The sequence below is a fragment of the Hylobates moloch genome, unplaced genomic scaffold (assembly GCF_009828535.3).
Source record: "Hylobates moloch isolate HMO894 unplaced genomic scaffold, HMol_V3 SCAFFOLD_4, whole genome shotgun sequence".
Lineage (NCBI taxonomy): Eukaryota > Metazoa > Chordata > Mammalia > Primates > Hylobatidae > Hylobates > Hylobates moloch.
In genome coordinates, this window is record NW_026652279.1 from 32,657,475 (window position 1) to 32,785,885 (window position 128,411).

A 128,411-nucleotide genomic window follows, 5' to 3' on the forward strand; every position below is an offset into this window, starting at 1 on the left:
TGAGACTCAGCAGGATTGGGTTACAGCCCTGGGTAATATCAAGTAACAGCTAAGAGCTGAGCTCTGGGGCCAAACTGAAGTTCATGTCTCAGCTCTGCTACTAATCAACTGAGTGACCTTGGGCCTCTCTAGGCCTCAATGTCCTTATCTGCAAAATGGGCATAATTATAGTACCAGCATCGTAGGTCTGTCCATTTGTCACTCACCAAATATTTACTGAGTTCCCATTATATGTAGACACTGTGAAGGTGTCAGGGCTGCAGTCGGGAACAGGAGAGATAGGGTTACAGTCTTCATGGAGCTCATAGTCTACTAGAAAAAATAAACATCAACCAAATAATTGCACCGGGAGTCTCAAAGGCAAATTGCTGCTCAAACTGAGAACTTAATAAAGAAAATGAGCTGCCTGTGAGACATTAAGGAATAGGGGAGCCTGTGGCAAGCTGGAGAGGGCAATGCCTCACCCAAAGTAGCTCAGATTGAAAAATATCAAGCAAGGTGTCAAACAAAACAAGATCTCAGCCCTCATTCAGCATGAGGGCCACCAGTTTTCAGCCCTCGATGTACCTAGTTGTGATAAGTGGTCTGAAGAAAACTGCAGGTTGTGATGCAAAGATAGGGCTTGGAGGATGAGGAAGAGTGCCCAGGATGTGGATGGGGAGGGAGCACTCCTGCTAGAGGGAGGAGCACGTGCCAACCCCTAATCAGGGTGAGGCTTGGACCACTCAGCAAACAGAGAGAAGCCCAGGTATCCAGGACATAGTAAGGAAAGAGAAGCAAGGGATTAGGGGGACAGGTTGACAGAAGAGAGGCACGGGACTTCATTTTAAGGGCTATCAAAAGTCATGGAAGGGCTTCAAAATGAGTGCATGGTAAGTATATACCAATAATAGCAGATATATTATGTACAAAGCAACTCTAATAAATTGACTGATTTTAACATCACTCCCATCCAATAAAATAGGTTACCATCATTATGCCCATTTTACCAATGAAGAGGTTGAGACAGGGAAGTTAAGTGGTTGCTCAAGATCATGCAGCCAGTAGGTGGCAGGGCCAGGACTCAGACCGAAGAACATTCTGGCCCCAAAGCCTCTGCTCTTAATACTGTGCTGCCTCAGATGATCACACAAGATCAGACTGGCATCTTTAAAAGTTCATTCTGATTGCCAATGGGAGTGGTGGGGGCTGGGTGTGGAGAAGATGAAATAAGAGAAAGCATAGCTTGCTGCCTGCTGTTGGGAGCACCCGATCACATTAGATGAAATTATCCTTACCATTACAGCAAGACAATGATAAAGCCTGGCCTGGAATCCAGAGCCCCTGATGCCCAGCCTGGAGCAAAAGCATTTTTCCTTCCTGGCTCCTTTCAGTCCTCTTCCAGAAAGAAACTCACCTTTTAACTCTCTTACCCCAAGGACTCTGCCCGTCTAAGACTCCCATCAATGAAAATGCTGCCGTCTTTGATCCTGAACTGGTCATTGCCCACTGCTTCAAGCAGTTCAAGCAGAAGGACTTCCGCCTGCCTCAGACCCGCCGGCGAATCATCATGGTGCCTCAAAAGGAGGATCAGACGCCCATTAATCCTGCCTCCCAACCTCAGGCTCCCCCAAAGCCCATCCCCAGCTTCAAAGCTCTGGAAGCTAGAGATATCCAAGAGCAGCCAGAGGACAGGAAGACCTGGCTGAGCCGGAGGGCGAAGCTGCGGCAGGAGCTAGAGTCCTTTGGTGATGTAAAGAGGTGGCTGGAGAACAAGCCCAGCATCACGCCTTCAGAGGCCAAGGTCTTACACCTGATCCACGAGGAGCAGAGTGCCCAGCCAAATGCCTCCCAGGCAACTACCAGGACCACCAGGGTGAGCAGCCCCATTTGCCAGATGAAGACACCAAGGGTTTAGGGATGCATCATTATTTTATTCCCTTGGGTTAGGCTGGATAGGGATAGTTCACCCCATTTCACAGAGGAGCAAACAGAAGTCTTGAGAGGGAGGTGTATTAGTTATCTAGTTATCTATTGCTGCATAACAAACACCCCCAAATGACTGAAAGCAACAAATATTTATGATCACACACAGTTTCTAGAGTCAGGAATCGGGGAGTAGCTTTGCTGGGTCCCTCTGGCTCAGAGTCTCTCATGAGGTTGCAGTCAGGATGTTGGCCTGGGCCACAGTCATCTAAAGGCTTGACTGGGACAAAAGGATCTGCTTCCAAGCTGACTCACCCATGTGGCTATTGGCAGGAGGCCTCAGTTCCTCCCCACATGGACCTCTCCATAGGGCTGCTTGAGTGTCCTCACAGTATGGCTGCTGGCATCCCCCAGAGTGAAGGGTCCAAAAAAGAGAGCAAGACAGAGGCTGCAATGCCCTTTCGGACCTAGCTTCCGAAGGCCTCAGTTTCAGAAGTTTTACACTATCACTTCCACCACATTCTCTCTGTCAGAAGTGAGTGCCTGAGTACTGCCCATGCTGAAGACGGAAAGAAGACTCCATCTTAGAAAGGAGGGAAGCAGAAGAATTTGTGGACATACCTTAAAATCACCCCAGAAGGGACCATTCCTGGCAGTCCATCTTATGGGGTATTTGTAATATACCCATTGTTCATTCATTTGTTCATTGACACATGTTTGCTGAGGGTTCCATGTAGCAAGCAGGTGCTCACAGCGCTATTGTGAGGATGACGATTGTGAGGTTGGGAGGAAAAGGAGGATCCCTCTTTTACAAATGTGGAAATAGATGCTCAGTGAGGCCAACATTTATCCAAACATATAGCGATAGTAAGTGATAAGGGTACTACCAACTCCTTCTCTCTCTGTGACATTTCCTTGGGATAAGAGGTCAGATAAGTTGGGTTTAAACATAGCTCTGCTACTTCCTACCTGTACCATTTGGGTCTCAGTTTTCTCATCTATAAAATGGAGATAACCATTGTTCCTACCTCCTGGGGTCGCTATGATGTCTAAATGGATTCATTTATATAAGGTGCCTAGGACGCTATTGGGCACATAGTGAGCACTCAAACATGATTTCCATCTGTATTATTATTGTAATCTCACAAGTGTCCATTGGGTTGGTTGGCCCAGAAACTTCAGGGTCAGTCCTTGCTGTTATTATAGCCAAAATCCTAATTTCATAGGTCTAACACACCCTCTTCTTCCAGCAGCATAGTGTCTAAGAATAAGAACTAGACCTGGGTTAGAAATGCAGCTGTACTGCTTACCTGCCGTGTGGCATTGGGAAAACCCTTCACATCTCTGAGCCTGATTCCTTATTGTGAATTAGATAATACCTCATACCTAATTCATAGGATCATTTATTCCTTCAGCAAACAATTACTGCCTGTCTTCCTACGGCCTGGGCTTTGTTCAGTATAAAGGTGGGAGATGGGGATACACTGTAAATAAGACATGGTCTTACTTCCAGGGTGTCTTAGCCTGGCTTCTCTTGCTATCACAGAAGACCTGATACTGGGTAATTTATAAAGAAAAGAAATTTTTTTGGCTCACGTTCCTAGAGGCTGAAAGTCCTATGAGGTTGCAGCCAGGATGTTGGCCTGGGCCACAGTCATCTGAATACTTGACTGGTCGGCCTCTAGGGAGGGCCTCGTGCTGCATCCTAATCCTGCATGATGGAAGGCATCTCAGGGTGAGGGGGTGCACGAGAGGGAGCCAAACTGGCTTTTCTAGCAGATCCCACTCATGATAACGAACCCTCTTCCAGGATAACCAATTAATCCTTAGCCCATTAATCCATAAATGAATTAATGGATTCATGAGAGCAGACCCCTCATGACCCAATCACCTCTTAAAGGCCCCACCTCTTAATACCATTGTATTGATAACAGTATTAAGTTGTTTCTGACCCAGCCCATCTGTGGGTCATCAAAAGATGCTGTGTTTCTAACGAGCTCCTGGTGATGCCTGTGGTACTGGTCCACGGACCACACTTTTACTTTCGCTAGCTATTTAATAATATAAATTAATTATAAATGTAAAAATCCAGTCCCTCAATCACACCAGCCACATTTTGAGTGCTCAATAGTCACATGTGCCAAGTGTCTTAACAAAAGTCATGTTCAGTTTAAACATGTGTTTTGGAGGGGACAAACATTAAGCCTTAACACAAGGTGTTCACATGTTAGTGGGGGAGGCAGACACATCGGAGTAATGGCTCTACAGTTTGCTACAGGCCATTAACAGAGGTGGGTCTCTATTATAATAAGCACCCCAGGAGGAGCACAGAGGAACAATACCCTAGGGAATGGGAAGGCCCTTTGTAAACTGTCCAGTGCTGCACCAAAGTAGAGGATTATCATCATTACAAAATATGCCCTTTCACCTGGAATTGGAGGAGGAGGATTTGGACAGATAGAGAAAGAGAGAAAAGTCTTCCAGGCAGGAGGCCTATAGCAGATGCAAAGGCTGGGGGCGGGGATGGGGGGTCTCCACCTGGCTCCAGGGAAGGGTATAGGTTTTGGTGCACTGAGAGACCAGACCAGTGGGATTACAGATACTGACTTGTTTGACAGGAGAGATGTGGATAAGAATGAAATTTTAGTTCCTATGTTGTCCAAGCCTTGTGTTTTTCAGATGAGAAAACCAAGGCTCAGAGAAGCAAAGTCTCCCAGGCATTTTGTGGCCAAACATAGTTGCCCTGAACCCAGTGCCCTTTGTACTCTATCCTGCTATTTAGAGCTGCTTGGCCTCTCCTTAGTCCCTAACTCTGGGGACTGCATCCCCCTGGCCTGTCTCCCTTGAGCTCTCTCCTCTGCCCTACCCTCTCGCCTCTTCCAGAAGAAAGCCCCCCAGCTCTCCCGGCTGTCCCGCGAGATGGTGCCCCAGCTCCAGCTGCCCAAGCCCCCTGCCCTGTCGGTCATGTACTCCTACCTGCATAGCCGCAAGGTCAAGATCCTGGAGATATTTCACAAGGTGGGCCAGGGTGAGAACGAGAGAATCACCAGGGAGGAGTTCATCGCGGCTGTAAAGGCAGTAAGTGCCACCTGCTTTCTCTGGAAGGGCCTAAGTGGGCAGGATGTCCATGTACTCCCTCTTTGCCGCCCCCCCGCAACCCCCCGCCCCGCCAGGTTCTGGTTCAACTGAGAAGTAGACACAAGGAGTGCAGACTGTCAGCCTTATTACTTATAAAGCCAGATTGGAAAATATGGATTAATTTGTGGCCAAATCAGATCCTTAAAATCTGCCCCGCACCAATCTGACCTTGAAAACCCCCACCTGAGTGGAAAGTCTGTGGAGTCAACCTCATAACCAGCCAGCTACCTTGGGGGATCCCTGTCTTGCACAGCAGACCCCAAAACTGAGATCAGAGAAAGCTGGTAGGGTGTCTCCAACTGTCACTGGCATATAAGTTACATGGGGGTCCTGTCGAAATGCAGCTTCTGACCCAGCACATCTGTGGGTCATCAAAAGATGCTGTATTTCTAACGAACTCCTGGTGATGCCTGTAGTACTGGTCCATGGACCACACTTTTACTTTCACTGACTATTTATTAATGTACATCAATTATAAATTTAAAAATCCAGTCTGTCAATCATACCAGCCACACATTTTGAGTGCTCAGTACTCACATGTGGCAAGTAGCTCCTCTACTGGACCGCACAGATGTGGAACATTTCCGTCATCATGGAAAGTTGTATCGGCCTAGCAGACGTCTGCAAACTGTGGCTCACGAGACAAGTCCAGCCTGCTTCCTGTTTTTTAAATGAAGTTTTATTGGAACACAGCCACACTCATTCATCCTTGAATTGTCTATGGCTGCTTTCACGCTACAATGGCAGAGTTGAGCAGTATGACACAGACCATATGGCTAGCCAAACCTAAAATATTTACTATCTGAGGTTTTTTTGTTTTTTTTTTTTGAGATGGAGTCTCACTCTGTCACCAGGCTGGAGTGCAGTGGTGCGATCTTGGCTCACTGCAACCTCCGCCTCCCAGGTTCAAGCGATTTTCCTGCCTCAGACTCCCAAGTAGCTGGGACTATAGGCCATGTACCACCACGCCCAGCTAATTTTTGTATTTTCAGCAGAGAAGGAGTTTCACCATGTTGGCCAGGATGGTCTTGATCTCTTGACGTTGTGCTCCACCTGCCTCAGCCTCCCAAAGTGCTGGGATTACAGGCATGAGCCACTGTGCCTGGCCCTATCTGACTTTTTATAGAAAAAAGCTTGCTAACTTGCTAACCCTACTCTAGATGAATTATGTTTTTATATATTTTGAATGCAAGATACTTTACCCTGGCTTGATGGCTCATGCCTGTAATCCCCCAACACTTTGGAAGGCCAAAGCAAGAAGATTGCTTGAGGCCAAGAGCTTGAGATCAGCCTGGGTAACGTAGTGAGACCCCCATCTCTACAAAAAATTAAAAAACTTAGCCCAGTGTGCTGGCACAGCTACATGGGAGGGTCAGATGGGAGGATCACTTGAGCCCAGGAGTTAGAGGCTGCAGTGAGCTATGATCACACCACTACACTCCAGCCTGGGTGACAGAGCAAGATCTCGACCTAAAAGAAACCCAAACAACAACAACAAATACCTTATACAACTTTAGGAAGTTGACTGTGATGTCTTTCGTGATTTTAAATTATTATCAGTTTTCTCACACATGTTTTATGATATGTAATTATCTCAACAACATTTCAAAGCATTTAAAGATAATGGTCTTTAATCTCCATAACCAAAAAGTTAAATATTACATTCTTTAGCACCAGGAGAGTTCCTTTTTTTGTGTTTTTTTTGTTTTGTTTTGTTTTGTTTTTTGAGACGGATCTTCGTTCTTGTTGCCCAGGCTGCAGTGCAATGGCACAGTCTTGGGTCACTGCAACCTCCCTCTCCCTGGTTCAAGGGATTCTCCTGCCTCAGCCTCCCGGGTGCTGGGATTACAGGCGTGTGTCCCCATGCCTGGCTAATTTTGTGTTTTTAGTAGAGATGGGGCTTCACCACGGTGGCCAGTCTGGTCTCGAACTCCTGGCCTCAGGCATTCCACCCACCTGGGCCTCCTAAAGTGCTGGGATTACAAGCGTGAGCCACAATGCCCAGCCAGCACCAGGAGAGTTCTGATCTTACTTAGTTCTGATCAAGTTAGTTCTGATCAAGGCTAGGCGCAGTGGCTCATGTCTGTTTACCCAGCACTTTGGGAGGCCCAACCAGGAGGATCACTTGAGGCCAGGAGTTTGAGTAAAGTTCAGTGAACAATGACTATTGTCTAAAGAAACTGAAGAACAAAATCATATTTCCTTTAAAACTTTTCTTCTTGAATATCCAATGTTGCTGGCAAGCATTATACACCTCCAGAGTTGCTCATTGTCCTTAAAAGAGTGAGGTGTATAGTATTCTTGATCCCATTTTCCAGGAATTAAGGGAGATTTATGTGTTACTTGCGTATAGGGATCATCCACATGTGAAATCATGCTTCATATCCAGCATGGTAGATGCTGCCATTGAGACTGGTAGGAAGTGGGGTGGGACCCTAGAGGAAGAAGTAACCCACTCTATAAAGATGGTGACATCTGGACTGGACTTTGAAGGAGGGATAGGAGTTTTTCAGGCAGAGAAGGAGAACTGCCTAAGCAAGGCAAAGGTAAGAAAGTGCAGAGTTCATTCAAGGACCGGGAAAGGGCTCTGAGCTCCTGCAGCAGGGACCTTGAGTATAGTAGGGAGTGGTTGAGGATGAAACTGGAAGCAGGATGGGGGCCTGAGGAGGCTGGTAAGGCCTTGGCCATCAGAGCAGGATGTTTGGATGGGAGCCTGCTAGTCTCAAGGCCTTCTCTCTCCTCAGGTCGGAGTCCCTCTGAAGAACCAAGAAGTGGAGGATATAGTGATCTACCTCAGCTCTCTTGGGAAGCACAACACCATCACCATGGGTATCCTGGCCAATACCTACAAGCAGTGGTCTATGGCTCAGCAAAGGAGCAGGCTGGCCACTGCAAGGGAGCGTGCGTACCCCTCCCCATCCTGTGCCTCCACCTCCCCGTCCTGAGAGCGAGCCTGGTGCAGGCAGCCTTGGCCTCTCCTCCAAACTCACTTCCTCAGTGTGTTCCCCAGTTCTGGCTGACTGTGGTTTGGCCAAGCCTCTGGAAATTTTCAGGCCCAGAGATTAACTAAGGAATAGATATTCCCTTGAGTGCCCAGCTACCACTGTGTCCATTCAAAGACAAATGAGGCCCAGCCCTTGTTCTTAGAGGAGGATACTCAGCCCACCAGAGCCCACCTGAGAGGCTGAGAACTGACCCAAATGGCAAGCCTTTCCAGAGACATTTATGTATGTGTGGGTTCAAGGCCTCCTCACTATTAATCCATAGCTTATTGATAAAATTCTTGTTCAGAACCAGAATTAGCACATGTTTACAGTTTACTGGAAAGTATATTTTGGTATTCTGCTATCAGGGGTATTATGGCAGGGTTGCTGTCAACAGTTGTAAAGGTTGTGCATGGCTCAAGTTCCATTTGCCAAGCAATACACTTGTGGGGCCACATCTGTCCAGACAAGGCACAGAGGCAAATTAGAAATGGACTTGCTAACGCTCTGGCTATGAATTTACTCTACAACACAAAGGTGTATTTTATAATATTACTTTATATCTTAGTACCATTCTTGTAGTAAACAAACAAACAAACAAAAAAGAACAATTACAACCATCCACCCATTCCAGCACCCTTCCCAAACATAGCCACAGCTTTGTTTTTCTAAATGAAACAAATCTTGCTCTGTTCCCATCCACCAGGTTGTCAGGAACTTAATCTCATGCATGTTTGGGGCCTCCTTGTCCTCCCTGAGTCACACAGGAGCCCTGGAGGAGGCAGTGGAGGGGTTTCCTAACAATGGTAAAGATCTGGGGTGAGGCCGTTGGAGTTTACAGTCACACCAAGAGGAGTTACTCAGCATCCTCATTGGAGTGGCTCATTTGGGGACAGCAGGCAGCTCAGAGCATCCATTCCTCAGTCCTCCAGGAGATTTTCAATGTCCAGTCTCAACCAGCTGCCCTGCAGAGAAACTATCACCTCCCAAACAGGGTCTCTGCCTCTCTCAGAGCTCAGGGAACCTCAGCACCCCAACAGTCGCCTCCTGCATGTGTCACCACCCCAACAGTAGTAATCTCCTTTATGTCCAGCACATTTTTAAGGTCGCCTCAAGTTGGGCTGCTTTCCCTCTGATACTCTTTGTGCCTTTTTGTTATAAATTACCAAGCTCATCGCTATCTGTGTAGCTGGCTGCGAGTCATTTGAATGACCACAGTGTGCTGTGATGCATATTCGCAGCAGAGATATTTTGGGGCCTGTTATTTCCCAGTAAGTAAACACAAAGCCAAGCAGCAGACCTTTGCTCTAATGGTGCTATTTTGGCATCATCACTGAGTTCTTTTTCCCTGGTGAGCAGCAGTGGGTAAGATAGGTAGACTGGGGCGTGTAAGAATTAAAGAAAGAGGAAAGAAACAGGAAAGGTGGCTTAATAGTCAAGGACAGGTTTATTTTTTTATTTTTATTTTTTTATTATTATTTTTTTTTGAGACGGAGTCTTGCTCTGTCGCCCAGGCTGGAGTGCAGTGGCGCAATCTCGGCTCACTGCAAGCTCCGCCTCCTGGGTTCACGCCATTCTCCTGCCTCAGCCTCTCCGAGTAGCTGGGACTACAGGCGCCCGCCACCACGCCCGGCTAAATTTTTTGTATTTTTTAGTAGAGATGGGGTTTCACCGTGGTCTCAATCTCCTGACCTCGTGATCCGCCCGCCTCGGCCTCCCAAAGTGCTGGGATTACAAGCGTGAGCCACCGCGCCCGGCCAGGACAGGTTTATTTTAGAGAAAACAAATCTGAGAGGGGCTGCTGGCCGAGTTAGGTCAGAGCCACACTCTCTTACAGACTAAGAGTTTTTAAGGATTCAGGGTGGGAGAGTTTATCAGAGGCTTGGACTGCTTCTGTGTCTCTTTGTTGTGTTTATCTGGGAGGCAGAGTTGTGTGTCTGTTTCCATACATCTTTCTGCAGCTGCAGGCATATCCCCCAATTCTGCTTTTAGCTTCCCTATCTTAGTGCACCTGAAGGGAAAAGAATGTGCTTATTAAGGCCCACTGTTTTACTGGGGCCCATTGTATGAGGGTGAAGTTTGGCAGTCACCCAAGAGACTTTCCCCCCACCTCCCTCTGTGCCTGAGCTGTCTTATCTGTGTTTTACTGTCTGCTCTTTCTGGCTGCTTATAGTTAGAAGAGAAGTGATTTCCTTGAAATGCATGAGGCTAGAAAGGAAGCTGGAACTTGAAGTGGCGGTGTTTGTCCCAGACGACGGTGCTCCTGCTCTGTCAGGGTGTCTCTCACTTTGTCTAAAGAGGCAAGAGTTTGAGCATCTTGGCAGGGGTGCCTTCTTCCAGTAGTTCTTCTTGCAGTAGCTCTTCTTCATTCTTGCAGAATGATCTCAGTTTATCCTTTATGTCCTCAGAGGTCAGGATTGCTATTCCTGCTTTACGAGGAGGAAGCTGGAGCTTAGAAAGGCTGAGCCACTGTTCACAGCCTCAATAGAAGGTGGTAAGGTCAGGATATTATTTCAGCTTGAGACAATGAAAGTCTGAACCGGGGCAGGGACAATGGGATTCTTTCATTCATTGGAATCTTTGTTGAGCAACTACTATGTGCCACTTCTAGAAACTGCAAACACAGCAGTGGGCCAGCCAAAGCCCCAGCTTTCGATGAGCTTGCACCTAAAGGGCTGGTGCTCAGGGAAGGCCTCTCTGAGAAGCAGACATTGGAGCCAACATCTGAGTGATTGACAGGAACTAGTCTTGGGGGAAGCACAATCTAGGCAGATAGAACTGTGAAGGCAAAGGCCCTGGGGTAGGAAAGCTTGCAAGAGACAGAAGGTGGTCAGGGTGGCTGGGTGGAATGGGTGAAGGGTGAATGGTACGCCATGGACCAGGTGGGAAGGCAGCTGAGGCCAGATGGTGCAGCAGGGCCTTGTAGCCCAGGGAAAGGACTCTGGGTTTTGGTCTAAGTGCTGTGGGAAGCCAAGGGAATGAGGCAATCTGGTCTGTCTGTCTATCTATCTATCTATCTATCTATCTATCTATCTATCTATCTATCCATCCATCCACACATATCCAACATAAGGAGACCCACGCAATGGGGTCTCCTTATGTTGCCCGGGCTGGAGTGAAGTGGCTATTCACGGGTATGATCATAGCTTACTGCAGCCTTGAATTCCTGGGCATAAGCAATCCTCCCACTTTAGCCTCCTGAGTAGCTAGAACCACAGGCGTGCCACTGCACCCTGCTTTATATATGTATATATATATTTTTTGGGGTGGGGGGATGGAGTCTTGCTCTGTCATCCAGGCTAGAGTGCAGTGGTGTGATCTCTTCTCACTGCAACCTCCACCTCCTGGGTTCAAGTAATTCTCCTGTCTCAGCCTCCCAAGTAACTACTACAGGTGCACACCACTGCACCCGGCTAATTTTTGTATTTTTAGTAGAGACGGGGTTTCACCATATTGGTTAGGCTGGTCTCGAACTACTGACCTCAGCCGATCCACTCGCCTCAGCCTCCCAAAGTATCCTGCTCTATATTTTTTGTTTGTTTGTTTTTGAGACGGAGTCTCGCTCTGTCGCCCAGGCTGGAGTGCAGTGGCACGATCTCGGCTCACTGCAACCTCCAGGTCCCAGGTTAAAGCAGTTCTCCTGCCTCAGCCTCCCGAATAGCTGGGACTACAGGCACGTGCCACCACGCCCAGCTAATTTTTTGTATTTTTAGTAGAGTCGGGGTTTCACAGTGTTAGCCAGGATGGTCTCGATCTCCTGACTTCACGATCCGCCCTCCTCGGCCTCCCAAAGTGCTGGGATTACTGGCGTGAGCCACCGCACCTGGCCATACGCTATATTTTTTAAAGATCCTATTTGCTGCTTGGTGAGACAGGGTGACAGGGTGAGAATGGCAGCCAGAGGGCTGGGGTTGGTACAGTAAGGGACGCCGTTAGTGGAGATGGAGAGGAGGGCCACATCTAAGGTACAGCTTAGGTGGCTTAGGTGGGCACTGCCCAGATGTGTGGGAAGGGAGTGGAGGGGTGGCCTGGTGCCTGTTGGGTGACACTGGATAACTGCTTGGCAGGTTCCATGGCTGGGCACCCTCTTAGTCCCTCCTTCCTTCATCTCTTCCCTCCGACTCTAGGTTGTATCTTGGCCAAGCACAGAGATTCCCTGAAAGGTCCGCTCAAGAAGCAGGAGGTGGATTCAGCCCCACAGCTTCCCAAAGTGGACCTGCTGACGGTGCCTGCAGTCGACACGCAGAGGGAGGCGCGGCCCATGACCCTGGAGGAGATGGAGGAAGTGGGCAAGCGGTACCGCCAGCGGCAGCGACAGCACAAGGTACCTCGCCAGCCCAAGGAGGGCATGCGGCTTGGAGACTGGAGCAGCTGGGGTTCAGATCACCACAGCAGCACCACCCGCTGGCTGCAGAACCCTGAGGAGGGGGGTCTTCACCTCTACAACCACCCGTTCTTCACGTCCCTCATCTGTAAAATAAGAACAATACCTGCCTCCTGAGGTTTTTGTAAAATGTAGTAAGATCCTGTTTCTGAAACTATCACGTCCCCCTCTCCCTATTCTTTAATTATGACTTTTCATCCTTAGACCAGGCCTGCATTTTCATCACAGCTGGAATCCAGGCACCTGGCACAGGGCCTGGCACTGGGTAGACCCTCCAGAAATACATGGCAAGTGAAGGAAGGATTGATTGCATGAATTAGCTTGTCCAGTAAACATTTATTGAGAGCCTACCATGTGCCAGGCACTCTTCTGGGTGTTGTAGTAAGCATAACAGTCCCTGCCCCTAGGAAGCTGACAGTCTGGTAAGGGAGGCAGACAACATCAATACAATACTACATATAAATATTCATATATAATATAGGCTGGGGGTGGTGTCTTGCACCTGTAAGCCCAGCGCTTTGAGAGGCCAAGGTAGGAGGACTGCTTAAGCCCAGGAGTTCGAGGCCCATCCTAGGCAACATAGGGAGATCCTGTCTCTACAAAAAATTTAAGAAGTTAGCCTGGTGTGATGGCATGTGCCTGTGGTCCCAGCTACTCAGGAGGCTGAGGTGAGAGGACTGCCTGAGCCCAGGAGGTTGAGACTGCAGTGAGCTAAGATCGCACCACTGCACTCCAGCCTAGGGGAAAGAGCAAGATCTTGTCTCAAAAAAAAAAAAAAAATTATATACAGGCCAGGTGCAGTGGCTCATGCCTGTAATCCTAGCACTTTGGGAGGCCAAAGTAGGAGGATCACTCAAGACCAGGAGTTTGAGACCAGCCTGGGCAACACAGCAAGGCCCCGTCTCTACACAAAATTTTTAAAAAATTAGCCAGCATGGCGGTGTGTGCCTGTGGCTCCACCTACTGAAGAGGCTGAGGCCAGAGGATGGCTTGAACCTGGGAGGTCAAGGCTGCAGTGAGCTATTACTGCACAGTGTACCCCAGCCCAGGCTACAGAGTGAGACCGTGTCTCTAAAAAAAAAAAAATTAATAAATACAAATATATATATATAATTAAAAATACATATTTGTATTTATACCTATAATATTTGTATTTGTACATATAATAAAATGGCAGATATTGCTAAGTGCTATATCTACTAAGATTTGATTCAGTTGCATGACAAGAAAACCCAAAATGTTTGAGCAGGGACCAGCAAAGTTCCCCTGTAAAGGGCCAGATAGTAAACATTTTAGGCCTGGTGAGCCATATGCTGTCTGTCGCAACTACTCAGCTCTGCTGTTGCAGCAGGAAAGCAGCCACAGACAGCACCTTAACAAATGAGTGTGGCTGTGCTCTAACAAAACTTTATTTATAAAAACAGCTGGTGGGCCAGATTTGGCCCATAGGCTAGGCTTTGCTGATTCTGGTGTTAGAAGCTTTAAAAAATAAGGTTTTTTTTTCCTTGTTAAAAAACAAGGTGGTGGCAGCCAACAAAAGCAGCTACCTGCTCCGCCAGCCTCCTCCTATCTTAGCTCATGGCTTTCACCTCAAGGTCACAGATGGCTGCTCCTAATTTAAATGTCACTTTTCTTTTATTCTCTTTTCTGTTTTCTCCCTTCTCTTCTCTTCTCTTCTCTTCTTTTCTTTTTTTTGAGACAGTCTCACTCTACTGCCCTGGCTGGAGTGCAGTGGCTTGATCTTGGCTCACTGCAGCCTCAACTTCCCAGGCTCAAGCCATCCTTCCACCTCAGCCTCCTGAGAAGCTGGGACTACAGGTATGCGCCACCATGCCCAGCTAATTTTTTTGTAGAGACAGGGTTTTGGCATGTTGCCCAGGCTGATCTCGGACTCTTGGGCTCAAGTTATCCTCCTGCCTTGGCCTCCCGAAGTGCTGGGATGACAGGTGTGAGCCACCTTGTGGCCCCACAAATGTCATTTTTCAATAGGATGCCTCTAGGGCATGTGTACTGTGTTTTACCGTATATGTTACACAATCATGTGTGCACACCTGCACACTCGTCTACAGGGCTGTGACTTCAGAACCTGAGCTTCCAAACCTGAAGTCTTCACTGACTTCAGAACCGGAACTGCAGCCCCACTGGACGTTGGTTGCCATCACCCCTCATGGGGACCTCGCAGGGGAGAGGTCAATGAGGCACTGCATCTGCCTTCTTCTGGCCAGGAGGAGGGACACAGGCAAGAGAAGGGTGAGCCCCTTTCTGCTTCCTTCGCAGCTCACGATCCCCTCCATCCAGTACACGGAGCAGTGCCGCCTGGTGCGCTGTGGGAATCGGCACTTTGATGAGCACTGCCTCCCGTCCACCATCCACGGGGATATGAGGGAGCTCATTGACTTGGCCCGCAGGAACAACTTTCTGGTCTACCTGCAATGCTGGAAGCTCTGTGAGTCCTATGGCCTCCCGCTGACGGAGGACATCCTCATGAAAGGTAAGGGCCTCGGTGCCTGGCCCTAGGAAGATGCCAAGGGAACCCCAGAGCTGGGGCAAGGGTGATGCCACCCAAGGCACCCATGCAGCCATTCAAGCCACTGTAGTCTCTGGTGGGGACATTGGGAATAAGACGGAGTTGGGGAGTGGAGGAGAAGAGGAGTAGCCCAGTCTGTTTTGCTGCTAGATGGGATTTCTAGAACACGAGGCTTGGAGGTCTAGGTTCCACAAGTGAGATTTGGGGGTCTGGATTCTGGAACCCTGAGCTTGGTGGACCAAAAGCTCATTCTACAGTAGAAAGCTCCAAGGACAGGAGTTCCAAGTGAGAAAGCCCTGAGGTTGAATATAAAGGAAGAGTTGCAATACTGAAGAGGGAGATTTGATAGAAATGATAACTGCTATCAAAACAAAGCCTTTCTCTAGGCCAGGCTGTTGCTTGGTTCTTCCGCAACAAGCAGTGGGGTGCGAAAGCACCTGGAAACAGGACCTGCTGAAGCCCTTTGAGCAGAAAGCGCACAGACCCAACCCTGAGATCTCCACACTGCTTCTGCCCTCTGCTTGGGTGGAAAACACGTTTTCATACACCCAAGCTGGTCTGAGCCCACTGTGTCTCTGGGGGGTGAGCACTTCTAATATGTGGGAGTGGAGAAGGGCCCAGCCCCGAGATGACAATTTAGCAATGCCTGCATTCCAAACTCGCGAATTGGTGAATGTATAAATTTGTTTTGTTTTGAAACGGAGTCTCACTCTGTCGCCCAGGCTGGAATGTAGTGGTGTGATCGCGGCTCACTGCAAGCTCTGCCTCCCAGGTTCAAGCAATTCTCCTGCCTTGGTCTCCTGAGTAGCTGGGACTAAAGGTGTGCACCACCACGCACAGCTAATTTTTGTATTTTTAGTAGAGATGGGGTTTCACCATGTTGGCCAGGCCGGTCTTGAACTCCTGACCTCAGGTGATCCACCTGCCTTGGCCTCCCAAAGTGCTGGGATGACAGGCATGAGCCACCGTGCCTGGCCTGGTGAATGTATAAATTTAATGGGCAGGATCTTCTCTGTGCTTTAAAAACATGAAGGAGCAAGCTGCACTTGGGGGCAGAGGTTTTCTCCTAGGAACCTCTGCCTAGAAAGGAACTTCGGCCATACTGGGAAATGTAGCTTTCTGAGAAAGGAACATGTCACACAGGCAGTGGTGTGACTTATGTGAGAACTCGACTTTACAGTCACAATTGATTATTACCATCTTTTTCCCGAGAGGGAGAGAAACAAGCACTAAATTCATAGGGCCCTGGGTCTTCTTAGATTCGTTTGCTAGGGCTCCTATAACAAAATACCAGTCTGTGGACTGGGCGGCTTCCACAACAGGAATTTACTTTTCACTGTTTTGTAGGCTGGAGGTCCCAGATCAAGGTGCCAGCAGGGCTGGTTTCCAAGGCCTCTCTCCTTGGCTGGCAGATGGCTGCCTCCTTGCTACCTCCACACAGTTTTTTCTCTGCACATGCACACCTGTTGTCTCTCTTGTGTGTCTACATTTTCTCTCATAAAGACACCAGTCAAATTGGATTAGGACCCACCCATGGACAGCCTCGTTTTAGCTTGATCATCTCCTTCAAGACTTTATCTCCAGGCTGGGCACAGTGGCTCACCCCAGTAATTCCAGTACTTTGGGAGGCCAAGGCGGTAGGACAGCTTGATCCCAGGAGTTCAAGGCTGTAGTGAGTTATGATCATACCACTGTACTCCAGTCTGAGTGACAGAGCAAGACCCTGTCTAAAAAAAAACAAAACAAAACACCAAAATCTCCAAATAAAGTCACATCCTTTTTTTCCCCCCCTCAACGGTCACATTCTAGCAGGGGGCAGTGGCTCATGCCTATAATCCTAGCACTTTGGGAGGCCGAGGTGGGTGGATTGCTTGAGCCCAGGAGTTCGAGAACAGCTTCAGCAACATGGCAAAACCCCATCTCTACAAAAAATACAAACATTCATCAGGCATGGTGGCATGTGCCTGTAATCTCAGCTACTCAGGAGGCTGAGATAGGAGGATCGCTTGAGCCCAGGAGGTCGAAGTTGCAGTGAGCCAAGATCGCACCACTGCACTCCAGCCTAGGCAACAGAGCGAGACCATTTCTCATTCTCTCTCTCTCTCATACACACACACGTGCACACACACGTCACATTCTAAGGTACTAAGGATTAGAATTACAACATATGAATTTTGGGGAGACACAATTTGGCCCATAACAAGTGTATACAGGGGAATGTGGTCAGAGGCTCTCTGGAACACAGGCAAGCAACTTCAGTGGTCATTGTCTCCCACGCATGCTGCCTGGGCTGGGAAGGCAGAGACAGAAAGAGATCCTACAGTTCTGGATGCTGACTTTTCACCAAAACATCCCTCCTTCCTTCCTTGGGGAACCTCACCTTTCCGGATTATTTACACCATGGTCTTATGCAGTGGTGGAGATGCAGCTCTGTCTTCTAAAATGCAGGCCAGCTTGCCATGTGCCCTGGACTGCTCCTCTGGGTTAGGTCTTCCCCTGTGTGCCTCCTTTGTCTGTTCCCACCAGAACATCGAGCCACTTTTTTTTTTTTTTTTTTTTTTTTAAGAGATGGGGTCTTGCTTTGTTGCCTAGGCTAATCTCGAACTCCTGGGCTCAAGCGATCTTCCCACTTCACCCTCCCAAAGTACTGGGATTACAGGCATGAGCCACTGCACCAAACCCTGGCTTTTGCTAGCTGCTGGGTTCCTACATGAGTGAGCTTTACCTGTCTAAAGGATCTCACGTTCATGGGCACACAGGAGCATCCTGTGGGTGGGACTAGGCCCAAATCCATCTCTGACCACTGTCTTGGCCACTTGCTGTTCGGTATCTTTATGACAGATGCCTAATCTCCTGTAGGCAGAGAGGCTCAAATATTAAGACTTCCAGCTCTGTGTTCCAGACTAGACCTTGGTGGCTCAGACTCCAGGCTTCAAGCTCAGGAGCCAGAATTCTAAACAAGGTCTCCCCCTCCCCTGTGAATATAGCTGTATTGGCTTTCCACCCTGGTTTTGGCGATAATACTTGCTCATTTGAATTTTTTGAAAACATAAAAATCAAAATCCCCCCAGCCTGAGTTGGCCGTTGTGAATATTTTAGTGACCATCCTTTCACAAATCTCGTTTGCTTTTCCATTTACAGAAAATTATTTATATAACTCATTTTTAAATCATACTTTAAAAAATCGTGTACCTTTTGAAAATATTAATGTTACATATCTCCCCCTTCCCTCTCCTTCCTTCTCACCTCCACAGCCCCTTCCCAACCCCCAAATAACCAACATTAACTAGCTGGAGTGTAACTTCCATCACTTTTTCTAGAACATGAGCTTTCATGTGTTGCCATCTTAAGACAAGCACTGCTCAATGGTTGTAGAAGGTGGAGACCCTGGCTCAGTATTTTTTTTATATTCAGCATGTCTGAGAAAACTCTCCCAAGGATCTCCATGAGATTAATTCAAGACAAGGAGAAAACTGCCGCCAAACAAATCCAAGCGGGCTGGGCACAGTGGCTTGTGCCGTAATCCCAGCAGTTTGGGAGGCTGGGGTAGGTAGGATGGCTTGAGCCCAGGAGTTCCAGACCAGCCTGGGTAATATAGCAAGACCCCATCTCTACTAAAAATTTAAGAAATCAGCCAGGCATGGTGGTGCATGCCTGTGGCCCTGCCTAGTCGGGAGGCTAAGGTAGGAGGGTCGCTTAAGCCCAGGAAGTTGAGGCTGCAGTGAGCCATGATCTGTACTTTAGCCTGGGTGACAGAGTGAGACCTTGCCTCAGAAAAACAAAACAAAACAGAAAATAGGTCTAAGTTAACCTCGTCAAGTCTTGGTCAAATCCTCCTGCCTCCTGGGACAGCTCAGATCTCGTTGCACCGGGGCCTTGGGGGCTTTGTTGACCTGGTTATAAACAAGCCCCCCTCGTCTGTAGTCCCCTGAGCCATATTGTCCCAAGGCCCCTTTCCTGGCATCACAGTACAGCTATATGCATGTCACCACTGGGGCCCCCTGCAGTATTTTTGCAACTTCCAGTGAATCTACAACTATTCAACAATAAAAAGTTACTATATAGATAAGAAGAAAACATCTTAAAAATGTGAATTAAAAAAAAAAAAAAAACACCTCCACTGACCCCAGAGGCTTAGGGAGGGATGGGCGGTCTGGGTTGATGGCTGCAGATGTTTCTCTTGCTGTCCACAGCCTTGCTGTACCCAGGAGACAAGATCATTTTCCAGATGGACAAAGTGTGCCCCATCCGGCAGCCGGGAGGCTACTACTCTGACTGGAAGGTCTTTTCTCCCAATCTGGCTCTGCTCCGGTCCCAGGGCCCCGGCAAGTCTAAGAGGACTGACAAGCTGAGTTTCAGACCCCCTTTCTCCCTGCCTTGGTCTCCTGCTCCATTGCTACCCCTTCAGTGCAGAGGCTGGAGGCTGGAGTACCTGGGGCGCCATGCTGTGCTCGTGTCTGCATCCTAGGGCAGCATCCCCCAACCTGACTGCTCACTGCAGACTGGCCAGTCCCAGGTCACCGTTGGCGCATGTCTCAGGATCACAGCCTGCTGGCCTCAGCTCCCACACGGCTACCCTCCTGACCCCAGTCCTGCCCAATCACAAGGTTTCTGGAAAAGATGAAAAGGAGAGCCTTCTTAGAGAACAGGGCTGGAGTGAGGGCCTTCACAAATCCCCAGCCAGGTGTCAGGGCCCTGCAGAGAATAGGGGGCAGCCCTTTCTCTGCCCTGCCACCTTGCAGTGGCCACACCCCTTCTCTGGCAAGAGGTGGGCTTGCAGCTCCTAGGAGGAGAAAGGAACATTTCCCTGGGACCTGGCCCCAGCCCTTTCGAGAGACCAAACTGAGTCTTCTCTAAGAAAATGGCCTCCTTTGGTACTCCAAAGCCTGAGCTACCCAGATTTGAGTCAAGCAGCAGGTGACAACCCATGGGCAGCATCCATGGGTGACTGCAGAGGAACAAGTCAGCATCCCTGCAGAGGGAGGGGCGCGGCATGGGAGGAGGAGAGCCCAGTTGCCCGGATACCATGAGGTGGGAGGGGCGTGGACCTGCCCCTGCCTCTAGACCCCTGCCAGCTGCCCACTGAGTATGTGGCCAGAATGCCTGCAATGGGACACAGCAGGGCCCTGTAGAGATCAGACAGGCCTCCGGTTCAATGGACAAGGCACTTCTCTGAGTCTTAGCATCTTCATGTGTAAAGGGGCCTAGTAGCTCCTACCATACACTATGAGGATCAGATGAGAAAGAGTGTCAACATCTTAGCAGTGACAGCACTCAGTCAATGATTGTCGTTGTTTTACCTTGCTGTGATTGGGCATCTTCAAGTGCAGGAGTAGGCCCAGGCCTGCAGGTGGGTCCTGCCCATGACACGGGCTGTGACTTCCTTCCAGCCCCGGGGTGGCCCAGGAAGTGGTTGGGAACCCAGGAAGGGGATTTTGGTCCGTGCTTAGGGAGGCCATAGCTAATAAAGGATAAAGAGAGTTCTCTTAGGTCAAGGAGAGACATTGACTGTATCTTGCTATTTATGGTTATGAAAGATTCCAAGGCCAGATGGAGGCTGGGTGGGAAAGAGTGCCGTGAACGATTAGTGATGTCTGTCAGGCTCAGGGTTGGAGAGGAAGGGGGTTAGATTTCACCACCTTCGTCCTCAGGGCTGCATTAAGCTCTGGAGTGGGGAGTGGGAGCCAGGGACCCCAAAAGGATTTGGCAATGACTCACTGAGCCTCCCTCATAACTACCCTGAGAGGTCTCTATTCTGGACCATGAGAAAACCAAGGATGAGAAAGGGGAAGTGACTTGCCCAAGTCACCTGGCCAGATTCTGAGGGTAGATCCAGCTGACCCAAGCCCACTGTGTTCCCCTGGAGCATGGAGGCACAGAGTCAGGGTCCACCCCAGGTGGAAGACATTTTTCTTTCAGAGCTCTCGTTTGAGACTTAGAAATGGGCCCACCCCTGCGGCCCCTGACCTACTCCCTAAAGCCCCATTGGCCTGGATTTCCACTCTTCTCACAAAATGCCTCTCTCTCCTCCACTAGGAAAATGCCAAAGAAAAGCAAGAAAATGCACTTTAAGGAGTTCGAGGAATTTACCAGGTCTGTGGCAGTCATCTAACTCCACAAGGAAGGAAGGTGGGAGGAGGGGCAGCTTCGCCTGAGACAACTGAGACTCTGCGCTCCTGGCACACAGCTGGGGCTCGGTGCCCTGGCTTGAGAGGCATGACACAACACAGAGAGGGCCAGGAGGCACTGCTCTGGGGCTTTCCATGTGTTCACTCACTCAAATCCTCCCAACAGTCCTATGAAGTGACACTAAGCATATTCATTTTACACAGGAGGAAACTGAGGCACAGACAGGGCAAATATCATGCTCAGAGTCACACATCTATGAAGTGGTGGAGTGGGGATCTGAGCCCAAGTAGGGCGGCTCCAGGGGCTGTACTCCAAACACCACATTAAAATGCCTCCAGATAACAGATGGTGTGCGCTTAAGACTTTGAGTTTAGAGGCATTGGACAGGGAATGAAGCCTGCACTTGGCCACTTGCTCAGTGTGCGACAGCCTCTCCAGGCCTCTGGGTCCTCACAGGTGAGGTCGACAGGATAACAGAGCTGGCCATATGGAACTGTGGGGAGGACTGAGGTGCTGAAGTGCTTGGCACAGTGCTAAATCTCCACTTTGGTCATAGTTGGTGGGCTCCGCGATGAAGCCTCAGCCCTGGCCTGTCTGCCATGACAACCATCCCTGTGTCTTCTTGTTTTCCAGGAAGCTGAAGGTGAAGAGGTCCAGTGGTCTGCAGCAAACACACCCCAATTCCTTCTGGCCGGGTCACCTTCTGGATAAGCTGCAGCTCTACCTGCCCAATGTGGCCACAGACCGGAGCCTGGCGCTCTTCAGTTGTGTTCAACACCAGCCCCATGTCTACCCCGCCACCTACCACCCTGACCACTGGTGGCCCCTTAGGAACAAGAACTACATGACCTGCGCCCATTATGATGCCGCCAAGGTGTACTACATCAACTAGAGCCGGCCAGGTGTTGCCGGACTCAACCTTCTTGGGCCAGGGGCCAGTGCAGCCAGCGGCCCAGAGCCCAGACACAAGAGAAGTGTCAAAGAGTCAAACTAAAGAAATCCTTTCAAAGAGGGATGGCCGGGGGCCAGTTCCCTCTGGACTCAAAGTGTCCAGTGTCTCAGAGAGTAGATGTGTCCAAGGAAGGACGTGCAGTTTTTTACTATTTCCCTCCCCTGACCTCTGCCCTTTCTACATAAAGCAGGTTGGAGTTTTTCTCACTTCACCTGTGACCCAGCTGATGTGATTTCTTGCTCAGGAGCTGTGATCGGGGGGAGACCTTGAGCATGGGAAATACAGGTACATTCCCTGGGCTATTCCAGGGATGACTGCAGGCCACCTCCAGCCTCTTGTCCCGGGATCCCAGTGGGGAAACCTTAAGCCTGGGGGAATACAGGTACATTCCCTGGGCTATTCCAGGGATGACTGCAGGCCACCTCTAGCCTCTTGTCCTGGGACCCCAGTGCCCACAGGGAAGCAGTGTGGGTACCCCTGTGCTCTCCTCTGTGAAGTGAGGTGGCAGCATGTCCCGTACCCCACAAAGACTGAACCATCAGGTTACTACTTCCAAATCTCTTGGGTCTTTGGAAACTGAAGGCAGGCTCTCTGGTTCATGAACCCTCCCAGTCGATGAACCCACTTGACCCGATCAAGACCTTTTCTTTCATGACATGCATCATTCGGGCTGTCATTAGCAATGTGCTTCCCCGCTCCGCATCCCATCTCACTACATACAGCCTGCAGGATAAGCACGATTCATGAGGTGTGGAATAGGCACAGATGCAGCAGGGTTCTAGCCCCAGCACTACGGCTTGCCAGCTGTGTGACCTCAGACATTCCACTTCTCTGGGTCTCCTCAAACTCCCCACTCCCTTCACGCCCAAAATCTCACCATGGAGTTGTTAACACACCCTTCTCACCTCTCTCTCATTCAGTCATCAATACAATCCAGTTTAGCTTCTGACCCCTCTGGTCCCTGGAACTATCCCTGTCAAGATTGCCAGTGACGTCTGTACTGTGTTCCAGGAGTGGAATCTAGGAGGTTTTTTTCCTCCTGAAATTTGATTTTCAAAATAATCTTAAAAACAAATGCTAGGCCGGGCGCGGTGGCTCACGCTTATAATCCCAGCACTTTGGGAGGCCAAGGCGGGCGGATCACGAGGTCAGGAGATCGAGACCACGGTGAAACCCCGTCTCTACTAAAAATACAAAAAATTAGCCGGGCGTGGTGGTGGGTGCCTGTAGTCCCAGCTACTCGGGAGGCTGAGGCAGGAGAATGGCGTGAACCCGGGAGGCGGAGCTTGCAGTGAGCCGAGATCGCGCCACTGCACTCCAGCCTGGGCGACTGAGCAAGACTCCCATCTCCAAAAAAAAAAAAAAAAAAAAAAAAAAAAAAAAAGCTAAGGGCCGGGTGCGGTGGCTCAAGCCTGTAATCCCAGCATTTTGGGAGGTCAAAGCAGGCAGATCACCTGAGGTCAGGAGTTTGAGACCAGGTTGACCAACATAGTGAGACCCTTGTCTCTACTAAAAATAAAAAAAAATTAGTCGAGTGTGGTGGCACACACCTGTAATCCAAGCTACTACGGAGCCTGAGGCAGGAGAATCACTTGTCCCTTGAACCTGGGAGGCAGAGGTTGCAGTGAGCCGAGATCATGCCACTTCATTGCACTCCAGCCTGGGCGACAGAGTGAGACTCCTGTCTAAAAAAAAAAAAAAAAAAAGTTAGACAGTAGCTGGGAACAATGGCTCATGTTTGTAATCCCTGCTACTCAGGAGACTGAGGCGAGACGATCGCTTAAGACCAGGAGCTCGAGACCAGTCTGGCTAACACAGTCAAACCATGGCTGTACAAAACAATCAAACACCAAACAAAACAAGGTAGTTTAGACTAATGGTTAGTAGCGTGGTGCTTGGAGTAAAATCTCCAAAATTCTCCTTCCACATATGCAAAATACAGACAATAATAGGGTTACATTATAGAATTGTGGTAGGCCTATTATGGTATGAGGCCACCACTTCTCCTGTTGTCCTTCCCAGTTTCTCCCCAACCTCCCCTTTTCCCTAGTTTATAAGACAGGAGAAAAGGGAGAAAGCAAAAAGTTGGAAAGAAACAGAAGTAAAATAAGTAGTTAGACGACTTTGGCGCCACCACCTGGCCCTGGTGGTTAAAATAATAATGATATTAACCCCTGACGAAAACCACTGGTGTTATCTGTAAATTCCAGACATTGTATGAAAGCACTGTAAAACTTTTTGTTCTGTTAGCTGATGTATGTAGCCTCCAGTCACGTTCCTCACACTTACTTGATCTATTATGACTTTTTCACGTAGACCCCTTAGAGCTGTAAGCCCTTAAAAGGGCTAGGAATTTCTTTTTCGGGGAGCTCGGCTCTTAAGACATGAGTCAGCCCTCCTGGCCGAATAAAAAAACCTCTTCCTCCTTTAATCCGGTGTCTGAGGAGTTTTGTCTGCGACTCGTCCTGCTACACTATGAACCCCACCGTATGTTAGCGGTTCCGGTCTCATTACTATTTACTATGTAAATTCAGTGAGGGAACTTTGGGAAGTCGGTCTTGTTCTCTCCCGACCGCTAGGAGGCGCACTTCGGAGTAGAGGAAACAAGGGCGGAAATAGCCCAAACGCTAGAACGAATGGCTTCAACTTCTGGCGGAAGTAGATTCCTCCCTACACCAGGTCTCAACTCAGAAAGAATTCCAAATTTCTACCTAGTGCCAAGGGAAGGTAAGATAAATTTTCCTTTATATTCTTAGATATTAATCTCTATTAAAACAGTTAAATTCTGCATTTCTGCCGCACTGTTTCTTTGACATATCTTTTTTTAAAGACCCGGAGCCGGAAGTGCTTGCCTTTTCCCTGTCAGGACCCAGAGGTTACCTCCCATCAGCCCCCGCGCGCTCTCATCCCCCCTCTTACTCGGTGCTCCTTTTTCCTGCTCGGTGAGTTTGTTGTTTGTTTTTGACACAGAGTCTCACTCTGCTTCCCAGGCTGGAGTGCAGTGGTGCGATCTCAGCTTACTGCAGCCTCCGCTTCCCGAGTTCAAGAGATTCTCCTGCCTCAGCCTGCCAAGTAGCTGGGACTACAGGCGCCCACCACCACGCCTGGCTAATTTTTGAATTTTTAGTAGAGAGTGGGTTTCACTGTGTTGGCCAGGCTGGTCTCGAACGCCTGACCTCAAGTGATCCTTCCGCCTCGGCCTTTCAAAGTGCTGGGATTACAGGCGTGAGCCACCGCGCCCGGCCTGGGTGAGTCTTAATCCGTGGCCATCTGCGTTCCTGCAGGCTTCATCTGGCCCTATGGTCCTCTGGTAAGGAGGCCTTCCCTACCACGCTGTGTCTGTGGGTATTGTCGGCTTGCTGGAGCGCGTACACGAACAGAGTGAAGCAGGCAGCTGGGGCGGTGGTTGGGCTTTGCGTCTGTTGACGAAAAGAGTCAAACTGTGTAAAGTATTTGAAGAGACTTATTCTGAGTCCAGTATGAGTGACCATGGCCCGTGACACAGCCCTCAGGAAGTCCTGAGAACATGTGCCCAAGGTGGTTGGGGTGCAGCTTGGTTTTGTACATTTTAGGGAGGTGTGTTGGGGGGCCTGGTCCGGTCTATTGGTAGATTTGACAATTGGTTGAGTTTGTCTAAAGACCTGGAATCAACAAAAAGGAATGCTTGGGTTCAGATAAGGGGTTGTGGAGACTGAGTTCTTATTTATGCAGAGGAAGCCTCCAGGTAGCGGGCTTCAAAGAGACTAAATTGTAAATGTTTCTTATCAGGCCTGAAAAGGTGCCATACTCTTAGTGTAGTCTCTCCTGGCTCAGGGAGACCTGGAAAGGGAGGGGGATTCACTACAGAATGTAGATTGTCCCCACAAGAGACAGTTTTACAGGGTCATGTCAGAATATGTCAAAGAAATATATTTTTGGGTAAAGTACTTCTGTTTCTTTCTGGGCCTGCAATCTGTCATGCTATACTAGAGTCAGGTTGGAATTTGGTGTCTTATTGCTACAAAGTCTGTTTTGTCAGTCTTGGGATCTCTTTTAATGCTAATGCTGGTCAGCTGTGCCTGAATTCCACAGGGAGAAAGGCATAATGAGGCAAGTTCGACCCCGCATTGCCATTATGGCTTGAACTAGTTTTTTAGGTTAACTTTGGAATGACCTTGGCCAAGAGCAGGAGTCCATTCAGTTGGGTGGGGGGCGTAGAATTTAATTTTTGGTTTATACCGTGCTTACTGATGTTGGCCCACGTGCATTCATTCATTGTCATGGCCCCACATTCCTTTCCTTCTAGTCTGTGACCCTAGGGCTGCTGTAGTGGGACTGCAAAAAAAAAAAAAAAGATGGGGTGCAGGTCAGCTCACTCAGTTGTTAACAGCGATTCTGATTGTCAGGAGCTCTGGAAATATAAAGATGAAACTTCCCCCTTGCCTTCGAGGATATCACGGGCCAGAAGGCAAAGTTGTTTTGAATACATGGTTCATTGAGTACCCACTCTGTGCCAGTTGATGGCTGCGAAGAGAACAGAAGGGGTGCTGCTTTAGGAAATAAATGAATGGCTCAGAAGACCACACTGAGGAAGGTGTGAGTTGATACTGGAAGATCTCCAGGTTTGAGGCATCCTTAGAGGGATATGATGGTTTTGTGTGTGTTGGGGGGTGTGGTAGCGCAGCAGCTCCCTAGGGAATTAGAAGGTTTTCTTTATTGAACGTTTACCCTGTGACAGGCACTGCAGGCATTCAGCACACAATGTCATCTCCATTTTACAGGTGAGGAAACTGAGACTCCAATTCCAGTAGATGGTCAAGGCCAGTACTACCCGGAAGGACCATCTCGGGGTTCGGACACTGGTGGGGTGGGATTTGCTGCCCCTTGCAAATTGAGAGTGTCTTGGGGTCAGTTTTGGTTTGCTCAGCTGTTGGCATTCTTTGGGCTCTGGGTGGGTGAGGTGACCCTTCACCTCCTGGGATCGCGTCTGGAGAGTGCCTAGTATTCTGCCAGCTTCGGAAAGGGAGGGAAAGCAAGCCTGGCAGAGGCACCCATTCCATTCCCAGCTTGCTCTGCTCGGTAGCTGGCGATTGGAAGACACTCTGCAACAGTATTCAGTCCCTGGGCGGGAAAGCCTCCTTCCAAGCCTCTTTCCAGGATTCTTCTTCACCTGGGGCTGCTTCTTCCCCAAAAGGCATCATGGCCGCCCTCAGACCCCTTTTGAAGCCCAAAATCGTCAAAAAGAGAACAGAGAAGTTCATCCGGCACCAGTCAGACCGATATGTCAAAATTAAGGTATGTGGTCCTGGGATGGAAATGGGTGCAGGGTGAAGAAGGGAGTTTCCAACAGGCCGCCAGTTTCTGACATCACCTAGTCAGGATTATCTTTGACCGATGAACTGGTTTGTGGAAGAGCTTTCTGTAGAAATACAGGTCTCCCCTGGTGTGCCCTAGTGCTGTTACGTATGTCTCTTGATGTGTGAAGTGAAACTTTAATGAAAAGGGACACTTGGCTGTTGTGATGTGTTTAGAGGGCTTTGCATTTGTGTCATGTATTTTGGGTTGCCTTATGACAGCAGGATCCCTGTTTTATAGACAAGAAAACTCAGGTGCTGAGAGCAGTGTCTGCAGCTGTGCTCGCCATCTCAGTATCTACACAGTCCCCTCACATCCCTTTGGTGTCTCCATTTCTTGGGAGTGAGAATGGCAGGGGTGCCTGCATTCCTAGTGGCTAAAGCCACGAGCTCCTGGTTTTTCCCACCAAAAAAGCATGTAAGGAAATAGTGAAGTCCTGTTACCAAAGGCAACTACTGTGTGGCATACTTCCTTTTCATTTGGTCCTTTTTTCCCTCCTCTAAGGAACAGTTGGCACTCTGCACAGATGCTAACCCACCTGTGTATTATTTTCTTCAGTGTAACTGGCGGAAACCCAGAGGCATTGACAACAGGGTTTGTAGAAGGTTCAAGGGCCAGATCTTGATGCCCAACATGGTTATAGGAGCAAAAAAAAACCAGAAAGCACATGGTGCCCAGTGGCTTCTGGAAGTTCTTGGTCCACAATGTCAAGGAGCTGGGAGTGCTGCTGATGTGCAACAAGTGAGTTGGGTCCATCTCTGGTTTCAGGGGTCAGAAGTTTGCATCTGTGCGGGCACTTCTGGCAGGAACTCTGGAAACTCTTGGGATGCATTTCGGGAAGTTGACATTCTCTGAGGGAATGTGAAGTCATTCCTTACAGGAGTTTAGAGAATGCTTGTTTGGGGCCAGGTGTGGTGGCTCATGCCTGTAATCCCAGCACTTTGGGAGGCTGAGGCGGGGCAGATCACCTGAGGTCAGGAGTTCGAGACTAGCCTGGCCAACTTGGCGAAACCCCATCTCTACTAAAAAGACAAAATTAGCTGGGTGTGGTGGTGCCTGTAATCTCAGCTACTCAGGAGGCTGAGGCGGGAGAACTGGGAGGAGAGATTGCGGGAGCTACGATCGCGCCACTGCACTCCAGCCTGGGCGACAGTGAAACTCCATCCCAAAAGGAAAAAGAGAATGCTTGTTGGGAAGTTCAGTGTGTTTCCTTTGTTGGAGAGGGGAGAGACTTTTGTCCTCATAGCTCTGGAGATCCAAGACCAGAAAAATGGACTTTGTTTGACACAGTGAACACAGCAGTCATCACCAGTTTTCAATATAATATCTTTTGGCTGTTATTTCCAGAATGTTGCTTTATTTATGAGGGAATTTGGGGAAGATCAAACATAGGCCTCAGACTTTAAGGGGCCCTTTATGCTTTGGTAAGGGGCATGGAGGCTTTACAACCAAATGCGAACTAGAGGGAGAATAAGAGGAAGACTTTGTGGACACAGAGTACTTTACACAAAGGTGGAGAGTGCAAGGAGGGGTCACAGGACGTCAGTGCTAGGTAGTGTTTATGGTTTGTTTTTAGAGACGGTTTCTACTCTGTTGCCCAGGCTAGAACGCAGTGGCCATTAACAGCTGTGATGATTGGCCTGCTGCACCCTTGAACTCCTGGGCTCAAGTGATCCTCCTGCTTCGCCCTCCCAAGGTGCTGGGATTACAGACATGAGCCACCATGCCTGCACAAGAACAGCAGGTTTAAAAAACTAGGCAAGGCCGGGCGCGGTGGCTCATGCTTGTAATCCCAGCACTTTGGGAGGCTGAGGCGGGCGGATCACGAGGTCAGGAGATCGAGACCATGGTGAAACCCCGTCTCTACTAAAAATACAAAAAAATTAGCCGGGCGTGTTGGTGGGCGCCTGTAGTCCCAGCTACTTGGGAGGCTGAGGCAGGAGAATGGCTTGAACCAGGGAGGCGGAGCTTGCAGTGAGCGGAGATGGCACCACTGCACTCCAGCCAGGGCGACAGAGCGAGACTCCGTGTCAAAAAAAAAAAAAAAAAAAGACATACATGCAGCCAACAAACATGAAAAATACTCAACATCACTAATCATCAGAGAAATGCAAATCAAAACCACAATGAGACACCATCTCACATCAGTCAAAATGGCTATTATTAAAAAGTCAAGAAGCAATAGATGCTGGCGAGGCTGAGGAGAAAGGGAATGCTTATACGCTGCTGGTGGGAATGTAAATTAATTCAGCCACTGTGGAAAGCAGTTTGGAGATTTCTCAAAGAACTTAAAACTACCATTCGACCCAGAAATCCCATTACTGGGTATCTATCCAAAATAAAATAATTCTACCAGGCCAGGCACGATGGCTCATGCCTGTAATCCCAGCACTTTGGGAGGCCAAGATGGAAGGATCGCTTCAGCTCAGTTTGAGACCAGCCTGGACAACCAGGGAGACCCTGTCTCTGCAAAAAAAAAAATTTTTAAATTAGCCAGGCATGGTGGTGCCTGCTTGTGATCCCAGCTACTTGGGAGGCTGAATTGGGAAGATCAATTGGGCCCAGAGGGTCAAGACTGCAGTGAGCTATGATCACATCTCTGACACAGCAAGATGCTGTTTCAAAAAAAAAAAACAAATCATTCTATCAAAAAGACATGTGCACTCACATGTTCATCGCAGCACTATTCACAATAGTAAAGACATGGAATCAACCTAGGTGTCCATTAATGGTGGATTGGATAAAGAAAATATGGTACATATACACCATGGAATACTACGCAGTCATAAAAAAGAACAAAATCATGTCCTTTGCAGCAACGTGGATGCAGCTGGAGGACATTATCCTAAGCGAATTAACACAGGAACACAAAACCAAATACCACATGTTCTCACTTACAAATGGGAGCTAAATATTGAGTACTCATGGATATAAAGATGGCAATAATAGACACTGAGGACTACTAGAGGGAGGAGGGAGAGAGGGGAGCAAGAGTTGAAAAACCATTGGATACTGTGCTCAGTACCTGGGTAATGAGGTCATTCGTATCCCAAAGCTCAGCATCACACAATATACCCATGTAACCTGCACATATGCAGCCTGAATCTAAAGCAAAATTTGAAATTATTATTATTATTATTATTTTGAGGCAGGGTCTTGCTCTGTCATCCAGGCTGGAGTGCAGTGGCGGGATCCCAGTTCACTACAGCCTCAACTTCCTGGGACAGGGGCCGTCCATGGACGTCTCTGCAGAGCAGCAGCCCCTTTCCAACCTGGGCAGCTTGCACAGGACTGCATGAGCATCACCTAAAATCCTCCCCACAGGCCAGGCGCGGTGGCTCACGCGTGTAATCCCAGCACTTTGGGAGGCTGAGGTGGAAGGACTGGTTAAGTCCACAAGCTCCAGTTCAGCCTGGGCAACATAGCAAAACCCTGTCTCTACAAAAAATACAAAAGATTAGCTGGGCACGGTGGCACGCTCCTGTGGTCCCAGCTACTCAGGAGGCTGAGGTGAAAAGATCTCTTGAACCTGGGAGGCGGAGGTTGCAGTGAGCCGTGATTGTGCCACTGGGTGACACAAGGAAAAAAAAGAAAAATCTTCCCGGCAGGCCAGCTCTGAGCATCACCAGTGCCTCTGCCTGCCACTCCCCACTTGCTGTGCTGTGGCTACCCCTCCACTCCTTCCCACCGGCCAAGGCCAGCCCTGCGACCCTCCTTCGGTGTACTTTTCAGGTCCTGTGCAGCAGCTGGCCCCATATAGGTTTCCTGCGCCACAGCCTGGAGTGGCCCCTGCAGCCCTTAGGAACCTGCTCGCCCACGAGGACACCCTGACCCCATCTGAGTCAACCGAAGCTGCCCAGGGACACCAGGGCACCCTTCTGTCTGCTCCAGGCAAAGCCACCAGGACCTCTGCAAGCAGCTGGGTTGGGGTGGAGAAGCAGCCCCCACATGATTCTGGGAAAACCCACACACCACACACATATGCCACACACACACCACACAAACACAGATACACACATACCACACAGACCACACAAACACATACACACATACACCACACAAACACACACCACACAAACACACACCACACACATACACACCATGCACACACCACACAAACACACATGCAGACACGCCACACACCACACAAACATACACACACACCACACACCACACACACACCATGTACAGACACACCACACACACACACATACATCACACACCACACACATGCACATACATCACACAATGCACACACCTACACGTCACACCCACACCCACCACACACACATCACCCCATACTGCTCACACCACACACCTACCACACATACCACAACCATAAAACATGCATTCACACACACTTCACACACCACACATATACACACCATACCACAAATACACCTACACACACCACACCTATACCACCCACAAACACATACACATACACCACGCCACACACATACACTCTACACATATGCACATGCACATCACACACATTCACCCACCACACCCTCCACACACTACACACATACACACCATACCACACACAATATACACACAGCACACTCATATATACCACACACATACACACGAATCATACACACCACACTCACCACTCATATCAAAAACACACTACACACAGCACATCCACACCACACACATCAAAACACAACACACACTCCCCCCTTATCATTTATAAGCAGCTACAGAGTTGTTTCAACTGTGAGCAAACCATGACTGGGGAAGACTGGAAGGAAATTCTCCACCGTGTCCCCTCACTGACTTCGCCTTGGGGGGCCTCTCCAGACTCATGTTTCTCTTTCTGCTTCCTTAGACTTTCTAGATGAGAAACAAGGTCATGTCTGTAACCAACAACAACCTGAAAAAGGGACTTTCATAAAAATCCAGGGCTGGATTCCTTTCCGGATAACGAGGTTGAGAGGGTGAACTGAGCGCCCCAGGTCAGGGTGAACGCCTGGCAGGGAAGTGCACCTGACTCCTGATGGACAGACAGCTGAAAGGCCAAGAGAGTGGGGAAAAATGGCTGCTAGCCCCTGCTCTCCAGGCGGGCTGCTTTCCGGAAGATGGCACAGCAGGGAAGGTGAGCAAGCCAGCCCAATGTGGACACCTTATGTATTCCACCTCAGCCTCCAAAATAGATAGGACATGCATGCCACCACGCCCGGCTAATTTTTAAAATTTTTGGTAGACAAAGGGTCTTACTGTGTTGCCTAGGCCAGTCTGGAACTCTTGGCCTCAAGCAATGCTGGGATTATAGGCCTGAACCATCGTGCCTCATTTCTAAGTGTGTCCTCATTATGATAATTTCTTGGGACGATCCAATGAGATCACAGGCATAGGAGGGTGACTTAACAGTGGAAACCATAACATGCACCCGGAAACAAAAGTATCAGCAAGACCGGGAAATCAAGCCAGGACCCTGTTCCTGGTTCCCTGAGTCCTGCCTCACTGCACCGCTTCAATGACAAGCAGCTGCATTCAACTCCCCTTTGGGGGGACTGCCTGTGAGTTATGCCGTTTACTCTGCACAACAAACACGTGAGGTGAGTCTCACTCTTCCATCTGCAGCAGGGAGAACAGGTGGTCCTCAAAGAAACAGAAGTTGGCTCCCCCAAGACCACATGGCCAGGAAGGACGGTGACCAGAGCTCAGACTCCAAGCTCCCGACCTTCCCTGTGTACCCACCACTTCCCCTGTGCCCTTGTGTGCTGTTTCCAAGCTGGGCAGGAATCCTGGGGAGAAGACATAGGGAAAGACTGATTTAAGATTTATTTCTTCTTTTTTAGAGACAGGTCTCACTCTGTCACCCAGGCTGGGGTGCAGTAGTACGATCATAGCTCACTGCAGCCTTGAACTCGTGGGCTCAAAGGATCCTCTCACCTCAGCCTCTCAAGTAGCTGGGACTACAGGTGCACACCACCAGGCCTGGCTAGGTTAGTCTTGAACTCCTGGCCTCAAGTGATCCTCCCTCCTCAGACTCTCAAAGTGCTGGGATTATGGGTGTGGGCCATTGCGCCCAGCCTGATTTAAGATTTCATGTGCAAAGTGCAGACCCACGGGGTCACAGGCACAGCTGCAACATCCATTATCCTGGACAGAAGCACCACATTTTTCCCCAAGTGATGTTTCCCCTATGGAAAGCTTTGTTCACAGGGGAAATAGCATTTTCATTTCCAGGATTCCAATACAATAGGGTGTGTTCTAAAAAACACAAAAATCACAGCCACCAATTTAGCCTCAGTGCTATGCGTCTGTGTTGCTCAGAGTTCATTTGTAGACATAAACCCGTGGCTTGTCGGATAGCTTTGTTACATTAAAATCCTGCTAGTTAGGACAAATGGGAAAATAATGTGGGGAAATTATTATAGAGTACTTTAAAAGAATCTGCATATTGGGGGATGGGGAGGAAGAGCGTCAGGACAAATAGCTAATGCATGCAGGGCTTAATACCTAGGTGACAGATTGATAGGTGCAGCAAACCACCATGGCACACGTTTACCTATGTAACAAACTGCACCTTCTGCACATGTATCCTGGAACTTAAAGAAAAATTTTAAAAAGAGAAAGAAATACTACATTATTTTCCAATCCACAGTGACACTCCAGCCAACTGCAGCCGCTGCCAAGAGTCGTCTTGCTTCAGTGATCAGATGTTGTCTCTATCCACTCATTCTACCACGTGCAAAAGTCTGTGCTGGCACCTCACACCTATTAGGATGGCTACTATCAAAAAACAGACACTAACAATTGTTGGCAAGGATGTGAAGAAATTGGAACCCTATGTACTATTGGTGGAAATGAAAAACGGTGCAGCTGCTATGAAAACAGTATGGTGGTTCCTCCAAAAATTAAGCACACAATTAACGTATGGTCCAGTAACCCCACTTCTGGGTATATACAGGAAAGAAATAAAAGTTGGGTCTCAGAAAGATCTTTGTACATCCACATGAATAGCAGCATTACTCACAACAGCTACAATGTGGAAGCAACCCAAGTGACCATCGATGGAGGAATAAACAGAATGTGGTGCACCCATCCTTACAGTCAGCCTTAAAAAGGAAGGAAATTCAACATGGATGAACCTTGAGGACGTTACTCTAAGTGACACAAGCCAGTCACAAAAGAATAAATACTGTGTGATTGTCCTTAGATGAGGTCCCTGGAGCGGTCAAACTCATGGAGACAGAAAGTGGAATGGGGGTTGCCAGGGGCTGGGGGAGGAGGAATGGGGAGTCAGTGTTTCGTGGGGACAGAGTTTGAGTTTGGGAAAATGAAAAGTTCTGGAGATGGATGGTAGTGATGGTTGTATGACAACGTGAATGTACTAATACCCCTGAACTCTACACTCAGAGATGGTTATGATGGTCAATTTTATGTTATGTGCATTGCACCACAATAAAAAAGGGACTGTGTGAGCCCATCCTCCAGGGTGGAGTGTGTGCAGGCAGCCTGGGGAGGGAGCACGGTTGGAACATGAGGGAGGGTCGAGTGGAGGATGAGCTTGCAGCGTCCATGCCTGTGCCCTCGCTGCCCCACCGTGGAGTGCCCCAGGGGGGTGCCCTGGGACAGGGAGGCCACATCTGAAGCCAGGCAGCACAGCTGGACCGGGCCTCCAGTAGGGTCAGCCCTGACCAGGGGCCGGCTCAAAGTCAGTAGGGTGGGCAAGAGTCACACTCAAACCAACGCCCCAAGGAAGCAGCGCGAGAACCAGCAGCAGCTTCTGGGCTCAGAGCAAGTGACTCAGCGCAGCGACTGCCCTGGCTGCCTGGGCTGCGGTGCCACTTGTCATCAGAGGGATGGCTGTTGTCCCTTTGGCTGAGCCCAGGCGAGGCAGTCAGTTTATATTCAGGGATGGGGACACATGTGGGCAGACACTGGACTCACACTCGGCAGGTGAGAGGCACGCAGCCCACAAGGCCCCAAGAAAATAAACCCTCCTGTTCCCAATTCAGGCACGAAGAGAGATGGAGGCAAATGGTGTCCACTAGTCCAGTTGCACTTGCTCGCGAACCACGAGCCCGGCTAATTTTTTGTATTTTTAGTAGAGACAGAGTTTCACCATGTTAGCCAGGATGGTCTCGATCTCCTGACCTCGTGGATCTGCCCACTTGGCCTCCCAAAGTGCTGGGATTACAGGCGTGAGCCACCACACCCGGCCTGCTTTTTTTTTTTTTTTTTTAAAGAGACAAGAATCTTGCTATGTTGCCCAGGCCAGTCTCAAACTCCTGGGCTCAAGCGATCCTCCCAGCTCAATCTCCCAAACATTTAAATGTTTTTAATACATTAAACAAGAATTGCGTGTCTTGAGTATTGTTATAAAATTCAAATAATTATTTGATCTATAGAATAAAATATACTACCATTAGGTGACAGGTTTAGATTAACCCTTTGATTCCGAATCCCATGCACTTTCTTCCCACCTCTATCTACTTCCTGGGAGAGACTCTAAGCTTCTACTATGAGTTTGGCATCAGTTGGGATTTTAATCCTGTTCCTGAGCCCCTCTGTGTGGAACACTTGCCAGGACAGAGACTGCAGGAACCCCAGAGTCCTTGCTCCTCAAACACTTTAGGATTTCAAGGAGGAGGAGTCCCCCCATTGATGCTTCATCCTTATATGTCTCCACATTCCCCAAGCCTTTTTATTACAGGAAGCCTCAGAATTAACCCTCCCCGTCGTAAACACAAGGACTGCCAGGCTGGGCCTCCTTCTACAGTAAGCCCCACACCTAATTCTGGGAGGACTCCGAGAAACGAGGAGACTCTAGACAAATTGGGGCAATTTCCCTCCAGCTTTCTCAACTGAGGTCCACTATTCCACTTCAGATAATGTGGCTGAAAATAGGTAATTCCATTTCCATGTGGATAATCTCTCCCATTACTTACACCAACCATGGCTTCTGGGTGGTGGAGCAACACACACTATAGAATGAAGGAGAAACAAGGGGCTTCTTCAGGGACCCTGCCTCAGGGTGGAGACGTGGCTTCCTTCTTAGGAGGAGGACACAGTAGGGTGTGCATTGCGAGGTGGAGAAAGATAAACTCAGCCATTGAGGGGCAGGGCGATCCCCATTCGGCCTGGTAGGACCCACTAATTGCAATAGGTTCTTGTTGCTTCTGAACTCCTTTGCAAGGAAACAAGTCAAGGTGTTTGTTGAAGTAAGCATAAAATATCACATGAGGCAAAATCATGGCTTCAGAATCCCTTTGACCATGAATACTGTGTGACACACTTTGTTTTAATAGAATTTGATTGCTCTGTAGGTGTCAAAATTTTTCCCCACAAAACAAAAATAAGTGAGACTGTTCAATTTAAAAATATATCACTTTCCCCAGAAGAAACATGTTTCTCTTAGTAAGATTCTCCAAGAACCTTCGCTGTCTAGAACAGTTTCCCAGTGGTGCCTGAAGAGACATCTGTTGTGAGGGATTAAATGTTCAAATGAGTGACACCAAGACCAAGAGCTCTAGGAGTTCTGAGACAGCCACCCATGGACTCCATGGGAAAAGGCAGGGCTCAGGGCCCTTGGCTGGACCTGAAGAGGGAGGAGTACAGAGGGACTGAGGGAAGTCACAAGAGTGTCCAGGCCATGTGTGGATGGGAGGGGGAGGATGGATTCCAGGGTTTTAAAGTTCAGAAGAGTCAGCATGCCATCATCACCTGAATCCAGCCACAGCCATCTGCACAGTGATTTCTGTGCTCCATCTAAATGAGAGTGAATCCTAGCCATGGCTGGTCACTGCCAGGGCAAGAACTGAGGCCTCCTCATTCCTTGTCATCCCAGAGCTCAGCCCTGGGCAGCCCATCTTAGTCCTCCCAGAGGTTCTGATAAGCACATCGCTGGGCTGGGATCTAGCTCAGGCATAGAAGGGTTTCATCCTCACCCTGTCTAGACTGTTGGGCCCCACACTAATCCGGGTGCTTTCTCGGGCTCTGATCCAGGGTCAGAGGAGATGAGCGTGGGCTCCTGAAGACAGTAAGTTGTCCCCATCCCCTCTGTCCCTGCTGCTCTGATCCTGTCTGGACAGGGTTTGCTGGTTCGTGCTTTTCACCTCTGTGTACAAGTGCAGCCCCTGCTGGGAACCCTCGACCTGGATGCTGTCCTCCCCGTTGCAGCATCCCCAGGCCTCACAGAGTGCCTGGCCCCTGTACCTGTGCCCAGGAAGCTCCCATAAATGGATGATTGGATCAGAGCAGACACCTACTCTGCAAGGAAATACCAGGGTAGAAGAATCATGTCTTCTTCAACTTTATATCTCTGAAGCTGGGCTCTTCTGTGTGGCAGCCACTATCCGGAGGTGCTGCTTATAACTAACTAAATTAATCCATTCAATTAATTAGAGTGCAACGAAACACTCTGTTCAACAGCCACATTTCATGTGTCCCTAGGAGTTATTTGCCACTGACCATAGCACTCAACAGCACAGAGAGCATTTCCCTCTGCACAGAACACTTGGGTAGCAGTTCTGGGCCCAGCCCAGGTCTGTTGAATGAGCTCATCTACCTCACAATGTTTCCATCACAATTAGAATTCCAGGTAGATAAGTCTGTAGCTGAGAGCTGTAACAGTGCAGCAAAAACGGGGAAGCGAGAGGAGGAAAGGAGACCTTCTCACTTGATGGTTTACAATTGTCAGCAACGCCTCATTGATGGCCTCGAACTCCATAGAGCCCAGGGAGGGTAAGAGAGCCCAGAGGACAGAGAAGGGTGATCTTGTGTCATCTGATGTGACCTCAATGGAGTAGGAGGGATGGATGAGTCACTCTCTGGAATAAACTTCTTGCTGATGTTTGTGGCCCCTGGACACCATGCGATGCACGCAGCAGTGAGGATGAAGACGGGAGGTAGGGAACTCCACTCCAGGTAGGACCTAATGGGAGAGGCTTCTGGGGAGCACAAGGGTTACACCTGAGGCCATGAAGCCTTGGAAGGGAGCTGTGAAATCAGAAATAAATGTGTAAAATCTGATTTGTTATTTTTGTATTTTAACGGCATACAGAGATGGTGCCTCTGGGCTCTGAGTGTGCTGTTTGCCATCATAGTCCTCACTCTGGTATTTAAAGATGGTCTTTCTCAAAGCACCAGATCTTTCCTGCCTTCGCCACAGCAAACTTCAGAGCCTTTGATTATGTTTCACCTCTTGGGAATGATATGCAAAAGATTTTGATTTGACTTTTGGGTGTTGACCTCCAGGGGAAGGAATCTGGTGAGACACAACTCTCTCACAGGCAGACCTTGGAGGCAAAGTCCATCTAGTGAGTGCCGGGTGCTGGGTGAGAAGTCGGCCCTCTCCCTCTGCACTTTCTTTCTTTTCTTTTCTCTTTTCTTTTCTTTTTTTTCTTTTCTTTTCTCTTTCTTTCTTTCTTTCTTTTCTTCTTTCTTTCTTTCTTTTCTTTCTTTGTTTCTTTCTCTCTCTCTTTCTCTCTTTCTTTCTTTTTTTTTTTGAGCTGGAGTCTCTCTCTGTTGCCCAGACTGGAGTGCAATGGCACGATCTCGGCTCACTACAATCTCCGCCTCCTGGGTTCAAGCGATACTCCTGCCTCAGCCTCCTGAGTAGCTAGGATTACAGGCGCATGCCACCATGCCCGGCTAATTTTTTGTATTTTTAGTAGAGACGGGGTTTCATTGTGTTAGCCAGGATGGTCTCGATCTCCTGACCTCGTGATCCGCCTGCCTCGGCCTCCAAAAATGCTGGGATTATAGGCATGAGCCACCGCACCCGGCCCCTCCCTCTGCACTCTCAGGACTTGCAGCAGAACCTTTATGTTCTGTCCTCATAACTGGGGGACCAGTTAAAGGGCAGCCAGGTTTCTGCTGGGGCATGGGCCGGCTGTGCCCGCCGGTCTCAGGTGTAACAGGCTACGTCGCCCACAGTGATGTAGACAGACCCATTGTGAGGTGGATGCCTTAAACTTCTTGACCTGTGTTATCCTCCCAGCAGCCATGTGAGCTTGCACACTGCTGTGCTCTCCATTGAGTAGTCATAGAGGCTGAGACCTGAAGAGGCCGAGCCGCTTGTCTGAGCTCAGGGAGGGCAGAGTGGAGTCTGAACTCAGATCTGTGTGGATCTGCTCTCTCATGTGGGAGCCACGGGCCCCAGGGCTATTTACTTGTAGTTAGAAAATGAGCAGTTTGGCCGCGTGCAGTGGCTTATGCCTGTGATCCCAACTCTTTGGGAGGCTGAGGCAGGCGGATCACGAGGTCAGGAGATCAAGACCATCCTGGCTGACACAGTGAAACCCCGTCTCTACTAAAAATACAAAAAAAAAAAAAAAAAAACAAAAAAAGCTGGGCATGGTGGCAGGCACCTGTAGTCCCAGCTACTCAGGAGGCTGAGGCAGGAGAATGGCGTGAACCCTGAAGGCAGAGCTTGCAGTGAGCCGAGATCGTACCACTGCACTCCAGCCTGGGCGACAGAACAAGACTCCGTCGTCTCAAAAAAAAAAAAAAGAAAGAAAGAAAAGAAAAAGAAAAGAAAATGAGCAGATCAGTTCCTGAGATGCACAAGCCTCCAGTCCAGGGTTCACTGGCTGCACAGCGAGTGCTGCCACCTGTGGGACAGGGCAGGAGCAGAGCTACACGGGTCCTTGGCCTGCGCTGGTGCAGGTCCCAGGTCTGACTGTGCTGCTTGCCTCTAGTTTTGCTATGTGATTTTTAAAGAGCATGATCCTTTTTTTAAAGTTTCATTTTCATGTTTGAGTCTCCTTTTGCAGAAACTTCAGGCTTGTAGAAAATCTGCCAGTGCAGTCCAAAAAGAGGTTTCCCACACTCACCTCAAAGCCGGTTGCCAGCCTCATGTCCCATCACCCTGATGATTTTCAAGTGCTTTACGACCATCAGTGACATTGTCCTGCACGGCCACCATGCAGTTATGGTGCTAGGAAACGAACACTGATGCCGACCATCTTCAGACCTCACTCGAGTTTGGTCATTTGTCCCAGTTTTTTTTTTTTTTTTTTTTTTTTAAATTGAGACAGAGTCTTACTCTGTCGCCCAGGTTGGAGTGCAGTGGCGCAATCTTGGCTCACTGCAACCTCCACCTCCCGGGTTCGATTCTCCTGCCCTCAGCCTCCCGAGTAGCTGGGACTACAGGCGCGTGCCACCACACCTGGCTAATTTTTTTTGTATTTTTAGTAAAGACGGGGTTTCACTGTGTTAGTCAGGATGGTCTCAATCTCCTGATCTCGTGATCTGCCCGCCTCGGCCTCCCAAAGTGCTGGGATTAAAGGCATGAGCCACCACATCTGGCCCAGCCCTTTTTTTTTTTTTTTTTTTTTTACACAGTCTCCCTCTGTCACTAGGCTGGAGTGCAGTGGTGCAATCTCAGCTCACTGCAACCTCTGCCTCCAGGGTTCAAGCGAATTTCCTGCCTCAGCCTCCCGAGTAGCTGGGACTACAGGTGTGCACCACCACGCCCAACTACTTTTTGTATTTTTAGTAGAGATGGGGTTCCACCATGTTGGCCAGGATGGTCTTGATCTCTTGACCTCCTTATCTGCCCGCCTCGGCCTCCCAAAGTGCTGGGATTACAGGCATGAGCCACTGTGCCCAGCCATTTGTCCCAGTTTTATCCCTTTCAGCAAAAAGAAAAATCCCAGCCCTGAGTCACCTGCCACATGTGTCCTGTTTCTCTTAGTCTCTGTCAGCCTGGGACAGTCTCCTGGGCTTTGACTTTGGACACCATGACACTTGTGAAGAGGACAGTCTGGTTATCTGTAGAGCAGCCCTCATTTTGGGTTTATCTGCTGTTCCCTCATGGCCAGGCTCTGAGCACTGAGTCTTTGGCAGGAATATCACCGGAGTGAGACTCCATTTTTCCACTTGCTTCTGATCTGGGGAAGTCACCTTCTCACCCCTTTGTAATTATAAGTCCTTTGTTGGGGAGTTTACCATCATCTGGTCTTTTTTTTTTGAGATGGAGTCTCACTCTGTCACCAGGCTGGAGTGCAGTGGTGCAATCTCGGCTCACTGCAACCTCTGCCTCCCGGGTTCAAGCGATTCTCCTGCCTCAGCCTCCCAAATAGCTAGGACTACAGGTGCGAGCCACCACGCCCAGCTAATTTTTGTATTTTTAGTACAGATGGGGCTTCACCATGTTGGCCAGGATGGTCTCGATCTCCTAACCTCGTGATCCGCCCACCATTACACCATTAAAGTCCAGCTCTGGGCCGTAGGGGATGATGGGGACATGTTGGTTCCTCCATCACAACCTTCTCCAGGACTCAGCTCACAGTGACTCCAGGCAGACGTCCTCATGTCCCGACGCCTTTGAGAGCTGAGTCGCCCTCCTGGAGGCAGAGCTTTCTGGACCAGCTCTGCAGTTTCTGGTGTTTTGTACAACTATGACCACAAGCCGGAGAGTCAGAGACCTGGATTCCAGTCCTGGCCTTGTCACTTCCTGCCTGTGGCCTTAGTCAGGGAACATTACCCACCTGAGCCTCAGCCTCCTGCCCTGGGAAACAGAGCTGGAGGGGATCCCATGCCCAGCTGGGCAGATTGATCCGCTCAGGGCCCCTCTCTGGGCCTGGCGCATGTTGGATGTTGAGGGGATGCTGGTTCCCTGTCCCCTTCTGACAGCCCCCTGTCCCCTGCCATGTCAGGCCCCCCAAACTTCCAGGCAGCTCTGCACCTGAGCCGAATTATAACAGAAATCCCAGACACCAAGGCAGGTTGGAGCTGGATTGTCCTGCATTTGTGGTCAATTCGACATGTGACACCTAGAGTAACCAGGCGAGGAAATAAATCACGGCGTGGCCCAGCACCGGCAGATGCTGGGGAGATGGAAGCATGGCGGCAGATTGCTCTCGTGCAGGGGACCGGTGGGCTCGTTTGTAAATGCAGGCTGAAGTGGGAGGCTGCGTGGGAAGGATCCCTGAAGTCAGCCTGCCCAGCAGCCCACACTCCGGGCTACACCACGTCCCCGACATCTCCCCAAGCTGGGATCCGGGGAGAGTGAGACGTGGTGCCGTCCGGTCCCCAACGGCTTGGGGACCAGTCATGGAGAATCGTTCCCCAGAGCTGGGTGGTAGGCCAGGGAGGTGGGACAGGAGCAGGCAGCCTCGGGGAGGTGAGGGCGCTGCTGGTCCCGCCTCGGCTGGGCTGTGCTCTTGGGCCTGCTGCCTCATCTCTCGGGCCTCACTGTTCCTGTGTGGACTCAGCGGCTGGTCTTGCATGTCAGTGTTTCCATCACGTGTGCATGTGGATAAAATGCAGTTTCCCAGGCTTCTTGCAGACACAGCCTGGGCCAGGGGCCAAGAATCTGCATTTTTCACAAGGACATGGGCAGATCTGATGTAGGAAGCTGCAGGGACATGTCTCCAGGTAGCCCCAGCCCTGACTAGCAGGACACCCCTTATTTCTTCAGCGTTGACCCCAGTGGGAAGTGCTGATAGGGAATGCTGTGGTAGATTCTGACAAACCTTCTGTTCGGGTTTGATCAACAAACTTTGACAACGTGTTCCTTTTCCAGATTCATCACGTTCTTGGAGTCTACGTCCATCCCTCCTCAGAGCACAGACCCCCTGAAGATTCAGACTAGTTCTACTGTGAACACTATAGACCTATTATCACTTCAGAGCGTAGACCTGCTGTGTGTTGAGGACAGAGCTGCTAGGATTCTGAGTGTAGACCCACTGAGGACAGGAATGAGTTTTAAGGAGACTTGTTCAGATAGAGTGGGATGAGTCCAGGTTTGGTCCTCGGGAGGTCAGCTCAGGACTCAGGGCTGAAGGTGGCATCAGGCATCTGTTCCTCAGCAACAGGTCCCTCTCCGTGGAGGAGGCCAAGGCCCTAATTGTGGAGCCCCCAGGTGGGTGGTGTGGGGCCTCCAGGTGGGTGGTGTGGGGCCTCCAGGTGGGTGGTGTGGGGCCTCCAGGTGGGTGGTGTGGGGCCTCCAGGTGGGTGGTGTGGGGCCCCCAGGTGGGTGGTGTGGGGCCTCCAGGTGGGTGGTGTGGGGCCCGCAGGTGGGTGGTGTGGGGCCTCCAGGTGGGTGGTGTGGGGCCTCCAGGTGGGTGGTGTGGGGCCTCCAGGTGGTGGGTGGTGTGGGGCCTCCAGGTGGGTGGTGTGGGGCCTCCAGGTGGGTGGTGTGGGGCCCCCAGGTGGGTGGTGTGGGCCCTCCAGGTGGGTGGTGTGGTGCCTGCAGTTGGGTGGTGTGGGGCCTCCAGGTGGGTGGTGTGGGGCCTCCAGGTGGGTGGAGTGGGGCTTCCCGTGTGGATGCTGAGGGCCCCTGTGCTGAGGGTGGTGTTCCCATCCTCCTCCACCCTGCTGCCCCTGAGGCCTGAGTGCTCAAGCTCCCCCTGCCTATTTTAGGGTTCACCGTTCACCCTGGTGACAGGTGGGTGCTGGAGACCGGCCGCCTGTATGAAATCACCATCAAAGTTTTTAACAAGTTCAGCAACAAGGTCTATCCATCTGACGTGAGTGCCTGTTCAGGTGCTGGCTGGGGGATGAGGTGGGTCGTTGCCTGACGCAGCTGCTGGAAAGCAGCCCCCAAAGCAACAGGAGCCCCCATGCAGGCTGACTGAAGAAGGGTCCTGTTTCTAGTGGCGCTCCCGGGTCTGTGGCAGACACTGCCAAGGCATCCTGGGGCATTTCCAGAACCTATGAACCTGCACACCAGCCCCGCCGCAGAGTCCCTGTAGGGCTGGAGGGCAGATGGTGCCACAGCGGCAGGGCTTCAGGAGAGGGGGATACGGAGGAGGTCTCTGCCCGCCACTCTCCCGCCCCCTTTTCCCCAAGCTGGGGATCTCAGAGAATTCATTCTTCCCCTGCCCTGCAAAGAGTCAGGGAGCACGTCCTGGCCTTCTCCCTGCTGAGCCCCAGAAATACCTGGAACCCTGTGTGACAGAGGCCGAGCTCAGCACGTTTTCTGGTTCTGGAAAGGGGTGTCAGACAGATGGGGAAATGTGCAGGAGCCTTGGCCTCCTCTCTGTTGTCCCCCGTGAGAAATTCCAGGCTCATCAGTGAGTGCCTCCAGGCCCTTCCGGGTGGCGTTGCAGGTTTTTATTTGAGACGGATCCCCTGTCCCCAGGCTGGATCATGGCCACCTTGGCTCACTGCAACTCCTCCGGTTCACCCACTGCTACCTCAGCCTCCTGAGTAGTTGGGACTACAGGCGCCCACCACCACGCCCGGCTAATTTTTTGTATTTTTAGTAGAGACGGGGTTTCACTGTGTTCGCCAGGATGGTCTTGATCTCCTGACCTCGTGATCCGCCTGCCTCGGCCTCCCAAAGTGCTGCGATTACAGGCGTGAGCCACCGCGCCTGGCCCTGAGTTGGAGGTTTTAGAAAGAGGTGAGGTTCCTCTCGGTGTCCTTACAGAAGTCATTGCTTTGCCCACGTTATCAAACAAGGGCTGGGATGGTCACCATTTGCAGTTAGCTGTAGGGGACGTGATGTCCTTTTTTTGTATTTACTAGTTCCTTGTTGAGACCTCGGTAGGCTCCAAGCTGCCCCAGGTGCCACACGGGGAGATGAAACAGGAGAGCAGGTCATCAGGCCACGTAGGGAGGGTGGCCTGGGTGAGGACAAAGGCCATAGTGGTCAGAGCTCTGTTCCAGGGCCTGGCCTGCCCGTCTGCTGCTAGTGGAGGCTGCTGAGCCCCAGGGGGCCCCTTGGCCTGGCCTGCCTGCTGGTTTCAGTCTTGTAGCTTCTTGCCCAAACTCTGACTTTCTGGAGTCACCCCAGAAGCACCTCTCACCTGTCCTGCCTCGCCTTCCAGAACTTCCGAATTGAAACTGTGCTTCCTGCTGAGTTCTTTGAGGTGCTCTCATCCTCCCAGAATTGGTCATACCATCGCGTTGGGGCACTAAAGAGGGGACAGACGGCGATTGAAGTGGCCCTCACCTTTGTGGTGGACCAGGCAAGTTGGTGTCTCCCTTGCATCGTGCCTTGGCCTATGAAGGCCCCCTCTGTAGGCAGAAATGTCAGCCCAGGAGGGCCATGGGTCCCAGGGAGTTGGGCCACCAGCGTCCCTTTGCCTGTTTGGGCTAATTGCATCCTGAGTTCTTTTTTCCTTTGTCTTTAAGAAGCCCATCAGCCTTAGGGAGCAGAGCTTTGCTGATTGGAAAATCGGCCTGGGTGTTCCCATTTTCCTACCCTGCACAGAAGGCTTCCTGGTCTGGAAGGGGCAGCAGGCAGCAACAGGAAGAAATGCCCATGCACCAACAGTGACTCCTGCCAGAGTCGGCCTCCTCAGCTCTGGGGGCTGGGCGGGCTGCTTTAGATCTCAAGCCTCAGTTTCCCCATCTATAAAGTGGGGGGGACACCACGTCCATCCTGCCAGGGTGCCCTGAGGATTCAGTCAGGCAGCACTTCCAGGAGTGGCTGTAGCAGAGCCATGGAAAGCCATGCCCGTGGAGAACAAGAGGGTGGCAGGGTGTCTGGAACCTTCCTCTCCACTCTCCCACAAAATCCACCTTTGTGGCCTGATTCCCAGGGAGGGGTGGGGATCCGGTGACTGGGAAAGAGTGCTGACGACATGGTTGTCATAGTGATGTGTGGCACCCTCACCCCTTGTAGGATGGAGGGGTCCATACGCTATGGGTGCCTGTGTGGAACCAGCAGGAGGTGGAAATTCACATCCCCAACACTCTGTATCCCAACATCTTGATGTTTCCATGGCAACCAAAGACGAGTACTTATCAGTACACAATAAAGCTACCTGAGACCCCCGCTTCTGGGTGCATTCCTTTGGTGTTTCTATAGGATTGTGGCTTTTCGTCCGTTCTATTACTTTTTTTTTTTTTTTTTGAGACAGAGTTTTGTTCTGTCACCCAGGCTGGAGTGCAGTGGCACAATCTCGGCTCACTGCAACCTCTGCCTACCGGGTTCAGGTGATTCTCCTGCCTCAGCCTCTCAAGTAGCTGGGACTACAGGTGCACACCACCACGCCCAGCTAATTTTTGCATTTTTAGTAGAGACATGTTGGCCAGGCTGGTCTCGAACTCTTGACCTCAAGTGATCCTCCCACCATGGCCTCTCAAAGTGCTGGCATGAGCCACCACGCCCAGTCTCATTCTGTTACTTTTAACATTACTCTTTAGTGGCCTACTTTAAATCACAGTCTTTATGATTTCTGTTATTTCCTGAGGTTTCCATCATAGCAATGCATTTTTTGTAATCAGGAAAAAGCCCAACAAAAACCAGTAGTGAAAAAATAGAGAAAAGAAAATACAATAAATTCTGGAATATTCTGGAATACAGATTTGAATTTCATTAACATTTTTCTAAAAGTTGTGTTTTGAAAACTATATATATCTGTATATATCTATATATCTATATATATAGATATATAGATCTATACCCTTAGAGAAAACATTCAAATTCAAGGCATAAGTATCTCCAACCCCATCGCATGGGATGTGTCACTGCTTTGATCTTCCTGCCTGCACATGGCATTAGCCAGCAGGACTCGCCTCACATGGGGTTCGAGTCCTCGTGGTCAGTGCAGGGCACATCAGTCCTGCTGTCCCATGGAGTGGTGACAGGTGTCCTGTCTGTGCACTGGCACCAGCTCTCTGCTCAGGTGTGTCACCATCCTGGCCCCTTGGGTTCTGGGGTTGTTTCCTCTGGTCTGGGAGCAGAGGTGTGGTCGCTGACCTCCCAGCAGATGATGAGTGGGCAGGGGTGTGTGCTGGGAGCTCGTGTCTGGTCGGGGAGGCAGCGCCCTGCAGCTGGCTCAGTGGCCAGGGGTTCTTCCCACTGCAGCCTGAGCTTTGGGAGGTGCCACCAGATTCTGGGGCCTCTGTCATGGGCATGTGTGTTTGTGTGCATCAGTCTCAAGGTCCCCAGAACATGAGGGCAGAAACAAGACAGGACAAAGAGGGCGAGGGCAGGGGGAGCCTCCAGACAGACCCCGGCTGACACCACGTTTTTCCCTGCAGTTGGCATCGACCTTGTGTGTGAGTGAGTAAGTGGCCACAGGTGTTTCTGAGGGTGTGAGAATGGGTGTGTTTGAATGTGTCTATACGTATGTGTGTGAATGTGTAAGAAAGTGAGTATGTGTAGAGCTGTGTGGGTATGTGAGGATGTGTGTGAATGTATAGGTGCATGTGAGTATGAATGGCTAGGTGAGTGTGCGTTGGCTCGTGTGTGAGCACCTATGTTTGAGGGTGTGTCTGTGGTCAAGTGTGAGCTTGAGTGAGTGCATGTGAACTGGTGAGTGGGAATGGTGAGTGGGTGAATGTGAGGGTGAATGTGTTGAGCGTGTGTGAATGGGTGAGCCTGTGTGAATGTGAGCGTGTATGTATAAGTGCGAGTCGCTGTGTAAATCAGTGAGCATGTGTGTGAGGGGAGTGGGAGCATGTGAATGTGTGTGTGAACCTGTGGGTGTGAAGGGTATGTGATGGTGAGCTTATGAGTGTGAACAGGGCACATGCCTATGTGAACATGTGTGTGTGAGCACGTGAATGGGTGGATGATGTGTCTGAGTAGGTGAATGTGTATGAATCTGTGAGTGTGAATGGGTTAGTGTGTGGGTGTGAGGGGTAAACTGTGTGACCATTTTGTGAGCATGTGAATGAGAGGATGACAGGTGTGAGTAGGTGAACGTGTGTGAACCTGTGGGTGTGAATGGTATATGTGAGGATAAATGTGTGGGTATGAGTGTGAGTGTGTGCATATATGTGTGAATGGATGGGCAGGTATGTGTATGAATGTGAACTATGTGAATGGTGTGTGAGCATGTGAGTGGGAGGGTAAATTGTGTGTGAGTAGGTGGGGTGTACGTGTGTCAACTGTAAGTGTAAATGGTGTGAGTGTGTGTGAGCATGACTGAGTAGGTATAAGTGTGAGTGTGAAGTGTGGGTGTGAATGGTGAGCATGTGTGAAGGTAAATCTGAGTGTGAGTGAGTAGGTGTCTGTGTGTGTGAACTGTAGGTGCGAATGGTGAGTGTGTGGAAGCCCAGAATCAGACTGTCGAGCTGGATCATTCAGACTCCACACATCCAGCCCCTTTATACAAACTGGGAGACTGAGGCTGGGCAGTGGTGGTGGGGAAGGGATCACACCCAGGGTTTGAAGGACAGCCCAGGTCAGAGCCCAGCCAGGAGCTCCTGACCCCCATCCTCCCTCCTATCCGCTGCTGCTGCAGGTTTGTCTGTGTCGGGAGCGTGCTGTGTCCACCCCACCTTGGTGCAGCTAGGAGCATGTCCTCCCCCACCCTGCACTTAGCTCACAGCCCACAACTCAACGGACTTACTAGATGGCAGGGGCTGTGAGCCAGGCAGGGAGGGTGCTGTGGTAGGAGCCCTAGGGAGGGGTCTAGGGAGGCCGGCCAGGGCAGAAGCCAGCCATGGGGCCACCCCAGCAAGTCCCAGGTCATGAGAACCCTCTGGGTATGTGTGGGCAGCAAAAAAGGCTATGAGGCTGAGTGCTGAGCTGGGGAGCTGCAGTCAGAGCCTTGGTAGGGGCCAGTGGCAAAGGTGTTGGGAGACTTTTCCCTGCGTCTGGTGAGAAGCCATTAGAGACCTTTTGGCAGAGCCAGGACCCACCACTCAGACTTCTGTGTTGGGGCTGTGCAGAGAGAACAGGAGGCTGGGGGCAAAGGGCAGAGAGGGTGGGGGCTTGGCAGCTGTGGGACCAGTTCTGGGGTAGACTGGGAGGAAGCCATGGGTTGGATGATAGAGTAGGGAAATCAGGGAGCAGTCCCCGTCTCTGGGAAGAATCACTGGCAAAAGTTTGGGAGGAGCAGGGTCTGTGTTAGCCACACCCAGACTCCAGGTGAGGGTGGCAGGAGGAGCGGATGCTGGGGTCTGCACGGGAGAGAGGCTGACTTTAGTCTAGAGAAATGAACCGCATCATCAGGGTACTGGTGGTGTTTGCAGCCCCAGGACTGAACAATCCCAGAGATGAGGAGGGAGACAGCCCAGCAACCACAGAGCCTCTTCCAGATTCCGCCCCCAGAAACCCCACTGCTCACAAGCCAGAGCCTCCTCCAGACTGGCCAGGCCCAGGGAAGGGCTCGACTCAGGTGCTGGGCACATGGTCTTGCCCTGGTCTCTGCTAGGCCCTGGCCACTTCCAGAAGCTCCTTTTCTCATATTTGCCCATTTTTTTTGGTTGAGGACGTGGGACCTTCCCCACCTGCGGTTTCCTTGGTGGGGTAATGCAGGAGGGATAACCAGGAGCGTGGGGGTAAGAGGCACCCTGAAGGCTGCAAGACCCCAGCCTGAGTCCTGGTCTCCTCCTGGCTAACCCCATCCTCAAGCCTCAGTTGCCTCTACCACATCATGAGGGCAAGTAGAAGATCCCACTTAGTCTATGCCAGCTCCCAAAGTCTAGAATTAGTCTTCTGAGCCCTGGGCCACAAGCAGCCTCCATCTTGACAAAAGCCCCCCTCCCCTCACAGGCTGAGGAGCCAGCCCCTAGCCCGCGTGCCCACCGAGGCTGGCGTGGGGTCTGAGCTGCATCCTCCGTGTCCTCCCCCTGGGACTGGACAGCACTGCCCTGCCCACAGGGCTCCAGCCCTGTGCTGACTGCTTCTCCCCTGCAGTCCCAGCCAGGTCCCCTGGGGCATAGTGGCTGCGAGCCTGGCCGCTCTCCTCAGCGCCCGGACTGCGGCTCTACTTTGTGAGTAGCTGTACTGGCAGCGGTGCCCAGCCCTCCTCTCTCACATCTCCTCTCCTCAGATGTCATGAAGGAGGCCACACCTGGGTCCCGCCTTCTTCCCTGACCCTGTCCCTCTGTCTCCACTAGAACATCTTCCCTTCCCCCAGCACAGATGACCCAGGAGTGTCCCTGGCCCAGCCTGTGGCTGCAGCCAGCTCCAGAGTGGCATGTCCAGCATGCCACTCCTCCCCCCGCAGTGGCTGCACAAAAGGCCAGGCGATGGCCCTGTTGCCCATGGCTGGGACTCCTTCAGGGGTATCACTTCTGCTCACCCTTTGACTTTTCAAAAGACCCAAGCTCAAGCCCCTTGTATTAGTCCATTCTCACAAAGCCATAAAGAACTACCTGAGACTGGGTAATTTACAAAGATAAGAGGTTTAATTGGCTCACGGTTCCGCAGGCTGTACAGGAAGCACAGGGCATCTACTTCTTGGGAGGCCTCAGGGAGCTTTCACCCATGGCGAAAGGTGAAGTGGAGCAGGTGTCCTACATGGCAGGGGCGGGATCAAGAGAGGGAGTCAGGGGAGGTGCAACATGCTTTCAAACAACCAGATCCCATGATAGCTCGCCATCATGAGGACATCACCAAGGCAATGGTGCTAAACCATTAGAATCCACTCCCATGATTTGATCACCTCCCACCAGGACCCACCTCCAACACTGAGGATTAAAACTGAACCTAAAATTTGGGTGGGAACACAGATCCAAATCTTATCACCCACTCTGGGTCATGGCCGGGCTGTCTCCCCTCCACCTGGTTCCAGGGCCGGCTCTTTGGGGTTTCCTGCTCCCATCCCATCTCTGTACACCGCGGTCACTCCAGCTGTGGCCGCCACGTTCCTCTCCCCAGAGTCCCCTCTGCACATCCTCAGAGGGCTCCTGGTCCTGAGCACCCTGATCAGTGGGCCCAGCACACACAGCTGGCTGCTCCTCTCACTTCCTCCATGCAGCCAGCCTGGCCTGGAAACAGCTGTGCAGTTTCCGCAGGCTCAGCTGGGTGGTGCTTTCAGAAACCCGTCCCCATTCTCTGTCAGGAAATTCACATGGTCCTTTTTCAAGGAGGTGGAGGCCTCAGGCCCTCAAGGTTGTCCTGTGCCCTGGAGACAGTCTACTCAGCCAGTCCTTCCTGGGAAAGGAGCCCATCCTCCTCTGCAGGGACCTGGGCTGCAATCTCTCTTCTCACTTTTCTCAGGGTACCCAGTGCTCTGGGGGGCAAAGGCTGTTTCCTGGCTCCATGCCCCTGCCAGCCTCCTCCCAAAAAAACCCATCCAGGCTCACCGTTTCCTCCTAGACATAATTTCTTCCTCTCTGGGGTTTATTCCCTTGTCAGGGTGACAAAATGGGGTGTGTGTGTGTGTGTGTGCGTGTGTGTGTGTGTGTGTGTGTGTGAAAGGGATGAGCTGGAGAAGAGGGGAGGCGCTGCCAGCCCTCACCCAGAGAAGCTTGCTTGGGCCCAAGGCCACAAATGCACCCACCCACGCCCTTTACAGGGCCTCTTACTCTATCCACCTGTAAATGTGCCTGTCTCTCACTCTGGGAACCCCAATTCGCCAGCGTCCTGTCCCCCCTCACCCCTCCATCGCTTTTCTATGCTGGGCCGCTGGAGATTGTCTCCTGCCTGCATCCCTGCCACACCCCAGCCCCAGCCCCACTCCTGTGCCCTACATCGCCTACCCCCAAAGGGATCCCCTCTCCTACCCGAGCATCTTACCCTGGCCTCAGCTTCCCCAAGTGGAGGCTGCACCGGCTTCAACAAAAACTGTCCTGTGCCTCCTCTGCACCCCCAATACTGGAATCAGCAGAGATCGGGCCGCCAGGCTTGCACAAGCCCCCCGGGGAGGGTGGGGCCCGGGACCCTCTCCAGGACATGGTCTCCTTTGCTGTGTTCCCGCCATCATTTCCCTGTGCACGGGAGAGGGGGAGGGGTGCGCCCAGGAACTAAGAGCGAATCCCTTCCCCATCCTCTCACAGGAACTCCTCTGGGTGTCACAGCCTCACCCCCGCCCACCCTGGAGCCCTCATTTGGCTTTGGGGGGACCGGCGGCAGCTACTTGTGGATCACAAAATGAGGCCCTGGGAACATCAGCGGCAACGCGGTGGGGGGAGCGGCGAGGCAGTGTCCCCAGAGAGGCCCTGCCGTAGTCCTCCATTCCCTGGGTTGTGCCTAGGCTCCCAGAGGCACAACCAGACCCCGGGGTGCAGCTGGAGAGTGCCTCCCATCCACTATCCCCTTTGGATGGGGCGGAAAACCCCCGAGGATGTCCTAGCGCAGTTCACGTTGCCCCAGCCGACCACGTGAGGGCGCGCCCTGTGTTAGTTTGGACAAATTAAAGCTCCTCTTGCGGGCAGGCCTGGAGCCCCCCGGGCCGGACCAGGGCTCGGGTGCCTGTGGCGTTCTCTGGGCTGCCGGCCGCCAAGCTCCCGGCCGTGGGGCCTCCTCTGGGGCCCGCGCTATTGGCCTCCAAACGAGGTGCCCCCCTCCTCTCGCGCTCCCGCAGCCTAGGGTGCACCTCTCCGTTCGCCTTTGCTGAGCCCTTCCAGGACGCAAGCCGCCTCTCCACTGCGCCGGGAGCTCAGGCCCTGTCCGGGGCGCCTCGCTGCGGGCGCGGCGGCGCTGGAGAGGCGCGGTCCGAGAAACCAGCGGCCGGAGAAGGGGCTCCAAGAAGCACAAGTTGGCGCTGGCCCCGGACCAGGCTGTTGTTGTTCTCAACGTGGTCCGCCATGAAGCTATAAAAAGCCGAGAGAAGCGCCCTCCCGCCAGAGCGCAGCGCGCACGCCCAGCGAGTTCCAGAGGCGCCAGTGGAAGCTGCGGCGGCGGCGTCTCGCTTTCGGCGGGATTTCTCTGCGCTCCGACCCGGCCTAGATCTGCATCCCCAGCTCCAGCTGCCGACTCGGACTCGGTCTCTGACCCCAACTCGGTCCCCTAGCCCGGGCCCGGCTCCAGGCCCCCCAACCCTCGCTCCGGCCCGGCCCGGCCCCCACCCCAGCCCTGCCGCCCGGCCCCAGGCCTGGCCGCGGCCGCTCCCGCCTGGAGCCGCCGCGCGCCCCTAGCCCCCCTGCACCCCCTCGGCCCCTCGCCTTCCTCTTCCCGGCGCGGCCCCCCGGCTTCCGCGCGCCGCCCGCCACCAACCCTCTTGCTACCATGTCCGTGGAGCTCGAGGAGGCCCTGCCAGTGACGACCGCCGAGGGGATGGCCAAGAAGGTGACCAAGGCTGGCGGCTCGGCGGCGTTGTCCCCATCTAAGAAGAGGAAGAATAGCAAGAAGAAGAACCAGCCGGGCAAATACAGCCAGCTGGTGGTGGAGACCATCCGTAGGCTGGGTGAGCGCAACGGCTCGTCGCTGGCCAAGATCTACACCGAGGCCAAGAAGGTTCCGTGGTTCGACCAGCAGAATGGGCGCACCTACCTCAAGTACTCGATCAAGGCGCTGGTGCAGAACGACACGCTTCTGCAGGTGAAGGGCACCGGCGCCAACGGTTCCTTCAAGCTCAACCGCAAGAAGCTGGAGGGCGGCGGGGAGCGGCGCGGAGCCCCGGCGGCCGCCACCGCCCCGGCTCCCACAGCACACAAAGCGAAGAAGGCAGCCCCTGGCGCGGCCGGCTCCCGGCGCGCGGACAAGAAGCCCGCCAGGGGCCAGAAGCCGGAACAGCGCTCGCACAAGAAGGGCGCTGCCGCCAAGAAGGACAAAGGCGGCAAGGCCAAGAAGACGGCGGCCGCCGGGGGCAAGAAGGTGAAGAAGGCGGCCAAGCCCAGCGTCCCCAAAGTGCCCAAGGGCCGCAAGTGAGCGTGTCGGCCGGTCAGAGCGGCCGGCGTGGGCATTTCGGTGTTTTTGTTTTTCTACCCCAAGTGACGTAGATTTTGTACGGCTCGCCCCGGCCGGGGCCGCGGGGCCTGGTCTGAGCCTCAGGGAGGGGCCCCGGGTCCTCTCCGTCTTTCCCCTCCCCCAACGATGTAGCGTTTTTCGTTGTTTGCTTAAGGTTTTTGAAACAGCCCTGGCGACGCCTCTATTGGCTCTCGGCCTTGGCAACGGCCGTCGTCATGGTTACTGGCCCCTAGGCGCCGATGGCCGAGGCCGCGCCTGCCCACCGGGCGGGGGCCGCTGGTTGGCCGGGCCCAGGCGCGCGGGGACGCGGAGGCCGCGCATCCTTTCCCGGCTCCCCACCCTCCCTGCCTTTGGGTGCGCCACAAACAATCGCTCCGGGCTCAGGGCTGCGTGGCTCTTCCCTTCATTCCATGGGCCTTTCTTTGGGCACAATAAAGCGTTTAAACCTTTCAACCTCTCTCGTTTAATCTGAGTGGAATAGGGATGGGTGCCTTCGGCACTCGGGGTTGGATGGCGGGCCCCTCAGGTCCTTATACCCCAGATCTGTTGGCCAGGGTGTAAGCCTGGAGCCAGGGGCCTTCAGCAAGAGGTGGGAATTGCTGGCTTGGGACGAACTTAAAGTATCTGGGACAGGGAGATAGACAGGATCGGTCCCTTAGGAGGGATGGGTCTATCTGCCCCCACAGGGGGTCCATCGGCCATTGCGGGGAGCGGGATATGGGGAGAGGAGGAGGGGGGATTAATGGGTTTTCAGGATTAATGGTCAGGGACCTAAACTTGGCCTCCAGAGAGGTAGTTCTTACAAAGTCACACCAGACTGGCCTGTAAGCTTAGTCATTCTGACTCCAGCGAGGGTTAGAGTGAGATGTGACCGGGACGAAGTGTGGTGGCCAGAGAGTGGAGTTCCCGACCACAACCCAAAGTGTGGTCTCAAAAGGGTATATGCCGTCTCTGAGCCTATTGGTTAAGCTGGGGTGCAAACGGGACCCAAAGGATTGCTGGGAAAATTAGTAGGAGCAGAAGCATCTCCAGCCCTGGGACATTCTGGTATCCAGCATATGGGATAGTTGTCTGTCCAGTTAGTTGGGCAGTAGGCCAAGGTCTATTCTGACAGATGTCCCTAAAAATGGACAACTGCAAAACAGGCCCCCAAGGGCAGTGGGAAACAGGGAAGCTTCTAAAACAGTGGGTATATACTCATACCAGCGTGAGTGACTCTGGGCTGGGATTAGGTGAGAATGCAGGAGAGCTCGTTTTACCCCCTGTGTAAGAGATTGCAGAAACTACAGGTGGAGGCAGGACCTCCTGGTCATAGACTGGAGGGGAGGGAGCATTGCTGGAGAGGAGCCCAGGCCTGCTGCTACCCCTGATCTGGGCCTGGCAGACCTCTCTGCCGCCTGGGTGAGTTGCCACTCCATTCCCTCTGCAAATCTTCGTAACCCATTGTGGCCTCCTCCCTGCTGCTTCCTGCCTCACTGAACTGCAGAGTCAGGTGCCAGTGGGAGTCCTACCTGCCCTGTCCTGGGCCAAGCACTGAGGACACAGCAGTAGACAAAACCAGTCCAGGTGCCTGCCCTGCCCAAGCTCCCTGGCTAGTGTGGAGATGGTGAATGATGAGGGCAGAGGTACTATGATCAGCACACAGACGGCTGTGGCTGTTTGGGGTCTGGGGGCCTGTGGGCACCTAGGAGGCAGGTAGGCCTAGGCTAGCAGCTCCACCCCTGCTGCCAGATCATGTCCCAGTTGTCCAAATCTGAATCTCTGGGGCTAGGCCTAGGAATCAGCCTTCTGACCAGATCCCCAGGTGGTTCTGGGGTTCAGAGAGGGCTGAGAAGGGCTGCAGCAGGGGCTATGGGCACCAAGGCCTCAGACATTTGTCCTCGGTGGATGCTGCTCCTTCCTGCCTGCCTGTTCAAGTGCTCCATGAACACTGAGTTTCATCCCTCCCTGAATCTTCCTCCCTAACCAAGGCCTCCACCTTGCTGACCATCTGTCCTTTGAGGCCATCTCATCATGTCCGAGTGCCAGCCCAGGCCTGTCCCATACTCCTTGCAGGGCCAGCCAATATGCCACCAGCAGCTAGGGTCCAGGAGAGGCCTTGGCATATCCAGGATTCTAAAGAGATGGTGCTGCTGGCCAGCTAAATCCAGTGCCCCAAAGTGTGCTTTGGGCTGTCCTCATTCCTCATTGCCTTTCCATATTTCTCACCATCTACCCTTTGCTGTTCACACCACCTGCCTCCACTAGTGGCCGCCTCCTCTGGTGCTACCTCCCACCCCTGTCTCTTGTCACCCACTCTTCATTCCTTGGCATGGGCCCCAGCTTGCTGTCTTCCCCACCCTGAGGCTTGCACCCTCCAAGAGCACTTAAGCACCCAGTAGACCAGCCCTCAGTGAGACAGGCCGTCAACTTTGCTGATAATATTGTGAGCTTCCCTTGGGAACCCAGCCCCAAGGTGGTCACATGACTCAAGACCTGGCCAATAAGTGTTCAGTCAGTTATTCACTTGGCCACAGTGATTAGGTGAGAAATGGGTTCTTGATCCAGTGAGTTCAATGCAAGTGAATCCTGGGACGGAATTCCCTGGAACTGCTGAGAAACAGGTGCTCTTTTGCTGGGATCACTAAATGTTAGGGACGTGGGTCCAGAGTTGCCAGTGACTATCTTTGTCAACATATAGGGAGAGCCCCCCTGAATAAGGAGCCAATATAGAGAAAATTGGAGGCAGGAAATGGACAGATGCTTAATGACATTAATGGAGCTTCTGGATCAAGCCATGCCTGAAGCTTGGATAGCCCTGACTATCCTGTGAGCCTATACATTGCTTTTTGCATACATTAGTTTGGGGTTTCTGTTGCTTGCATCCTGGTCTCTCACTCAAAGGAGTGACTCACCTAACCCTCCCCACATGCCCATCCTGGACCTTGTCGTCCTTTCAAATTGCTCTTCCTCTGAACCACCCTTCTAGTGTCCCATTCTCTGCCCATAGGCCCCTCCCCTCCCTTTTTCCCAGCTTGCTCACTCGGCCCCTTCAGCTGGGTGGCTTTCTGATTTTATGGGACCTGTGCTACTGTGGGGTTCACAGAGTAGTTCCCACATCCCTGAGAGTTGCCCTAAGTTGATGCCATATGACCACAACCAACCACACCTGAGTACTCACTGTGTCTGGTGCTCTGAGGACTCACAGGCCTGATCTCAACCTCAAAACAACCCCGATCTTGAAAAAGGGTGTTCAAGAGCCAAATTTACTGATGCAGTTGCTGAGACTCTGGGAGGCCACACAGCCAGGTCAAGATTCAAACCTGCTCTGTGTAGCTCCAAAGCCTGTATTTTTCTGCCCTGATGCTCAGCTCTTACAGTGGGCTGGGGAGTCCAGGATCCACCATTTATTTACTGTGTCTCCTGGACTTGGCTTCAAGAAGCCTCAATTCCAATTGAACATTGAAGGCACTTGACACTGTGAGGCTAAGGAGAAGGGCTTTCTAGAGGAGGTGACCCTGGTACAGCAAGGAGGCAAAGGACTTGTGTGCAAGACAGCCCAGGCTTGAGCTCTCCTCTGCAGCCCAGTGCGGATTAGTATTAAATATCAGGAAGGGGCAGGTGGGAGCAGGCCCCTGCTAGAAGCTACCATAGTGGGCCTATCTCCACTATGATCTTTGGGTCTGGGGCAAGCAAGATTGTTCTCCCCAAGTCTCAGTTTCCTCATATGTAAATGGTGCTAAGAAAGACTTAAAAATCACTCATCTGCTAACTAGGCAGAGTCTGATCACACTGTCTCTGGCCAAGACCTCCAGCCTCTGCACCCCCAATCCCTTGAATCCCCCTGGGGTCAGCACCCTACCTGTTGCCAGGGCTACTCTGCTTGCGACGTTGCCTCCTCCCTGTGAGCCTCAACATCTCACCTCTGCCTTCTAGGTCCCCCAATCTGCCTTCTCCCTGGCCCCAAGACAGCTCTGCAGACACTGCAAAGGGCCCGTCCCAGGGTGTGTAGCCTTAGTGACTGGTAGAAGGGGATCTCCATTCAGTCAATGTCCCTAGACCAACCTGGTCTAAAGCTGTCTGTCTGCCAGAGCAGGGCTTGGAGCTGAGCACAGGGCCTGTTGGGAAGGGTCCGAGCTCCTAGCACAAGGGGTGCTGCCATCTCACTGTCCCAGTCATCAGATCTTGGGTGATGTGGCCCAGGGCATATTAGCTCTTCCAGCAGCTCCACCAGTTATGAGGAGGCAAAGAAGTCCTGGTTCTTCCCACAGCAACTGCTGTTAGGGCTACTTACACTTGCAAGCTGGGGGCGGTGATACTTGCAGAGGTATGGGAGAACAAAACATCTCATATGCCAAGGGGTTAGTCCACAGTCATTCATTCAACACCTACTGGATTGGGCCCCTTCTCTTGGACTGTGCCAAGCTGGGGGTGAATGAACGGGAGCAGAGGCAGCGATGGGACTCAGTAACTTGCAGGAGGACAGATAAACCAGAAAGTTCCTGGTAGGGACATTCCAGACTGGAAACCCCACAGTAGCACAGGCTGCTGGGTTTGGGGAATGGTGAAAGGTGTAGTGGTAAAAGCAGTGGGGGAGATGTGACAGGGCACGAGGCTGGAGAAGTCAGCAGGGCTTCAGGTTCCCATGTCAACTCAATGGAGAAGGAAAACCAGGGAACTGGCTTGCACAATTGTAGGAGCTGATTAAGCAGTTTCTGTAAGGCTGTATCTCCAGCCTGACAGAGAGCTTGAAGACTGACGGAGCTTGAAGTCCACAGGCAGGTGGTCAGGAGGGGAACACCATGAGCACATGAGCATACTGAAACCCCACTAGCACAGGAAGGACCCGTGACAACAGACTGAAACCTGTTTCTATTCTTGTTGTCTCTGACCTCACTGATGAAGGTAGAAACTGGGACCCTTAGCCACAGAGCTAGACGTGCACACACCTGCCCCAGGAGTCAGAAAAAACTGAAGGAGAGTCCGGGAAAAGCACAGCAATTGCAGGTCCAGGTGCTGCTTCATGCCAATCAGGTGAGTCAGCAGATCAGCAATCCAAATGGTTGCTTCCTTCCAAATCTGGTGAGAATCTGCCTCCTGGCCCACCCTAATGGAAAATATACTAGTCAGGGAGTTCTGGAAAATATGGTTCAGCCAGGCCAAGTTGGCATGTTACAAAGCCCTCCCAATTCCACAGTTAAAAATGGGCGTGGGGGGTGGTGAGGAGGGCTTCCAGACCAGGTAGAGCATTCTGGCCAACTGGAAGACACAGACTCCACCTGAAGAGGGGCAGTGACTACCCAGCTCTTAGTGATTGTTTTCAGAGCTTCCCAGTTTTCCAAATAATGTTAGAAGAAGCACCTCCTAAAAGTTTCCAAGTCCCTCTCTGGAGGCTGGGAGTGGTCTGGCCATCCAGGGAGGAATGGGGTAGGGTACCTCAGTGCAGCAGTGGTCCTACATGGGGCCTGGTTGTCAGAGGCACCTCCTCAAAATTTTTCAAAGTGGAAACTAAACTATTTTTTGAAATTTCCCATTATTTTAAAATATGGGCTTAAAAAACAAATACCCCATACCCATTAGAATGGCTACTATCAAAAAACAGGGCTGGGCACTGGGACTTATACCTATAATCCCAGCACTTTGGGAGGCCAAGGTGGGAGGATCACTAGAGCCCAGGAGTTCAAGACCAACCTAGGTAATATAACAAGACTCCCATCTCTACAAAAAATACAAAAATTAGCTGGGCATGGTGGTGTGTGCCTTTAATCCCAGCTACTCAGGAGGCTGAGGTGGGAGAGAATCGCTTGAGCCCAGGAGGTGGAGACTGCAGTGAGCCAAGATTGAGCCACTGCACTCCAGCCTGGGCAACAGAGCCAGACCCTGTCTCAAAAAACAAGCAAACAAACAAAAAAAAACACAGAACACAGCAAGTGTTGGCAAGGATGTGGGGAAACTGGAACACTTGTGCACTGTTGGAAGGAATGTAAAATGGTCCAACTGCTATGGAAAACAGTATGGCAGTTTCTCAAAAAATTAAATATAATTACTATGCAATCCAGCAATTCCAGTTGTGGGTAAATGCCCTGAAGAATGGAAAGTAGTGATGAGAAGAGCACACATGTTCATAGTAGCACTATTCATAATAGCCAAGAGGTGGAAGCAGCCCAAGCATCCGTTGACAGATGGGTAGATTTTTAAATGTGATCTACCCATCCAATGGAATATTATTTAGCCTTAAAAAGGAAGGAAATTCTGACGCATGCTACAACATGGATGAATCTTGAGAACATTATGCTGAGTGAAAATAGCCAGTGACAAAAAGACAAACACTGCATGATTCCACTTAAATGAGGTATCTAGAGTAGTAAAATTCAGAGATAGAAAGTAGAATGGTGGTTATCAAGGGCTGAGGGGAGGGAAATATGGGGAGTTGTTTAACTTTCAGTTTTGCAAGATGAAAAAGTTTCAGAGATTGGTTGCACAACAATGTGAATACAATTAACAGTATTGAATTTATATTTTAAAATGTTTGGCTGGGCACAGTGGCTCACGCCTGTAATCCCAGTACTTTGGGAAGCCGAGGTGGGTGGGTCACCTGAGTTCAGGAGTTTGAGACCAGCCTGGCCAACATGGCAAAAGCCCATCTCTACCAAAAACACAAAGATTATCTGGGCATGGTGGTGGGCGCCTGTAGCCCCAGCTACTCGGGAGGCTGAGGCAGAAGAATCACTTGAACTTGGGGGGCAGAGGTTGCAGTGAGCCAAGATCTTGCCACTACACTCCAGCCTTGGGGGCAGAACAAGACCTCGGTCTCAAAAAAAAAGGCTAAGATGGCAGATTTTATGTCACATGCATTTTACCAGAATTAATAAATATATATATCATATGGGCCAAACAAAAATCACTGTGTGAGCTAAATGTGGCCTGAAGTTCCCCAACTTTGAGATTTCTCAACTGGATCTTCTATGAGGGCACTTCTGGCCACTTCACAAGACAAGAAGCCCCAAATGATGATGTCCTGAAGGAGACTCAACCAGAGGTAGCTATATGCTGGTGAAAGCCAGAGACCTATCTGCCAGTGCTGAGCGTCTACACCTGGGTAACAACCTCTCCACAGAAGGTTGTCATTAGGACCCCAGAGCCTTGCCCAGTGCACCTTGTAAATATGCCCTCCCAGAGGCTCCTTTTCTTGCTCACCTCTTATTGGCTCTCCCAACCCCTATCCTTCTGGTTGCCTTGGTTAGGGACTGTGAAAGACTCTGCCTTTTACAACTTTCTGTGGTAGGACGGGGGGTTGGGTGGTGCAGTGGTTCACACCTTTAATCCCAGCACTTTGGGAAGCCCAGGCAGGAAGATCACTTGAGCCCAGGAGTCTGAGATCAGCCTGGGCAACATAGTGAGACTCCCATCTCTACAAAAAATATGAAAATTAGCCGAGTGTGGTGGCATGCGTCTGTAGTCCCAGCTACTTGGAAGGCTGAGATGGGAGGATCACTTGAGCCCAGGAGGCAGAGGTTGCAGTGAGCCAAGATCACGCCACTGCACTCCAGCCTGGGTGACAGAGCAAGACCCTGTCTTGGGGAAAAAAAAAAAAAAAAAAAAAAAAAGTTCTGTATGTACTGAGGACACTCTCAGGCAGACAGTCCTCAGAGGAGCCTGAGCCAAACCTCCTATCCCCAGGGAATGAGGCTCAACCCTTCCCATCACTTGTTCCTCACTCTGGTTGAGAAGAAAGAGGCCCAGGTAAGAATGAGGAGCTCCTAAAGGCCCAGGTAGGAATCTAGGAGTCTGAGGCCTCCCTTACTGCCTCTGGTTCCCCCCACGACACCCACCCTCCAGACTCTTCTTGGCAACAAGCAAGATCTCATCCAACTTCCCCAAGCTGATACACTCCTCCCAAGCCAGGAGTCCCATGGACTTGTCCTTAACTCACCTATATCAAGCCATATGCGCTTGCCTGGGTCTGCTTCCACCTCTATACAAAGCAGGGTTCGGCTTTAGGCATACAAGCCTTGCATGAGAAAATGGATCAAGATGGACTGCAGACAGGACTGAGGGGCAGGCACCTGTATCCATTAGGACCAGAAATCCCAGGGATCCTCTGCCTCCTCTAAGGCTACAGTGCAGGGAAGCATACCCTTAAGACTTAGAGCCAAGCCTGGTCACTGCTACAGGGTGAAAGGGAGGGAGGTGGGAAGGACTGCTATCTGGGAGCCAAGTAGAGGGGCCAGATGGCCACATCCTAGGCCTGCCCCCACCTGCTCCAGAGAATGGCAGAGGGCCTGGCTCCAGCTGGCCACACCCAGACAGGCAGGTGGGAGCTACCCTGTTTGGTCTAGATTTGACTAAGAACAAGACACAGGAAGATGCTCCATTGCTCTAGTAAGCAGGATTAAATGCTGGCAAGGTGGGAAAATGAAGATTCTTATGCCCCTGAAATATGTGAAAATTTGGAGAGCAATTTGGCAATACCTAGTAAAGCTGATGACTTAGAGAAAAAGAAGTTGCAGAATGCCCAAGATGATACCATTTATGTAAACCTGAAACTCATAAAATGATACTGTATGCTCTCAGACATAAGGTTTTTTTTTTTTTTTTTTTTTTTTTTCCTGAGACAGAGTCTCACTCAGCTGCCCAGGCTGGAGTGCAGTGGCATGATCTTGGCTCACTACAACCACCGTCTCCCGGGTTCAAGCGATTCTCTTATCTCAGTCTCCCAAGTAGCTGGGATTACAGGCTAATTTTTGTATTTTAGTAGAGACAGGGTTTCACCATGTTGGCCAGGCTGGTCTTGAACTCCTGGCTTCAGGTGATCCACCTGCCTTGGCCTCCCAAAGTGCTAGGATTACAGGAGTGAGCCACCTCGCCCGGCCAGGATGTGCTTCTAACATCATATTTATATGAAAGTATAAAAACCTGAATGAAAAGGAAACAAGCCCCTGCAGGCATTATATTCTTTCATGTTAAAATGAAAAGACCTCACCAAACTAATTTGCAACCATGAGAAACAGTGGGGAGATGATAATGAAAAACAAAGGGAATTTCATTTTTGTCATTTATTAACCTGGAAGCAAATATGACAAAAGTCATACTAGTAAGTCATCTGAATTTTTTAAATCTCTTAATAAAACAACCAAATCCCACGCAAATCAGTCCACAAGGGAGGCCCCCGCCTTCACAGTGCAGGGTGACTGAGTGTATAACTACGGGCCAACCCCCGCCCCCGCCGCCTCTCAACCGGAAGGGAGGGCACTCAAAAGAGGAATTTAGAGAAAAGGCGGAGAGGGCGGGCCTCGGGAAAGGGTCGGGGCGGGAGCCCCACCTGGCTCCCCACCCCTCCCGAAACCAGGGGAAAAGCCTGTGGCTTGGCACTGCTGTCTCCCATTAGCAGTTATAGGGCCGAGGCTTCCCGCTGATTGGTGGAAATTCCGATCTTCTGATCCCTGATTTGCATAGAGACTGGGGCCTGCACCCCCGCCCCCTACCAGCAGCAATCGGCCAACGGTGCTGCGCCAGGAGCGTTCTGAGCTCGGCGCCGCCGAGTCCTCCTGGTCATTTCGGAAGCTGTTTTCTTCCAGCTGCTTGGGACAGCTTTTGTGAATGCCTCCCTTCTGGATGTTAGAAAGAGGAGTGGCCCCACACTGCGAGAAACTGGTCCTTTCCTTCCCACCTGTGGGAAGGACAGGTTCTGCTATGGCAAGCACTCAAAACTCAGGCTGGTTTGAAGCTAAACGATTCAGACAACTTCCAAGTATTAAGAATGAAAGAAAAAGAAACAATAAGGAGCCCACCACCAAGACTTGTAGTTATTTCCTCAGAAAGCCCCCATGTCCCATTTGTGAGAAAATCCATTCCTGAGGACTGATTCTAGAAGAAACCAAGTAAGATCTAGAACTTTCCCCACCAGCATCATTTTCCAAAATGTAGGCAGAAGTTTACCAAATATAATTTATAAAGGAAAAAAATAAATTTTAAGAACTTATTCTAAAAAACTGAAAGAGCCCAGTGGCTGAGCAGAAAACAGCTTACTACGAGGAGTACCAGATCAGGGCAGACTTCCCAGCTGGGTAAGGCATGCTTTGAGGGAAGACTCCACCAGCCCTGCCAGGAAAGGGCAGCAGGCACAGTGCCCCTATGGGGCCCACATGGCTGGTGACAGCAGCAGGACACCTCTTCCAAAGCTGTCCACCAGCCCCACTAGGGGCTCCTACTCATGGCGAAAAAGACTACTTCCCCATGAGCCCACAACTGTCAACTAACACAGTGCCACCTCCTCCCACAGCAAACACACATACATACAATGTAAGAACCTATTATCAGAACAGCAGTGCAGCAGACCCTGGCCTTGGTCTCTGAAAGTCCTGTGTCACTGGCTGTACGGACGCTTGGCCACAGGTTCCTCCTCCTTCTCCCGCTTCAGCCATTGCTCTAGGAGTCCTGCAGTGCCTCTCTTGGTGGGGAGTGGACTCTTCTGCAGGAACTGACTGGACCACTGGGGAACATCTGACTCTTCCTTTTGAGGTGTTTTTGAGTCTTCCTTTTTGGGTGAATTTGTGGCCAGCCACTGCAACATCCTCTGGCTACTGCCACTTGCCTTGAGCTCCTACGAGAAAGAGGAAAAAGCTCAAACCACACAGCTCAAGCTTTTGGGAAATGGCCAAGTCCAAGGGAACAAACAGGGGAGGAGGAATTAGGTACTTACCCAGGCTTGGAAAATGTTACTAAGGGCCAGCTGGGGCCCACCAGTCAAGAGTGGAAAGAGAGGAGTGTGCTCTAAGGGGCAGGAAAGTAGCTCTTAGAGAAGGTTTCACAGAGGATTGTGTGGGACCAGCCAGAGAAGAGAGCTGAAAGGCATTCCAAATGTGCAGAGAATGAAGCATTCTCAGGGAAAAGAATGTAATTCAGCATGACCCGGGGGGAGTGTTGGAAAACGAGACTGGAGAGATATAGAAGAATTTCTAACAGCTACTGTGATAAGGCTAAATTGTTTCCTCTTTGTGCAGACAATCTGTACAACCTCTTCTTGACTGTCACTACTCCCTTCTGCTTCCTTTACATCACACCCCAACCCTGAACTGAAAGGTTCTGAATTAGCACAATGCCACCTCTCCAGAATGTGACATCTTTTGGAGTAAACACCATGGCAGGGTTAGGTACAGTGGTGCATGCCTGTAATCCCAGCACTTTGGGAGGCCAAGGTGGGAAGATCGCTTGAGCCCAGGAGTTTGAGACCAGCCTAGGAAACATAGGAAGACCCCCATCTCTATAAAAAATAAAAAAAGTGAGGCAGGCATGGTGGTGTATGCTTGTAGTCCCAGCTACCTGGGAGGCTGAGGTGGAAGGATCATTTGAGCCCAGGAGTTCGAGGCTGCAGTGAACTATGATCATGCCACTGCAGTCTAACCTGGGCAACAGAGCATGACCCTGTCTCTAAAAAAGAAAAAGAAAAAGAAAAGACCATGGAAGAAATGGGCAGGTCTAGTTCAAAATGAATACAGGTTGAGCATCCTAACCCTGAAAATCCAAGATCCAAAATACTCCAACATCCTAAACTTTTTGAGTGCTTACATGACTTTGAAAGGAAATGCTTGTTGGTACATTTCAGATTTAGGATATTCGGCTAAGAAGTATATAATGCAAATATTCCAAAATTTGAAAAAATTCAAAATCTAAAACACTTCTGTTCCCAAGCATTTTGGATAGGGATATTCAACCTGAATATAGAATTAGTTTTAGTGTTATCTAATTTTTAAAAAGTGCCACGGTTGCAGGAATTTATCAGAATCAAGACAAAAGAAAAAAAAAGATGACACTGACTGTGGGTATGGAAAAAACTTTAAGAAAAATAGAGAGGGGGACAGCTGTTCTTACAATTGTCCTTAACACGGCATTCTAAAATGTCTATTCTTGGAACATTCCAAGTATGTCCTATTTTAAGTCCCTCCATGCCACCTAAAAACAATCACTACTCCTAAATCCTTACCCCCAAATGTCAGTGGGGGCCAGCTTTTTGCTCTGGAACTTCTCTCCCCACTGCAGGCCTTCTGCTTGTTTGCCTTCCCTTCCTAAAATACACCCTCTGGATCCTTGCTGATTCTAAGAAGTTAAGGTTCACGGTAGGAATGCTCTCAAATCCTCCTGAAGGAGACTAAGGACTGGAGCTCCTGCAACTTGTAGTTCGGAAAGCAAAGATACAGAAAAGAGACACCAAAAATCACGGTTGGGGACGGAGAAACAATATGGTCAAAGGCTCCTTTGTCTTTCTCATCATCACTGTCTAAATTAGGAGTCCTCAAACGTGGTTTATCAGACTCATCAAAGAAGCTTCTTTTTTTTTTTTTTTTTTTCAGTCTCGCCCTGTCACCAAGCTGGAGTGCAGTGACCTGATCTCGGCTCACTGCAACCTCCACCTCCTGGGTTCAAGTGATTCTCCTGCCTCAGCCGCCCAAGTAGCTGGGATTACAGGCACGGGCCACCACACCCAGCTAATTTTTGTATTTTTAGTAGAGACGGGGTTTCACCATATTGGCCAGGATGGTCTCGATCTCTTGACCTCGTGATCCACTTGCCTCGGCCTCCCAAGGTGCTGGGATTACAGGTGTGAGCCACCGCGCCCAGCCTGAAGCTTCTTAATTATACAAAAGCACAAGCCTAGCTCTAAATGTTGATTCAGGATGTCTGGATAGGGTCTAGCATTTACATTTTGAAAGAGTTCTTCTCCTGGGGACTCTGAGTCACAGCCAGGTTTGAGAATTGCTGCTCTACACTACCTTGCTGTGTACAAGGAGTATGAGAGCTTTTGATGGTCCAAATTAAAGGGCTGATCATAAAAGGCCACATCCTAAAAGAAAGGGAACACTGACAGAAGACAGAAAGCTCAAAAAGGACTGTACCAGTCACAGGCCCCTACCTTTTTGACCACCAAGTCGACAGGAGCCAGACACTCAGGAGTGTTGTTTCGCGAGTTGTTCACCACAGAAGAGACTGCATGGAAGGTGATGTTCTCTGTCGGGTGGATTAATTTCAGAGCTTCCTGAGTTGAGACTTCACCAAAGTCAAGCCATTTAGAAATTGCCTCCTCTCCATCTAATATGGCAGGCATCCTGGCCAGGGAAGTCAAGACAATGGTTGGGAGAGGTAGCGTGAGAATAAAGAGAGAAGGGAGAGAGACTTGAGTCAGCTGATACCTCAAATATCACAAGGGGAGCTTGCCCTCCCTCTGCACCTCACATGCTGATTGCTGCCATGTGTTCCCTGAGCACAGGGTGAGAGGGCACCAGATTCAACACCTGGAGAGCCATGTTATAAAGTTTCATGGCAAAGACAGTGAAGAGTACTGACTGGTCTAGTGTACTCCAGTGTCCACTCTAGTAAATTGGTAAACTTTCTATGACACCCCAGCCTAGAATGAAGGGAAAATAGATCTTGAAAACTTGTCTATCAACAGCAATCTCAAGCCTCACCACCTCTGAAAGACTTACAGTAAGAAAATTGTGAACAAAAGGAAGCTATGCGTCAGAAAAGCAGAGAAGCTGTCAAACATGACTCCTGGTACCCAGAGGATGTAAGGAAAATATACTAGGTTTAGCTTCCAGTTTTATGTCCCAGGCCAATACAAAGTGTAGCACACACTTTTTGAGTGGTACAGTTGATTCAGATACAGAGAAATGTTCATTTGTCTCCTAAATATATACGTAACATATAAAATAATGTTAAATACTGTAACGTATAAAATAATGGTACATTTTTAAATGAATGGTGATTTAGATTAAATAAAATATAATTTTTAAAGGTTAATTACTAAAAGAGAACTACATTACATGAAAGCATATTTTCTTTTTTTTTCTTTTTTGAGACAGAGTCTCGCTCTGTTGCCCAGGCTGGAGTGCAGTGGTGCAATCTCCACTCACTGCAAGCTCCACCCCCCGGGTTCATGCCATTCTCCTGCCTCAGCCTCCTGAGTAGCTGGGACTACAGGCGCCCACCACCATGCCTGGCTCCTTTTTTTTTTTTTTTTTTTGAGATGGAGTCTCGCTCTGTCGCCCAGGCTGGAGTTCAATGGCATGATCTCGGCTCATTGCAAGCTCCACCTCCTGGGTTCACGCCATTCTCCTGCCTCAGCCTACCAAGTAGCTGGGACTACAGGCGGCCGCCACCACGTCTGGCTAATTTTTGTATTTTTTAGTAGAGACAGAGTTTCACCCTGTTAGCCAGGATGGTCTCGATCTCCTGACCTCACGATCCGCCCACCTCAGCCTCCCAAAGTGCTGGGATTACAGGTGTGAGCCACCGTGCCCGGCCATTTTTTTGTCTTTTTAGTAGAGATGGGGTTTCACAGTGTTCGCCAGGATGGTCTTGATCTCCTGACCTCGTGATCCACCCGCCTTGGCCTCCCAAAGTGGTGGGATTACAGGCATGAGCCACTGCGCCTGGCCACATGAAAGCATATTTTCACAGATATAGCCTAGGACAAGGCTAAAGCAGGTAATCCTGACAGGTGTCACACTGCATTCTTTTCAGGAGAACTCCAAAAAATCACTTCAGGGAGTACTCAGCTCTGGCAGAAATTATAAAGGTAGAATACAAATATAGTCAGTTCTGCCAATGCTTATGTTTAAAATACAAATCTGTTCCAATGCCACTGACATATTAGAGAGCAATTGGAGCACAATGCAAATTTTGTGTTTGCTTATGCACAGTTTCATCTGTGAAAAACACAAGGTGAACACAGAAAACTGCACCCAGATGAACTGAGCCTTGTAGACATACACAAAATGCACCCATCTCAAACAGTGACTGCTACTTTGGCTCACTGCATACTATTTTACAAAATTGTGTTTTGCTCTTCTTTTGCCTTTCTGAATTTTTCTATATGTATAAAAAGATACACATTTAACCTCTCAAACATGTCTAAGCTTCCTGGCTCAAAACATGGTAGGCAGTGCATGTGAATGGAAACATTTTAAATATTGAAAAGAAGCTTGAAATAGTAAAGGATCCTGGAAGAAAAATGAGAACATGTGATTATTTCCTGAGCAAAGGATATCAAGGAGTCCACATCAGTGATGATGCTACAAAGAAAAAAAAAATGACCATGGCTGGAACAACTTCAAGAAGTACTCCGAGGCCGGGCGCGGTGGCTCACGCTTGTAATCCCAGCACTTTGGGAGGCCGAGGCGGGCGGATCACGAAGTCAGGAGATCGAGACCACGGTGAAACCCCGTCTCTACTAAAAATACAAAAAATTAGCCGGGCGTGGTGGCGGGCGCCTGTAGTCCCAGCTACTCGGAGAGGCTGAGGCAGGAGAATGGCGTAAACCCGGGAGGCGGAGCTTGCAGTGAGGCGAGATCGCGCCACTGCACTCCAGCCTGGGCGACAAAAAAAAAAAAAAAAAAAGAAGAAGTACTCTGGCCAGGCGCGGTGGCTCACGCCTGTAATCTCAGCACTTTGGGAGGCCGAAGCAGGTGGATCACAAGGTAAAAAAAAAAGCACCTATAAGGTTCATACAAAAAATATATAAATAAGGCCTATATATAAATAAAGCCTTAAATACCATAAGTGGCTCCTTTCAGTGCTAGTAGTGGTTAGTTTACTGGTTTCGAACATGGCTACAATTTTCAAAGCTTTCTGCTATTGGGAGAAGCCACAAGTACAGATGAAAATGCCGCTAAAGGGCCGGGCGCGGTGGCTCACGCCTGTAATCCCAGCACTTTGGGAGGCCGAGGCGGGTGGATCACGAGGTCAGGATCGAGACCATGGTGAAACCCCGTCTCTACTAAAAATACAAAAAATTAGCTGGGCGCAGTGGCGGGCGCCTGTAGTCCCAGCTACTCGGGAGGCCGAGGCGGGAGAATGGCGTGAACCGGGAGGCGGAGCTTGTAGTGAGCCAAGATTGCGCCACTGCACTCCAGCCTGGGCGACAGAGCGAGACTCCGTCTCAAAAAAAAAAAAGAAAATGCCGCTAAAGAATTTCTAGCAGTGATACAGAAGTTAATTGAAGAAGGCTATACATTGAATCAAATATTCAATTTTAATTAAATAGCATGCCTCAAAGGAAATACGTTCATAGGAGGAAAACTGTGCCCCAGGATTTAAGACTGCAAAAGATAAAAAATTTTACATAACCTTCCTTCCACAACTTCACAATAACTCATGAGATGCATTTCTTCCAACACCCACTTCCACAAGCAACAAGCAAACTTCAGGTCTTGTCGAGGTAAAGTGCCATATTTACTACAGTATGTACGTATGTATGTATGTATGTATTTTTTTTTTTTTTATTGAGATGGAATCTCACTCTGTCGCCCAGGCTGGGGTGCAGTGGCACGATCTTGGCTCACTGCAAGCTCCACCTCCCAGGTTCACGCCATTCTCTTGCCTCAGCCTCCCGTGTAGCTGGGACTACAGGCGCCCGCCACCACGCCCAGCTAATTTAGTTGTTGTATTTTTAATAGAGATGGGGTTTTTCACCGTGTTAGCCAGGATGGTCTCGATCTCCTGACCTCGTGATCCGCCCACCTCAGCCTCCCAGAGTGCTGGGATTACAAGCATGAGCCACCGTGCTCAGCCTGTAGTATTTAGTTATTTCTTAACCACCTAACATGAATAAAACAGTGCTACTGTTTTATTAGGTTTCCATTATTTTTTTTAATGTGTCACTGACAACATTTTAAGTGTTGTCTCCTTAATCCCACTTTTCCCCTAAGTTATTTGGTTTTTATTCTATCCTTTTGCATAGTACAGTGATTTTTAGGAATGTATGTCATGTTAGAGTCAAACTGAGTGTAACTTTACCTTGTAAAACGACTTGGTTTCCTACTCTCTAAAGCTACCTAAAAGCAGAGGACAAACGATCCTTTGGATCCTTTTGGATCCAGGGGTAAGAAGTATGACTTGCCTGTGGTGGATGTCACTCAAGCCTTTGCAGGAATCCACTGTGATGATGGTATAGGAATACAGGACATCTCCTCCCTCTGGGGGCTCCCAGCAGTCAAAGATCCCAGCCATTGTCAGCAGCCTCCAGTTGTCCCAGACTTTCTCCCAGTTCTCAGGACTATCTGCAGCACCAATGCTACCTGACTGGAAGCAAAATATATGGGCAGACTAGATGCACTCAGCAGACTTCTTCTACATGCAGGTTAGGTACTACTTCAGACTCGAGAGCATGGAAATCATTTTAAAAGTAATTCAGCCCATGTCTTATTAACCCCTCTGTCACCAAAGGAAAGAAGGTTGGTGGCAAATGCCAACTGAAGCTATAGATTCATGGCTCCTTAATACTTTCAGAATTTAACACCTTCACTGGACATTTAGGCCTTCCGTGAACTGGCCCACCATTCTAGCTATTACTTACATTGCTAATTTGAACCCAAACCAGCTGTTGGTAAATGAAGCTCTCATGCAATTTCATGCTCCTGTGTCTTGCTGAAGCAACCTTCCTCTGCCCAAAATGTCCTTCCCACCCTTTCTTAATTGAATTGAATTTCATGCCAATTCCTACTTGCCAATCATAATTCAATTCAAGGCCTAAAATGTAGAAAGCTGGAAAGAACATCACTTCTAACAATAAGAAAAAAGCTGGATAATATGCAAAATTATAACTTTTCTTAAACTCATCAGAGAGGTAAGGTCGATCAATTTCCCTGAAATTTAAGAAAAGACAAGGTCCTCCAGGGGGCAATGGGACACACGTACTGGCTTATTGGCAGCAACAGGAGGAAGACACAAGCCTTCATATAACCAGGTTAAGAATTCAGATAATGTTATTATCACATTTCTACAAGCAGCGTACAGGCTAGCAGGATAGTACAGAATCCCTAGGAGCTGCAAACCTCAGAGGAGTTTGCACCAGCTCACAGGCTCTTCTCCTTGGACTTTGCCAGTGCTCGAAAAAGACTTGGGGGTACAGGGCAGGAGCCTGGAGGAAGCCATCCTCACTATTGCATACCATAAAGGCAAGCTCCTCTGCCTCACCTAATCACTTTTCCCCTAAGGAGCAAAAGTCTTAAGCTGCCAGGGAAAGGGTAATAATAATCCCTTTCATGCCTAGGAATCAGGTAAAGACCCACGGAGGCTGGGGAAGGAGAAAAAGAAAAAGCCCCCTACGCCCTGGGGAAGACTGAGTCAGAGAGCCACATCTGCTTAAGACAGACTGAACGGAGAACTGCCTCCACCCCTGTTTAGACGACAAATATTAAGTGACAAGCAGAAGCAGTCTACTTCTGGAAGAGGGAAAAGGGCACAAGAAAGACCATGTCTAAGGCACAGGCTCACAGGAAAATCCAACAACTGAAGAGAGTAGGGCTGCTGAGAAACCCTTGGGAAAGTCAATCCTTACCCTAAACACTGGATAACACCAGAGCACTTGAAAGCCTGTGGTCAAACAAAGGCTCTGTAGGCTAGGCGTGGTGGCTTATGCCTGTAATCCCAGCACTTTGGGAGGCTGAGGCGGGTGGATCACGAGGTCAGGAGATCGAGACCATCCTGGCTAACACGGTGAAACCCCGTCTCTACTAAAAATACAAAAAATTAGCTGGGCGTGGTGGTGGGTGCCTGTAGTCCCAGCTACTCGGGAGGCTGAGGTGGAGCTTGCAGTGAGCCGAGATCGCGCCATTGCACTCCAGCCTGGGCAAAAGAGCAAGACTCTGTCTCAAAAACGAAAACAAAAACAAAGGCACTGTAATGAGAACAAAGCCGAAACCCAGTTCAATTCCTGACAAGACTGACTTAACCCCATATATTAATGGCCTAATAGAAGAATTTCCAGACGTAAGTATTATTAATCTCAGTCTCTGTCCTACATATCATCTCTGGCAACAATAAAAAATTACAAGACACACAAAAAAAGCTAAAGCAATCAACCACCAAGAGATACAGAAATTAATAGAACCAGATTCAAGAGATTACATTTCCCAGATGCTGAAATTATCAGAGAACTTGAAGTAAGTAAAATTAATGTCAAAGACTCTTGTGGAAAAGGTGGACAACATACATGAACAGATAAGGAATTTTAGCAGAGAGATAGAAACTATAAGAAAGACTCAGTGAACTTAAAGATAGGTCAATAATGGCCAGGCGCAGTGGCTCATGCCTGTAATCCCAACACTCTGGGAGGCCGAGGCAGGCAGATCACTTGAGGTCAGGCGTTCAAGACCCGCCTGGCCAACATGATCAAACCCCGTCTCTACTAAAAATACAAAAAAATTTAGCTGGGCATGGTGGTGCATGCCTGTAATCCCAGCTACTTGGGAGGCTAAGGCAGCACTGTTTGAACCTGGGAAGTAGGGGTTGCAGTGAGCCAAGATTGCACCACTGTACTCCAGCTTGGATGACAGAGCGAGACTTCATCTCAAAAAAAAAAAAGGTCAGTGAAAAGTATCCAAACTGAAACAGAGAAAAAAAGAAAGAAAAATGGAGAGAATATCCAAGAATGATGGGACAATTAAATCATCTAAAACATGTCATTAGAATCCCAGAAAGAGAAAATGGGGCCGAAGAAATATTTGAAGCGGAAAAAGCCAAAAAATTTCCATAAATTATGAAAGATATCAAACTGCAGATCCAAGCAGCAAAGAGAATAGGCCAAAACACATACACACGATGTATTCAAACAGCTGCCTTAAGAGAAAATCTTAAAAGCAGGGGTGGAGGGAGGTGGAGGGGAAGGTGGTGAGAGCAGCACACATTTATGCATTACATACAAAAGAAAAAAGACAGTTACACACTAGACTTCTCAAAAGAAACTATGAGAGCCAGAGACAATGAAGTGTATTTTTTTAAAAGTACTGAAAGAAAACAAAACGCCACTGACCCAGAATCTTATACACAGTGAAAAATACCTCTCAAAGACAGTGGCTGCCAGGGGTTAAAGACAGGGAGGTATGGCAAGTGACTACTAATGGGTATGGTTTTATTTGGGGTTCATAACAGCATTCTGGAATTAGTGATGATGGCTGCACAACATTTTGTGGGTTTTTTTTTTTTTTTTTGATAGGGTCTCACTCTGTCACCTAGGCTGGAGTGTAGTGGTGTGATCTCAGCTCACTGCAGCTTCGACCTCCTAAGCTCAAGTGATCTTTCCATATAAGACTCCCAAGTAGCTGGGACCACAGGCGCGAGCCACCATGCATGGCTAATTTTATAGGTGTGACCCACTGTGCTTGGCCAAGGTTTTGAATATACTAAAAACCACTGTACATTTTAAAAGGGTGAATTTTATTATATGTGAATCATATCTCAATAAAAAGCATCTTTTTTTTTTTTTTTTTTTCTGTCGCCAGGCGGGTGAGTGGTCATCCCGGCTCACTGCAACTCCCCTCCGGGTTCATCCTTCTCCTGCCTCAGCCTCCGATACTCCTTCCAAATTGCTGGGATTACAGGCATGAGCCACTGCACCCGGCCCCAATGATTTTTTTAAGTAAAGAAATAGATACTGTTGGCTGGGCACGGTGGCTCACGCTTGTAATCCCAGCACTTTGGGAGGCCGAGGCGGATGGATCACGAGGTCAGGAGATCGAGACCATGGTGAAACCCTGTCTCTACTAAAAATACAAAAAATTAGCCAGGCGTGGTGGCGGGCGCCTGTAGTCCCAGCTACTCGGAGGCTGAGGCAGGAGAATGGCATAAACCCGGGAGGTGGAGCTTGCAGTGAGCCGAGATTGTGCCACCGCACTCCAGCCTGGGCAACAGAGCGAGACTCTGTCTCAAAAAAAAAAAAAAAAGAAATAGATACTGTTTCAGACAAAAAAAAATCAGAACTTATTACCAGCAGACCCACACTACAAGAAAAATTAAAGCCCTTCAGGCAGAAGGACTGTAATACCAGAGAGAAAACTGGATCTATACAAATAAGTGAAGATCCATGGAAATGGCTAAAATGAAGGTACATGTACAAAAACTTTCCTTATTTTTTACCACTCTAAAACATAATTGACCATCTACAGTAAAATAGCACTGTATTGTAAGTTTATAGTATATGTAAAAATAAAATGCATAACAGTAGCCCAAAAGACAGGAGGAACTGGGAGAATACTGTTGTAAGGTCTTTTCAATAGTAGTGGAGTGTATAAAGACAGAATGTTATTAACTTAAAATGTATACTGTAAGCTGTAGGGCAACTACTAAAAACATTTTTTTTTTTTTTTTTGAGACGGAGTCTCGCTCTGTCGCCCAGGCTGGAGCGCAGTGGCGTGATCTTGGCTCACTGCAAGCTCCGCCTCCCGGGTTCACGCCATTCTCCTGCCTCAGCCTCCCAAGTAGCTGGGATTACAGGCACCCGCCACTGCACCCAGCTAATTTTTTTTTTGTACTTTTAGTAGAGACAGGGTTTCACCGTGTTAGCCAGGATGGTCTCGATCTCCTGACCTCGTAACCCGCCCGCCTCGGCCTCCCAAAGTGCTGGGATTACAGTCGTGAGCCACCACGCCCGGCCTAAAGACGTTTTTTAAGAGGTAAAAATAATAAGCCAATAATGGAGATGAAATGCAATTATAAAAGATTATTCTCAAAACAGAAAGATCAGGAGAAAAGGAACAAAGAGTTGATGGAACAAATAGAAAACTAGCAAAACAATGGATTTTAACCCAATCACATCAATAATTACATTAAATTAAATGTTCTAAACACAAATTAAAAGATTGATTGTCAGACTGAATCAAAAAGGAAAACCCAACTATCTGTAGTGTAAAAATTAAGTTCAAGGCCAGGCGCAGTAGCTCATGCCTGTAATCCCAGCACTTAGGGGGTGCTGAGGCAGGCGGATCACCTGAGGTCAGGAGTTAGAGACCAGCCTGGCTAACATGGTGAAACCCTGTCTCTACTAAAAATACAAAAATTAGCCGGACATGGTGGCACACACCTGTAATCCCAGCTATTCGGGAGGCCAAGGCAGAATTGCTTGAACCCAGGAGGTGGAGGTTGCAGTGAGCTAAGACCACACCATTGCACTCCATCCTGGGCAACAAGAGTGAAACTCTGTCTCAAAAAAAAAAAAAAGAATTAATGTACATTAAGCTAATACACATTAAGTTCCTAGAAAGAGTAACTGACTAGTAGTAAGTGCTTAATATTTGCTATTATAATTGATAGATTTTTTAATAAATTAATCTTGTCTTGTACCAAATCATTTGTGTGTTACTAGACTGGCTAGACGGGGATTTTCTTTTTTAATTTATATTTTATTTCAATAGGTTTCTGGGGAACAGGTGGTGTCTGGTTACATGAATAAATTCTTTAGTGGTGATTTCTGAGATTTTGGTGCACCCATCACTGATAGGGAATTTTCTGAGGGTGAGGCAAACTCTCTTGACTACTGAAACTGCCCCAAAGAGTTAAAAAACAAACAAACAAACAAACACACCAATGACTAAATTCTTGGGCTTACAGAATAGCACATAAGAAAAGAACTTGCTGAAACAGTGAAACTCCCTCCACTTGTAAGATAACAAAACTGGCTGAATTGGTTGGAACCAATAACTGACTAGAGTATATGCAAAACAAACTTGCTTATATCACAGCCTGAATTTCCACCATGTTTCATACTAACTCCCCCTGAATTTGCACGAGACCTAATATGGAGGCAGGAAGAGATAACTGCACATACCTGAAGACTTTCCAGGCCTCCCCTTTCCTTCCACCAATCACCTACTAATCCCAGAATCCACTCCCTAAACCTTTTTTTAATAAAAGTACTGCCTTAAAGCCAGCTAGGGAGACAGTTGAGCTGGACTCCTGTCTTCTTGTTAGTTGACTTGCAATAAAAAACTTTTCTCGGCCGGGTGCGGTGGCTCACGCCTGTAATCCCAGCACTTTGGGAGACGGAGGCGGGTGGATCACGAGGTCAGGAGATTGAGACTATTATGGCTAACACCGCGTCTCTACTAAAAATACAAAAAATTAGCCGGGCCTGGTGGCACACGCCTATAGTCCCAGCTACTTGGGAGGCTGAGGCATGAGAATCGCTTGAACCTGGGAGGCAGAGGTTGCAGTGAGCCAAGATCGTGCCACTGCACTCCAGCCTGGGCGACAGAGACAGACTCTGTCTCAGAAAAAAACAAAACAAAAACAAACAAACAAAACTTTTCTCTGTTACCCAGGCTGGAGTGCAGTGGTGCAATCTCGGCTCACTGCAACCACCACCCCCCATCCCAGGCTCAAGCTATCATCCCACTTCAGCCTGCCAAGTAGCTGGGACCAGCTACTCAGTGTCATGGTATTGGCTTCTAGCACATTGGGTAGCAAGTCCCTTTTACTCGGTAACACTATTTCCAGTCCCCCAAATGAGATGACAGGTGAACAAACAATTCCCAATTTTAACAAGAAAACTGCTAAGAACTCAGGTGCTTTAGCAGTGTCAGACTAAATAATCTAATTAAAAATAAAACATGATGTTGGCATGTCAGATTTGTTTTCAATCTCCTGATAATGTTTTAACATGAACAGTTGAAATTGTCTTACAGCGAAAGGGTTTTTGTTTCGTTTTTTGAGATGGGGTCTCACTCTGTCACTCAGGCTGGAGTACAGTGGCACGATCTCGGCTTACTGCAACCTCCACCTCCTGGGCTCAAGTCATCTTCCCACCTCAGCCTCCCAAGTAGCTGGGACCACGCCCAGCTAATTTTTTGTATTTTTGGTAGAGATGGGTTTTCACCATGTTGCCCAGATTGGTCTTGAACTCCTGAGCTCAAGCAATCCACCTGCTTTGGCCTCCCAAAGTGCTGGGATTACAGGCATGAGACACTGTGCCTGGCCTGAACCACTGCGCCCAGCCACAGTGACAGATTTATGAAGGAAATGTTAAATGTAGAGTTATGATATGACCTAGCAATTCCACTCCTAGGCATCTATCCAAGAGAGATGAAAACACATCCATGCAAAACTTGTACATGAATGTTCATAGCAGCATTATTCATAATAACCAAAAAGTGGCAATAATCCAAGTGTCTATCAACTGAAGAATGAATTAACAAAATGTGGTCTATTCTTAACAAAAAGGAATGAAGTGCTGATCCATGCCAAACATGGATGAATCTTGAAAACATTATGCTCAATCAAAGAAGCCAGTCACAAAAGACCACATATTCTATGATTCAATTTTTATGAAATGTCCAAAATAGGCAAATCCATAGAGATGGAAAGTAGATTGGTGTTTGACAGGGGCTGGGCACAGTAGAGAATGAAGAGTGATTGATAATGGATATGTAGTTTCCTTCTAGAGTGATAAAAATATTCTAAAAATAGAGGTAATAATTGCATACTTTGAATATACTAAAACATTCCTGAATTGCACATTTTAAAAAGGTGAATTTTATGGTGAATTATCTCTCAGTGAGCTCATTTCATTTCATTTCACTTTATTTTGACAGAGTCTTGCTCTGTCGCCCAGTGCAGTGGTGTGATCATAGCTCATTGCAGCCTCTATCTCATGGGTTCAAGTGATCCTCCCACCTCAGCCTTCTGAGTAGCTGGGACTACAGGCACACGCCACCATGCCCAGCTAGTTTTGTATTGTTTGTAGAGACAGGGTTTCACCATGTTGCCCAGGCTGGTCTCAAACTCCTGGGCTCAAGCAATCTGCCCGTCTTGGGCTCCCACAGTGCGGGGATCACAGGCGTGAGCCACCACACTGGGCCAAAGTTGTTATTTTAAAATAAATAAATAAATACGAGGGAAGAAAAAAATGTCCTTTGGATTAATCTGTTTCCCTGTGCCTTTCCAAATATATATTGTGAATGCTGATAATGATACCTTCTCTGTCTTGATTTGAGGAAAATAGATGAAGTATGGCTGCCTCTGGTTTGTTCCTTGACATCGCTGCCACTCATAGAATCCATCTGCTAAAACGACACAGCGTCTTCCCTTTCCCAGAGGCACCTGAGGGAAAATGTGAGCAAAATATGGTCTTAGTGATACAATTATGTTTCACAGGCTGCCATTACTTGGAGAACTTGAGTTAAAATCTGAGGTTTGGGCCAGGCGGGTGGCTCACGGCTGTAATCCCAACACTTTGGGAGGCCGAGATGGGATCACTTGAGGTCAGGAGTTCGAGACCAGCCTGGCTAACAAGGTGAAACCCCATCTCTACTAAAAATATAAAAATTAGCTGGGCGTGGTAGTGCACACCTGTAGTCCCAGCTACTTGGGAGGCTGAAGCACGAGAATCACTTGAACTTGGAGGCAGAGGTGGCAGTGAGCCAAGATCATGCCACTGCACTCCAGCCTGGGTGAAAGCATGAGACTCCATCTCAAAATAAATAAAACAAACAAACAAATACATATATAAAATCTGAGGTCTGCCAATGTATGACCTTAAAACAGTTATTTAATTTCTCTGTACCTCTCTTTTTTTTTTTGAGACAGAGTCTTGCTCTGTTGCCCAGGCTGGAGTGCAGTGGTATGATCTCGGCTCACTGCAAGCTCCACCTCCTGGGTTTACTTACGCCATTCTCCTGCCTCAGCTTCCTGAGTAGCTGGGACTACAGGTGCCCGCCACCATGCCTGGCTAATTTTTTGTATTTTTAGTAGAGATGGGGTTTCACCGTGTTAGCCAGGATGGTCTCGATCTCCTGACCTTGTGATCCGCCCACCTTGGCCTCCCAAAGTGCTGGGATTATAGGTGTGAGCCACCGCGCCTGGCCACTCTCTTTTCTTGTGTATAAAGAAAGTCACAACTCACACAGATGTTGAAAAGATTAAATAATGTACATAAAAGCAATCACCTCTTTTCTAACAAATAGGTACTTCTGATAGCTAGTCTTCAAAGGTGCCTCCCCAATGAAGCATGCTTCCCAGTATTCACACCCTATGTAGACACCTCCCACACTGAATTTGGGCTGGCTCTGTGTAACCCATAGAACGCAACAGAAGTAGGCCGGGCGTGGTAGCTCACACCTGTAATCCCAGCACTTTGGGAGGCCCAGACAAGAGGATCACTTGAGCCCAGGAGTTTGAGACCAGCCTGGGCAACATAGCCAGACCTTGTCTCTATTTAAAAAAAAAAATTAAACAATAACAATAAAAGAATACAGCATAAGTAATGCTGTATGACTGCCAAGATTAAGTGATGCTGTAAGACAAAGGCTTGTATCTTCTGTCCTGCTCTGCTGGATCATGAGCTCTGGGGTAAATGAGTCACCATAACAGAAGCCTGGCTACCCTGACACCCTCGAGCTAGGCATATGAAAGCCTTCTAGTTGTTCTAGTCATCCCAGCTGAAGTGTCAGATGTGGGTGAAGAAGTCATCTTGGACATCCAGCCTCAGCTGCCATCTAATTGCAACATGAGAACTTCCAAGTGAAAACTGCCCAGATGAGCCCAGTCAACCCAGAGAATATGAGAGATAATGTTTATCATTTTGTTTCACACTACTAAGTCTGGTATGGTTTGTTATGTAGTAACAAAACAGCATTTCACATTAACAACTGGGAACATTCTTTTTTATGTTATTTATTTATTTTTGGTTGTCCTCTGTAGGCTAGGATGGAAACACCCTTTGGAACCTTATTTCTGAGGTATACAGGGCACTAATAGCTACCAGCCACCTACCTTAAATGACCGTTTCTCCATTATGGTATCACTACGACAGTTAGTAGTATTGAACTGCAGCTTGGAAGGATCACTTTCTTTGAACCAAGAAGGGACCAAGCCCCAGCGCATGGGAGCAATGATACGCTCAGATGAGTCTGCATCCTGCCACGGAAAGAAGATCTAGTGAGGAGATCATAATGAAATTCTAACCTAATTTAACATATGTATTTATTACATTATTTAGTAGTATTGAAATATAAAGAATTCAAGATTATTTTTAAAAAGGGAATCTACTTGAAAACAATTTATTTTTTTTGAGATAAGGTCTGGCTCTGTCATCCAGGCTGGAGTGCAGTGGCACTATTTTGGCTCAATGCAACCTCTATCCAGGCTGGAGTGCAGTGGCACTATTTTGGCTCAATGCAACCTCTAACTCCTGGCTCAAGCCATCCTCCCACCTCAGCCTCCCAAGTAGCTGGGACTATAGACACATGCCCCCATACCCAGCTAATTTTTGTATTGTTTATAGAGATGGGGTTTCGCTATGTTGCCCAGGCTGGTCTTGAACTCCTGGGATCAACTGATTTGCCCACCTTAGCCTCCCAAAGTGCTGGGATTGTGGGTGTGAGCCACCACAACCAGCCAAAAACAATTTAATGATTTATCATGATGTAGGTAACTTGAGTTCTTTAGCAATCATATTTACTAGAACGTAAGACATTCTGCTTGAATAAGGTAGAGGGATGCAGATGCAAAGAGGTTTAGTTTCTTTAAACTTCTTTGTTTTTTTAGAGACAGTTTCACTCTGTTGCCCAGGCTAGAGTGCAGTGGCACAATCATAGCTCGCTGCAATGTTGAATTCCTGGGCTCAGGTGATCCTCCTGCTTCAGCCTCCCAAGTAGCTGGGACTACAGGTGCACACCATCATGTCCAGCTAATTTTGTAGAGATGAGGTCTTACTATGTTCCTCAGGCAGGTCTCGAATTTTTTTTTTTTTTTTTTTTTTTTTGAGACAGAGTCTTGCTCTGTTGCCTAGGCTGGAGTGCAGTGGCACAATCTCGGCTCACTGCAACCTCTGCCTCCTGGGTTTAAGCGATTCTCTTACCTCAGCCTTCTGAGTAGCTGGGACTATAGGCTTCCACCACCACGCCGGCTAATTTTCGTATTTTTACTAAAGACGGGGTTTCACCATATTGGCCAGGCTGGTGTTGAACTCCTGACCTTGTGATCCACCTGCCTCAGCCTCCCAAAGTGCTGTGATTACAGGCATGAGCCCCTGTGCCTGGCCTGGTCTCGAACTCTTAGGCTCAAGCGATTTTCCTGCCTTGGTCTCTCAAAGCACTGGAGGATGCTATTTTTAGGAAAACCTATATACAAGGTTGGCCCTCAACATCTCAGAACTAGATTTTGAGAGTGTTCCCACTTTCCCCCAACTCCTAAGGGTGGTTTATTCTGCCTAGTCTGTGTAAACAATAAAGTTTATGCCAACACCTGTTTTCCTTCTGGGAGTCTGAAATTTTGGTACCTGCTAGGCAGAGTGCCTACATGATCAGCCTCCAATAAAAACCTTGGACCCTGAGTCTCTAATGGGTTTCTCTGGGCATAAACATTGTACATACCAACCTGGGCAACATGGCAAACTCCCATTTCTACCAAAAAAAAAAAATTATTCTGGTGTGGTGGCATGCACCTGTAGTTCCAGCTACTTAGAAGGCAGAGGTAGGAGGACCACTTGAGCCTGAGAAGTTGAGGCTGCTAGTGAGCTGTGACTGAGCCACTGCACTCCAACCTGGACCATAGGGCAAGACTTTCTCTCAAAAAAAAACCCTACAAAAAACAGAAACAAAAACACTGTACATATACGTTACTATATTTTTCGTTGCTGGAGAAAGTAACATGCTTGGAGTATCCTCCCACAGGAAGGAGAACATAAGGAAACCTGTGCCTGACTTTTTCCAGATTTCTACTAGTGTCTTTTTCCTTTGCTGATTCTATTCTGTGTCCTTTTACTAATAAACCTTAGACACACTATGCCTTATATGCTTAGCCCTTCTAATGAATCTCTAAATATGGGGGCAGTCTTGGGGGCTCCCAACGCATGGTTGTCAAACTTTTTTTAAGTAATGGGCCCCTTGATAATTTGATGAAATCTACAGATTAAGCAGCACATACACATTATTCTGCATGGCACAGTACACTCTAGGTTGGGAGAGACCAGTGAGCAAAGAGTGCATTTTGGGGTGTTACTACAATGGTTCAGGGGTCTGATGATGGAAGTGAGAAAAACAGTGACAGCCAAAAGAATAAAAAAAAAAATTGTAGTACAAATGGATTTGGATGAAAAAAAGCAAGTATGATTTAAGTTTTCAAGCCCAGAAGAGTGAAATAATGATGGTACTACTGAACAGAGAAGAAAAAATGCTGATGAAATGTTTCATCAGCTGATGAAGGGGTTTATGAAGATCATGTGTTGAATTTCTGATACTAGTGACAAGTCTGTGGCAGTTTTCAAAAAATGGTTGCAAAATCTGATACTCCTCCCATTGAGAACTGGGAATTCTATGTTCGTTCCCCTTGAATCTGGACGGGCTTGTAACCAACAGAATGTGGCACGAGTGATACTATATGATTTATCTCATAGTTCTGAAAGCTGGGATTAAGGTGCCAGCAGATTTGGTGTCTGGTGAGGTCCCCCTCTCTGGTTCACAGATGGTGCCTTCTCACCATCTCTGGTATAGAGGAAAGAGCAAGGTCTTTGTAAGGAGATCCTGGTTCAAAAATTCCTTCTCTGAGCCAGGCATGGTGGCTCACGCCTGTAATCCCAGCACTTTGGGAGGCTGAGGGGAGCGGATCACCTCAGGTCAGGAGTTTGAGACCAGCCTGGCCAACGTGGCAAAACGCCATCTTTCCTAAAAATACAAAAATTAGCTGGGTGTAGTGGCGTGTGCCTGTAATCCCAGTTACTCGGAAGGCTAAGGCATAAGAATCGCTTGAGCTTGGGAGGTGCAGGTTGCATTGAGCTGAGATTGTGCCACTGCACTCTATGACTCTGATGGAAAAAAAAAAAAATCCTGGGCCAGACACGGTGGCTCACGCCTGTAATCCTAGCACTGTGGGAGGCCGAGACGGGTGGATCATGAGGTCAGGAGATCGAGACCATCCTGGCTAACATGGTGAAACCCTGTCTCTACTAAAAATACAAAAAAAATTAGCCGGGCGTCGTGGCGGGTGCCCATAGTCCCAGCTACTCGGGAGGCTGAGGCAGGAGAATGGCGTGAACCCGGGAGGCAGAGCTTACAGTGAGCCGAGTTTGTGCCACTGCACTGCAGCCTGGGTGACAGAGCAAGACTCCGTCTCAAAAAAAAAAAAAAAAAAAAATCCTTTCTGTGCTACTTAAGGAGGTTGGACTAGTCTCAACTTCTTGGGCCTTCAACTTTCCTTATCCCAAAAATAGAACAAACAGGCCGGGCGCGGTGGCTCACGCCTGTAATCCCAGCACTTTGGGAGGCCGAGGCGGGCGGATCACGAGGTCAGGAGATCGAGACCATCCTGGTTAACACAGTGAAACCCCGTCTCTACTAAAAATACAAAAAATTAGCCGGGCGAGATGGCGGGCGCCTGTAGTCCCAGATACTCGGGAGGCTGAGGCAGGAGAATGGTGTGAACCCGGGAGGCTGAGCTTGCAGTGAGCCGAGATCGCGCCACTGCACTCCAGCCTGGGCGACAGCGAGACTCTGCCTCAAAAAAAAAAAAAAAAAAAAAAAAAAAAAGAACAAACAATAATTACCTTGTAGGATAATTTTCAAGAATGAAAGATAATATAGTTAAAATGTGTGGCACGGAGTAGGCACTCAAATTGTAGTATAATATTTTTCTAAGGTAAGGATTAAAAACAAATCATAAAATTGTCTATAAAAAGATGACTATTAATGCCATGAAGGTAAAGTTTCTTAGAGAGTATATCATGTACAGGATTTAACCTGAGGGTACAAAAAATTTTGTTAGAAGAAATTAGGGTAAAGGCAGAGTTCCAAGTAAAAGTACCTACTAAGATAAAAGTAGAATGAAGTCAGGAGAGGATAGAATCTGAAGAAAGGAATCATCAGTAGTTGCAGTCTCAGAAGGGCTTCCTTTTGTTTAAAAGCTAATCTCTCCACAGTGCTGCTGATAAAATCCAGTCCTGCTTCTTCCAGAATCCTGCCTGCTGTATCCATTAATTCTCTTTTTTTTGAGATGGAGTCTCGCTCTGTTGCCCAGGCTGGAGTGCAGTGGCACGATCTCGGCTCAATGCAACCTCTGCCTCCCAGGTTCAAGCGATTCTCTTGCCTCCGCCTCCCAAGTAGCTGGGATTATAGGCATGTGCCACCACGCCCAGCTAATTTCGTATTTTTAGTAGAGACAGGGTTTCACTATGTTGGTTATGCTGGTCTCGAACTCCTGACCTCAAGTGATCCACCTGCCTCAGCCTCCCAAAGTGCTGGGATGACAGACGTGAACCACTGCGCCCGGCCAATTCTCTTTTCATATACATACACACAAACAGTTGATTCCCTTTATTTGCAGTAGTTAGATTTCATAAAGTTGCTTTGAGTAATGAACTGCTGCTCTTAGGGAAATGCAAGGTTTATGTTTCTAACAGCCTCTAGTGACAACACTTTCATCAACTGATCAATATATGACCTTGTTTTATGTGTGTTTCTGTTTAAAGACATCTAATTTAATCTTACTCTTAATTCATTTACACTAAATTCAAGACCAAGAGCACTATAACTCACGCCTGACTAAAGCTTATCCAATGTATATATTTTCTCTGTAAGACACATCACAGCCTTCTTTAGCTTGGGAATACCAGCCAGCACTTTAGCGCTATGCTTGGGGTCATTTTAAACAGTGAAATCACATATGGCACTAAACTGGCTGCAAAAAAGATACTTGTTTATAAGAGATGAAACAAGAAGGCAGAGCTCTGCCTCGATCAACCTCAGCTGGAAACATCAAGCTACTCAAATTTGTCAGCTCTCTGTATGTGCACCAATGATTGCAAAAGCAAAGTATGAATTTAGGGGTTACAAATAAATTTTAGTGAGTAGGTGAATTTGGAAATATGGAATCTAAGAACGAGGACTGTTTATGTGTGTTTGTGAGAAAGAACAGTTGAAAACAGAGATTTCATAAACCCTCTTTCTCTTCCAGAATCAAATTTGCCTTCTGGCCAGGTGCAGCAGCTCAAGCCTATAATCCTGGCACTCTGGGAGGCCAAGGTGGGAGGATCCCTTGAGCTCAAGGTTGATTTTTCTTTTTTGAGACGGAGTTTCGCTCTTGTTGCCCAGGCTGGAGTGCAATGGTGTGATCTTGGCTCACTGCAACCTCTGCCTCCCAGGTTCAAGCGATTCTCCTGCCTCAGCCTCCCAAGTAGCTGGGATTACAGGCATGCACCACCACACCCGACTAATTTTGTATTTTTAGTAGAGACAGGGTTTCACCATGCTGGTCAGGCTGGTCTGCAACTCCCGACTGCAAGCGATCCATCTGCCTCAGCCTCCCAAAGTAATGAGATTACAGGTGTGAGCCTCTGCACCTGGCCTGAGCTCAAGAGTCTTGAGATCAGTTTGAGCAACATAGTGAGAACTTCCCCCTCAAAATGTCAAAAGGCAAAGCCTGTGATCCCAGCTGCTGGGGAGATTGAGGCAGCAGGATCACTTGAGCCCGGGAGGTCAAGGATGCAGTGAGCCATGATTGCGCTGCTGCACTCCAGTCTGGGCAACACAGCAAGTCCCTGTCTCCAAAAAAAAAAGTCTTCCAAGCAGGACCCCCAGCTCAGTGCATAAATGAGAATGAGACATTACACAATGGTCAACTAAATGATCTTTCATCAGAAATTTGCAAGATAACAATACTGAAAAATCTGTGGTTCTCAGTACGGGACAACTCTGACACACCCCTCCCCACCATCTGGAGACTTCTGGCAGTATCTGGAGATACCTTTGGTTGCTCTGATCTGGGGGATGCTACTGTGGAGGATGCTACTGACATCTAGCCGGTAGAGGATGTTGCTAAACGCTCTACAACGCCCAGAATAGCTCCCTACGACAAAAAATTATCCTGGCCAAAACTGTCAATAGTGTCAAGGTTGAGAATTCTGCTCTCACAAATTCCACTGATCGTCGTTGAGAGTGTACACTTGACAACTGTAAAATCAAACCCAAATGTGAGAATGACGAATAGAAAGTAGTTGAAAAGCCAAAATACTAAGACCATTGCTCAATATTAGTCATCTTTCCTCTACCCTTTTGGACTTCTGAACAGAACAGCTGGTAGCACTGGTGTGGATAAATGAAAGAGGAAGTAATTTGCAAATCTGTGGTTTCAAATGAAAATGTTGCTGTCTATATACATATGCAGGCTGTTGATGATTTGAATGAACTGCTAAAATGGTTCTAATTTTGCTTTATAATTTATAGGTTTGAGAAAAATGAGATACCAAATATTATCAAAATTAAGAAACCATAGCAATCTTAACAAAACTTGTTAGAGATGTGAAATCAAATACTGTATCAGCAAATTCATACCACTGGCCCAAATGAGGGCTATATTTGCTAGTGGTTCCACCTTCCCCATTCCTGGTTCCAGGATGCATCCACTGGAGTGGGGACGGTGGTCTGGATCTCAGTTCTAGTTCTGTCCCTCACTGATTAGGTAACCTAGGACAAGTCATAATCTATCTATACTTCTATCTTTACATCTTTTAAACAAATTTTTCTTCCAGCTAACTTTCTATAATTCTAAGGAGGTCATATAAATGACTAAGGCTTTTTTTTTTTTTTTTTTTTTTTTGGTTAAAAACAGGGTCTCATTTGCTCAGGCTGGTGTCCTGAAATCCTGGCCTCAAGCAATCCTCTGGCCTCAGCCTCCCCCAAAGTGCTAGGATTATAGGCATGAGCCACCAGGCCTGGCCAGGCTCATACACTTAATCCTGCTCTCTATTCTCACTCTAAGTTATACTTTCCTTTGAAATATGTTTTATGCTCTCTTTTCCCCTTCAAGGTTCTCCAGGATATTTTATTTTGATTCCCCTCTCATTTAAAACAAAAAGTTTCAATAGGGAAGTATGCATCCTCTAAAAATGACACAAAAATAACTATTTCATATAAATGGCTTCATTCAACCAAGAACATTATTTGTTTTTTTTTTGAGACTGAGTCTTGCTCTGTCACCAGACTAGAGTGGAGTGGCACATTCTCGACTCACTGCAACCTCCACATTTTTTTTTAGTACAGACAGAGTTTCATCATGTTGGCCAGGCTGATCTCGAACTCCTGACCTCAAGAGATCCCCCCTCCCGGCCCCCGCCTCAGCCTCCCAAAGTGCTGAGATTACAGGTGTGAGCCACCACACCCAGCCATTATTTGTTATCTTTATTTCTTTTTGAGACGGAGTCTCACTCTGTTGCCCAGGCCAGAGTACAGTGGCGCAATCTTGGCTCACCCCAACCTTCGCCTCCCGGGTTCAAGCGATTCTCCTGCCTTGGCCTCCCAAGTAGCTGAGATTACAGGCACCCACCATCACACCAAGCTAATTTTTGTATTTTCAGTAGAGACGGGGTTTCACTATGTTGGCCAGGCTTATCTCAAACTCCTGAGCTTAGGTGATCCACCCGTCTTGGCCTCCCAAAGTGCTGGGATGACAGGCGTGAGCCACCATGCCCAGCCTGTTATCTTTATTTCAAAATGATGTGATTCCCTATAATGCAGAAATGAGTCCTTTTTGACTATCATATTATCACAAAAGTTTAAAGAGTATGTATCCGAGGTATAATCAACTTTATAAAGTGATTTCGGCATTATGAATCAAATAGAGTCAAAATTCAGGAAGGAAACAATCACCATTTTTTTTTTTTTTGAGATGGAGTCTCGCTCTGTCACCAGGCTGGAGTGCAGTGGCGCAATCTCAGCTTACCGCAACTTCCACCTCCCAGGTTCAAGCGATTCTCCTGCCTCAGCCTCCCGAGTAGCTGGGACTACAGGTGCGTGCCACCACACTCAGCTAATTTTTGTATTTTTAGTAGAGATGGGGTTTCACCATGTTGGCCAGGATGGTCTCGATCTCTTGACCCGTGATCCGCCCGCCTCGGCCTCCCAAAGTGCTAGGATTACAGGAGTGGGCCATTGCACCCAGCCAACCATCACGATTTTTAAAAACATGTCAAGGTCATTTAAAATATTTAAGACATGGAGAAACTATTACTTTCTAGAACGAAGCATTTTTATTACACACACATACACAGACACACACTTTCAGGAGATAACGCAAAAAACTAAAACATGAATGTAAGTGACTGGTAATTCCAACACTACAGGGATAAATACTATAAACACAATGAATGCAATTAAACTTCAGAACCAAACCAAATACATGTTTCTAGCCTTAGTAAAAGACAAACACAAAAAGATTGAAAATACAAGTGGAAAGAATAAAACTTTTCAATGTTCAAGAAACATCAGAAGTGTTTTAAATTAACTGATCTTAAGCCTGTCCTAGGCCTAGAAAGTCTGATTAAGCTGGCCTGGTAAGGGGCATAGAAATATTCTTAAATTTTTTATTTTTTTCTTTAGGCAGGGTCTTGATCTGTCACCCAGGTGGGAGTGCAGTGGTACAACCATGGCTCATGAAGCCTTGACCTCCCCAGCTCAAGTGATCTTCCCACCTCATTTTTTTATTTTTTGTAGAGATGGGGTCTCCCTATGTTGCCCAGGCTGGTCTCAAACTCCTAGGCTCAAGTGATCCTCCCACCTCGGCTTCCCAAAGTGCTGGGGTTACAGGCATGAGCCATGGCGCCTGGCCTTAAAATTTTTTATTATTATTTTTAAGATACTCCAATGACCCTGATGATCAGTGAAAACTGCTATTTTAAAACACAAAGCTCATATAAATTTGGCATATATTAAGGCTAGTATGCCATGTATAGCAAAGGCATTTAAATTGAGCCTGAAGAATGCTGAAAAATACGTCTTTATCAGTGTTAGAAGCCACTGATAAAACTTCTTTCATGAGGCCAAGAGAGGTTCTCAACTGGAAGTCAGAATATATCAGTAAAGGCTGGTTTTTAATGTCATCCCAAGAGGCTGAGCTCACACCAAACCAAATAGGAGATGACCATCACGAGGCTGGGCGAGGGGCTAGCATGGTGCAAAGCTGGTTACCTTCTCAAAGTGCAGTCGAGACAGAAGCACTGGGCTGTTGGATTGAGGACTCTTGTTGTAAGAGGGGCAGTACTTATCAGGGTCCCTCCATTCTGGGAGCCGCTGCTGGCCCCGCCGATCCTGGTAGGCGCAAGCTCTCGTGAGAACCTCTCTAGGTAAGTGACAGGATGTTCGCCCACACATTCTTCAACACCGCCCCTCGCAACCTTTAAATTACAAAACGTAAGGAAAAGGCTTACGTATCTCAAATATTAGGTCTTATTCCTTGAGTCCCCGCCTTCTCTTTCTGTCCCACAGGGCCGTGCCCCTCCATGACCACCGTCTAAAGTCTTCCCCAAGAAGTCCCACAAGGACAAGGACATGCTCGTTTGCCTGGCTCGCTGAGCCCACTGCCCAGCTCCGTGCAGGGCACTGAGGCAAGTCCCGAGAGGAGCTCTGCAAATGCCTGCCTGAGCGCAGGAAGGCCGCAGCGGAGGGGGCTTCACGGTCCAGCCAAGCAGGGCAAGCGCAGCTAGCTGGGGTCGCCTCCTCCGGGTGACTTGGTGCCCCCAACTCCCCGTCCTTCCCCCCAGTCCCCGCTGGGGTCGGCGGCCCACGCCGGCCAGCACTCGCTCACCTCGAGGGCGGCCATGGACGGCCCGGGGCCGGGGTGCAGAATCCCCGCCTCCCGCCCGCTCATCCGCAGCGTCCCTGGGCCCGACCTGCGAACCTGTGGGCCGCGGATCCCGCTCCGGACTCTGCTCCCCGGAGCGGGGGCCGGTTCTCGGGGAGCAGGTGGCCCCCAGCCACCGGCCGCGAACCCTCGCCCCTCCCCTCGTCGCCTCCCCTCCACTCCGGCCCTCAGACTCCGCCGCCCCGCGTCGCCTCACTTCGGCCCAGGCCGCCCTCTCCGCGTCGCCTCGGGTCCGCTCGGGCCTCTGCTCCCCTATTTCAACTCGCGTCGCGTTCTTTCCCCTCCCCTCCCCTCACCACACCCCGGCCGCCCGGGTCGCCTCACCTCCCCTCACCTCGCCCCTGCAGCGCGCGTCACCTCTAGGCTCTCCTCACCGCCCCTCCGCTCCGCTTTGGCCGCCCGCGTCACCGCCCCTCACGTCAGCCCCGCCTCAGCCCGCGCTCCCGGCGCCAGGCCCCGCCCCCAGGGGCCCTCTTTTCCCGCGGCGCCGTCGGGCTCCGTAGGCGGCGTCTTTTCCCCTCCGGTTTGGGATGAATTTTTTCCCTTTTCCCCAAGAGACAGTGACTGCCTTGCGGGACGCATCGATCCCAAGCTTCTCCAGTTTCTTCCATATTGGCCGTTCCCTGGCGGGGTTAACCTTCCTCCCCGCCCCCCGCGTGCTTCAGGGCTGGCGGGCAGGTTCCCGCCGCGCTGAGTCTAGGGCACAGGGTCATGGAAGGCGGGAAACCAGGAAACTCCACTCTACTTCACAGTCCTGCCAGCTGCCACACAGTGCGAGGCAAAAACGGAGGAACACTGAAGAAATGGAAGTCAGGAGGACTTCCAGGAATCGCGCACTTCGCCGTTAAACATTGGTGGGCACTAGAATGAGCCTTTCTTGCCCCAGCCCCTCAGCTGAATCTCTAAGGGTAAGGCCCAGATTTTTAAAAGTCTTTACGGGTGTACTCCGGCCTCAAAGTTGGTAAAATAACCTTGCTTGAGTTTAAAAGCCTGCTCCCCTTGGGACCTAAACCGGAGATTTCTTCATCTGCAACCAACAGAGAATGCTCTAGAGGGCTGTTCGCCTATGCTGATTCGCTGAACTGAACAGGGAGCAGAAACCCCAGGGCACACTCCACTTAGGACCTGATGCTGGCACGGCCAAAGGACCCAAGCCCTTTGGAGCCTCCATTTATCGACTATCAAAGGAGGATGCGTTGCGAAGCACGAATGGGAGGGAGTGTGAACTCTGTTAGCTGATTCACTCAACCAACCTCTACCGCTCCCACCCCTGGGCTTGGTGCTGGGACAGCGATGACGGGGAGAGGGTCTTGCCTCACAGGACTACAACAGCCAAAGGGCTGTGGGTACAAGGGGGACAGAGCAGGTGTTCTGCCTCTTGGGGGAGGCCTTGAAGGGGAAGGTGGAGCCCTGAAGCATGAGTGCAGAAGTAGCAATCATTCAATAAATACATGCTGATTTATTACAGGGGTAAGATGGTTTCTTGGGGGATAGATTCAAGAGGAGTTGAGAATGCTTTATTCATTTACAATGTCCCTTTCCTGGAAGGGAGGATAGCAAGATTTAGGACAAGCTAAAATCATCCCCTATTTAAAAAAAAAAAAAAAAGTCACCCGCAAGTAGTCCCGGGTGGGAGGTGGGGGCAGAATAAAAAAAAAAATCTGCAATGATTCCTAATTGTTTTTCAATGCAGAAGCTTGGGAAGGGGTTTCCGCCAGTTTCATGAGGAAGGCACAACTTCCAGGTAGTGTTGGGGAAGGGATAAGGTCCTATGCAGGCTGGCCCCTTATCCCACAGATGCCAAGATGATGTCTACTGGCAACTCCTCCAAACTTCTGGCTGTCACCTGCATTGTCACTGTGTCCAAAAGCAGCAGCCGGGAGCGCACCAGGATGTCATGACCACCCCGGAACACACCTAGAAGGGAAGAGAGAAGTACAGGTATATACAGCAGAAGGGACTGTACAGGACAGGCTAGGATGGCATTTGCAGCAACCCATCAAGGCAGCTCTGGTGTAGTGAAACGGGCAGGAGAGCTGGGCTGAAATCCCCGAGTGAGGGATTTCACTGTGAAAGTCACTGTCTCTCGGCCGGGCGCGGTGGCTCACGCTTGTAATTCCAGCACTTTGGGAGGCTGAGGTGGGCGGATCACGAGGTCAGGAGTTCGAGACCAGCCTGGCCAACACAGTGAAACCCCATCTCTACTAAAAATACAAAAATTAGCTGGGCATGGTGGTGGGCGCCTGTAATCCCAGCTACTCGGGAGGCTGAAGCAGGAGAATCACTTGAACCCGGGAGGCGGAGGTTGCAGTGAGCAGAGATTGTGCCACTGCATGCCAGCCTGGGTGACAGAGCTAGATTCCGTCTCAAAAAAAAAAAAAAAAAAAAAGAAAGTCACTGTCTCTCAGGACTTCAGTATCCTCAACTACAAAGCAGCGGGGATGATAATACCATATTTCAGGCTTCTGCTAAGTTCAAATGAATTGATGGACATAAAAGGCTTATATCTCATGTCACAGAGGCTCTCGCACATTGACTGAATCTGAGAGCACAAATGAAGGGGACAGCCCCACCACGAGAAAACCACAGGGCAGGTGTCTGCAAGACCCAGGGGACTGGGTTGTTTCAATGTGCTACAAACTGTCAGCTGTAGGCAGGGTACTGAAGCAGAGCCTCCTTTCAACCCTGTTTATAAACACTCAGCCAAAAAAAATCATCCCATTTCCTTTTGTTAACTGTTTTAGGTATGATAATTGTCCTTTAAAAAAGGGAAGGGGTCATTCTCTCTTAAAGAAACATACAGATACAGAAGGATTTACATATAAAATGCTATTTCTGGAGTTTGCTAGTAAATAATCTGGGAAGGAGAATGAGTGTGGGTACACTCAGCCAACTCTAGAAAATAAGACAAAGGATATGAAGACAATGATCAGAAAAGGAAATACAAATGCCTCAACATTTGAGAAGATACTTAACTTCATTGAAAATACAAAAACTACACTAACATATCATTGTCCACACAGACTGGCAAAGATCATAAAGTGTGGTAACATATTATGTTGTCCACAGTGTAGGAAGAAAGGTATACAATTCCATGGAAGGCAACTTGGAGTTATTTATCAAGATGAGAAACACAAATCACTTTGACCTGGTGATGCCTTGGAAAATTTATCCTACAGATATTCTCAGTGTACACATGCAAAGTAAACTGTGTGTGTACACGATTATTTACTGTAACATCTGTAATAGCAAGAGATTGAAATCAAACTAAATGTTCATCAGTAGTGGCTGTTCCATAGAATATGTGGTGCATCCACACAATGGAATACTAAGCAGCTATAAAAAAAAATGAGGATTCAGTATGGGATGAAAAAAGTTCTGGAGATGGATGGTGGTCAGTTTTACAATAGTGTGAATGTACTTAATGCCGCTGAACCATACACTTGAAAATGGTTGAAATGGTGAATTTTATGTATATTTTACCACAATTAAAAGAATGAGGAAGCTCTACATATTGACAGGGAAGATCTCTAAGATGCATTGTAAAGTGAAAAGCAAATTGGAGGACAATATATATACCATTTGTACATAAACATTTGAGTTAAAAAAAGGAAATGCGTTCCTATTAGCTTTTATAGCCATAAAATAACTGCAAGGTTATACAAGCATTGTTTGTAATAGTAACACTGGTCACTTCTTAGAAGGGAATCTGAATGGCTTGCAGCCAAGGTAGGGAGGAAACATTTCGCTGCAGATTATTTTATACTTTGTGAATTTTAAATGCTGTGAATTTTGACTCCCCATATTTACAGTGGAGTCCTTAGCCCAGGATCCAGTGGCATCCAGGCTGTAAGCTATCCAAGCCCTCCCCATCTAGAAATGCCACTTACCAGCCAGGAGCAACGTGTGAGTGTTCTTGTTATCCGGCACTTTGTCTGACCTCTCACAAGGGTGCATTCCCAAGAACTTCACAATATTACCCACAGCCTCTGTAGTGAGAAATCCCTATTGTTAAGCCATCTTGTCTGCCCTTTGTGCCACCACCACTCCCCCATGTTCTGAAGGGCTTTTAATGAAGTGGCATTTGATATATGTGCTCCAGACATGGCCCTGGATCCTTAGAGAGAAAAGGGATGAGCACTTCAACAGTAGCCAAAGATCTTGAACAGCAAGTAGGCCAGAAATGGCATTCCCAGGATTTTACCTTCAAGTGTCTTGATGGTAGACAAGGTGAACGTTTCCTCCTTCTCAAATTCATCCCCTACCTCATCCCAGGCTGCTTCGAAGTTCAGTTTCATGACCTTTTGAATGTGATCAGCTACAGTAACTTCCAGATCTTCCAGCTGGAGAGATGGAGGTAGAAATCAGGCACCCATCCACCCACCTATGGGCCTCTGCTCTGAACTCATCCACACATCCCTTCCTGCAACTCTTTCCACAGGTGCTTGCTTGGCACTGAGGACTGTGCTAGACTCTGGGGACACAGAGCAACTTGACCAGGTACCTATCCTTGAGGTGCCCAAAGGCAAGTGGTGTCCCTTCAATAGAAAATGCCCTAATCCCAAGTACCAATCTACTAATTCATCCTAGAGCTGCCTGCCCTGAGATCACGTCTCTTCTAAGCCTGCCTAGTGTCAGTGCTTCCAGGACCTGGCATGCAGGGAATTACATAGCATTCTCAGAGGTCTGCTTCCTATGCCTCAGTCCTAGGGGACAATGAGCTCTTCAAGAGCAGCAGCTGTTTCTAGTTCAGCAGAAACTAGCAGAAACCTCCTATCCCAGCTATGTCCTCTGGATTTGACAGATCCTGAATCTCTATCTCCATTTCAGCTGTGTCTTCCCTGAACTTGACACATAATACTCCCACTGAGTCTACATGAAGGTTCCCCATTCATTCTCCCATCAGATTTTCACTGAGGCCCTACTCCTGTGGATGTTTACACTGTATATAAATACAACTTAGACCCAGCTCTCTTTTTTTTTTTTTCCTTCATCTCTGGATGGGCTCAAACAGACCCAGCTCTCTCAAGGAGCTCACTTGGTCTTAGAGCAGCTCCTGCCTTGGGGTCATTTCTGGCTCAAGGAAGGTCCATCCATCCTCAACTGTGACTCTAGGATGACACAATGGCGAATGTCAGTTGTATTCCACCGTGACTATCCCTCTAGTCAGGAGGAGTTCTAACAATCCCCATCCACAGGCTGAGCATAATGGTCTGCACTCAGATGGCCCTGAGCCACTGCCCCAAAGTCAGACCTCAGAAGGATCCTGTACTTAGTTCCATCGAGCTAAGATAGGAGAATTTAGAAGGGCTATTCCAGTGCATGAAAGGACTGCCCAGCACAGCAAACAGGTCAAATTTATCCAGAAAGCATTTGACAAGAGGAATCAAAATGTCTTAAAATCATGCTTACCCTTTGACCCAATTATTTTCCTTCTAGGAATCTATCCTAAAGAAATAATCTAAAATGCAGATAAAAATTTGTATCTAAAGGGATATTTAATGCAGCATTATAAATAGTGAAAATATGGAAACCCAAATGCTCAACATTAAAGGAGTGAAAGGTCAATCAAGTTTTGACATAGTATATAACAGTATTTTAAATCCACTAAAAAAATTGTGTTTATAAAGTACTTGTAATGACACTGGAAAATACACTATGGTTTTTAAAATAGCAAGGTCTACACTGTAAGAATGATTTCAATTATACCACTGCCCCCCAAAAATAACTCTAAGGATTATGAGTAATGTTTTCCTGTTGTTCATACTTTGTTTTGAATTTTGTTTTTGTATTTCCCAAGTTTTCTTCTTACACATGAACATGTATTTCCGTAAGTTTAAAAAGTTATTTTAGGCCGGGCGCGGTGGCTCACGCCTGTAATCCCAACACTTTGGGAGGCCAAGGTAGGTGGATCACCTGAGGTGAGGAGTTCGCCACCAGCCTAGCCAACATAGTGAAACCCTGTCTCTACTAAAAATACAAAAAATTAGGCAGGCATGGTGGCGGGCGCCTGTGATCCCAGCTACTTGGGAGGCTGAGGCAAGAGAATCGCTTGGACCTGGGAGATAGAGGTTGCAGTGAGCCGAGATCGCGCCACTGCACTCCAGCCTGGGTAACGAGAGAAACTTCATCTCAAAAAATAAAAATAAAAAAATAACATTTTAAAGAGCTAAAAAGCCAAAAACAGCTCCAGTCTCACTGTCAGTTCTTGAAGGGAGTTGCTTTGCAGCCTCAGCACAAAACTGAGCTTCCTGACACCAGGCTCTTACCACATACTCATCCTCATAGCCTTCGTCATCGGTCTCCCCAGTGGTGGGATCACAGTCCTTGACGGTGAACTTCATCATGCAGCTGAATGTGCAGGCCACTGTGGGGAAGAGAGGCTGGGTAGTTAGGATGTCCCCAGCCTGCAAGGGATGGGCTTCTCCTGCAGGGGACAAGCAGGCAGGGGTCACAGCCTGCTTTCTAGGCCCCTGCTATGTTATTAGTAGGAGCAACAAGCCATCCAATCCCACAAAGCTGGACAGAGGGTGCCACCTTGTAGGACAGGAAAGTCATGAGTTCTAGTGAGATCCTGTCTCTTTAAAAAAATTTTTTTAAAGAAGAGCACTTGGGACTCAGCTGTTCTTCTTGGGACTGAAATCAAGGAGCTGAAGCTCTAATAGAAGGCAAACAGCTGGTGCCCAGCCGCCCACCTCCTCCTGATCCCATGGACTCCCACGAGGATAGGGTGGTATCTGGAGAGGGGCTCACCAGCTGTGGGGTCTTCTTTGGGCAGTGCCACCAGTGTGTAGCAGGTCCCAGGCTGGTTGTAGGGCAGGCTCCGGGCAGGCACGTAACAGAGCACCTCATAGGCCTCAGTGGGCTCCATCTGCACTGTGACATTCTCCAAGGTCTGGTCATTGAGTGTATTTGTGCAGTCAAACTGAACAGGGAAGAGAGGGGAGCTTAAACATTGCACTAGGTCTGAGCCATGCTGCAGAGGAAGAGCCAGGAGGTCCCACCTCTTTCCTGTTGACCAAGGTGATTCCCATCCCAGTCCCCCTGCCCCAGGCTCCCTGTCTCCATGCTGACAATCAGGAGCCACGGAGGTCCTGAGTCAAGAGATATGAGAGACAGACCTGTTGGGGACAGATTCTGTCATCAAGTTGGGCTCCCAACCAATGCAGTGTGGGGACCCATGACCCTACAGGACCTGCCAGACCTGGGACAACTCCCTGGGCGCATGCCCCAGCAGGGCCTCAGCCCACCTTGCTCACCTGAAAAACCATGTGGTTGGTGAAGGTGTGTTTGGTGCAGCGGATGACATACTCCGTCTCTGACTCAGTGAGGGCCACGGGCTCAGGCGAGGACTTGAAGAGGGGCCCAAGACCCCGGAACTCTGGCACCGCCGCCAACTGCTCTGAAATCCACAGGCCACATTCACTCAGCTTCTCGATCCTCAGACCAACTTGTTGATGGTTTCTAATAAATTCCCATGACCATTCTCAAGGTGTTCCACCCTACCTTAGATGGATAGATATGTTTACCTAACTGGCTACTCATTATTTCCTGAATATATCCATGCATTTTCTCATCTCCCTGACTTTGCTCATGTGGCACAACCCCCCACAAATACTCTCCCCATCTCTGTACCATGAAAGACCTCAGAAGCAAAAAACTGATATGAGACCACAAAATCCTAGACCTAATTGGAGATTCCCCCAGCTATAGAAGCTTAGCAAGGATTTCCACCCCCTACCCCAGCAAGGGTTCTTAAAGGAAGGTGACAATTAGGAAAATAAGATCGATACTGCTATAGCTACAAAATCAGACAAAGTAACAAACTGGTCCTATATATTTATCAGTTAAGACAAATGGCCAATAAAGAGATATTTCAGAATGAGAGTGTTGCAGAAAACCCAACTTAGAATAGTCTGTGTCTGGTAAGACCTATTCCTACACCCTATGGCCAGGTTCAAGCACTGGATACAAGCATAGGCCCATGGGACCCCACCCTGGCTGGTCCTGGCATTCCTTGCAGACTAAAGGGAATAACCCAAGTGAATGAGGCATCTGGCAGATGTGTGCACATGGTGTCCACCTATAATGGCTAAAGCTGCCACTCTTGTACCTATTCTATGGCAGGATTCCTCGCACTAGGACCATGGATCACCTGTATCAGAATTACTAGGAGTTGGTGGTGGAGCTTGCTAAAAACTCAGACTCCATCCCATATCTACTACATCAGAATCTCTGGTTTCAGGATCAAGGAATTTGCATTTCTAACATGTTTCCTCAGATTATTCCAATATATACTGATATTTAAAGACCACTGCTCTAAGATTTTCAACTTGTCTTCCCAATTAATTGAACTCCATGAGAACAGGAATTGTGCTTTGAGGCCATGGATCTGATATTTTTCCCTTTACTTAGAAGGTACTCAATTCACGTTTGAGACATAGAGAAAGGTAGGCCTTCTTTTTATTATTTTGCTTTTTTCCTCCACAAAAAGTCAGCCTATGTGACCACTTCAGCCCTCTGCAGCCTGAAGACTGAATCTAATGAATACGCAGGCAATAAAAAGCCCAGAACAATCCAGGCTAGATATCAGGAGGAACTTTTGGGCCACCATGACCATCAACCACTAGAGTGCTTTTCTATTGATATTTATTTTCTTGGGAGTCAGAGTTTTGGGCCTGATACTTACTACCTGGGGGATTCTGTTGGTAGGGTTTCAGACTCTTCATCAATAAAACTGATACAATTATCTTGATCACAGCGTTGTTGTAAAGACAAATGAGGCAATAAATGTCAAGATCTAGGAAAGTTCTTGGAACTGAACATGTATGTGATTAGTAAATGTGAGGCTTTTGGATGATTGTTTAAAAATGGAATTGTTACCCTTTAAGGGGCTTAGGATACTTCCTTGGAAGGTGTGGCAGAATAATGACACTAAGATGCCCACAAGCTAATTCCCAGAACCTGCAACTATGTTACCTTGCATGGTAAAAGGGACTTTGTAGATGTGATTAAATTAAGGATCTTGAGCTACGAGTTATCCTGGGTTATCCAGGGGGGGCCAGTGTAATCATAAGGGCCCTTATAGGGCAGAAGGTCAGAGTAGAGAGATTTGAAAAGGCCAGGAGTGTGGCCTCTTCAAATCACTCTACTCTGACCTTCTGCCCTAGAAGGGCCCTTAAAGACAGTGGAAGGGGCCACGAGCCAAGGATACAGGCCACTTCTAGTAGCTGGAAAAGGGGGCAATATCTGGAGCCTCCTGAAAGAACTCAGCACTGCTAACAAATGAAACCCACTTTGGACTTCTGACGACAGAGCTATAAGGTTATAAATATGTTAAGCCACTACGTGTGTGGTAACGTGTTACAGCAGCAATAGAAAACTGATACAAATGAAAAGTTTCATGTTATAGTGATCCCAATTAGCTCAGGATCCATGCTATATTGATAGAAGACATGATTCTGGATGGAATGGGGAAGGGGGGATTTCATTTAATTCAACATTGATTGGGAGCCTACTGTGAGGAAGGAAGGCACTGGACTCAGTGCTGTGATAGACCCGGAAAATAAAAGACAGAACATGTGAAGAACTATTTAGCACAGAGGACTGTTTAAGAGAAGACAGAAGAGCTAGGATGGAAGTGAGGGCCCATGAAGGAAGAGGGGTCTATGCTTTTATCCACTGAATTCAGTGGATAAAACAATCTGCAATTAGACACACAGCCTCTCCCCTTAAAAATGCAACACCAGAGGATAGATGGATACCTGAAGAAAACCTTACAAGACAATGTGGACAGAACACACGTGGAACCTGACAAAAAGTACCAGTGTCTTTGAACCCCAGCACTGCTCTCTCAGACATTTTGAAATGGCCTGGGCTCCAGGGACCCGAGCCCTCCAAATTGAGGCGCAGTAGCAGCACTGAGCCAGTTTGATCTGGATCTTAATTCCAGCCCCTCCTACCACTTTCTCTCTCTGAACTTCCAATTCCTCAGATATTGAAGGAACCTAACAACCACCACCTGAGGGTCAAATGTGATAGGTCTAAAGCATCTCAAGGGCCTAGCACTCAGGAGAGACCAATAAATGACAGTTCTTACTCTTGATCCCCCCGAGGAAACTGAGCCCAGGTCCCAAGCACCCCTCAACCACTGTGACTCACCCTGGAAGATCTCCTGCCTGGTAGCTGCCACTTTCTCAGGCTGTTTGACTGCTGTGATGGGGGTGCTTTCTGCAGGAGCAAATTATACACATGATGACCAACAGCTGGAGTCATGGGGCAGTGTGGTGGTGACCCCAGTGCTGTTACTCAGGGATTATAAATACTAACCCTCCTGAGAGTGGGAAGCACAAGACATGTGACAGAGCACACGTCTGTGTGTATGTGTGTCTCTATTTTCGGGAGCCAGAGGCGGAAAAGATCATTTCCTCCTCCCAGCATAACTCCCACCCATCCTAGTTAGGTTACTGGCTTTGCAGCCAATGCAGACCCTCCAACAGAGGCCTGGCCTTGATGGCCTCTGGGAGGAGTATAGATGTTACCTGTTCTCTGCTCTGCCATGGGCGCCGTGGCCAGGGGCACAGACTTGAGGTCAAAAGGTTTTTCTGATGGTTCTAGAGTGTACTGCTGCAGAGCCCTCTCCAGACCAGGGATGGACACAGTCAGACCTGCAGGTGAAGAGAGGTCACCATGCCTGGCAGATAGAGCAAAGCGTGCACCAGGGACCACCATGGAGGCCCTGGGGTCCCAAAGTTACAAGTCCTAAATGGTATGACCCTGAGAAAATCACTTTATTCTCTAAGCCTCTGGATTCTCAGACACATCCTCCCTTACAGGGTAGGTGTGGGGAATAAACATATATACAAAGTGACTTGTAAAGGGTAAAGTTCTGTAAAAATAAAGTTTTTATTAATGATGAGCATTTTAATTCACTGCACAATTTCCACCCAATTCAGGTGTGACCTGAATGACCACGGACCTCCTGAGGTCACCATGATGCCATGAGGTTGCCAGGCAAGTCCAGCCAAGAGCATCTTGCCTCTGATTTCCCCTGCCCAGGGAATGATGAGAACCACAGCTCCAGTAAGGTGCTGAGTCCAAGATAGCCAGGGAATGACTCACCATTTAGGATATAGCCTGCATTGAGGGCCTTCTGCTTCTGCTCCAGGACATTTAGGTAGAAGGTGGCTCGGTCCCTTACTTCATTGTCATCATCCATCACACACCTGCAGCCAGAACACAAGGTGGTCCTGACTGGGGCCCAGCAGGGATGGCAGGAGGGATCCTGCAGGGCTTCATTAGAGTTGAGTCCATAGGGATAACAAGTAGACTAGTGGTGGCCCCAGGCGGAGGGTGCAGGGAGTGAGGAGAGGACACACTCATGAACACTGAGTTCCGTTTGGGATGATGAAATGTTTTAAACTCAGGTTGCGGTGATGGCTCCATCACTCTGTGAATATGCTAAAACCCATCAAACTATACATCTTAAATGGGTAAATTGTATGGTATGTGAATTATATCTCAATAGAGCTATTTTTTTTGAGCTGGAGTCTCGCTCTGTCACCCAGGCTGGAGTGCAGTGGCATGATCTCGGCTCACTGCAAGCTCCGTCTCCCGGGTTCACATCATTCTCCTGCCTCAGCCTCCCAAGTAGCTGGGACTACAGGCGCCAGCCACCACACCTGGCTAATTTTTTGTAATTTTAGTAGAGACGGGGTTTCACCGTGTTAGCCAGGACAGTCTCAATCTCCTGACCTTGTGATCCCCCCGCCTCGGCCTCCCAAAGTGCTGGGATTACAGGCGGGAGCCACTATGCCCGGCCTCAATAGCTATTTTTTAAAAATGGACAAAATAATTCAAGTTACCAATTGTCACATCTGGTTGGTGCAATTTGCACAGCATTGTTTTTCATGCTTTTCTATGCTTTCTCTTTTTTTTCTACAATCAGTAGCTGTATAACTTTTCTCTCCCTTTTCAGTTAAAAAAATATAAAGACAAAGGAAAGCCGCTTGGGTCCAAGGGAACATTGTCCCCATTAGGGCCCCTGGGCCTACACTCACCTCTTCAGCAACACCAAGATACTGGGTAACATCTCTTCATTCTGGGCTCCAAACTTGGCCAGAGCACTCACAGCACCTGTGTTTAGGAAGCGAATGTGATTTACCCAATGCACCCTGACAACTCACTGTTTGCGCACTTCCAGCACTCAGAATGGGTCTTCAGGCAGAAGAGCCCCAGAGGCAAGAAGTCTCAAGCCAGGAGGCCCAAGTCACTACCAACACAGTGAGTGGCTTTGGGTGGATCTTGGCGCCATCCCAGGCCTCAACTTCCTTATCTATTTAATGGAGAAGGGAGCCAGATGGGATCAGTAGCTCCCATTCTAAGGTTCCAGGAGCTAATTTCAAATTAACCATGATGAGGTCACAGAAGTTGGCTATAATGTAAAGCTCCTCACCTTCCATATCCAAATGGCGTCAATTTGCAGTTAAGGCTCAGAATAATATAAATGAGAAAGGGAACAATTACTTAAATATCATTAATTGCTGAAAGAAGAAAATCTGTCCAGTGGAGGCATGAAAAGAAATTAAAAATAAAGAATAGGAAGGTTGCTCACTGAATTGTAAACTTTATATAAACGGGTGGATTTTATGGCATGTGAATTATATCTCAACAAAGCTTTTTTTTTTTTTTAAGCTAAACATCAACATATAGTGAAAGTTAAAAAAAAAAATCACTTAAGGCAAGGCACAGTGGCTCTGTAATCCCAGCACTTTCAGAGACTGAGGCAGGAGGATAGCTTGAGGCCAGGAGTTCATGACCAGCCTGGACAACATAGCAAGACCCAGTCTCAATTAAAAAAATATTTAAAAAAAAAAAAAAAAAAAACACAACAAATCATAGGGGTTAAGAACCATGGCCGAGCACGGTGGCTCACACCTGTAATCCCAGCACTTTCAGGAGGCCGAGGCGGGCAGATGATGAGGTCAAGAGATCGAGACCGTCCTGGCCAACATGGTGAAACCCCATCTCTACTAAAAATACAAAAATTAGCTGGGCATGATGGCACACATCTGTAGTCCCAGCTACTCACGAGGCTGAGGCAGGAGAATCGCTTGAACCCGGGAGGCGGAGGTTGCAGTGAGCTGAGATTGTGCCACTGCATTCCAGCCTGGTGACAGAGCAAGACTCCATCTCAAAACAAACAAACAAACAAAAAAAACAACAACAAAGAACCGTTCAACTAAATGACATGTAAGGTCCTGCCTACAATATTATGAAAAACAGCTTGTGCAGCAAGAACACTGAGTGCACAAATCCCACTGGAGGCTCAGGTCCCTTTGCTGGGACATTTATTCAACGGTAAGCTAAGTTTCCAAGTTCAGCCCTGGCTCAGACCTACCTGCCCGGACCTCCTCATGCTCCAAGACCACTCGGTTATAGATGAAGCGGATGTACTTTGAGGGGTTGGTGGTCTTGGGCCCCTCCTGGCCCAGGAGATGTAGAATACGGGTGGCCAGCACTGTGAACTCGCAGTCCTCGATGAACTCGCACAGATGTGACAGCCCTGTCTCCTTGCTCTCTGAGTTCTCTTCAATGATGCTGATGATGCAGTCCACGATAGCGCGCTTATACTCAAAGCCACCCTGCAGAGAGAAGCTGAGCTAAGCAAGGAGCCTGCTTTCTCCAGAAAAGAGTTGAAGACCTGAGCTGGACCAAGGACAGTTGTCCAAACACAGAACTTGGAGACAGGGTACTTGGTTCTCTGGGCCTCTATCACTCTTTCCTGTCAAACAAAAGGCTGGTCAGGCGCAGTGGCTCATACCTATAATCCCAGCACTTTGAGAGGCTGAGGTGGGCGGACCACTTGAGCTCAGGAGTTCGAAATCAGCCTGGGCATCATAGACAGACCCCCATCACTACAAAAAATAGAAAAATTAGTTGGGCATGGTTGTGCATGCCTATAATTCCAGCTGCTTGGGGGTCTGAGGTGAGACGATTGCTTGATCCCAGGAGGCTGAGGCTGCAGGGAGCCGTGATCACACCACCACACTCCAGCCTGGGTGACAGATCGAGGCCAGGCGCAGTGGCTCACGTCTGTAATCCCAGCACTTTGGGAGGCCAAGGTGGGTGGATCACCTGAGGTCAAGAGTTTGAGACCAGCCTGGCTAACATGGTAAAACCCCATCTCTACTAAATATAAAAAATCAGCTGGGCGTGGTGGTGGGCACCTGTAGTCCCAGCTACTCAGGAGGCTGAGGCAGGAGAATCGCTTGAACCCAGGAGGTGGAAGTTGCAGTGAGCCAAGACCGCGCCACTGCACTCCAGCCTGGGCAGCAGAATGAGACTCCTACTCAAAAGAAAAAAGAAAAAAAAACTGCTGTCATGCATACAGTGTCTCCAAAGTGCTAGGCCTGGCCAGGCATGATGGCTCACACCTGTAATCCCAGAACTTGGGTGGCTAAGGTGGGAAGATCACTTATAGCCAGGAGTTAGAGACCAGCCTGGGCAACCCAGCAAGATCCCATCTCTACTTAGAAAAAACAAACACAATCACCAAAGTGCTGGGCCCATTAGCTGACGACTCACTAAACATTAGTGCCCTTCTATAACATTCTTGGGAAATGCAAAGACACTCAAGGCAATGGCTCCTCTACTGCCTAGTCCATGGGCCACTCTGGGGCTGGGTGAAAGGGGTACCATGTATCTGAGGAACAAATCTACTCCATGAACATCTGCTATTGCTCCTAAGAATTAACCCGTTTTGTTGAGACATCCAAGAAAGGTGGCATAAGTGAATCAGTAATTCATGTCAGGAATAGAAACAGAACCAATGTCGTGTTATTAGCACCAGCTTCACAAGAAACTACCCCTAGAAGTCCTGGAATAATCCAGAATATTTCTGCACTGGAGTCCACCAGAAAAGAACATGCATTTTCCCATCTTCTGCACAAGCATCACCTCAGGACATCCAGTTTTTAAAGTCAGGCTGGTGAGTCATAGTTATTACTGTAATTACTAGCAACTGTATGTGTTTACATGTCCACAAGTTTAAAGGGTTGCAGGCACCATGAAAACCAGTTGGTTAACAGGCTAACATGAGCACACGCACAAAGCTGAGCATGGAGCCAGTGGTCAGGTCACTCCCTGCACCAGGAGACCTGGCATCCCCCGAATGCCCCTGACTCTTACCTCTTCCCGCAGCATGGTGAACAGGAAGTTCATAAGGACGGCATGTTTGCGAGGATATTTCTGACACAGGGCACTGATGGCCTGGACAACCACCACCTGAATGAAATACACATGCATGAGCAGCAGGCCCTGCCACCAAGATGGGGTGACTCAGTTCCCTGAGTGCCCACTGAGTCCTTCCTTAGGTAAGGCCAGGCCTTGGGTGTGACACAAGGGCAAGGAAACCAGAGGAACTCAACTCCATGCTTGAAGGGCACAATCCCTGAGCCCACCCAAGGCAGTGCCAACAGCCCCAATGTCAGACTCTCAGACTCTGGGTCCCCCAAATTCTGCTCTTCTACTCAGGCTTCTTAAGTCTCTGAGTTCCCTCCACCCAACCTGTCCTGCTTCTCTCCCTACTGCCGGCTCCCACTGATGGTTCCCACCCATCATCTCCTCTGGCTCCTCTTTGGTTAAGCCTGTCTCTGGGGTATTCTGTCCTTGGCCGCTTCTCTTCTCACAGTCTGTTGAGCAATCTTATCCCCTCCTATGGCTTTAACCACCTCTTATATGCCACTGACTCCCAATATTTATCTCCTGTCTGAGCTCAAGACCTGCCATTTCCAAATACCTGCCAGACAACGCCACCTGGTGCCCACAGCACTTCAAACTCCACATGTCTGCAACCACAAACATCTCCATCTCCTTCCCCTTCCCTCATCCAATACCCCATCTTTTCCTCCTCCTGCAAACTAGTCAAGATCACCACTGTCAGCTAAAAGTAGAAAATGGCATCATCTCTGTTGACATCCACCCCTCAACCCTCACACCAACCCTGCCAATAGGCGTTATTCCTCAAAAAGCTCTTGCACTGTCCCTCTTCCTCTCCTACTCCCGCCGGTTCAGGCACCATCCTCTCCTTCTGAATTACTCCAACAGTCTCTTTACCAGTCACCCCTCCACTCTGCTCCGGAAGGACGTTTTTGGTTTTTTTTTTTTTGAGATGGAGTCTCGCTCTGTCTGGAGTGCAGTGGCATGATCTCGGCTTACTGCAACCTCCACCTCCTGGCCAGGTCAAGCAACTCTCCTACCTCAGCCTCCAGAGTAGCTGGGACTACAGGTGTGAGCCACTACGCCAGCTAATTTTTTTTTTTTTTTTAAAACGGAGTCTCGCTCTGTCGCCCAGGCTGGAGTGCAGAGGCGAAATCTCGGCTCACTGCAAGCTCCGCCTCCCGGGTTCACGCCATTCTCCTGCCTCAGCCTCCCGAGTAGTGGGACCACAGGCGCCTGCCACCACACCTGGCTAATTTTTTTTTGTATTTTTAGTAGAGACGGGGTTTCACCAAGTTAGACCAGGATGGTCTCGATCTCCTGACCTTGTGATCCGCCCACCTCGGCCTCCCAAAGTGCTGGGATTACAGGCGTGAGTCATAGAGCCTGGCCTATGCCAGCTAATTTTTGTATTATTTTAGTAGAGACAGGGTTCCACCATGTTGGCCAGGCTGATCTCAAACTGCTGATCTCAAGTGATCTGCCAACCTCAGCCTCCCAAAGAGCTGTGATTACAGGCATAAGCCACTGCGCCCAGCCAATTTTTTTTTTTTTTTTTTTTTTGAGACAAGGTCTCACTCTGTCACCCAGGCTGGAGTACAGTGGCATGATCATGGCTCACTGCAGCCTCGAACTCCTGGGCTCAAGTGATCCTCACAACTCAGCCTCCCGGGTAGCTGAGACTACAGGTGCGCATCACCACACATGGCTAATTTTTAAAAAAAATTTTTTTTAGGTCGAGTGCGGTGGCTTACGTCTGTAATCCCAGCACTTTGGAAGGCCAAGGCGGGTGGATCACGAGGTCAGGAGATTGAGACCATCCTAGCTAACATGGTGAAACCCCATCTCTACTAAAAAATACAAAAAAATTAGCGCGGTTGGCCGGGCGTGGTGGCTCATGCTTGTAATCCCAGCACTTTGGGAGGCCGAGGCGGGCGGATCACGAGGTCAGGAGATTGAGACCACGGTGAAACCCGGTCTCTACTAAAAAATACAAAAAATTAGCCGGGTGTGGTGGCGGGCGCCTGTAGTCCCAGCTACTCGGAGAGGCTGAGGCAGGAGAATGGAGTGAACCCGGGAGGCGAAGCTTGCAATGAGCCGAGATTGTGCCACTGCACTCCAGCCTGGGCGACAGAGCGAGACTCCGTCTCAAAAAAAAAAAAAAAAAAAAAATTAGCAGGGCATGGTGGCGGGCACCTGTAGTCTCAGCTACTCGGGAGGCTGAGGCAGGAGAATGGCGTGAACCTGGGAGGCAGAGCTTGCAGTGAGCTGAGGTCACACCACTGCACTCCACCCTGGGCAACAGAGTGAGACTCCAAGTCAAAAAAAAAAAAAAAAAAAAAAATTTGTAGAGATGAGGTCTTGCTACGTTGCCCAGACTGGTCTCAAAATTCAGGCCTCAAGTGATCCTCCCTCCTTGGCCTCCCAAAGCACTGACATTACAAGCATGAGCCACCGTGCCCAGCCCCAGAAGGATCTAATATGCAAATCTCACTGTGTCATTTCAGCCTACAAAGCATTCTTGTAACCCACAGGCAGAGAAGACTGCTGCCTACTTTGTATAATCCACAATATAGAATTACCACAATATATTATTCATATTATTGTCTGCTCCGATTAAAACTCTCCGATGACATACTACGTTGTTCTATCAATTAACAACTGTGAAATAAAAGAAATACAGAAATTGAGAACAAATTAATGGCTGCCAGGGGTTAGGGATAGAGAGGTGGGAATGGGTGTGGCTATGAAGAGGTAACGTGAGAGTCTTGTGGAGATGGATAGTTGAGTGTCTTCACTGTGGTGGCAATTCTGAAAGTCTCCATGTGGCGGCTTGCATAGAACTTCACATATATACACACAGGAGTTGCCTGTGTAGCTGGTGAAATCTGAATGAGCTCTATGGGTCGTGCCAGTGTCACTTTCCTGGTTGACATTGTCCTGTGCTAGTGTAGGATGCTGGCACTGTAGGAGAGGGTTGATGGAGGGGTGCATAGGACTTTTCAGTATATTTCTTTGTAACTTCCTATGAATTATTTCAAAATATAAGCTCAAAAAATACTCACATCCTTCCTCCTGCCCCAAAAGAACACCTTTCCAATGTCTTCCCTGCAATTAAAACTCTTTACCTGACCATGGGCCTTACATGATTGAGCCTGTCTATTCTGACTTTGTCACCTGCACTGGCCCCACAGCTCTTCCGCCCACTAGCCTTTTCTCTCCTTGACTTGCTCCTGCCTTTCCTCCCGGTTCTTTGCACCGATTCAGGTTTGAGCTCAAACGTCACCCTCCAGAACGGCCTTCCCAGACCATGCTCCTCCTAGGATCATCCCTGCTGTATTTCTATACTCTTGACTGCAGTACCCATGCCTGAGATGATCTTGTCTACTCCTTTCTTTACCTGTTTACTGTTCCTCTCCCATCCCTGGAAAGGAAGCTCCAGGAGGGCAGGCACCTGCCTTGTTCACTGCTATGTTCCCCTCTTGTCACTCTACATAGCAGACAGCAAGTGCTCAAGAAATACTTGGACAACAAATCAATGAACCCTTAACTGGCCTGGAAACTACTGTTCTTTCAGTACAAGGGGACGATATCGATGGAGGCCTGGAGGCAGGACTACACACATTTCTCTGAAGGCCAAGCCTCTGCAGAGCAATATGCTGGCCTCCTCCGAGTCCTAAAGGCTGACCAGCCCCTCAGGTCAGTCCTGGAAGGAAGGCTGTGGCCACAGAGAGCAGGGTCAGAGCTCCTTCCCCTGGGGGCCATGGGTGTCCTGGGGGTAGCAGGTACCTTGAATTCATCTGAGATCTCTGACATGAAGGAGGAGATCTGCTTCATGAGGCGGTCAATGCTGCTCTCGCTGCCCGTCTTAAGGAGGGTGGTGATGGCCAGCGTGGCAATACTGCGGTTTGAATCTGTGACCAGGTTCTCCAGATCCAGATTACAAGCTGTCACAGCTGACGGATGCTTCATGGCAACCTGTTTTGGGAGGACAGTGACAGAGAGGGCAGGACCCAATGCTGTCACTACATTTGATGGTTTGGCCCAGTCATTAGTCCTTTAGATGAGATCATCTCACCATCCAGAAGAAAGTAACTGTGACCAGGGCTATTATCCTTCCCAGCCAGGTCAGAGGCGAGGACACACCTCCAGTTTGATCAGACAGCTTCCTCCAAACCCCAACCTGGACTCTTACCTTATTGAGGGTACGAACAGCAGCATAGCGGAGAGCAGCCTTGGGTGAGCTGCAGAAAAGCTGGAGCACTGTGGGGAGATGGATGCCACATGTCAAGTTGCCTTCACTGCTGGGCAGCTGGGAAAACCAGGGGCAGCTGTTCTGACTCAAACCCTCTGCTCAGCTCATTTCCCTGCTGACACCCCCATCCCAACCCAAGACAGAGAGCTCCCCTCACCCTGTGCACCTGAGCCATGGACAGAGGCCATAATGTCTGTGAGCGCCCAGGGGTTCCCGTGAGGGCTGTTATTCACTGGGCATCTGCTGTGTGCCAGGTGCTGTGCTATACAGTGGACATGCCTCACTTCTATAGCTTGTAGCCACCACTAGCTCACTTTACAGATAACGAGACTGAGGCACAAAGGGGAAAGCAAACAAACTTTAGGTTGGCAGCCAGTAAGTGGCAGAACCAACATTAAATTCCAAGACTGCCTGCACCTACAGCCTGAGCCCTTAACCTCTGTGAAGTAACATTCCACTCCTCTCTCCTATTGTGTCTACAGGATCCAACAGAACTTCCCCCTCGGCACTAAGTGCCGAAGAACAAAGTCCTCTCTTAAACAAATGGTTTATTTCCTTTAACTACATGAGACCCATTCGGGTACCACATCCCTCCCTTGCCCTGGCTGCCAGGAAGCCTAGAGCTAAATTTGGCACTCAATCATAGGAGCAAAGATGACTACTGTTTTCTGGAATATCTATGTTCCTTTCTTCATAACTTGGCTTTTATTCTCTAATACTTAAAAAAAAATTTTTTCTTAATGCTTATTTTGAAGAGCCTAATTTATTTACGTCTTTCATTATTCTGGAAATATGGTGGATATAATAAGAATGAATGAATACCCAAATCAGTGAGTGAATTCATTAGTTCTTTTTTTCATTTCTTTTTTTTTTTTTTTGAGATAGAGTCTCCCTCCGTCGCCCAGGCTGGAGGGCAGTGGCGTGATCTCGGCTCACTGCAACCTCCTCCTCCCAGGTTCAAGCGATTCTCCTGCCTCAGCCTCCTGAGTAGCTGGGATTACAGACGCGCACCACCACGTCCAGCCAATTTTTGTATTTTTAGTAGAGATGGGGTTTCACCATGTTAGTCAGGCTGGCCTCGGACTCCAGACCTGGTGATCTACCTGCCTTGGCCTCCTAAAGTGCTGGGATTACAGGTGTGAGCCACCATGCCCAGCAGTTCATTCTTTCTTCATTTCTAAGGAGGAAGGCAGACTTCTCTCTCCAAACATGAACTCCATCTGTTTGCCTGACCAAGTTTACACTGTTATAGTAGAGAATAACAGAAAAACAGGAGGCCCAATCATTTCTCAAAACCTGCAAATCTAACTCTCCTGCCACAACATCTTTGCTTTCCATGGCCCTGTTCTAAAACACTCCCCATTTTCTTCCACTTTGAATCCAGGTTTCTCACCCTGAGCGCCTCTCCTTTTCTAGCCTCTCAACATACCCACTTTCCAGTACCAACTACTTTGCACCTCTTCACAGGCTTTCTCCTCCCTGACAGGGGGATTCCCACACCTAGAGAAGGGCCCTGCACAGGGGAGACACCAAAGACTCCAGGACTCAACTCCAGGACGCCAGTTTCATAGATCCTGGGTTCCTCCACCAGGCCTCCTCCTGTGGCCAGCCAACCAGACAGGCTCCAGAGTGGACCCAAGCCTTACCTCAGCCTCTTCAGCGGTCAGATGGAACAGCAGCCCACCCCCAAAACGTGATACAAGTGGGGACTCAGCATAGTGTCTGGGGCAGGTGCTTCCTAGGTACAGACTCCTTAACACCAGTGTGTGGCCTATTTGAGCACATTTTCTTTCTTTCCCCCAGCCCCTGACCCAGGCCTAGTTCCCGGCAAGCATAAACATGTGAGGCTGGGTGAAAGAATGCCCAGTGACCTGACACAGCCGGGGCCAGCTCTTTGGCACTGCAGCCTGGCAGATTGACGATGGCCGAGGCGGCTTCATACACCACCATCTCATGCTTGTTGCGCAAGCAGCTCTCGATGAAGTCAAACAGTGGGCTGTCACGGCTACAAAAGAACATAGGGTGGCAAGAAAACATTGGGGGTGGCCCAGCATGGTAGGATGAGTGAGGCATCATCTAGCTGGTGAGAGACGAGAGCCGTTACCTGCCATCCTCCTCTTCCAGCTGCTTGCTGGCCACCCGGATCATCATGCAGTAGGCAAAGGGAGACTTAAGGCCGTGCCGTGTGACCTTGCTGATCATCTTATTGACGGCCAGGCGGTCATTCTTACGCACATGGTACAGGAGCCCTAGTGCGTGGTACTATAGGACAGGAGACAGCAACAGAGTACAAATGTATGACTTTTGGGTATACTGGCCGTGTGGCACTGGGCGGGTCCTTCAGCCTTCTCATTTCTAAGATGGGCACAGTAGCAGCTACCACACAGAGTGGCTGTGACAACTGCCCCAGGTACTCTGTGTACACAGTCCTCCGCACAATGCTTCACAAACCACAGAAGTGTATCTGTGGTTCTTGTTCCCACCCCCACGTAGGCAAGAGCCCTAACAGGCAGCATAAATACAGATATGGAAGGGGACAACAAACAGCACAAAGATGAAAGCAATGTGGGAGACCTGGTGCTTTCAATCAGACAACGATAGAGAGAAGGCGGGAGGCAGACCCTGAGTAAGTCACTGTGTGGGACACCTTAGCCATGAAATCTTGCATTACCCACAACAACCCTGAAGGTAGACAGTTTTATCTTTGCTGACTTGCCCAAAGACTCCTGGCTGGTATTGACAAAGCAAGGTCTGGAGGGCCAGAAGTCCAGGGACTCCCTTTCTAAAGATGTGAAGTCTCATAGTTATTTCCTGTTCTCAATACTCTTTTTTGTTTCCTAAAGGAGTGACATTTGAGGGTGAAGATATGGCAGCTGTGGATGCCTTCTATGTGGGAAGCTTATCTGGCCCTCATAAGTGTTTTGTGGGGCCACAGCTGGCCCTGAAGACAAGAATCATGCAAAGGATGAGAAGACAGATGAGAGATGAAGGGAATACATAAATACACAGGGAGCGCCGACAGGCAGGCCCCAGATGGGTCACATGTTACATGCATGATCTCGGCTCATCCTTGCTGCTTTGTGAGGCAGTAACCTTCATTCGTATTTTTACAGACAAGGAAACCAAGACCCAGAGAGATAAAAGGAACGGCTGGCCTAGGTCAATGAGAAAGAGTAAAGTGGATGCAAGCCTCATCAAGATAATTCCACATGTTGGCCGTGCGCGATGGCTCACGCCTGTAATCCCAGCACTTTGGGAGGCCGAGAAGGGCGGATCACGAGGTCAGGAGATTGAGACCATCCTGGCTAACACGATGAAACCCCGTCTCTACTAAAAATACAAAAAATTGGCCAGGTGTGGTTGCAGGCGCCTGTAGTCCCAGCTACTCAGGAGAACGAGGCAGGAGAATGGCATGAAGCTGGGAGATGGAGCTTGCAGTGAGCCGAGATCCCGCCACTGCACTCCAGCCTGGGCAACAGAGCAAGACTCCGTCTCAAAAAAAAAAAAAAAAAGATAATTCCACACATCGTAACAAAGCCAGGTTGGCAAAGGCCTAAATTTAGGTGGCCCTCTGCCTGCCTTGGCCAAGTTTGCCACATCATATGCTCCAAAACAATACTCGGCTGGTGATCAAAATACTTGAATATCGGCACCAGCTGGTAAGCAGTCTGTAACCCAAGACCCCCAAGTGATACCCCGGATTCTCTATCCCAGGACCTCCCAATTCCTCCCATGATCCAATGACAAAAGGATTAAAGCCTGCTATGGCCAGGGGTCACAAGGATCTCGGTGGCAAGTGTCCATGCCAACTGGCCAGTGCCTTACCACCTGCCTGAGTGTTTTAAATATCACTCCCTTGCTCACATCTCACCTGGACCATGATGTTATCACTGGATGCCGCCTCCTGAGCCTCATTCACCCAGCGCTTGACCACATCAAAGCTGCACTTCAGCAGGTGCTGTGGGCAACAGGACACATTAAGGGGCAGGTAGGAAGTGTCCCCATCACACCTTCTGGGCCCAGTTCTTGTCTTCCCTCAGACACAGCTCAGGGGCTTGCCACTGTCCTGGTCCTCAGAGACCATGGACAAACTCAGGATGCTCCCACCCTCACTGTCCCTACCCAAGGCATGGGTCAATGCCATCTACCCACAACCCTCTTCAATCACCCCAGAGTTCCTTGGCTGTCTTCACTGAGAAGGGTGGGACTCTCAGGCTTACAGATACAGAAATACTTTATTTTGGCCGGGTGCGGTGGCTCACGCTTTGTAATCTCAGCACTTTGGGAGGCCAAGGCAGGTGATCACTTGAGGTCAGGAGTTCAAGACCAGCCTGGCCAACATGGTGAAACTACGTCTCTACCAAAAATACAAAAATTAGTCGGGCATGGTGGTACACACCTGCAATCCCAGCTACTCAGGCAGCTGAGGCATGTGAATCGCTTGAGACAGGGAGGCAGAGGTTGCAGTGAGCTGAGATCGAGCCACTGCACTCCAGCCTGGGCAACAGAGCGAGACTCTGTCTCAAAAAAAAAAAAGAAAGAGAGGCCAGGCGCAGTGGCTCAATCCTGCAATCCTAGCACTTTGGGAGGCCGAGGCGGATGGATCATGAGGTCCATAGTTCAAGACCAGCCTGGCCAAGATGATGAAACCCTGTCTCTACTAAAAACACAAAAATTAGCCGGGCACAGTGGCAGGCACCTGTAATCCCAGCTACTCGAGAGGCTGAGGCAGGAGAATCACTTGAACCCCGGTGGCAGAAGTTGCAGTGAGCCGAGATCGTGCCACTGCACTCCAGCCTGGGCGACAGTGAGACTCTGTCTCAATCAAAAAAAAAAAAAGAAAAGAAACACTTCTTTTTTTCCTACTGGAATGTGACTCTGAAAATTGTCTTCAATTTTCTACCCCACCCCCAGCAGGGCTCCAGCAGCAGCTACACACCAAGGAAGACACAAGGGCAGAGCTGGAGACACTGGGCACCTTGTCCACAATGGCTTGTTTCATGTAGCGCTCAATAGCCTGCAGCATGGTGCTCTGTGGGCAAAAGGAGCAGGGTGGAAGGAGATCCAGTCAGTCCTTGGTAGCTCTCAGGAGTGCAGGAATGGGGGCAGAGAGGAGTATGAGGAGGAAGTAAGCATTTCTCAGGTGCTACTGCACACCGCTTCCACCCCACATCACCTGGCTCAGTGAGACAGGGGACACCCCAAAGCATGCAAAAGATGATGCCGAGAGCCTCAATTGAGAGGCCAGGAAGCAGGGAGGAACAGGCATGACTCACATCGGTGATCTGGCAGAGGGCTCGCACAGCTGGGCCCCGGTAGTTGTCTTCTTTCCCAGTCATGTCTTTTGTTAGGCTGCAGGGAAGAAGGCATTGTCAGCATGCAGAGAGCCTGGGCCTGTTCACTCCTCTCCAGCTCCCATCACCACCCTTGCCCAGATTACTACACAAGCCTCCTAACCAGTGCTCTCCCTCTATTCTTGCCCCTCCAAGCCTAACTCCACACAGCTGCTGGAGGGAGTTTCATAAAACTCAAAACCAAACAGGTCATCCCCCTGCTTTTGCTAAAAAGTTTACATAGCTTCCTACTGCCAGTGACCTGAATGTAACTCCTTGAACTTCCCCAACTGGCTATGCTCACTCATCTCCAGCCTTTGCATGTGCTGTTTCCTCAGCCTGTAGCACTCCTCACCCCTCACCTCCACTCTGTCCTACTCTTTTTTTTTTTATTTCTTTTTCAGACAAAGTCTCACTTTGTCGCCCAGGCTGGAGTGCAGTGGGGTGTGGTCTTGGCTCATTTCAACCTCTACCTCCCGGGCTCAAGCTCTACTGCCTCAGCCTCCCCAGTAGCTGGGACTACAGGCACATGCCACCACACCCGGCTAATTTTTGTATTTTTAGTAGAGACGGGGTTTCACTATGTTGGCCAGGCTGGTCTTGAACTCCTGACTTTGTGATCCACCCGCCTCGGCCTCCCAAACTGCTGGGATTACAGGCGTGAGCCATCACGCCTGGCTATGGAGTCTCGTTCTGTCACCCAGGCTGGAGTGTAGTGGCACGATCTCAGCTCACTGCAACCTCCACCTCCCCAGTTCAAGCAATTCTCCTGCCTCAGCCTCCCCAGTAGCTGGGATTATAGGTGCGCGCCCCCACACCTGGCTAATTTTTGTATTTTTAGTAGAGACGGGGTTTCACCATGTTGGCCAGGATGGTCTCAAACTCCTGACCTCAGGTGATCCGCCCATCGCAGCCTGTGGATTACACTGTGGATACAGTGCTGGGATTACAGGCATGAGCCACTGCGCCTGGTCTGTCCTACTATTTCTTACTCATCCTTCAGGACTCCACTTGGATCATTCCACTAGGAGGACTTTCCTAATTCAAATGAAGCTGGATGCTCTTCTGGTCTGCTCTCCTGGTCTGCTCTCATAGCCCATAATACTTCCATGATGAACTATATTACACCCTACCTTAATGGCCTGATGCCTGGTTATTTCTCTGTAAATTCTGAGGCTACAGAGACCGTGTGTATCTTTTTTGCTGCTACATCCCCAGAGCTACACACAGGGACTGACAGACAATATTTTCTAACTGAACCCACAAATCAATGTATGACCCCCCCAACCTTAAACTGTGGCAGGAAGAAATAAGAGAACTGAGCCCCAGTTCTTAAGGGCAGTGATTACACTTTAGTCACATCTGTCCCTGAATCACTTAGCTTAAAGCAGACACCAGTCACTTAGTAAGCAGTATACCGCTTGTACTCTCTGTTTATTTTTCTTGTGTCCTCTCTTTATACTCAAGAAAGTCTTTGGGAAAGTTCTAAGCTGGTTTGGTTGACTAAGAGAAATCAAGAAAAGGAAGCATTTGTGTCCAAGTCAAGGCCAGATAATTAAAATAGAAACAGCACACCTGGAGGCTGCCATGGAGTGGGCAGCAATAACAGGGAAGCTGCCATGGGGTGGGCAGCTCGCAATATGCAACCAAGTCTCACTGTCTGGTACACACAAGAAAAAAATGGTCTGTCAATGGAACCTATCAGAAGAGCCACCCACAACCCCAAGACTTGCCTGCTGGTGACAATGATGACATCCTCTGCGATGCAAGACATCTCCTTGATGGTCAAGTAGCACATCCGACGGAGTGTGGGCTGGGAGATAGGTGGGAAAAGCCCTATCAGCCCAGGCTCACCAAGGACCAGAGTTGGGAGAAGATACCTCCTATCTCCACAAAGGCAGCCCACACTGACTGGTGGGGCCAGCTCTCTTTGGCCCTCCCACCACCTTGTTATGGCTGCCACCTCTCAAGGAAAGCTGGGTCGAGGCACTTACATCATTGGACTGAAAGAGCTTGGTCATGGCAAAGAAGGCCTCGGTCGCTTCCGTGGTCCCCAGGTGCTCCCCCTGTGTTAATCAAGAAAGAAGTCTCAGCTTGGGACAGAGGGTCAGACAGCAATTCCTGCAGGATCAGCCCACACCAGATCCCCAGACCCTAAAGAGGCTCAAGGGCAACATATGTGACTTGGATGCTGAGGGGACCCAGAGCTGAGCTGTTGTCTACAACCACACAGAGGCTGTCCAATAGCCTGAGAGTGATCATGATTTGTCCACTCCCCTCCAATCCCCCAGCACCATTCTCCCTACCCCCAAGCTTCACCCTGTTACCTGGTTTATGAGATAAAGAATCTTGGTGAGGATGTGGGCACATTTCCGAGGGTTGATGGGAGTTTCATTAAATACACGGGCCTAAGAAGTGACCAGAGATGTTACCTTCTAGCCTAGTTCATTTCCCTTCAAGTATATTCAATGTCTGAGAAGTCTCAGAGTAAATTGACTTGTCTAAACAGGGCTTTCTAGGTATGCAACAAGCTTATTTTTATAAGGAAAGGGTTTGTTTTTCTTTAATCAACTACTAATTATTCTTAGACTCTTGTGTAAATATTAGTCAGGGATGTGCTAACCTATTGACTAGCAGATACTTAGCAACCATCTGCTAACTGGAAACAGAAACAATGAACGACAACAATAAAGAAAGAAGTGGCTGGACGCAGTGGCTCACACCTGTAATCCCAGCACTTTGGGAGGCCGAGGCGGGTGGATCACCTGAGGTCAGGAGTTCGAGACCAGCCTGGCCAACATGGTGAAACCCTGTCTGTACTAAAAATACAAAAATTAGCCAGGCATGGTGGTGGGCACCTGTAATCTCAGCTACTCAGGAGGCTGAGGCAGCAGAATTGCTGGAACCCATGAGGTGGAGGTTGCAGCGAGCCAAGATCATGCCATTGCACTCTACCCCAGGCTGACAACAGCGAGACTCCATCTCAAAAAAAAAAAAAGAAAAAAAGAAGTAAGCATAACTAACTCTCTCCAGGAACAAAGTTTTCCTGTCTTCCAGGCACAAGTTTTCTCCCGTGTTGCTCTTTAAAACAACACTTTGAATGTGTTGGTATTTCAGTTGCATTGCTGGTGAATATTTATGATGGAAGCTAGACGGGAGCAAATGTTACTTGCCTCCTGGAGTACGGCACTCTTCTCAAGGTGCTGGAATGGGTTGGAGCCTCCACCTACAGTCAAGGACAATGGAGAAAGTAGGTTGTGACTCTGAACTTGAAAACTCTCCCAGACATAGGTAAAGGGAAGATGTCTCTTCCTAGTAAATCTAGTAAAGTTCAAACTCCTCAGGAATGGCAATCAAGCCTCTACAATCTGTCTAGGGATCCTACTAGTCTCCTGCAAGCAGGTGGGCTCCACTCTACCCCAAACCACTCACAATCTCCCAGCAGCCCTGGTACAGTCCTGTGCTTCTCATGGTGCCATGTCTTGTGTTCATTTATATAACTTGTAATTAACTAAGTCCCTATGTGCCAGGGACCACCATCTCGTTGTAACTAGTTCCTTCATAGCAGATGACACATTTGCAAATAATTACACGTGTTATTATCTGGTTGATGTCTGTCTCCCCCATCATGGGTGCAACCATTCTAATATTCCCAGCTCAGGCACTGAGTGTCCCACTTGCTCTGTTGCAGTATCCAGGACACCGTACAGTACCTGGCATACAGTAACTGCTCAATATACTTTGCTGAATCAATGAATGATGGGGTCAAAGTTCCCAGTCACAGGACGCTGGCTCCGCAGGTTACACCCCAGTTTGGCCAGCACCAACGTAGCCCCGGCGAATCCCAAGAGGTTGGACGAAGAAAGTAACAAGAGAACATTCGGCCTGGTCCCCTCCTTTGACAGATGGATAAATTGAGGCCGGGGGGGCAGTGTTTAACGCGTCCAAGGTCACCCACAAAATTGCAGTCCAAGCTTACAAGCGTGAGACAGCCGAGCATGCTCGGGCTCTCCAAGGCCTGCCACTGACTAGCTGTGGACCCTGGCACAAGCCCCTGCCCCTCACTGGGCCTCAGCCTCCGGGTCAGGACAGAGAACCAGAAGGAAGGCTCGGCGGGTGGGGGTCCGGCCTCCCTCAGACCCAGGCCTGGCCCCCTCACCTGACTCCTCATCCTTCTTGTCGAATTTCTTCAACATAGTGGAGTCGGTGGGGCGCAATGCAGCAACGCAATGCTCGACGGGCGCGGCACGGAGTAGCGGCGCGACAGTGGTTCTACAGGGACCACTTCCGGGCCCCGGCTGGCCACGTCGCCCTGCGCTCTGCGCAGGCGCATTCCGCGCTCTGCGCCTGCGCTCTTTCCGGTCGCCACAGCCTTGTCTAATGTTAACCTTGCCTCCGCCGGAGCGAGAGTGGGGAAAGTGAGACGGAGGGGCAAGGGCTAGGTGCAGGGGGGTACTGACTAGCATCCCAACTCTGCTCCCTACGCTTCTTTCCGTGTACCAAGGGAGGAGGAGGAGCCCCTGCCTCGTTGCGTTGTGGCGTGAGTCTTTGTGGCTTTCGGGTGCGAGGTTGGTGGCACACACTGGCTCGCAGTAAACACCTAATTGATGTGACCCGTCTATGACTGTTATTGCCACCTTCCGAAGGAGCCTTGCCAGCCACTCCTCGCTTTCAGTTTCTTTCCCCTGCCTGATTAACTCCTCAGCTCGAATCGCCATCTGACACTTTATTTTTACTTTCTGGCTTTTATTTATTTATTTATTTCTCGTTCTGCTGCCCAGGCTGTGGTGCAGTTGTGCGATAAAGGCTCGCTGCAGCCTACAGTTCCCGGGCTCAAGTGATCCTCCCACCTCAGCCTCCCGAGTAGAGCTGGGCGCACCACCCCCGACTAATTTTTTAATTTTTGTAGAGACGAGGTCTCACTATGATGTTGCCCAGTCTGGTCTTGAACTCGTGGGCTCAAGCGATCCTCCTTTCTCGACCTTCCAAAGTGCTGGGATTACAGCGGTGAGCCACCGCACCCGGCCACTTTCTTGCTCTTTTGGTTTTGTTTGTTTGTTTGTTTGTCTTTTATTCACTGCAGTGGATAATGTTGGCACATAGTAGTTGCTCAGTGAGCTCGTTGAATGAATGCGTGCAATTGCATTTTTAATTTATATCTGCCGGGCCCTATCTCGTCTGCTCCTGATGCAAATTGCCTTGTACATTATCAACCTTAAGAGATCTAACTAAACAGCATAGAACTTCAGGTTATTTTGTAAATACTTTGGATATTTATGGAGTGCCAACTAGATGCACTGCCTATGCGGGGAGGTGGGGGGAAGGGCGTGGGAAGGAACGGAAAGGGGAAAATGACACATCACTCAGAGTTTATCTTCCTGGGGACCTCTGCAGGACACCCTGAGGCTAAGGTAAGCACAGTGCATGCCAACTAGCCAGATTGCATTGGCCACGGCAAAGTCATGATGGCCAAGCACTGCGACACAGCCCCAGCTTGCCTGGGGAGGGGAAGCCCGCAGCCCTGTGGGCAGGAGAAGGAGTGGGCTGTGGAGAGGAGAGGCAGGGGACTGAGGCAGAGGCCCCAGGTGAAAAGGGTGACCGCAAAGCTGGAGGAGGGGAGATGTCAGATGGGCCAGCCCTTAGGATCTGGCTTTGTAGAGGCTAAGGCCAAGGACAACAGATCCTGTGACATGTAAAATTGTCAAGAGTCAGAAAGATGTTCAAAATGTCTGATCAGTAACCCCACCCCTAATCAGGAGGAAACTGTTCCAAAGAAGAAAATGAGGCCGGGCGCAGTGGCTCAAGCCTGTAATCCCAGCACTTTGGAAAGCTGAGGCAGGTGGATCACCTGAGGTCAGGAGTTTGAGAGCAGCCTCACCAACATGGTGAAACCCCGTCTCTACTAAATACAAAAAAAAAAAAAATTAGCCTGGTGTGGTGGTGCATACCTGTAATCCCAGCTACTTGGAAGGCTGAGGCAGGAGAATCGTTTGAACCTGGGAGGTGGAGGTTGCAGTGAGCTGAGATCACGCCATTGCACTCCAGCCTGGAGTCTGGGCAACAAAAGTGAAACTCTGTCTCAAAAAAAGAAAAAAGAAAATGAAGTTGCCTGCTGCAGCAGTTTGCAGCAAAATAATTGTAAACACCCTAAATGTCTACCAATAAAGGGATGATTAAGGAAGTTATGGTACATCTGAGGACTAAACTCTGATTTTTATCTTGTCTCAGCTACTCCAGGAGTCTGAGATGGGAGGATCGCTTAAGCCTGGGAGGTCAAGGCTGCAGTGAGCCATGATCATGCCACTGTACTTCCAGCGTGGGCAACAGAGCAAGATCCTGTCTCAAAAAATACATAGGCATGGCCAGGTGCGGTGGCTCACACCTGTAATCCCAGCATTCAGGAGGCTGAGGAGGGTGAATCACCTGAGGTCAAGAGTTTGAGACCAACCTGACCAACATGGTGAAACCCCGTCTCTACTAAAAATATAAAAATTCGCTGGGCATGGTGGCAGACGCCTGTAATCCTAGCTACTCGGGAGGCTGAGGCAGGAGAATTGCTTGAACCCTGGAGGTGGAGGTTGCCCTGAGCCAAGATCGTGCCATTGCACTCCAGCCTGGGTGACAGGCGAGACTCTGTCTCAAAAAAAAAAATATATATATATATATATATATACACATACATATATACATATATATATATATACACACACACACACGCATATGCATATATATATATAGGTGTACAATTCAGTGGGTTTTAGTATGCTAAAAAAAGTTTATGCACCTGTCCGCACTAATTGGAGAACATTTTCATCATCCCAAAAAGAAACCTATTCATTAGCAGTCACTTCCCATTTGCTCATCTGCCCAGCCCCTGGCAACCACTAATCTACTTTCTGTCTATAGATTTGCATATTCTGGGTATTTCATATAAACAGAATCATATGCTATGTAGTCTTTTGTGTGTTTTGCTTCTTTCATTTAGTATGTTTTCAAGACATGTTATAGCATGAATCAGTACTTCATTCCTTTCGTTGCTGGATAATATTCCATTTTATGGATTTACTGTATTTTGTTTGTTAATCAGTCAATGGACATTTGGGTTGTTTCCAGTCTAGCTCTTCTGAACAAAGCTGTGAATGCTGTGAACATTAATGTACAAGCTTTTGTGCAACCCTATGTTTTAACTTCTCTTGAGTCTATACCTAAGAGTGGTATTACTAGGTCATGTGGTAACTATGTTTAACTTTTTGAGAACTGCCTAACTGCTTTTCCAAAGCAGCTGCACCATTTTACATTCCCACCAGCAGTGTATGGGGGTTTCAATTTCTTTACATCCTTGTCAACACTTGTTACTGTCTTTTTGATTATAGCCATGCTAGTGGGTGTGAAGAGGTTTCAATTTGCACTTTCCTAATGGCTACTGATGTTGAGCATCTTTTCATGTGCTTATTGGTCATTTGTACATCTTTGAAAAAATATCTGTTCATATCCCTTGCTTGTTTTAAAATTATTTTATCTTTTTATTAGAGTTGTATGAGTTATGTAAGTCTAGATCCCCCCCCCCTTTTTTTTTAGACAGAGTATAGCTCTGTCACCCAGGCTGGAGTGCAGTGGCGCAATCTCAGCTCACTGCAACCTCTGCCTCCCAGGTTCAAGCGATTCTCATGCCTCAGCCTCCCTAGTAGCTGGGACTAGAGGCATGTGCCACCAGGCTCAGCTAATTTTTGTATTTTTGGTGGAGACGGGGTTTCACCATGTTGGCCAGGCTGGTCTCGAACTCCTGACCTCAAGTGATCCTCCCACCTTGGCCTCCCAAAGTGTTGGGATTACAGGCATGAGCCACCATGCCAGGCCAATAGAGATTATTTTTATGATACTTTCTAACCACCCCCACGTTCCATATTCTAAGGATTTCCCCAGTCCTCTTCTGAGATGCACTCTCTTGCCCTCTAGGTGGCACCAACTCTCTAATTTTACCTCTAGTTTTTTAGCGAAGGCACAGCTGGAAGAGGCTTGAAACCCCCATGCCAGGCCCTGTCTGTCCACTAGAGTGACCTAGGGCAGTTTCAGAGTCCGGGGACTAACCTGAGCATCCCTTCAATATAACAGGGAGACTCAGGATTACCCTTGCTTTAGAGGCAGCTTCCAGCCTCATAAAATGAGTTTTCCAGTAAGTCACCTGTTTTCTTGTCCACCCACACCCACTTTTGAAACCATGCCCTCACTCATTCAGCATTTGTTGAGCACCCACTGTTACATAATACTTGTAAAAATAGCAAGTACTCTATACATATGAGCTGTTGTTAACAAAAATTAGACTTTTACTGGGCGCGGTGGCTCACACTTGTAATCCCAGGGGGATCGGTCAGAGTCGAGTCCACGGTGAAACCCCGTTCTATAAAATACAAAAAATTAGCCGTAGTCCCAGCTACTCGGAGAGGCTGAGGCAGGAGAATGGCGTGAACCCGGGAGGCGGAGCTTGCAGTGAGCCGAGATTGTGCCACTGCACTCCAGCCTGGGCGACAGAGCGAGACCATCTCAAAAAAAAAATAAAAAAATAAAAAATATAATCCCTGAGCTAGACATAAAGGTTCTCCCCATCTCCACCAGACTCAGGAGCCCAGCTGGCTTCACCCAGTGGATCCTGCACCGGGGCTGCAGGTGGAGCTGCCTGCCAGTCCCGTGCCGTGCACTCGCACTTCTCAGCCCTTGAGTGGTCGATGGGACTGGGCGCCGTGGAGCAGGGGGTGGCGCTCGTCGGGGAGGCTCCAGCCGCAAAGGAGCCCATGGAGGGGGTGGGAGGCTCAGGCATGGCGGGCTGCAGGTCCCGAGCCCTGCCCCGTGGCAGCTAAGGCCGGGTGAGAAATCGAGTGCAGCGCCATTGGGCTGGCACTGCTGGGGGACCCAGGACACCCTCTGCAGCCGCTGGCCCGGGTGCCAAGCCCCTCACTGTCCAGGGCCGGCAGGGCTGGCCGGCTGCTCTGAGTGAGGGGCCCGCCAAGCCCACGCCCACCCTGAACTCCAGCTGGCCCGCAAGCACCACGCGCAGCCCCGGTTCCCGCTCGCTCCTCTCCCTCCACACCTCCCTGCAAGCTGAGGGAGCTGGCTCCTGCCTTGGCCAGCCCAGAATGGGGCTCCCACAGTGCAGCGGTGGGCTGAAGGGCTCCTCAAGTGCCACTAAAGTGGGAGCCCAGGCAGAGGAGGCGCCGAGAGCGAGCGAGGGCTGTGAGGACTGCCAGCATGCTGTCACCTCTCAAAAGTATATACTCATTGTTCAACAATTTCCATTTCCCTCCCTAAGCCCCTGGCAACTACCATTCTGTTTGAGTGTGACTACTTTAGGTACTCAAATAAATGGAATCATACAGTAGTTGTCTTTTTTTTTTTTTTTTTGAGATGGAGTCTCACTCTGTCGCCCAGTCTGGAGTACACTGGCACCGTCTTGGCTCACTGCACTCTGCCTCCCGCGTTCACGGCATTCTCCTGCCTCAGCCTCCCGAGTAGCTGGGACTACAGGCGTCTGCCACCACGCATGGCTAATTTTTGTATTTTTTTTTTTTTTAGTAGAGACAGGGTTTCACCGTGTTACCCAGGATGGTCTTGATCTCCTGACCTTGTGATCCACCCACCTCGGCCTCCCAAAGTGCTGGGATTACAGGTATGAGCCACTGCGCCCGCCCATATTTGTCTTTTTATGGTTGGCTTATTTACTTAACATAACATCCTCAAGGTTCATCCATATTGTAGTATGTGAATGATTTCCTTCTTTTTAAGGCTGAATAATATTCCATCATATGCCATATTTTTCTTATCTGTGTATCCTTCAATGGACACTTGTGTTGGTTCCACATTTTGGCTATTGTGAATAATGTAGCAACGAATGTGAGTATGCAAATATTCTCATTGACATCCTGCTTTCCATTCTTTTGGGTATATATCCAGAAGTGGGATTGCTGCATTACATGATAATCCAATGTTTAATTTTTTTAGGAGCTGCCCTACAATTTTCCACAGCAGTTGTACCATTTTATATACCCTTCAACAGTGTAAAGGGAAGGCCAGGTATGGTGGCTTACGCCTGTAATCCCAGCACTTTGGGAGGCTGAGGCGGGTGGATCACCTGAGGTCAGGAGTTCAAGACCAGCTTGGCCAACATAGTGAAACACTATCTCTACTAAAATACAAAAAATTAGCCAGGCATGGTGGTGGGCACCTATAATCCCACCTACTCGGGAGGCTGAGGCATGAGAATCGCTTGAACCCAGGAGTTGGAGGTTGCAGTAAGCTGAGATTGCACCATTGCACTCCAGCCTGGACAACAGAGTGAGACTCTGTCTCAAACAAAACAAAGCAAAACAAAACAAAACAAAACAGTGTAAAGGGTTCCAATGTCTCTACATCCTCACTAACAATTGCTATCTTCTGTTTTTTTGGTAGTGGCCATCATAATGGGCACAAGGTAGCATCTCATTAAATGTGCAGGGATTTTTGTAGGGTTTATTTGTGTGTGTGTTTTTTTTGAGGCAGGGTCTCTCTGTCTCCCAGGCTGGAGTGTAGTTGTACAATTATAGCTCACTGCAGTCTCCACCTTCTGGGCTCAAGCAGTCCTCCTGCCTCAGCTTCTCAAGTAGTTGGGACCACAGGCGTACACCACCCTGCTCAGTAATTTTTTACATTTTTTTTTTATAGATGGGGTCTCACTATGTTGCCCAGCCTGCTCTCAAACTCCTGGGGTCAAGTAATTCTCCCTCTCATCTTGTCCCCACAAGCGCTGGGATTACAGGCGTGAGCAACCACACCCAGCCCCAGCTTTCTCTTTGTGATGACTCCGGGGGAACTTTGTTTCACTTCTCTTGCTCAACCTTTCAGCAACATTTGAAACCAATGACCACTCCCTTCTTGGAATTCACCAAAGGAAATGGTATGTTACTTATCTATTGCTACTTAAAAATGATCTCAAAACTTAGCTGCTTAAAACAACACATGGTTGGGCACAGTGGCTCATGTCTGTAATCCCAGCATTTTCAGGGGCCAAGGTGGGAAGATCAACTGAGCCCAGGAATTTGTGACCAGCCTGGGCAACATAGCAAGACCCCATCTCTACAAAAAATACAAAAATTAGCCGGGTATGGTGGTGTGCGCCTGTGGTCCCAGCTACTTGGAAGGCTGGGGTGGGAGGGTCGCTTGAGCCTAGGAGTTCGAGGTTGCAGTGAAACATGATTGAGTCACTGCACTCCAGCCTGGGTGACAGATCCAGACCTTGTCTCAGTAAATAAATAAATAAGATAAAATAAAAAAGAGAAGGCTGGGGACATTGGGTAGAGCAGATCCTAGTGGAGATGTGGGAATAGTGGCTGGCCTAGAAGAGGCAGAGACAGGGAGTGAATGCCACTCTTTTTAAGGAGCCATCTCTAGATTTTTATGGGTTGTCTATATTCTTTCCTGTGAAGGCAAGAGAAATGAGGAGTAGGAGATGGTGAGAGAGAGGGTTTTGTTTTCTTTTTATTTTTATGATGGGAAAGAAACACCTCTGGCAGGGCATGGACCACAGCCCAGGGTGGATGGCTCCAGAGCTTGCACGTTACCCGGGATGCACTGCTGGCTTGCCTAGTTCTGAAGCAAAATAATGACTAACATAAACCAGCAATATCCTGATATTTTTTCCTGATGACTACTTTGAGTCTTTTTTTGGGAGTAAATATCAAATATTTAATTATTTCAGGTATTCTCCCTCCCTTCCTTGCTCTCTCGTCTTGGTGCCCCTGCTTGACTGGGGTGCAAATACTTGTTTACTGTGTCTCTGAGGCAATCCAGCTCTGTGCTCTTCCTCCCCTACCCACCAACTCCTGTTTAGGGCTCTTCCAGCCAAGCTCACATATAGTAGGTCCCCAGTGACATGTTTTGCATGAGAAAACAGTCACCCAATGGCTGCACTTCCTGGGACTTCTAAGCTCAAGGCCCTTCCCAAATTGCTCCATAAACACCCTTCAGGGAGCTGATGGAATGGGATCAGGGCAAGGGGTAGCGAAGTGGGCAGTCCTTGCACAACAAATGCACATTGCTTTATTCACACGAAGTGATTTGTGTACACTCCATGATATCAGGCAGATTTTAGCTATTATGGAAAGGCAGACTTGTTCCGGGAGATTTTGACTACAAAATGTTATGGACCCAGGTACAACCCAATGTTTACTGTGCCCACGTACGATGGTTTGAACAAGGAAGTGCCACTGAGGGGTTGGGGTGGGGGGCGTAGGCCTGGAAGACCTCATCATAAACACTCCCTTTTGGTTTTTTGGACTGTCATTATTCTCAGTCTGCTGGTGGGTGGAGATGTTCCAAACCCTTCCTGTTCATTGTCACCGGCTCCTGGTGAGTCACTAATAGCTATTCCACCACACCAGCCCTCCAGTCCTCCTGGAGGGTGGGGAGAGCTTGCAGACGGCTGCTTCTCCTACTCTACAGTGGCAGGAAAGCTGGCTGTTAGGAACCTGGAAGCTTTGCTGCAGGCCTCTTCAGCTTAAAACAGTCACACACTCAGAAGAGCAGGATGGTGTTAATTTCGTTGCTTCAGAACTTAGGGTCCATAAGAAGCTGGGTAGGTAGAGTGCCCTCAGATCCTCAGACCAGGGCTCTTTCAACTTTATCACATGAAAAGAAATTCAACCATTTGCACACAGATATTGATTAGACTTTAGATGTTATATTATGTTTTTCTTCTTAGTAAACCTTCAGTGATCAATGTAAAGTGATCTGGGGTTTTTTTTTTTTTAGAAACAGGGTCTTATTTTGTCATTCAGGTTGGAGTGCAGCAGCAGGATCACAGTTTACTGCAGCCTTGAATTCCTGGGCTCAAGTGGTCCTCCCACCTCAGCCTCCCAAGTAGGTGGGACTACAGGCACATGCCAACACACTTGGCTAATTTTTAAAATTTTTTTATGAATGGGTTCTTGCCATCTTGCCTAGGCTGGTCTTGAACTCCTGGGCTCAAGCGATCCTCCTGCCTTGGCCCCCCAAAGTGCTGGGATTTATAGGCGTGAGCCACTGCAACCAGCCTGGAATTTCTTTCTTTTTCTTTTTTTTTTTTTTTTTTTTTGAGATGGAGTCTCGCTCTGTCGCCCAGGCTGGAGTGCAGTGGCGTGATCTCGGCTCACTGCAAGTTCCGCCTCCAGGGTTCATGCCATTCTCCTGCCTCAGTCTCCTGAGCAGCTGGGACTACAGGTGCCCACCACCATGCCCAGCTAATTGTTTTGTATTTTTAGTAGAGACGGGTTTCATCGTGTTCACCAAGATGGTCTCCATCTCTTGACCTCATGATCTGCCTGCCTCGGCCTCCCAAAGTGCTGGGATTACAGGTGTGAGCCACCGCGCCCGGCCCCAGCCTGGAATTTCTTATTGCAGAAAAAGAATAAACCTGGAGT

General features: G+C 49.0%; 4 protein-coding genes, 1 long non-coding RNA gene, 1 other non-coding gene and 1 pseudogene across 12 annotated transcripts in view; 5 read left to right on the plus strand and 2 right to left on the minus strand.

The window, feature by feature from the left end:
- Positions 1-22,237, plus strand: part of EFCAB12 (EF-hand calcium binding domain 12) — a 27,743-nt gene extending 5,506 nt beyond the window's left edge. For 2 of the 7 annotated variants that reach the window (XM_058437341.1, XM_032149839.2), the window contains 8 exons: positions 1,419-1,855; positions 4,789-4,983; positions 7,788-7,944; positions 12,155-12,351; positions 14,689-14,902; positions 19,132-19,285; positions 20,975-21,031; positions 21,701-22,237. In XM_058437341.1, coding sequence (XP_058293324.1) covers positions 1,419-1,855; positions 4,789-4,983; positions 7,788-7,944; positions 12,155-12,351; positions 14,689-14,902; positions 19,132-19,285; positions 20,975-21,031; positions 21,701-21,959 — 1,670 coding nt within the window. In that variant the 3' untranslated portion in view covers positions 21,960-22,237. The remainder of the gene's footprint in view (positions 1-1,418; positions 1,856-4,788; positions 4,984-7,787; positions 7,945-12,154; positions 12,352-14,688; positions 14,903-19,131; positions 19,286-20,974; positions 21,032-21,700) is intronic. The other 5 variants (XM_058437342.1, XM_058437346.1, XM_058437345.1 and 2 more) reach the window with 5 other exon arrangements.
- A 4,620-nt stretch (positions 22,238-26,857) lies between these two features.
- On the plus strand, positions 26,858-28,098 carry LOC116466786 (large ribosomal subunit protein eL32-like; annotated as a pseudogene).
- Positions 26,968-27,111, plus strand: LOC116467694 (small nucleolar RNA SNORA7). The gene has a single exon (XR_004247900.1). It is a non-coding gene; the product is annotated as a small nucleolar RNA SNORA7 (small nucleolar RNA).
- A 3,559-nt stretch (positions 28,099-31,657) lies between the features above and the next one.
- LOC131380663 (uncharacterized) lies at positions 31,658-34,789 on the plus strand. Its single transcript, XR_009213076.1, has 2 exons — positions 31,658-33,307; positions 33,970-34,789. It is a non-coding gene; the product is annotated as an uncharacterized LOC131380663 (long non-coding RNA).
- Positions 34,790-52,740: 17,951 nt separating this feature from the next.
- LOC116466787 (histone H1.10) lies at positions 52,741-54,258 on the plus strand. Its single transcript, XM_032149840.2, has one exon. The coding sequence runs from the start codon at positions 53,125-53,127 to the stop codon at positions 53,764-53,766; it is 642 nt and encodes a 213-aa protein (XP_032005731.1). The 5' UTR covers positions 52,741-53,124; the 3' UTR covers positions 53,767-54,258.
- An 8,567-nt stretch (positions 54,259-62,825) lies between these two features.
- Positions 62,826-90,315, minus strand: HMCES (5-hydroxymethylcytosine binding, ES cell specific). Its single transcript, XM_058437349.1, has 7 exons — positions 90,124-90,315; positions 89,508-89,713; positions 80,326-80,469; positions 78,529-78,654; positions 70,682-70,863; positions 66,695-66,887; positions 62,826-64,387 (listed from the first exon to the last, which is right to left on the minus strand). The coding sequence occupies exons 2-7, from the start codon at positions 89,688-89,690 to the stop codon at positions 64,151-64,153; spliced, it is 1,065 nt and encodes a 354-aa protein (XP_058293332.1). The 5' UTR covers positions 89,691-89,713; positions 90,124-90,315; the 3' UTR covers positions 62,826-64,150.
- Positions 90,316-91,619: 1,304 nt separating this feature from the next.
- Positions 91,620-119,310, minus strand: COPG1 (COPI coat complex subunit gamma 1). Its single transcript, XM_032149841.2, has 24 exons — positions 119,147-119,310; positions 118,161-118,213; positions 117,315-117,395; positions 116,982-117,053; positions 116,721-116,800; positions 114,931-115,006; positions 114,594-114,686; positions 113,526-113,612; positions 111,759-111,916; positions 111,526-111,659; positions 109,595-109,662; positions 109,189-109,377; positions 105,370-105,465; positions 103,580-103,823; positions 102,240-102,315; positions 101,302-101,405; positions 100,722-100,847; positions 100,342-100,410; positions 97,440-97,582; positions 96,934-97,105; positions 96,450-96,547; positions 94,385-94,523; positions 94,071-94,169; positions 91,620-92,097 (listed from the first exon to the last, which is right to left on the minus strand). Exons 1-24 carry the CDS (start codon positions 119,181-119,183, stop codon positions 91,967-91,969), a joined length of 2,625 nt encoding a protein of 874 aa, XP_032005732.1. The 5' UTR covers positions 119,184-119,310; the 3' UTR covers positions 91,620-91,966.
- Between the last annotated feature and the right edge of the window lie 9,101 nt (positions 119,311-128,411).

Excerpts from the sequence above, each read along its gene's own strand:
- COPG1 (XM_032149841.2), bottom strand. The coding sequence starts at position 119,183 with ATGTTGAAGAAATTCGACAAGAAGGATGAGGAGTCAG. Across the intron at positions 114,687-114,930 it reads CCCTCTGCCAGATCACCGAT|AGCACCATGCTGCAGGCTAT; the intron begins GTGAGTCATGCC and ends TTTTGCCCACAG. Across the intron at positions 100,411-100,721 it reads CATGGCAGAGCAGAGAACAG|AAAGCACCCCCATCACAGCA; the intron begins GTAACATCTATA and ends TTGCTCCTGCAG.
- HMCES (XM_058437349.1), bottom strand. The coding sequence starts at position 89,690 with ATGTGTGGGCGAACATCCTGTCACTTACCTAGAGAGGTTCTCACGAGA. Across the intron at positions 78,655-80,325 it reads TGGAGAAACGGTCATTTAAG|GTGCCTCTGGGAAAGGGAAG; the intron begins GTAGGTGGCTGG and ends ATTTTCCCTCAG. Across the intron at positions 64,388-66,694 it reads TCGACTTGGTGGTCAAAAAG|GAGCTCAAGGCAAGTGGCAG; the intron begins GTAGGGGCCTGT and ends TCTTTCTCGTAG.
- LOC116466787 (XM_032149840.2), top strand. The coding sequence starts at position 53,125 with ATGTCCGTGGAGCTCGAGGAGGCCCTGCCAGTGACGACCGCCGAGGGG.